The 103,654-nt window shown below is 39.6% G+C and overlaps 1 protein-coding gene and 1 pseudogene across 2 annotated transcripts; one reads left to right on the top strand and one right to left on the bottom strand.

The window, feature by feature from the left end:
- The first annotated feature begins 484 nt into the window (after positions 1–484).
- CENPF (centromere protein F) lies at positions 485–47,485 on the top strand. 2 transcript variants are annotated; one of them, XM_071805988.1, is made up of 20 exons: positions 485–655; positions 1,472–1,687; positions 3,137–3,333; positions 5,384–5,499; positions 7,494–7,585; positions 10,408–10,675; positions 12,212–12,414; positions 15,138–15,263; positions 17,667–17,795; positions 19,409–19,531; positions 23,238–23,373; positions 24,606–28,060; positions 29,590–31,884; positions 32,443–32,595; positions 33,686–33,862; positions 34,604–34,765; positions 36,366–36,552; positions 37,273–37,749; positions 39,719–39,912; positions 42,388–47,485. In XM_071805988.1, exons 2-20 carry the CDS (start codon positions 1,526–1,528, stop codon positions 42,595–42,597), a joined length of 8,862 nt encoding a protein of 2,953 aa, XP_071662089.1. In that variant the 5' UTR covers positions 485–655; positions 1,472–1,525; the 3' UTR covers positions 42,598–47,485. The 2 variants fall into 2 exon arrangements, with proteins under 2 accessions (XP_071662089.1, XP_065689692.1); XM_065833620.2 differs by having other exon boundaries at positions 1,483–1,687; positions 42,388–47,483.
- LOC136099332 (spermatogenesis-associated protein 7-like) lies at positions 47,182–97,254 on the bottom strand (annotated as a pseudogene).
- Positions 97,255–103,654: the final 6,400 nt, after the last annotated feature.

The following is a 103,654-nucleotide window of genomic DNA, read 5'->3' as shown; positions in this document are numbered from 1 at the left end:
GTTCCTGCTCCAGCAGGGGGATTGGACTGGATGATCTTTTGAAGTCCCTTCCAATCCCTAACATTCTGTGATTCTGTGAGCGGGAAAGTAATTTTGGACAAAAAGTCTGACGCTGCCGTTACACCCCGACACTTGCTGTCCTTGCGGCCGCACTTTCCTCACAGCCCTCTCCTCCCCGCCTCCCAGGCCACACCGAGGGGCTCCCCCGGTGCTTCGGCTCTGCAGGAAGACGCCGACCGCGCATCTTCGCCCCCCGCACCGGTGCCTGGGGCGGCGTTCCCAGCCCCCTCACGGCCGCTCGCCCCGCCCGGCAGTGGGCACCGGCCTGCGGGGCCAATCACGAGCCGCCTCCGCGCTGTCACCTCCAATGGAGTTTGAATGCTTCCGAACTAGCCAATCACGAGGGCCGGCGACTCGGCGCTGCGCCCTCATTGCTACCGAGACGAGGTCCGCGTGGCGAGCCGCGTCGCTGCCGGACCAATCAGCGCGCTCGGGGGAGCCAGTGCTTGGGCGTGTGGTAAACGGCCGCGGGGACAGCGGCAGCTTTGAGTAGCGGCGGGGAGCGCGTCCTGTCCCGTCGGCGGAGCTGAGCGACCCGGAGCCGGCGCTGAGGGTGTTTGAGTGCTTGCACCTGGACTCCGGTCGGCATTTGACAGTGAGTGGGCGAGCGGGGGCTCGGGGCTGCCCACTTCTGCGCGGCCGGGCGTGGTGCGGTGTCCCCCTGAGGGGACGCTGTGCTACCTGGTGAGGTTCGTGACAACCCGAGCCTCCCAGTCCCGGGTGGGCTCTGTTCGTCCGTCCTTGATACCTGATTTTAATTATTTTGAGGTAATTCTTCTCTCACAAATGATCTCTGAGCTGTGCTGGTGTTTCGAGAAAGCAAGCCAATGCCACATCTTCTGACGGTGAAGTAATTACAACAGTAAAAAATAAAATTGCATGAATTTATCAAACTTGTGTCTAAGGGCTAAGTGCCGTACAACTGTTTCTGCCAGTAAAGGACGTTCTCAGTGCCCCAAGCTCAGCACTGTTGGTTTGAAAATTTGCTGTAAAGAAAAGAGCAAAGCTCTTGCTTAAAACAAAGCCATGGGTTGTTGCAAGGCTTTCGGGTTAAACACCACAGAGGGACATACAATGCAGCCACAAGTGCTAATGACTTTCTGCAGTGTAAATTTCAAAATAAGATGTGGAGAGAAACTTTCTGAAATACAACAGTCAAATGTTATTATAAGAATACAAACCCTGTTATTGTTAGGAGATGGATCAACATTAAGATTTTTAAAATCTTAATTGAGCAAAAGTGTGTCAAAATAAGGCCTAATGTTAAAAGATGCTACTTGGTGTTCAGATCAGGAAACCTGCGTGGTTGTGAAATACTGTATTCTAACAACTGCTAAGCTTAGAAATGTAATTTATTTACAATTTTATTAAAATGGAGGCTTATTTAACCTCTTTCAAGGTCTAATTGTAGTTGTGTTTCAGGCATAGTACTATCCATTTTGTATTAAACAAGAATCCTGTCAATATGAGCTGGGCTGTGGAGGAATGGAAAGAAGGCCTCTCCCCAAGAGTCCTTCAGAAGATTCACGAGCTGGAAAGTCAAGTAGACAAGCTGAAAAAGGAGCGTCAGCAAAGACAATTCCAGTTAGAGTCTTTGGAGGCAGCTTTGCAAAAACAGAAGCAGAAGGTAATGCAGTTATTGCAGTCATTTCCCTAAAATGCCATTCTTCATGCCAAACACAATTATAAGAAATTATTATTTGTTTTTTTGTTAGGGAGTGCATTAGTGTTTTGTTTCTTCTCTATGTTTAGTTCTCATTGACTGCTAATAGAATTCTTGCTTCCTATACATGTTTGTTATGATTGTCTACCTCTAGGTGTTTATGTTTACTTCAAGGCTTTCCCACATCTCTTTATGATTGGGAGAAGAAATTACTTTATGACTGTTAAAAACATTAGTAATGACTGTGCCTGTGTTGTATAACAGAGCTGCACACTTGTCAGCCTTTTATTGTTTCACCTTTCCTGCAGATATCTATCATCTTTTACTTGATTTCTGCAGTTTGACAATTTTTCTTTGTAGAGACTTTGTTTTGGGATTTGGTTTTCTTTTTCTTTTCACCTTCCATGCTTCACAGCAGAAGTGACATGTTTGAGTGTATTTCTTTTTGTCATGTTTGAATACAGCTCAGAGGCAATTTACAAAGGTTGCCATTTATTCCCTTTAGGCTGCTACAACTTTCTAGCAAAACTTAAGCCTAGTAGTTTTCCTCGAGTTTCTTCCTGTGTGTTTCCAGGTACTTGTTTCAACCATCCAGAGGAACTGCTGTGCTCCCCAAATGAAAAGAAGGGGTGACTCGAATAGGTGTGCTTTGAAACTCTCGGAAGCAGCAGCTAATACTCACTACTTTTCAGTCGAAATAATAACATTGTGCAAAGATGTAGCCTGACCCTCAGAAGCTGGAGGGGAGGAGAAGGACATCCCTACTGCCAGGCTCCTTTTCCAATTTCAAAGCCATGACTCTTGATAATCATTGTGCATTTTCTGTTTAGTGAATCAAAGTATTCTGGTTGTTGAAGATGATAGACTCGAAAGCAAAGCGAGGTGATCAGTGAAGAATGCAGGCTACAGGGTGTTTCAAAAAATGGATCTAGTTTGAAATCACTATATCTTTGCAATCATGGACTACTCATGAATCAAACTCTTACCACTTGAAAGGGTGGGCCACAGAGTTTCAAATGATTACTGCTTGATAACTTATTAAACCATTTGTAAATCTTTGTGTAACTGTAAAGTGTTGCCATTGTGACATATGCTACTTTGAAATTGGGTCCGTCTTTTTGAAACATGCTATAGTGTGGGTTATGAATATTTAAGGTTTGAATTTTTTTTATGAGCTTGTATCTACTCAATAAATAGAAATTCTTAATGTCACCAAGTTGAATTTTAGGTAATGTGGTTTTGTTCACACCCAAGAATATTTAAACAATGCATATATCTGACTTCTAGTGCTGGCAGGATCTTGAAATGCTAGGAAGAAAATAACAGTATATAAACTTTGCTATTAAAATAATACTTGCACAGAAGCGTAGAGAGGACTTGAGACATTTTTGAAATGGTTTATATTCCAACTAGGTTGAAAATGAAAAAAATGAAGCTGCAACACTAAAAAGAGAGAACCAGAGCTTGATGGAATTGTGTGATAGTCTTGAGAAGGCAAAGCAGAAAATATCACATGATCTTCAAGTAAAAGAATCTCAAGTCAACATTCAGTCAGGGCAGCTGAATTCCAGCAAGAAAGACATCGAAAGGCTAGAACAAGAACTGAAAAGGTGAGGACTTGCTGTGTGTTTCTAACCTGTGTACAATGGTTATTTTCTCATGTTTTTGTTCATTTTGTGTCCTTCATGGCCTTGTAGTTTCTCTTCATCTCGTACTTCATTCAGATTTTGTGACCAAAATTTCAAAACATTGTCCTGTTTTTACATACGCATGTGTGTATATGGACTTCTACATAACTGCTTCAAGTGGCACACAGGTTTAGCCCCTATAGTTCCTGTTTAATTTGGGGTAATTTGGCAGTGTCATATGAAAAAGGAGCCATTCATTCTGTCAATAAAAAAAAAAAAAATAAAGTTATCTTAACTGAATCACTTGGTAAGAGCAATCTGCAAAGAGCTTGGAGCTACAACATCTTACAGACCAAACTGCCCATGTACTTTTGAAGTTTACCAATAAAATATGACCCCTAGAAGAAGGAGGCGTGAACATCTATTGCAATGGAAGAGGAAGCTGCCAAAAACAATGGTGTCATGTCTGAATCATTGAATCCAGTTGCTGTGGTAAAGAAGTGCCTAATTCATGATGCCTCAGCTTGGAAATTGCTCTCATACTAGAGTACCCCCCTATCCTTGAATAAAAGTGTTTCAGAAACTGTGTGTGTCAATAAGGCTGAGTACCCTACCTATGCAATAAACTGTTGAGCTAATGCTAGCAATGCAGAACTATTGTCACAGAGAGGGGTGAGTCTGTGATACTAGGTTTCTTAGAGATTTTTTTTTTTTTTTAATGGCCCAAATTATGTCTATTTCCTTTAACTTTTGGATGGTATGCCTCATACATGTCCTAATAGATGCCAATCAAGAAGAAGCTGTGTTGGTCTTTCTGATTTTTTTCCCCCTTCTCCTCCACCCCTCTGGGAAAACTGAAGATAGTTGAAGTATTTCATGTAAGAAGATTTGAAGTTCCAACAACACAATTTATGGCATGTAGAAACACCAGCTTACCACTCCTTACACAGGAGTTGCTGAGATCTGTTCAGGAATTTCGTGAGATTCAACAGGGCTGATCGAACCACACTCATGTTTTCTGTATCTACTGTCAAATGTTATGCCAGAGAGGCTGTGGGCTAATGATATTCTATGATCTATTACCAAAATTAAATTCAATTTACTGAATTCTCTCCTTCCCATTGTGTTACTTTACATAGCTGTTCACTACAAAGGCTGGGTTGGTTACTACACGTAGCTTGATCTTGACAATCAGTTTTGTGTTTTTATTTTGTTCTGTTTGGGTTTATGCTGATAACTGATCATTTAGCACCTAACAGCAACTGACAAGCCACTAGAAGAGAAGATATTGCTGTTGTATAGTAAAAGGGAGGGGAAATGTAAACACAAAGTTGTGTGGTCACTAATGTGATGGGCTGCAGCCTGAAACCATTGTCTTACCAACTTATATTTGCTGGGCAGAATGAAAGCTGCTGTATAACCTCCAAACCAGTTATCTGGTTTCAATGAATGAGCTCGTAACTCTTCAGGCTTACAAAAATCACTGGAATGGGTAGTCTGCTGTGGTGTTTTGGGTAGCCATATATATGGTACATGTGAAAAATAAACTGTTGGGTGGAAGGTATTTCCTTCCATTTTCATGAGGTATGTGTAGCTTTCTCACAGTGCACAGTATCAGAACATAGAATAAAAATAGTGTATTTCATACCATAAAGATGTTTACTGAAGAGTAAGAGCCTTATGTTACTAGTGTTTACAGTGATTTGAGTGTGTTTAGCTGGACTATGGCTACATACAGAGAGACCTTAAGCAGTTCTGATTTTCATCTACTTTGGGTTGGTTGGTTTGTTTGTTTTTTAGCTTTGGCTGCTGTGTAATTGATGAAATATGCTGAAACTGCAAATAAAATATACTCTTCATATTTCTGTGTTATAGTACCTAAAAATATTCAGGGTATGTATCCTGACTTGATCTTTAAACTAAGTTCTTAGAATCATGTAACTTATTTGTGTATTTCAGTCTCTTAAAAATAGATAATAACCTTTTAGTTTCTATTATTAATTTCTACTACTGCTTCTTTTTTCCTAAACAGATACAAATGTGAGCTTGAGAGAAGTCAACAAGCATCAATGGTAGGAGACTTATCATTCAGTGGCACCCCACAGAAAAGTTTTACTGGGCCGTTAACACCAGTTCAAAGTCATAATGGTAAATGAACATGACATTTGTACTGATTTACCTAGTCCCTATTATATAGCTTATTATAAGACTGTCATTCACAGCACCATAGGTTCCAGGTTTAAAAAATTTTAGTGCAGGTTGAACACTGATTGTAAATATCTTCAGCACTATGTTGATAGACAGGAATAGTAAGAATATCCATCAATGGACTGCAGCAATTTTTTTGAATGCCTGTTGTTAGTGTCAGCTCTTCCCTTCATGTAGTGAAGAGCAAATTTATTTCTTCATGTACCATAGGTACTTTAACTAAAATTCAGTCAACAGTCGTGTTATTTCTTTAGAAAATTATTTTTTATTTAGAGTATTATTTTGCATGATAATCTGCACAATTTATGCACTGTTTCCACTTCAAAACATCACTTTTATCTTCAAATTAGTGACATCAAATAGATTTAAACTATTTGAATTAACTGAGAAACCAAAAGGAAGTTTCCTTAACTGGAGAACTGCTCTACAGCTAGATGCCCTTATGCTGTCTATGCTGAAAAACTTTGAGTTCAATATTACGCATGCTCTTTACCACTTTATTTGCTGTGAAGAAATGTTCTATGAGTTTAGTGTCTCAGTCTTACTCTGATGAGAAATCTGAGATATGTTCTTGCACTCTTATTCCTTTTAATATCTTTACATATATCTGAAAAAGGGTACACTAGTGGCAATGTCAAACATTCCACTCAGAATTGCACTCCTGAAATGGGGATTAGATGGAAGTAATTTAAATAACTGTACTTAAAATGGTATACTGAGGAGTTTTTTCATTTGAAAGCTGGAGTCTTAAATTCTTTAAGATTGTATAAACATGGAATATCTCAAGTTGGAAGGGACCCATAAGGGTCATTGAGTCCAACTCCCTGCTCCTTGCAGGACTACCTAAAAACTTAATCATATGACTAAAAGCTTTGTCCAGATGCTCCTTGAACTCTGTCAGGCTTGATGCCATGACCAGTTCCCTGGAGATGCTGTTGCTGTGTCTGACCACGCTCCCAGTGATGAACCTTTTCCTAATGTCCAACCTGAACTTCCAATGATGCAGCTTCATTCCATTTTTTTTGTGTCCTGTTGCTGGTAACCAGAGAGAGGAGACCAGCACTTCCTTCTCCTCTCTGCCTCTTGAGAAAGCTGTAGACAGCCATGAGATCACTCCGTAGCCCTCTCTTTTCCTAGCTGAACAAGCCAAGTGATCTCAGCCACTCCTCATAAGTCTTGCCCTTTCACCATCTTGGTCGCCCTTCTCTGGACACACTCTAATACTGTGGTGTCCTTTTTGTGCTGAGGCACCCAAAACTGCACACAGTACTAGAGGTCTGGCTGTACCAGTGCAGTGTGGAATGAGACTATTGCCTCCCTCAATTGCTCCTTGGAATGTTACAAAGCAGTCTAGTTCTAGTGTTTTCTTGTGAGAGATGTAGAATCCCATACAAATTCAAGAAAAGTGAAGCAGGACTTTTGTTTTGGATTAATATGCTCCTCAGCAGAAGAATCCTGAATAAATTATTTGTCCAATTCCTATTGCATTTGGAAGGAACTTGAGGAAAAGATCCAACCTTATTTCTTTTGTCATTTTGTAGTAATATTAATGCTATTGGGTTGCTGGTAGGAAAACTTTTTTTTTTTAAGTGTATAATCTATGTGTATATACAATGCAACACGTCTATGTTATCTATATTTATTTTTTTAAATGTGTATATATTTATTTTATATACACATATTTTTCAGAGAGAGAGACTAAAAAAATAAGATTCTGTTGTGATTTCATTTTAATGTCAAGTTCCAGATATCCCACCAGTGTACTTTTGAGGTTCTAAATTACTGAACATATTGTCTATACAGTTATTTCTTCCTCATGATCTAACACTTCTTATAGCTGTTCATTTTTATCATTCCCATGATAGGAATAGGCTAGAAAAGATTACATGAGTACTAAGGTGAATTATGAAGAATTATTGATCATGTCTTTGTAGATGCTAAGTTTGAAGAATTAGAAGAAAAATACAAGAAAGAAGTACAAGAAAGAAAAAAGCTAGAATTAGAACTGAGAACCATACAGGTTAAGGTAAGTATCTCTTGAGAATTTTAGATGTGATATCAAAGAAAGTAACTGCTGAGGGAGTTTGGAAAATAGAGTGGAAAACTAGTGAAATATATTCTGCCTCCCTTAAAAGTATAATTTGAAATAAAAAAATAAGAAATAAATAAGATAATTAATCCCTGTGTACTACTATTCAGAAGTAATCTTGGCAAATCCAGAAAAGACAGCATAATTGAATAGCAAAGGAAAGAAGGACATAAAAATTGAGAACGCATCCTTCAAAAACTGGAAGCCTCATACAAGCAAGGACAAGAAAAAAAGTGTGACTTTTGCAAAGTTAAATATGGTAGAATAATAAAATAGCCTTGAAAAGATTATGAGAAATAGCCTGCCTAGCAAATAAAAACGAGTAAATTTTTCAAACACAAAAGCAGCAGGAACTGTATTAGGGAATTTCCAAGACTAATAGATCACCAAGATGTGAAAGCCCTCAAGGAAAAAGGGGCCATTGCAGAAAAGCTGAAATAATTTTTTATTTAGTATTTACTATCTAAAAGCTTAAAAAGTTTTCTATATCAGAGCTTTTCTTTATTGGGGTTGAATCTGTGGCACAACCTCAAAAGTCAGAGGTAGTCTTAAAATAGATTGATTAAACGAATAGTAATAAAAAAATTCACCAGATACAGATAACATTTATCCCTGAACTGATACGGCTCTGCAGTGTGGGACTGCTGAATCCCTGTGATGTGCAACTGATTTGATTCTTCTCTTGATACTGGAAGGTGACAAGGATGATGCCATTTTTTTAAAAAAAGCTTACAGTGCAGATTCCTAGACATGTAGTTTAGTTGGGCCAACTTTTTGTCCTGGGCAAATTGTTAGAAGGTTAAAGCAATATGCTTATTGATGCATACGTAAGTATGGTGTATGGAAAAAGATCAAGTGTTTATGTGTAAAGGGAAATTGTGCCTCACATACTTTCAGAGTCTTTATTTTTTTAAGAATAAGTCAGAGAATATGGGAGTTAAGTGTGACTCAGTATGATATCGGATATCCACAAAACTGAAAAAAATGAAACAATTTTGATAAAGAGGAGTTCTTGTGAGTGTGAAGGTAAAGACTGAGGGCTAGGAATAAATGGTCAGTTTTTACAGCTGAGGAATGATAACAGTGGTGCCTGAAAAGGATTGGTAGAGAGGACTGTGCTATTCAGTGTATTCATTAGTGATCTGAAAATGAGTTAAATAATATGGTTGGAGACCACACAGTATTTTGTAATACTAAATAATTGCAATAATTAAGATAGTTAATTTCACTGTAAAAAAAAAAAAGTGAAGTAATGCATCTGGAAAACATATGCATACCTAGTACATTCAGGCTCCAAATTTAATGAAATTATTCCAGGAAGAGATTCAGCAATTGTGGCTAGTTCTCAGAAAACTTCAGTATTGTGTTCAGCAATGATGAAAAATATTTTTTTAGGAAAAGAATTAAGAACTAATGAGAAAATATTCTTTGCCTGTATGTAACCAAATGGCGCTCACATCTTAAACTTTCACTGCAAATTCTGTTTTTCTCATCTCCAAACTGTTATGGTACAAGTGGATGGTACAAAGATGAGTGAGGATCAAGAGAGGAAACAGGGAATGGTCATTTCCCTATTTTTCCCTATTGTTCATTACAATAGCAGCTCTGCAGGCTCAGAACAAAAAGTATTTTAGTACACTGTACTGTGATAAATGGCAGAATTCTTTTTCACGGAGTATTGTAAAAAAAACAAAACACAAAGAGATCCAAAAGAGAAAGTATTTCAGCAAAAATTATTATTAATTTCTTTTAATTTCCTGGATTCAACTTTTGACTCAAAACTCTGTAAACTTAAATGGCATGTAAGGGGAATAATTAATAAGTGCATGGTTAAGTTTTTGTATTCTTTATCTATAAACAAGTTACTTTATAGGATTGGTGACAATATTCTCAACTATATAGGTTTCCAGTCTTAGCACAGCTACTCCTATGTAACAACATACTTTCTGGTTGGACTGTGAAGTCAGACTGGGTATTACCTGGTTTAGGCCTTTAGTTTAAAAAAAAATGAGAGGTATTTGAAAATCCAGTTAAAAAATACAACAGGGGCTTTAGTGTTTGATGTGGGGTTTTTTTGTTTTGTTTGTGTGGTTTTTTTTGTTGTTGTTGTTTTTATTGTTTTGTTTGGTTTGGTTTGGTTTGGTTTGGTTTTTGTTTTTTTTCATTTAAGGAGAAAAAACCTCCACATACTCTTTTGGCTCTGTTTAATTTTTCCGCAGGAAGAGACTGAAAGCTGATACCTGGCATATTTTATTACTGCAATTTTGGGGTATTCTGTGTGAATAAGTTTAAATAAATAACTCTGTTCTGAATTTACCTGTGTTTGTCCAAAAGAACTAAAAAGGGGTCAGGTATGTTAATCTAGACTTGTATATTTCTTGCAGCTTACTTGTGTCAGCACTTGCCTGTGACAATACAGACTTTCATTTTGAGAAATGTAGGAGGTAAATGATGGGAATTCTCTTGAAAAGGACAAAAATCTGAGTATGTTACTTATACACGAATCAAACTACATTTTTGAAGATCCTGGTTTATGTTTGTAAATATCAGCTGTTCTTGGATACTGGGTTAAAATTTTTTAATTTACGTAGTATAAGAAAATATTTATATGAATCAGTAGTTTGCACTGGTGGATGATGTGGTATATAAAAACAGGAAGTGACCACAACCCATTATCTACATATTAACAAATTAAGTATTTTGTTTTATGTTGGGTATGGAGCTGTGTAAAGGTAGACTCTTTTTTTTCTTGGGCACAGAAAATAAATCAGCCTCAACTTCAAAGCTCGTTGAGTCACAGGGAGATTGCTCGGCATCAGGCTTCCTCATCTGTGTTTTCATGGCAACAAGAAAAGACACCATCTAGAAATCAAGAAACACCTGCAAGAGGAAGTTCTACAACGTCCTTTTTTCCATGGGAAAAAGAAACAAATTCTAGCATACTATCAGAGAAGAACGAGCTCAACAACAGCTTTGCTGAGAATTGTAATTCTTCACTCCTGGTCCAGCTAAGAGCACAGAACCAAGGTATCAGCTATATTTCTTTTAAACCCAGAGGCAGTCTCCTATATGGTTTCATGAAAGCTGGTGTGTAGATAGAATAGAGGTATTAAAATTAGTGCTTTAGCAAGGAAAAGAGAAAAATACCTGTTGCTGCCTTTGGCAGCAAGCCCAGCTGGCTGCTGGTGTGTGTATTTCCTGTGATCAGCCAGTACATGGAGATTATGCACAACCTGTGATATCTTTTACATAGGGAGCATGAGAGTTAGAAGGGAGGAGTTTGTATTTTTTCGGGTGGGTAGGGGACATCATATGGAATTGGCCTTCTCCAAAAATTCCATTGCTCATAGAACAATTCTCTTAAAACAGAGTTAAAAAACTCTTCAGGATTTATTACATCTCACTGTTAAATTCAATTATATTGCTTCCTTAATTTTGTATGACTCTTGAGATTTATGACCAAGCAATACCCGTGTTAGAAATTCATTGATTGAACATGCTTAATACATAACTGAGTTAGCCCATACTGGATGTTACTGGAAGCACAGAATGAAGTGTGATGCCAAAAGTACAATGAAAAAGCAAAGTACGGTCTTGTATTGTGCATATTGATGTGAAGAAATAATAATTTGTGATACCTGATATTCAGAAGAGAGCAAATGGTTTGTTGTGGTTTTGGTGAATGTTTACTTAAGCCTACTGTTTGGACGAGCTTTTCCACAAACTGTTTCTTTTAGGACTCTTTTACAAGTTCCTGTACTCTCCAAGCTGTTTATTCAAACTCTTCCATCTAAGCAACATTTTCAACTTGGAAGCCATATAAATTCAGCATCAAGAAAACTTTTTTTTTTAAAAATAAAAATAATTACCAGATAATAGTAGTTCTGACTAACACTTCCTGTAGCTTATCAGTGTTTTCTACTGTTGTGATTTTGGATGGTAAACTCTTAATGGTATGTATTGTGACCAGATCACTTGGTTTCACTTTATAGGTATGCTGCTGTGGGACAGGAAAAAGATTAAAATATGAAATACTCTTTTTACAGATACCCAATAGCTGAAAAGCCTCTTTGAAGCAGAGGCTCACAGCTGCCCCAAACAAATGTTTGTAGTGGTTATGTTTCCTTTTAAAAATAATAAAAAATAGATATGTCATGTGAAATCTTTCTCTGTGTTTAAAAACAAGAACAAACCCAAGCAAATAAAAAACCCGAAACAGCAGAGGAACAAATTCTCTTTGCCTTTGCAGCATTTGTGCCTGACCTCGCACTTTGCTGTGTTCTCATATATTATGAATTGGAAAGAGTCAACTATCTTTTGATCTTGATAGTTTTGATAGTTTTTGATAGTTTTGTTTATTGATGTAGTAGTATAAGAGAGGCGAAAGTTTTGGTTTTAGCTTGCTGAACATTCTACGGGCTGTTTGCCTGTGTCAGGAACTGGGGTTTTTATCAAACATGCTAAATATTTTAGAATATGTAGACACTTGGAAATTTGAGTACCTGTAAGATGCACCTTTCCAAGCCGAAAGTATCCTTAACCTATACTGTTTTTAAAATTCAGAGTTAAATTCCATTGTGAAAGACCTAGAAGAGCAATTAGAAGCTCAAGAAAAAGTGACAAAATCCCATATGAATAAACATCAAGAGACTGAAGTGCAGCTGGACAGAATGAAGTTGGAATTAACAGAGAAGGATAAAGTTCTGAACAAAACCAGAGATAAACTGACTCAAATGAGAACACAACTTGATCAAGCTACCACACAGGTAAAATGTTGCATCACACATCTTCTGGCGGTCCTTTACAATTCATTCCCAGTATTAATGTGTGTCAGTTTTCAGTCATTTTAGTAAGAAACAAGATTCTCAGGTAAGTTTCTTGAGCGTTTGCTGAGGATCAAGTTTTGAGAAGTAGATTTTATTTTGATACATATTACCTGTAAAAATGAAAATACTCATGAGCAGTCACCCTTTTCTGGAAAGTTCTCCTACCACCTGAAGAAATCTTTTTCATGGGCAGGCAAGATTGACAGGAATTCTGAAAAACAGTTTCTGATCATGTTGCATAGAGCAACAATGACATCTGGTGGCAAGTTCTGACCTTAAGTGGGCTCTGTCATGCAGCTTCAGCAGAAAATCAGTATCTGTTGCTTATACGACAGGATATTGTGCATGCATAGGCTTTGGATTGTAAATTACTTCAGTAAAATAAAATCTAGGTAAAAATGCCATGCAAGACTGAGAATGTATCTATGTAGTTTCTAAATGGGATTTCACAACCTAATCCTAAGGATTTTGGATTCATAACAAAAAAACCCCAGTTTGCTTAGTCAAGAATTTACAGAGTGTATTTAAATACATACACATAAAAATGTGAAATGGTTCAGATTTTTTCTCACAATCACACAAAGAAGAGAATGCCAGTGTTTAAAATAATTTAATTCAAGCTGCAAAAGATAACAATTAAGAACAGTTGTCTCTTTTTCTTGGTTAATGAAGTCACGTTACCTTCCTAAAGTCCTTTTTCACAGCATTTGACAAATTTGAAAGTAGTGTACAGATGTCATAATTCCTTGAATCTTCATATTTCCATCTGTCTTTTTTACTTTTTTTTTTCTACTACTTCGACTCATCTACAAGATAGGAAAAAAGACATTTTTTGTATATCTCTTCAGGATGTAATAATTATCTGTCTTTGTCAGCAAGTTTCCACATGCTGCCTAAGTATATTGGAAAACTGCTGTTTCCCACAACTCCTGTATCTGTCCTTTAAAAATAAACCTTTGCATGTTGAGGATCAATCAGTCTGCCTTTTGAGAGAGTTATTGCTTTATTGCTAGCTCTGAGGAACAGGCTTAGGGGAAGTCTTGGCTGGGAGTGAGGTAAAATCATATGCTTGACACAGTCCGTTGACTGCCTGAAGGCACTGTCATTACAGTGAGTCTGTGGGAAGACAGCTGACCCAACCTAACACCTCAGTTCCTCTGAAAAAGTCTTTCTCTTAATTTATTGGATTCCCCAAATGCCCTGATTCAACTTCCTAGATGACTGAGATGTCACATGTTTCATTTTGCCCTGTTAACTTTCTACAAGTTTAAGAGAGCTGAATTGTTTTACGGAGGAATCAAAGGGGCATTAAATCCAGTGCAAGGGAGGAGTGAAGGTTATATAGCCAGGAGCGTGCCTGGGGAAGGACAAGGAGTGGTAGAACCGAGTGTCCCCATTTGAACCGAGGTGCAGCCCATCCTTAATGTGTAGCACAGCATCTTGTCCAAGAAGGTTCCTTTGGTCCTGCCAACTGAAGGTTGCTCCTTTCTGTTCTGTTTCTTCTTTCTCACACGGAAATTTGACCTTTGCCTGTCTCTGCCCCAGGCTCTGAACGTGGAACTGCACTGAGATTCTGGAATTTAGTTTCCTGCCTCATAGACTCAATTTAATTTTGTTGCATCCCTTGTACACTTTGACACTGGTACTATTCACAGACCTGGACCACAGCACCTCCTCTGTGTTGTCAAGTATTTTAACATTTTTTGAGATCTCCAGCCCTTCTGCAGGCAGGTTTCTGGGTACAGGAGCTCACGATCCCTGTAGTTTGCGGCTAATAACTGGACATTCCAATACTACTACCTGCCTCTTATTTTCTTATGACATAAATCAACTATTGTTTCACTAACTTATTAAACAGCCCTTGTTGCTGGAAAACAGTCCTGTTCATCCTTTGCCATTTTTCTTATCCCTTGGAAAAAAAAAAAAAAAAAGTACATATTTTGTGTTACCAGATTGTTTTGGGAATAAAAATGTGGTTTTCTGTTCAGGGACATTGCTTCATTCTCTGAGGTAAAATAGTATTAACCTGACAAACTGAATTAGATAAAAAGGTAACATACTCTTAATGTGGAGGTTAACCTAGAACATGATCTACTGATCTTTTTTAATTAAAGTTTAAAATGTGAAAGCCACTCTTCTGTTCTTGCTGAAGTAGACTAAGGTAATTACCTTTTTTTTTTCCTACACAAATCAATGTGCTGAATCACTCTGAAATTCAGTGGAATATCCACGTATTTTCATCCTAAATATGTAGTTCTTTAGCAGTTAGTTCATAGGGACCTGAGATACTGAAAATTTATGTTTTTTGTGTCAACTACAGTACATTTCTGTAAATTGTCAAAGATACTGATTTTCTGAAGATTTTTTAATTTTCTATGTGTATACACCAGTACATATATACACCACACACTTAACTATATGTATAAAAGTATATATATTCTCTTTATATATACACGTATTATCACTAATGTAAGCAAGTATGAGTTTAGAACTTTGGGTAGCTAAGAATTTATATGGTACCAGCTAAAGTTACGCTGTAGCTTATGTGAATGCTAGAATGATTGTAGTAGGTGAAATCGTTCTTTTCATATGAATGCATATAAATGTCAATAAAAGGTTACTTGCATTTTTAACACTTGTGGTTGATAACTGAATTATGTTAGGTCCAAATGATGGAGCAAAAGGTGAAAAGATTGTCAGAAGAACTGAATTGCCAAAGACAAAATGCTGAGAGTGCTCGTCAGTCTTTAGAACAGAAAATAAAGGCGAAGGAAAGGGAGTACCAACAGGTAAGGCAAGAACTTTGTAATTTTGACTTCCTGAGGAAATGAAATCACATGGCTTATTTTGTGCGTCTGCTTTTCAGTTAATTGCGATCACATCTGATAGAGAGGTAAAAGTTGCAAAGATAATTGAAAAACTGAAAACAATCATGCCAATAGAGGGAAGAGGCTGTTGGAGACACATGGAATTATGTTAGTATTTACTTCATGACAGAGAATATGTGTGAAAGACCCAGCTGAGATACAAATCCATGAGAAAGTAGGCTTCATTGTTCACAGAATTAGGTGTATGTGAGTTCAAACTTAATAACTGACTCCCTTGTTTCTATGTAATCTGAACTATTTTTTCATGTATTTTCTTGTACACAAGAAAATAATTTCTCTATTATTCTAATTTTGGTTTATGCTTCATTTTTAGCTTAGAAATAGGTAACTACTTTATTGACATCTAAAACTAGAAAAATCCTAGAATGATAGAATGGTTTGGGTTGGAGAGGACCTTAAAGATCATTTAGTTCCAACCCCCCTGCCATGGGCAGGGACACCTTCCATCAGACCAAGTTGCTCAAAGCCCCGTCTGGCCTGGCCTTGAACACTTCCAGGGATTGGGCATCCACAGCTTCTCCAGGCAGCATGTTCCAGTGCCTCACCACCCTCAGGGTGAAGAATTTCTTCCTTCTATCTAATCTAAATTTACCCTGTTTCACTTGATTTGTTTTGGGCATTTACTTAAACAAAGAAAGGTTTGCTTTGGTTTCTCTCATGCTATAACACATAGGGCTTAAAAAGCAGAGTCTTTTCAGTCCATCAGCTTCAGAAATAACGAAATTCTTTGGAACTTAAAGGCATTGAATTTATTATTAAATTAATAAGGGGTGCACTTGTTTCCAAAGGACCTCCTTGCATGAGCTCAGGAAACGCTTCTGACCAGAGGTTTGCAGAAGGGCTCTTTGGAGCTAATGTGTACTTTACTCAGCATTAGTTACTGGTGTCAGCTACTGTGACACCCAGCTGGTGTCACATCTTCCCCTTTGCAATTGTATAGTGCTTCTGACACCTTCTGGTGTGGGAATGCAGTTGCAGACTTAGCTATATTAGGTTCTATGTAAAAAAATGCTAAATTATACATATACACACATATATAGAACAATGATCTTTCAGGATTTTCTGTTTATGACAGTTCTACACTTATCTATACTTTTCCTGTTAAAAAAGAGCTGTTTGTTTACTGGATGCCTCACTGGTATAGGAAGTGTTTTGGCCTCTTGTGCTTTTTTTGCTCTCCAGCAGAATGTGATGGGTGCTGGCATCATTCCACATACACGACTGATGAAAATACACTGACTTGTGTGCAGGGGGTTCATGCACCTGGGAGCCACAGCCACATTGCAGAAAATGTTAGCTCTAGTTCCTTCATTCTGAACCTTTCCTTTGGTGTTATTAAGTAATTTATTTTAATTATTATTATTATTTTCTTTCTTTTTTTTTTTTAATTGTTTGTTTTGTTTGACTGGTGACAGTATGTTACTGTGTCTTTTAGTGAAGCATTTTGCCTGTGTGAAGTAACTATACCTCTACTCTAATAAGAGAAGCACAAGAGCTTTGCTGCCTTTTCCCCATCAGAAGGATCTTAGAATATGTTAGTAGAGCATAATGCAACTCTGGTGTAGCGCTTATTGCTGATAAATATCCCATTTTTTCCTTCATTGCTTATTATTGCCCTCATGTCTCTTGTTGTTTTGCATCCTAATGAGCCTCTGAAACCTGCAGAATCACAACTGTAAGGTCCAAAGGCAGAGGAACAGGCCTCATGAGAAATGACAAGTACAGCTGTTTATCCTAATGGATGCCTACTTGGCATGTTGTAAGATCCACAAGAACTATATTGTCCCTCTACAGACTTCAGGAAGTCTGCTTTGGGAACACTATGTTTTGTGCAATTCTCATGATTGCCCTTCTAAGATTATCTTGTTGCTCAGTCCCATGCTAGGTATTCTTTTAAGATTATTTTTAAATTTTTCTAGGAAAAAAATCAGGTCTATAGTATGGTGAGTAAATAATAGCAGAGAATAATTTGTCCACTTATACGAAAAATCTTCAAGATGAAGAATTTTAACACCATTACTTTCACTAATTTTTGATTTTTTTATTCCCTTTCTGTGATAGGAATGTTGCTGTAATGGAGTTTTTAAGCAGATGACATGAGTCAGGTTAGGGCCCTTCTTGCCCATGTGATGTTTGCAGCATGCATCAAGGTTGTTGTTAAACTGTTATTCACCATGTAAGACAACTGTCTCTGAGCAGGCAGTATCTGCTAATGAAAGTCATTCATTATCACTTTAGTAACCCAAATAGAGACTTGTTGCAGTTCTGTGTTTATTTAATTGCTGCTGTACTACTGTTTTCTAGGAACTCTCTTGTCAGCAACGTGCCTTGCAAACACTGGATCAGCAGTGCAACCAGATGAGAAACAAACTGAATCAGGAGCTACAGCAAGCCAAAAATGACTTCAATGCTCTACAGGCAGAATTTGACAAAGTAAGCTTTTTTATTTAATATATTCTACTAGAACTGGTATTTAGTTGTTTCAGCAGTACTGCCTTAATTTAGTTATACACAAAGAAAAAAAAAAAAGAAAAAAAAAAGATGTGGGGACTTGTATTAATGTTTTGTACAGTTTGTATTAGCTGTTTCGCAGTTACCATTTCTCACTGAGATACTGTGTATTTAAATGTGAATGAAAGGATTGTTAAAGTTTGGGGCTAGTCCACCTCCCACAGGGAAGGAGATGTGAATGCAGAACAGTGCAGCTAAAATAAATCTATTTGAGAGAGAAGCAACTAAGGCTAATCACAGGAGACATCACAGATAGAAAACATGCTGAGGTGTAGTTTGATGATAGAGCTAAACTAATCAACAGGTAGTTGACCTTTCGAACAGCAGCTCCATTTCATATACCCTGGCCTTGTACTCCTGGTGCTTCTTTTTTAGCAGTGCTACCCCTCATTTGACCTTACAGAGAGCTGAAACAGGAGCTAAAAGAGCAAATAAAAAATTATATATAAACTGGCCTATGTGTACAACGGCACAACAACACAGGCACAAGTGTTTGCTATCAGTTTAACACCCTGAACTGGTTCTCCACAAAATCAGATGAGCGTCAAGCCTTGTGTAAAGAGGAACATCAGTAGGAGGGTCTTCCACAGCTTTGGTAGCAACTAACTATTTGATCTTACTAGTAGTCACAAAATCACAATTTTAAGGAATTTAGAAAGCAGCACCAGCCTGAAGAGAGGGTGACCAGGAAAGAGGAATGTTTAAAATGTCAGAAAACTTGATAGCAGACATAAAGCAGCTGAGCTAACTGAATTTCTAAAAAGAGACACATGTTCTTGAAAGTTAGATTGAAAAGCTCCATTAGCAGCCCGGCTGAACTGGAACAGCATTCCTAAAACTGACAACCGCTTTCTCGCAGGCTTGCTTTGTTTTAGAAATATAGCTATGGGAATGCATTCAGTCAAATGTTCTCATTGAAGGTTTCTTTATATGCACACTCTTTTGTATATGCTCACTGAAGAAACCGATTTCATTGAGAGAAAATGAGGTGCTTTTTAGTTCTTATTCCAGTAAAGCTAATTTGTTACCTAATGACCTCAGAATATACTTTTTTTTTTTTTTTTTGACTTGATAATGGCGTTTTTTGATCTGGAGCATTATAAGACTGTTTTGAAAGAGTTAAGACCTGTTTAGTTTTTATGAAATCTGTGTAAATGAAGCAATAAGTGCAGTTATGATCCTAGCTTTCTGATTCTCATAGCTTTAGCAAAAAGGGTGTTACATTCCCAGTCTCATTTGTACCCTACAGATATCATTGTGGTGATGTAGCTGTAAGTTGGATGTATTAATCTAATTTCAGACAGTCTAGAAATATATGTATTTTAGAGACATACAATCTTTCTGGTCAGAGGCAAAGAAGTGGAAAGGCAATAAGCAGCTGTTTTCTAAACCATGGTAAAACAACCTTAGGTTTATGATGGTATAAAAGAATGTAGTTTTATTTTGTAATAGAATGTTAGAGTTCAAGAACTGGAGTTTAAAAAGAAAATTATATAAGCCTATGAATATAGTGTCAATTTTCAATGTTCTTGCAGGTAATGGCAGTGAAACAACGCTTGGAACATGACACCAGTAATCTCACCCAGCAGCTGTGCAGGGCAGAGCAGGCTTTATCAGCAGCACGGGCTAAGGAAGCTGATTTGACAAGAAGCTTTGAGGTAATTAATGCAGAAGAGTAGCTGGTAGAATTAATAGCATGAATTAGTAATCTGTAAACACCAGTACTGTTGAGCATTTACTCACATAGCCTATTTTCCTATAACCAGTCTTTAAACACTTTTGTGGATTGTCTTAATAAAGTATCTTAGTTGTAGCACAAAAGAAGGTCTTCACTAACGTCATGTAGATTAATGCATTTTGTGGAACTGGCTGTGTGGTTGGGGTTCATTGCTGTAATGTTGTTCATATGATTCTAGTTCATATTGGACTTACCTTTTATCAAAAATAGGTTTTTGTTTCAAGAGATTCTTGCTTTTGGTTCTGAAATAAAAATATTTCAATGCTTGACTGATTTTAAAAGTAAATTCTAGAATCATTGACTCTGCCAAACTCAGAGGTTGTATGCAAAGACTTCCTATATCCTCTTTTTTTTTTTTTTGAAAAAAAAAGGCATTTTTCCTAGGAAAATCACAGTCCAGCATATATACACTGCTGTAAAAACTTGCCCCAAAATGAAGATAAATTCAGAGAAGACTTTTGATGCTGCCGTGCTACCTCATATTCACACATGCAGAAATCTTTCACTTCAATGTCTTCTTCTTTGTCTTCCCAATCATATCATTTTGCTTTGGTGGCAGTTAGAGCAGCTACACTAGAAATTATTACAGTTGTGCCACTAGAGACCTCTCCATGCAATTTTTATCCTCTGGAGAATCAGGAGTAGAAAAAAAAAGAGAGCTCAATACCTATGTAATCCCTGTCTGTTTGTTTTATTTAAACATTATTATTTTGCTTGTTGCTTGTCATCATGAGCAGATACAAAATAATCTGGGATAATTTCTGCCAGAAATTTACCTGTCAAAACCCTATGAGCAAATGTAAAGTAAAATAGTTGGTTTTGTTCAGATCAGCACAAACGTTGGTACAGTTTTAGTATATTGTGAAACTTCAGGTACATCCATCCTGGTAGATTCAGCTGTCTGGGAACATTCCCAGGCATTGGGATGTGACTATTTATGCAGTTAATTGTTAGAACAGCACTTTGCATGACCTTGGCCCAGCTGACTAGCACTTTTTCATGCAATTCCCAGGCCTAGTTTGGGAGTTCACATGAGCCTGGGCCCATGCCTAGTCAAGCGATTTGATTAGAGCCACCTGTTTTAGAAGACAGACCTTTTGTGGTACAGATACGTGCTGTTCCCTGCCACTTGGCCTCAATCCTAGAGAGTAGCCCTTGAAACCTATTTAGTAAATAAACATAACCAATGCCTTCCAGTGGTAAGGCTAATCAAGATAATTTTTGTTCTTCCAATCAATGTATGCCAGCAGAGGAAAGCCTCCATCAAACTTCTGCACATTCTTAATCTAATCTTCCATATTTTTATTAAAAAAAAAAAAAAGAAAAAGAATGTTTATATCAGATATTGTGGGCCTGTGTACTTTCTGGCTTCAAAATTGTAGAGTGAGGTTAGATTTGATGCAGTTTTTTGAGATCCCGTTGTAAGAAAGCATCTAACTTGTGGAAATACCTTTTTGATGCAAATTCTTGGGAATGCTTCATTAGGCTGTAATTCGAGTCAGGTTTTTTGTCTTTGTATTTGTTTGTCTTGGTCAGACAAGTGAACACCTGGTGACAGTGATATTGTATTGGAACACAACCAAAAAATTTATAAGGAAGCTTAATCTGGGGGAGATTTTAATAGTTGAAGAGATCAGTAACATTACAGTTCTCTCTAGCTTAACACTCACACATGAGAAAGCACAGTATATGTCACCAGAACTTAGGAAACGGCTTGTCTTCCTCACTCTCATAAATAAGTATAATGCAAAAAATTACATGGGATTGTTTCAAAGTCCTAGATTCTTTGTTGATGGTAGATTTTGTTTATAGCAAAAGAAAACAAGACTAAGATTGGCTTTTCCTTTATCAAAGAGAGGTTTTTTTCAGTCTTATGCTAATGGTGTAACTACGGAGCGGAGAATACAGTTGTTTTCAGTTGGTTAATCCACTGCTGGTTTTAACCCTCACAGTGTAATAAGACTGGTATTCTAAAGAAGTCGCAAAACAGTTACACTTGTGAGACATGCTGGTTATGCTTACTATAAGGACAACTAAGCTTTGCAATGGTGATATCTCAATAGGTGAGCAGTTGTGGCATCTTAGCATATGGTTTACTTTTTGATGGCACAAGTAAAGCCCATAACTATTCTTGGAAAAACTGGTCAGTCTGTCCCTAAATTGCTTGTAAACCTGCTCCGTCAAAAGTTTCTCCAGGATAACAGTGCTGCCTGTATCTAAGTTCTGGAGTTTGCTTTGGTTTGGTTTTTGATTTTTAAAGGGACAGATGCAGAATGGCCTACTTGAGTAAAACAATATCCAAGTAGACTTGATAACTGGATTGAAACCAAACTGATTATTTTGCTTCTAACTATGGTAAGTGTAAATGGCTAGTTACTATCAGATACTTATGCCATTAAATTATGGGATCATGGTTTTGCTGAGAACTGATTATTGTGAATGTTTGCACCAAATCAAAATAATTGGACCTTTCACTCATTTAAATTCCTTATACTTCTTTGTTTTTCTTTCTTTAGATCTATCTAGATTTTCTAATGAACAGGTTTGTTTGGTTTGTGTACTTGTATTGCATCTGCATATGGTGCTTTGAATGCAAGAAGTTTGGACACTTGTACTTATTCAAAAAATTATTAAGATTACTAGAAAACTTTCTTCCTTAAAATTTATGGGACTGGATTTTTTTTTAATTGTGTGTAGGGAAGGCTATGAGTAGAAGGGAAGGTAACTGCTAGCGACAGTGACAATTTTAATCATGTTCTGGGGTGATTTATTTATGCTGTTGCAAAAACAAGCCTGCTGTGCCAGCAAGCTTCTAGTTTTTTCATCCAGACCTTTCTTTTTCTTGAGCTTGGCTTTTGTGAATTGCTGCCCATCTGCTAGTAGTAAATGGATGAATAATTGACGGCCTGTTTCCAATTGGGCCGTGCCAGTGCCATGCCATCTGTTGTCCAGCAGCACAAGAGTTTGGAGAAAAAGAATTCATTTCCTTAAAAGAACTTTTTTTTGGCTTCCTAGATCAAATGTATTTACATAGTTTTGTTTGTGTGTGATGTGGGGTTTGCTTGTTTGTTTGCTTGTTTTTTTAAAACTTAATTAATTTGGACCAAAATACTCTTAATGGCAAAACAACACTCTGAAAGAGTAAGCACTTCTAAATAAAATTTGACCAGTGTTGCCATGATGATGATGTTCAGTGGAAACAGAACTTGTCTCTATATGAGATGACAGGTGAAATCTGATCTATACATTACTTGTTAATCTTGATGCATTTGCAGGGATTGGTTTCCTTTGTTGCTTTGGAAAAGTAGCCGAACTTCATCAGCTCAGATTTTGTAGGACATGTCCTGTCCCATCTCAGTCTGTTTGGGCACGTCATGTGGAAGTGTTTGCTCTGTGCAAACAAGGGACACGCTAAACTACATCAACTGGCAGCATCTCTCGGATGCTGTGAAGAAGTTAAAAATATTTGAGCTTATGTTCCCAAGCAGTGCTTAGGAACCCAGACATGGCTGCCCAAAGACTTAATAGGACCTAATGGAATATCTTGCTTTTGATTTAAATGAACCGAATTCTTTGAGCCGCTTGGCAATTCACATGAAATATGTCCTTATTTGGTTTTGTTTTAGGAAGCGAAGCAGCAGAAAAACCTTCTTGACTGTCAATTGGAGAAAAAATTGCAAGAGATTCACCAACTTGAAGAAGAACTAAGTACGATCAAGCAGTCTCTAAAGCAGAGCCAGGATTTTGCAGCAGAGATGAAAAGTGAGTTATGTATTTAAATTTGCACAAGTCCTGTTGCATGTTTAATGGTGCATGTTTTCCTGCAGTCCTGGAAGTTTCATAATGAATTAGGTAAAAAGTTTCCACTATGGGATATGATTAGTGTTTTTAACCAGTATTGAGTTTGTCCTAAATGGAAATGCGTTTTTGTCTATGAACATATATAGTTCCTGAAGATACACAATTTTGAAATTAATCAAAGTGTACTGAAGTTTTCAGCAAGCTGAATTTAATACTATCTGTTCAAACCAGAAAACTCCTCTTTTGTAATTGTTTTATATGTATCACAGAATTATTGAAAAAAAAAAAAAAAAAAATAGGAAAATGTTGCATAACCACTGATAGTTGAGACTTGCTTGCAGTGTTTGTTTCTAGTTGAGAACACATTATTTCAGGAATTCAGTTAAAATATACTTTCTAGTTCTGCTGGATCTGACTGAAAAAAAGGGATAGCTTCCTGTTCATTTTTGTGCCTCAATCAATCTTCATGTAAGATTTCAAAATGAAGCTTTGGGTTGGAAAAGACCTCAGACATCATCAAGTCCAATCCTTGGTCCAACTCCAGTCCGTTTACTAGATCATGGCACTAAGTGCCATGTCCAATCTCAGTTTAAAAACCTCCAGGGATGGTGAGTCCACCACCTCCCTGGGCAGGCCATTCCAATGCCTGACCACTCTCTCTGTAAAGAATTTCTTTCTAATAGCCAGCCTAAATTTCCCCTGGCAGAGTTTAAGCCCATGCCCCCTTGTCCTATTGCTAACTGCCTGCGAGAAGAGACCAATCCCCACCTGACTATAACTTCCCTTCAGGTACTTATAGAGAGTGATGAGGTCTGTTCTTAAAATTAATGACCAAACTTTTCATTTTCTTTCAACTGATGATTTGTTTTCCATTGTATAGAAAATTTGCAACCTTCACTGTCTAGTTAGTGGGCCGTAATGCTTTTCCCCTCCCCATTCTTATTCTTGGGAGTTCTTAGTCTGTTCCTATGGAGGCAGGGAAGAAATTATGACAATTTGGAAAATGACTGTGTAAGTCAGACATTCTTTGGCAGAAACAGAGTGTAAGACTGACCCATGAGAAGGTCGCATACTGTAATGGACCTATCCTGTTTGAAAAATAAAAAAAAATAAATAAAACACCAGCGGTGCTATTTCATATAACAATTTGGTGAAAATGACTGGCAGAGATTTGATGGTGTTTTCTTTTACAGATATGAATGCATTTCAAGAAGCAGAGCTGAAGTTACTGGAAGAGAAATTTAAGAAGCAAGAGAGCTCCAGTTTGCTGGAAAATCTGAAAAGAGCTTTAGCTGACATGGAAAAGCAGCAAGATTCTACCCAAGACCTGCTGAAGGAAAAAGAAAATCAGATTAAAGAACAAAACTGTAAAATAAATAAAATGGAGGAAGAATCAGAAGCTTTGCAGATACTCCTTGGATTCAAGCAAAGAGAATGTGAAGAATTGCAAAAAGAGGCTACTGCTTTTTCTCAATGGAAAAATGAAAATGATCATCTTATAAATGAACTTAAGTCTGAAAAGGAAGGTATGCTGACTCATATTAATGACTTGGAGAGTTCCCTTCAAAGTCAGGAAATCAAAAATCATGAGTGTAGTGAGAAACTCAGAATAATGGAAACTGAAAGTGACAGGAAAAGCACAGAGATTAGAGAACTTAAAGACATGCTGGAATGTAAAAGTACAGAATTAGAAGAACAGAAGAAAGCTTCTGATGAACTTCAGCGTAAAGCAGAATTTTCTGATAAGAAGTACTGTAAAGAGACAGAAAATATGTCCTGTAAAATATTGCAGCTTACAAACCAAGTTAGTGAACTAGAAGAAAAGTTAGAATTATCGGTGAGTGAAGGACTGCAAAGGGAGCAATGTTATCATGACCTGCTTGGTGAATATGAAAAGATCTGTTGTCTTGTAAAAGCAAAAGATACTTCAGAAATGACGGAAGATGGAGAAGTTAATTTACAAAGTGATCAAGAGAAGACTGTTTTAGATAATGCACAACTTCCAGCAAATAACTCCATTGCTGAGGATCAGGCGTGTGCTAGAGCTCTTCTAGAAGTAGGAAAACCTAAGGATCTGGCCATTTTACGAGATCAGATCTCTTCTCTTGAGTTCTCCTTAGTGGCTCAAAAGCAGCTGAATACAAATCAGCAGCAGCAGTATGAAGACTTACTGCAAATCAAGGGTGAAACAGAAGAAAGATTATTTCATGTAGAACAGATGCATGAAACCTTCGTGACAGAAACTAAACAGCACATCAGTGACCTGCAAGCAGATATTTCAGCACGTCAGAAACTAGTTGAAAAAACTTTAGCTATTCTTGAGGAAAAGGACATGCAACTGCAAACTCTGAATGAAAGATTAGAAAACCAACAAGCTGAGCTTGAGGATTGGAAGATTAATAATAAATTGCTTGAGGATTCATTAAGACAGCTGAAGCTCATGTCTGGAACTTGGGATTCAGAGAAAAAGGACATGTCTTCAATTATTTGCTCATATAGCAAAAAAATTGAGGACCTTACTGCAGAAAATGCAACCCTTAGGGATTTAAGCAGAGCTTTAGAGCAAGAACAAATAACTTTACTGGAAGCTAATAAAAATATTTCTGATAGTTTAAAGGAAAAAGGAGAAATCATTTCTGAAATGTCTGGAAAACACAAGGAGGAAAGACATCGTATTGAATCAAGAACTGAAGAAATAAAAGCAGAGCTTAAAGTTTTGCAAGAAAAGTATAAATCAGTGGAAGAAGAAAATGCAAATTTGATGAGCATTCTGAGAGAGCAGGCAATTGAATCTGAGGAAAAGAACGCAAAATTAGAACGAGAGAAACTGGTGTTTAGTGAGAATAAAGATATCTTATGTAAACTAATAGCCTCAGAAGAAATAAAAAAGGATTTGATTCAAGAACTTCAGCAGCTGCACTCAGAATTTTCCAGTGTCCAACATGTACCTACTATGGAACTTCACTGTTCAAGACAGGAAATGTTAAATGTCAGGGCAACACAAAATACAATGCAAGAGAAATGTGATATTGTGTTTGAAGACAAGGAGCAATTGGGAAAGGGAGTAGAAACAAAAAGTGAACCACTAACATGTGATGTTTATTGTCAACAGAGACTCCATTCAGAACAGCTGAGAAAGTCCATGGAAGAAAAGGAAGCTGAGCTGAATAAATACCAAGTTAAACTTCAGCTTCTCCAAATGGATTTTGAGGACAGAGAACTCTCCCTGGAGAACTGCAAGTTAGAAGTGATGCAACTGGAGACTGCTTTAAAAGGCATGCAAGCAGAGCTTGAGAAAAGCGTGAGAGAGAAAGAGAAATTGCAGCAAGAACTACTGTCTGTTAAAGAATTGAAAACTTCAGATTCTTCACTTACAGGACTAGATGAAGATGGCCACTCATTGCAGTATAATTATGATAGTGATTCCCAAAATCGTGGCAAAAGAGGAATGGATGAAAGTTATTCATCTGTCTTGCTGGCATCCTCTTTGCAGGTAGCAATAAACCATCTGAGCGAGCTGGAGAAAATGTGTGAGAGGTTGCAGAGTGAGAACATTGTACTAGCCACTGGATTTAAAGGCTCAAAAACCAATGACATCACAAGTATTAATGAAGTGGCAGAGGAGGAAGAGAACAAAATGAACGCAGATAAAAAACTAAAAGTGGAGAAAGCTATTTTTCCTGATGAACTTATGGATCAAAGTGATAACAGCAATGTAAGAATGCATTTTGATAATAAGGAAATGTCCTTCAAACTTAAAGAATGCAGTACTGGACACAGTCCTGACTATGAAGACTTAAAATTGTCCAGCAAAGAAGTTACAACACACTTTGCTGAAATAAGAGAGAAGCTTTTGTCTTTCCAGAATGAACGTATGAAATTATATGAACAACATTGCAGTATGAGCTCAAAGATATCGGAGCTACAGTCTTGTATTGAAATATTGAAGGCAGAAAATTCTGCATTGTCAACAAGTCTGAGCAATGTTCATATAGCTTCCCTGAGAGTGCCACTGTCTTTTAGCCAAAATGATACCTTCTCTAAATTAGATGAAACCAAGTCCACAGTTTCTTCCTCAAATAATTTTGAAAGTCCCGGTTTTATGCAAGTAAGTGAGGTGGTTGATTCCTGTAACAGTGGTATGTACAAATGGGCAGAGGAAATGAATCAGCCAGACAGTTCTGCAGAAATAATTCCAGGAGGTGCAACAGAAGTTTTGGTTGAGAATTGTCACAATGGTTGCAAATTGGACTCTGATAGAGAGCCCGGCAGTATTACTCCTAGAAAATCTAGCCCTGAGAGTAGAATTGAAGAACTGCAGATGCTGTGTCAGATATATGAGAAAGCCATCAAAGTGCTCCAAGACCGATTTCACGTTCAGGAGAATATGAACAATGAGGAAATACAAGAGCTGAAAAAAGTTATACTCTCCGAAAGAGAAGAAATAGATCATCTCAGAAAGCAACATCTATCTGACAAGGAAGAATGGCAGCAGAAACTGAATAAAGTGACTATGGAGATGGAGTGCAAACTGGCAGCAGAAAGAAAACAAACTGAGAATCTGTCTTTGGAACTGGAAGCGGCAAGACTCCAACTACAAGTCCTTGATTTAAGTTCTCATTCATTGCTGTGCACAGATATTGAAAACGTGAGTAATTACTGTCCTGCAGATCAGTTTTATGTGAATCCTTTGATATATGGGAAGCCAAATTTAAATTCTGAAGTTGAATTTGTTTAAAATTGTGTCCCACAGAGGCAGTACTGTTCTTTAGAGAAAGCAGAAAAATAATCTGTACCTTGAATTCTGGTTTATGCATCACAGGGATCATGAAAAGTAGCAAACAATTAGTCTGTCAGAATTGTGTAATACTTTGCGCTACTTATTTTATCTTCAGGTCTGTGTCAGTGTGGATCCTGCCGTGTTAGTGGATGTGGACCCACGATGTGTGTCTGTACAGTCCTTACAAGCTTAGATCTCTGATTTAACACAGTCTGTTAAAGATACACACACTTCCCATGCCCCTTCACTGGACAACCTAGGACTTCTTCCACACCTCTTATTCCTTTCAGTACTGTCAACAACAGAACGAGCTGGTAACAGAATAGTTAATTTTCATTTTAACCTGAATTCCTTCAAAATACCAAAGGAAACAAGAAATGTGGCAGTTGGCTGTGTCTCTTTCAGCACTGTAGATGGCATGTAACCAGTGTACTAGAATTTGCTGCTCCTTGTAAGGAGTGGCAAACTCAAAACTTCACTCAGAATTGAGGAAAACCAGTTTAATACTTGCACATAGTGTATTAGACTAATTCTCCATAAAAAGAAATCTAACGAGTGCTTCTGAGCATTCCAGTTTCGACCATTAAGTCCTGTGTGCGTGGCCTCCAGTGCCCAGTCAACACAGACCCAGAAATTAGAGTTTAACACTGCTCTCACAGTCAGAGACATCTTGAAAGCTCCACATTTTGGCCAACTGTGCAACACTGAGCAACTCTTCCTTGCAGAGGAGAAAATCTTCCACATGCGTCTGTTACTTGTGGTTCACATAGAGCATCCACACTGATACACAGACACTTGTAGAAAAAAATACTGTTCCTTACTGTACATAGCTAGAGCTTTTTTAAGATGAAGTGCTCAATACAGATCATTCAGGTGCTGCCTTCAGGCCCAGTTCTCTTTTGAAGTCCTCAGGTTTTGAAATTACTCAGTTTTATTGTTTCAAATGAGACCATCGGGTGCCCCAAATGTAAGTCCAGTTCTGACAGATAGTGGTAATTTGGAAAAGGGAAAGTTTGAGGATGTGGGCCTGTGTCCCTTGAATATTCTCTGGTGTCTAATAGAAGGTGAGCAGTAAACCTTTCTCCCGTTAGTGGTGCTATTTATTTTTCACTGTTTTCCCAAAACACAGAGGCATATGATAACTTTGCACTTAGTCTTCCACTAAATTGGGCTGAAATTTCTCCGTAAGTATCTCCAAAACCTTTTGGCCAAAGATGCATGTGTGTGTAAATAAGTGTAAATCCTTTCTGTAAGCATGCAGATTCTGAAGTACAGAAGGATGCTATCAATTTATTTTGCATAAGAGGAAAAGCGGCTTTGCTAGTTTAAGGAAACTTTTATAATGTGCTTTTTTTTTTCCTTTTTTTTTTTAATGGATTGATTCTTAACCCTTGCAGAACACTGAACAAGAAAGCAATAGTCCCTATAAATTGAGAGTGCCTATTGCAAACTCAGCGCAGAAAAGCAACAATCCTAAACTGATCCCCATTGAGAAAATGGCTGTAGGGGACACCTCTGTGTGTGAAAATGTAACTGAGACCTCTGAAGCAAGATTAATGGAAGATGATACCAGGAAGATTTCTGGAGAACACGAGTGTAGAAATACGTCAGGAGAAATAACCAGCCCTTCAGACCCTGCCAGTGCATTGTCATTTTCCAATAGTGATGTAATTTTGAGTGCAGGGGACTTCTTTGGAAATCAAGTAACCCCTGAAACACTTCAGGAGGAGGCAAAACAACAAACTACTGAGAATGTGAAGTTGATCTATGAGACAGAAGAAAGCCATAAATACGTTGACTTACCAATGAAAGTTGAGCAATTAAACTCAGAGCTGAACTTTCAGAATGCACAATTCACTCCAAAGAGCTCAGCTTCTGCAGAACCGGAGCAAACTACTGTAGCCGTTAAGGAAGAAAACTATGACATAAAGGAAAAAACACAATCAGTCTCTGTCAATAAGCAGCAATTATCTCTCGGAGTAGTGTCATGGGAAAAAGAACCTGAGAAAGCAAAGTCTGAGCTGGAGATACATAAAGTAAGATTGTCTAATGCAGCAGACACATTGGATGAGGTAGAAATGATGAACAGAGATTGCCATGAACAATTTCTTGCAGCTGAAAATGAACATATTAGGCCAAAATCTGAGCCAGTTGTTATGGAGAACTGTGCCTCGTCCACAGAGAATTATATTGAAATGCTTCAGGCAAAATATCAGCAATTGGAAAGGGAGAGGGAAGTCAACCTGAAAACTATTGCTGGCTTACAGGAGCACCTTGTTTCAGTCACAGCTGAGAGAAACCATATTGGCCAAGAACTGAGTGTTTTGTCTGAAAATAAAAAAGAACTGGATCGGAAGTATCAGAAGCTCCAAGAGAAATTAAAAGAACTGGAGTCAACTAATGTGGGTTCTACTGAATTCATTAGAAGGTTAGAGAGTGAGGTAAGGACACAAATGAATCTGTTTGAGTCTGCAAAATCTGATGTAAATCAGTTATCAAATGAAAAAGATCAACTTCTGCAGAACTTGCAAAGTTTGGAGCAGGACGCTATGTCTTTTGCCTTAGAAAAACTCCAAAACAAAGCCACAGATTTGAATGAGGAGAAAGAGCTGCTTGTAAGAGAGTTAGAAATGATGCAGAGTAAATTAAGATCATCAGAAATGGAAAATTCAAAGCTTTCTAGATCTTTGGAAGGCTTGCTAATGGAAAAAGGTGAACTTGCTGCTAGACTTAGCTCAGCACAGAAAGAAGTAGACCAAATGCGGTACGGAATTGAGAAGCTGAAAGTAAAAATTGAATCCGATGAGAAGAAAAAATGCCATGTTGCTGAAAAACTGAAAGAGAGCGAACGGAAAGCTGACTCTCTTCTGGATAAAATAGAGAGACTTGAAAGAGAATTGGAGATGTCAGAGAAAAACCTAGAAGATGCGATTGTTCAGTCAGAGATTGCTAAAGCAGAGGCAGAAACAGTAACAATGGAGAAGGAAGAGATGGCTGAAAAACTGAAATGTTTCAACTTACAAATTGATGTCCTCACCTCACAAAAAGAGAGTTTGGATAAAGATTTAAAAGAAAAGCAAGAAAGAGTCCGTGAGCTAGAGTCCTCAAATTTGACTACAGCAAAACTGTTAGAAGAAAAGGAGGAAGAAAATATGCAGATCAGGGATGAGTTTGAAAATACTGTGGTACTGCTGAACTCTGAGCTCAAAGATGTACGCAAGAAATTTGAGTTTTCTTGCAAGGAGGAGTCAGATGCGAGAGCGAAAGAGCAGGTCTTCATTAATCAGGTGGCTTGTCTTGAGCAAGATAAAACAATACTATTACAGGAGTGTCAGGAAATAAAAAATGAAAATAAAAAGTTGGATCAAATGAAGGCAGTACTCGTTCAAGAATTAATGGATTGTAAACAAAAACTTGATGAAAAAGTGCAAGAGAATGGTGCACTTCAAAAGCAGGTGAAAGAAGCAGAGGAGCTGTCCTCAGAGATGACACACATGCAACAGGAGCATGAGTGCTGGCACCAGGAAAAGAAAAGCCTACAGAATTTGATTAGTGAGTTGAAGCTGAAGGAACAACATTTTTCTGATAATGAAACCTTTCAGGATATCCTGAATGTTCTAAAAGTGTCTTATAAAGGCCTTGAGAAGGAACTGGAATCTGCACTTTGTGAAAAGAGCACTTTATGTGAAAAGGTAATGCCATTTCCGTTAGGGCAGAGTTCCCCTTTTAGGAGCAAGGATAAAGTGTTCTCTGGGCTTACCACTTCCTTAATAAATTATATCCTAAAATAACTTTAACTTCAGACTTTCACAGGAAACATCCTATTTTAAAAATTATGTTTCCAATGCAATAATGAGTTTGCATTGAAGTTACAGAGCTGGAAAGCATGGTGTTGTTTTGTGTAGGATGAATGAGAAGGTTGCTTGAAAGTGGGCATAGAAGTTTAAGTAACTGAATAATGCAGAATAGTTTACTCTTTCCTGTAGACGAAAAAGAGGAAAGACAAATTAATGTTGGGTGGGTGACCTTTTATATCAAGAATAAGTACTTGGGGAGCTCAAAAGCAAGTGAAACAAGAATTGGACACTTGCTGTGTGAAAACAGCATTAACTTCTTGTGACCCTTGCTTGGAGTTGGGCCATCTATGAGAAGAAAAGAACCTATCTTAAAAACTGCTTGTTGCATATAAGGAAATTCCTTGGAAGTCATGACACATGTATTCAAAATAATTATGGAAAATTTGATTTCAGGTAAATGAACTGACTGAAAGTTGCATTGAGCTGCAAGTCAAGCTAAGTGATGCTGAACAGAGGATTTCCAAATTACAGGAAGAATCTACCAGAGAAAGGAACCAGCTTGCAGAAGAAATACAACTTCTTCAAGAACATTCAGAAAAGAGCAAAGTTAGTTACTCCATGTGTAGTATTTCTGTGTTCAAGTCCAGGTGCTCAAGTACAGTAAATGTGTGGAGGTTGGTCAAGGGAGCTGTGCTGATGTACAGTATCAGAGGTTTTTGCTTCCAAACTTCCAAAAATGTAATGTTCTGGTCTGGGATAGTATGATGATTAGTTAGTAGTTTTCCCCTCTTACTTCTATTGAAACTATGTTTTCTTGGCGTAAAGGCCACAGGTGGATATCCACAAATCTTTCAGTGCCTAGAAATTCTTCTACAGGCATTCAACCATTAGATGGAGCAAGTTAGATAAAAAATATAACATTTCTCAAGTTTGTTTTAAAACTAAGCTACTTTCAGTATTTCAGTAGCGTTAGACTACTTTAAGGACAAAGTCAAAGAATTAACAGTTTTAGAGTGTTTATTTTTCATTTGTTCATATTTATTTCTCAGAGGTTATTTTCCCATCTAGATAACTGTATGTCTTATTTGTGAACAATAGTGTGTGTTTAAGCCAGCTGAAGTTGTCTTCTGACCTACTAAGGTTATTTACAAAATTGTATAACCAGGGGCATGTTTCTGTTGTGCTGTTGAAGATTTTGAGAGGGGGAAAAAGAAAGGAAATTTCTGCAACATTCAGAAATCCTGTATGGAAATACAGGCCAGCTGTCCAAAAAATACAGTTATAAAAATGAATCAAAATGAAAATGCTTACAAAGTTTTGTCATCTTAGAGAGTGCGAGGGAAGTGACTCTTAATCTCTCAAGTCACTCTCAGAGGAATGATGTTTGGAAAGGTTAAGCCTTGATTTTGAAAGTACTGCTTGGTTTAACAGTGTTGGTAAACTTGCACTCAGTACATCCCTCAGATCATAATGTTTCTTTTTAGAAGACACTCCTTTGCCTCCTATCCTGCCTTTTGTGTTCACATGTTCCATTCTTTGATTAGTGTATTTAGCCGCTGTTATATATTTTTTCTTATTAAGTTGTTTTTGGAAAATGCAAACACATTTGAGGTGTAAAGTCAGGTGGTTTAATTGATAACTGTTTCTCCATTGAGAAAACTCTAAGTACCAAAGAATGTGCTATTACTGTTTACAGAATCAGCTGCATCTAACTATGTCAGAAAAAAATGAACTGACTAAGAATTTGGAGATGCTCCAGAAAGATCTACAGGAAAAAGAAAGTGAAATGAAAAGAGAAATATCAGTATACAAGGACAAACTGCTTCAAGCAGAGAAAGAGCATCAGGATACCCTGACAGAAGCAAACCGAAAGGTAAATCAGAAAATGGGAAGGATTTTGTGAGTTTTTAATTAAATTCTATGTATTCTACAAAATGTTGCTGATCCTATTGCAAAAGAAATAGTTTTTGCTAACAATATTTCCAAACTCTATATATACTCGCCTTGGAACTAGGTAAAAGTGTTAACTTTTTTCCATATAGCAAGCAGTGAAAGGTGAATATATCTCAGAACTCAGTAGGTGTTCAGGTATGTATAATTTATCTTAGACTATACATTTGAAAAAGGGAAACCAACAGTATGTTTCATTCCAAAAAGTGGTTCTTTTGGTATGAATGGGGAAGAAAGATTAACCACTTTAGTGTAGAAGGGCAAGTTTGTTGGAAATGCATTTGTCAGCCGTGCTGTATACAAGAAGTCATGATCTTTTCTGCAGAAATATGTCTGTGAATATGTACCTGAGGCCAGTAGGGCACAGGCAAAAAAATTATTGTAATTCTTAGCAATTTTCATTCTTGTAAATAAAAAGTAAATTAAAGAGCGAGTTATAGTAAAATGTAAGGGCTTTGTAATGGCAGAGTTCTTAGAGGCAAGATTCTGGTATTCAAAATGTATACTTGAGACAAATTGCTCTTTCAGTTTTAAACTCAAGAGATACCAAGCAAATTTGCTGTGGAATTCCTGTGGCCTGTGATTTGCTTTTAAGTACATCTTTAAAATACAACTCTATGTCCTTCTTAGTATCATAGTAATTAGGCACATTTTCTTTCTCTAGAATGAAGTAGAAATTGAGGCCTGTCAAGATAAGCTGAATTCACTGGAGCACTTCATCAGCTCACAAAAATTGGAAATTGAGCATTTGAAGTCAAATAAAGAAGAACTAAATAATTCCCTTAAAGAAGCTAATCAAACCTTAGAAGAACTCCTAAAAACTAAGGTAAGAAAAAAATATGCAAGCAATGCCAATTACATGAGACCTAAGGCACCAGGTAGTCAAATAAAGGGAGGACTAGGAGCCAGTGCTCCAGAACTTTGGCTTGACTTAGTTTTGCTAATGAGACGATAGAGCACAGAGGAAACATTGTTACTATTGATCTACATTAGAAAAATTCTGTAACATGTACCATGACTGAGATAACTTATAATTGGTTTATGTGATGCCAAACACAGCAATCTGTTGTCTATGCTAAACGTTGCAGCTGGGTTCTAACGTGGTTAGAATACACTCAAAGACACTTTGCAGTGCCTCTCTTTTCTGTCTGTGAATTACTTCGATGATAAAAGATATCATATTCTGCCTTAAGCATTAGTCTTGATACATTGCTTTTGATTCTTGAGAGTTTATCAGTTTCATTTTATATGGAGGTCTCATTACAGTTATTAACTAGTGTAATTCTCTAAATGACAGAGCTGTGATGATAGAATATGAACTCCACATACTGTGAACAACTGATAGCTGGGAACCATTCTAGATGAGCTTGAATTCCTTTCTAGTAGCACAGGTGAAGTTCAGCTGTTTGTATAACTTAATTTCCATATTATTTTCTCCTGCATTTTTCTCATCTACCTTATTTTTATTGTTCTGCTTCTGTGTGTGATTGATTGCTGGCTCCAACTCCGTACTTCCACTTCAGGAATGAGTATCTCTAAATGTACTCTTGAGGAAACACAGTCAATTCAGTTTACTTGCAAGTAACCACTGAATTGCAATACATTTATCTCGCTCAACATTCCTCTGTTCCATAGGGCCCTCCCCTGTGGTGTTAATTTGTTTAATGTCAGCAGTCCAATGATATATTACTATAGGATATGTGCCAGTTACAGAAAACAGTAACCATGGTAGTGTAAATGTAACATCCAAGGCTTCCAGCTGTGCTCCCTCGTGTGGTATTTGCACACTGGTTGATACCAGACCAGATGAGCAGGGAGCAGCCCCGAAGAGTGGAATTATCTGCTGCTGCTCAGAATAGTATTTTTAAGCTGGAATTTTGAGTACCAAGCAAGCCTGGGTTATCTTGCCTTTGTGGTAATATGGTGCATTGGGGACAAAAAGAATTAAGGAGATTCAGAGTAGGAGAGCGCACTTCAAAATTTAGAGTATTGATTTGAAAACCGTTACCTGGAAAGCAGCACTTTCTTATGCCACATCAATGAAGTGATAACAGGTGGAAAAAGGACTACTGCCTCAGAGTTTATACAGCTTTCTTATAGGTAGGATGCTAGTCTTGACATTGCTAATCTTAACCCTCATAATTTGTTGGTATTTCTGAAGAGAGTAAGTCTCCTGTATTGGTATTTAAATTCTTGTTTTTTCCACTGAGTTACCTGTACATACCCATCTAGTAAGAGGACCTTCATGTTTCCCACAGTAAAGGAACTGCTATAATGAGGTTGTACAGAAAGAGTCAAAGAAGTGTAACATTATAAAAATGCTCTATAGCTAATATTGCGTAACAGTTGAGATTCCATTTGACGCTGTAATGTGTAAATGGCAGAATTACGTTTCTGGTTTAATAACTACATTTCTTATTTTGTAGGCTGATAATATCAACATTATAGTTCAACTGAAGAAGGAAAATGAATTTGCCCACAGTAAAGTGAAACTGTGGATGAAAACCTGTAAGCAGATGGAACAGGAAAAGGAAACGTTGCAGAAACAACTGGTTGAATGTGATGAACTGTTGAAGAAGAAAAATCTAACTATGTCAAAGTGTGAGAAAGAAGGTAATGGAAGTTAGATTCAATCCTAATGCTTCCTTAGCTGTGCATTAGTTTGTAAAACTTCCTTTTTGCCCTAAAATGTCCATTTACATATACAGCTCTAATACACAGCATGATTATTAAGTACTATAAAAAAGTGTAACCGCAAATGTGTTACCCATTTTCAAAATCTAGTTCATCTTCTTTCTCTTAAAGTATCAGAGGCAACTCTGGATTATGAATAAATGTTTTAAATATTACACTTTCGTGGTTAAAAGTGACTTGAAGAGGAAGGCGAGTGTTTTTCTTAATAACAAAATTTTTCGTACAAGTTCTTTTATTGCTTTCCAGCAAACTTTCCTGTCTGATTCTTGGGCTTTACTGTTTATATTTCGACTCATCTCATGAGAGATTAGTAGATTCTGTTATTGTAAATGTTACTTAAAGAAAGTTAGGGCTACAAACTTGAGTGTTCAGAAGTTACAAAATGTCAGGGAAAATGTCTGCCCATGCACTGGTCAAGGATTCTTTTCAAATTTTGAATGTTTGTTCTCTATTTAGCAAATACATTATTGTGTCTAACATATTACTGATTTTGTTAGACATTGTCATTTATTTTTTTTACAGTTGCACAGTTATGAACATGGATAATTAATTAAAAGATGTGTGACCATTGCATTATAAATTCTTATATATGCTTTTTTTTAGATCAGTTATATGAATAATGATATTTTACTTTGAAAGGTGCTGATGAGAATGCCATTACAGAAGAAATTAAATTAAAACTGGAAGAATTACAGGAATCTACAGAAGTGAAAACCAGAGAAGCAAACGAGAACTTGGAGAAATATTGCTCTCTAATTGTTAAATATTATAAACTAGAGGAAGAAAATGAGATGCTAAAAACCCAAGTCAGTTTGTTGAGTGCTCAGCTGAAACAGCCCACGAGTGAGGCTGTCAGCACTCCTCTGCTGAATTCGGAGAACTCCTTAACAGTGAGCAATCAGTCTGTCAAACAGATGAGGGCAGATGGAGATACTACTAAGCTTTCAAGTAAAAGACAGAGATACGAAGACAACAGGAATGATAATGAAGAACCAAGATCTCCTGTTCCAGAGACTTTATCCAAAAAAAAAAGGAAAGATGATATCTGCCAACATTTGCTGGGTCAGGAGAACACAGACTATGAGCCAGATGGGCTTCCCGAAGTAGTGAAAAAAGGTATTTACAGCATTTTATAAAGGCAAATGTTCTCTTGACCATAGCAGGTGGGTTTTTTCTCTCTTGTTTTGCTGAATTAGTTTTACTCTGGTGAGTAGGTGACTATGCGAATATTTTTGGTGATGGTGATAGGTGAAAGTAGTCCACAGGAGATGTGCCAGTTAGTGCCAAGTTAGTGTTTGTGGAGCTGGGGTGTTAGACCAGCACGATACATTTATGTTGGTTTAATAAATACCGTTTCGCTAAGAGTGAAATGGTGCTGGAGTCGCAACTTTGTAGTTCCTTGTGGTGTGTATATTAAAGGCTAAGCATATGATCTGTAACAGGAACAAAGTTTTGCTGACAGAAGACTTGCTCTCATCATTTAAAAGCATTATTTGAACCATTTACTGTAGCGCATGGGAGAATAGATGTGGAGTGAATCTACTTTTGAAGGCAAATCTACTCTCAAAGATTGGAGTGTTAGAGCACCGTGCTGTGATGGAGTCACATTTGCTTCCTCCACAGCCCCACAGGTCCTTCAGCATCACTCCTGACAAGGTTGAAGAGGCTGTTAGTAGCTGTGGGTCTGACTGACAGGTGACTGGTGGTGAGGGCTGCAGGGGACACTGAGGAAGGAGGTCAGGGCTGCCCCATGCCAAACATGGTCGGGTTCAACTGGCTTCGAAGGACAAAAAACCGTGTGCCGAAACAGAACCAGTCAGAGGTGTTTTTTGTATCTCTGTGAAAACGTAGGAAAGGACAGTAAATGCCGAGATGAAGGAAAACCAGTGCTGGGGCTAGAGTGACAGGAGTGATGCTGAAGCAAAGTTTCACACTGAGCAGGGCACGGGGCTGAGGGTGGTGGTGGTGGCCTTGAGCAGGGCTGCGAGGAGACTGAGGAAGGTGGTGCGGGCCCAGAGGGATGACTGACAGTGGGTTCTTCCATGTCTTGAATTAAAAACGAGGAGCAGGATCTGACCCCCATCTCCTGCCGTCCCATCACCTGACGTCCCATCACCTCACTGAAGGTGTAGCATGTGGCAAGGCAATTGAAGACCAGAAACTGGGGAGGAGAGGTGTTTTCCCCAAGTGTGTGATTATTTGTGTGTTTTTGTTTCTTTCAATACCAGAATCGGTAATTAAAAGTGTGTTAATTGGCAATACATTAAGTCGGTTAAAATTCCCCAAGTCAAAACTGTCTTGACCACAGCAGTAGTATGTTAACATCTTCATGACAGTTCAGGTTCATTCTGTTTTGAATACAATGAAATTATAAGGGTTTGCTGTAACAGAAAGTAACACGAATCAGCGCTTGAAAAATATATTGTACATTCAGCTACCTCTTAAGTGCGCCTTTATAAAAATGCAATTGCAATCATTAAAGGACAAGCTATAGAGTTGCTGAATTACATCAACTTCAGAGATCACTCCCAGAAGTCAGAATTTTTAAGTCTACACGTTATTTACATTCCATTTTCTTCGCAGCGTTATTACCTTCTGGAAATACACCTGTCCTGAGGACATATGTGCCAGTTAATGTTTGACTTCTAGGCTAAATAGAGAGATAATAGATAATCCATAACACTATATGCAGAGAAAATTATGAAAAATCAAGAATATCTTGTCACAGTATTGTGTTCTGATTGAATTTTAGTAAAACCAGTACATGTTGTCAGACTGAAATTATTCTTGATGTAATATTGTACCTGTAAAGAAAAAGACCAAACACTTGTTTTAAAAACTTTGCTATAGAATTACTATTGTACTTTATCTACAGTTTACAGGGCTTGCATATGAATTTTGGAATACATGAGATCTGTTCAGCAATCTTTTTGTTCCATTTTCTTCAACAGAAAAAAACTATTTATTTTAATCACTTACTTTTATCTCCATTGTAAAAAAAAAAAAAAATTTAAAAAAATAGAAGATCTGTTCAAGAAAGTGTAACTTATATAGCTGTTTTTAACAGAAACTGTTTATTTTTCAGGGTTTGCTGATATCCCCACTGGAAAGGTCAGCCCTTACATTTTACGCAGAACAACCCTAAATCTAAGAACCAGTCCCCATCTGGCTTCCCCAAGTGAGAAATTGCCTTTGGCTGCACAAGATGTACAAAAATGCAGACCAGATAATCTTGGTGAGCACTCCCGTTCGACACCTGGTGGCAGCAAACCACAAAAGGTAAATTTAAAAAAATGTATCTGGGTATGAAAGTCATGGAGATAACTAATACATCCACTAAATGGGATCATCTTGCCAAGTAAGTTTGAGGACATATCATTCTTTACATTTCTCAACACTACAGTGAAGATAAGACCATAAATACTGTATCGCTAAAACATGACAGAGCTCTTGACCCTGCCAGCAACTTGCAAAATGTTCCTGTGATATAATTTGTGACTTCTTAGGGAAACCCATTGAGAAATGTAAACTAAATAGAGATATATTTTCAGTTTCTTATAATGAATGTTAAAGAGCACATATTCCTTATACTGTGGTTTCTCAGGTTTCAGAAAAAGTAAACAGCAAAAAACCTCTGGGAGTCTGAGTTGAGGCTTAAAGTTTTCTCCTAACAACTCTTCTTGGAATTCCAGATTTGAGATCCCGTGAAATAACTACAGTTGAGAGGCTTTTAAGCTATCAATGGAGAGCAATTAGATGGTAAAGAAACTACACTTCAATGTGTTTACCAGACTTTAAAGTTATGAAAACAAATCAATACTAGAGAGTTAGGTCTTGAAAGCCGATTTTTATTAAAAATAGTTTAGTAACTGAAGTTTACATTAACTTTGCAAGTGTTCTTAGTAATATGGCACACTGCTAAATGTTTCACAGTAAGATGTTCTTTTTAAGTTGTGCCAGTGCTTTGCAGATTATAGAAAAATGTTCAAGCTCCAGGACAGAAATAAACCTTTCATTATCCTAAATCTCCTCCGAAGGTTTTTAACCGTGCTATCTCAAGCTGAGCAATAAGACTATACTTATTATACATTGACGCTTCTTTAGATGAGAGCTACATAGAAATATGCCAGTAGGTAGAAACTCTTCCCGTTTGCCAGGTTACACAAAAGCATTCTCTTGGCAGTCAGTGGAGGCTGCCACACAGCCAAAAGCGAAGCCATAAAGCCAAGAATGCAACTTTCGTTGTTTTGGTTTTAATGCAGCTATTTTGTGTTAGCACATAAATTCTGTTGGCAAAATTGCAAACGTAAGTAAAGGCAAGAGCCACATACTTCAGCAGATGGATAGGTTGTGAGGCCAGAAAGCACCATTGGGATGACGAGCCAGATCAGAGACATGATTTTTTTTGAGCTATAGCAATAGGAAATCCGCATTTTGATAGTGAGAGTGAATTCACTGTCTATGGTTTCAAGGGTTAATTACCCTATTTACCAAAGTTAGTTGCTTCTTACAAAGTTACCTGGAGGTCTGTGGTTTATTACTGTTTCATTAAGTGATGCCAATAGATTTTATTTACGCTCATTTATGTATGTTTTCCCGTAACTTTAGAAACACATGGAGGGTCTTGCTTTTAAAGAAAATGAGTAGTGCGAAAAAGAAAGGAAGCCTTGGCAGCAGAAAGTTGTGTTGTAATCACCTGCCAGCGTGGTGTAAGATTGTTGGAGGCTCTTGCTGGCCATAGTCAAGGTTACACCAAATAACAAGTAATCAGTAATGAATTGTTTTTATCTTAATGGGGGAAGGGTTTCCCAAACAGTCCTCCTCTTTGCCTAAGCTTGCGTTGTCTAGGTCTAAGGACAGGCTACTCCTTACCTTCAACTATATAGGAGAAATAAAGATGTCAGAGTTGTTTTTTCCCCAAAGTGTAAATACGCAGTTCCAGGAATTTGTGCCCTTCTATCCTCTGCATTGCTGGATGTTATGTGTTTGTTTTATTTCAAGATGACGTACATCTGGGAATTTCTGGAGAAATTGTTCATAATATCATTTTATCATTTTCTGAAATCATCAAAACATGTTGTTTCATGCTTTATATGAATACAGTAAATGGTGTGTCTTATTTTAAAAGTAAAATAAGCCTTGTTTCCTTCTCTTTGACAAGTATTTAGATGTACGTCATTTCAGACATCCGTTTTCAAACTGTTGCAAATTTCTAAAGGTCTTTAAAATGTGCCCTGTCATATCCACATGCAAATTAATTCACTTTCCTATGTGAATTTGATGTAGAATTTAAATGGAGTACTTTGACTGTACATCAGTTAAAATGTGAAAGCAGTGGTTTTTGTCCAGAAGTCAGCAAAAAAAGTGACAACTATGTTTTGTGTCTGCAGGCTATGTACAGGAAAAATAAAATATAGATCTCAGTATACAATATCTGGTACCTCCACAAGCAGAGTAAGAATACTGTCTGTTCCTGGTTTAGCTTTTTCTCTTGCTCCTAGCAAATAGCTTTCCAGCTGTGTAGCGGATATTCCGTCTAACACCACACCAAAATGACTGATATCAAGTATCACTGTATTCTATATTCAAAGTGATAAATGTCTTCAAAATATATTTTGCCATATTCAATATTTGCGTATGTTTTTTTCAAAATCCCAATGTTTAGTCTTTTGCAGTGAGTCTTTTGACCTACTGCAGAAAGCTAATATGGTTTTCCATTACCAGTAAAACAGGAAATTTTTGTTTGTGTTACAGGTAAATGATGAACAGCAGTCCCCAGCAGTAACAGCTCTGCCACCGCTGAAATCTACTTCAAGGTCACCACTTTGCCTGTATAAACAATCCACAAAAACTGTCTCTGACAATACTAGGGAGAGTCGTATGATGCACAAAGCCAAAAATTCTGCAAACGAACAAGGACTATTCGAGCAAGATGAGCAAAAAGAAAATTGTAAGGTGCAGTAAAATTTTGTGGGCTTAATCGCAGCTCAGACTAACGGACAATCAAAACCCAGTTTGCGAAATAAATATCAGAACTGTACAGAGGGCACCATTTTCTCTTCACAGAATATTAGGGATTGGAAGGGACCTCAAAAGATCATCTAGTCCAATCCCCCTGCCGGAGCAGGAACACCCAGATGAGGTTACACAGGAATGTGTCCAGGCAGGTTTTGAATGTCTCCAGAGTAGGAGACTCGACAACCTTCCTGAGCAGCCTGTTCCAGTGTTCTGTTACCCTCACTGAGAAGAAGTTTCTTCTCATATTTAAGTGGAAACTCTTGTGTTCCAGTTTGAACCCGTTACCCCTTGTCTTACCATTGTCACTGAGAAGAGCCTGGCTCCATCCTCGTGACACTCACTCTTTGCATATTTATAAACATTAATAAGATCACCGCTTAGTCTCCTCTTCTCCAAACTAAAGAGACGCAGCTCCCTCAGCCTTTCCTCATAAAGGAGATGCTCCACTCCATCATCTTTGTTGCCCTGCACTGGACTCTCTCCAGCAATTCCCTGTCCTGGAACTGAGGGGCCCAGAACTGTACACAATATTCCAGGTGTGGTCTCACCAGGACAGAGTAGAGAGGAAAGAAAACCTCTCTGGATCTACTAACCACCCCCCTTCTAATACACCCCAGGATGCCATTGGCCTTCTTGGCCACAAGGGCACAGTGCTGGCTCATGGTCATCCTGCTGTCCACCAGGACCCCCAGGTCCCTTTCCCCTATACTGCTCTCTAACAGGTCATTCCCCAATTTATACTGGAACCTGGGGTTGTTCCTGCCCAGATGCAAGACTCTACACTTGCCCTTGTTATATTTTATGAAATTTTTCCCTGCCCAACTCTCCAGCCTGTCCAGATCTCTGGATGGCAGCACAGCCTTCTGGCGTGTCAGCCACTCCTCCCAGCTCGGTGTCATCAGCAAACTTGCTGACAGTGCACTCTGTTCCCTAGTCCAAGTCATTGATGAATACATTGAATAATAGTGGTCCCAGTACTGACCCTTGAGACACTCCACTAGATACAGGCCTTCAACTAGACTCTGGCCCATTAGCCATAACTCTCTGGCTTCTTCAGCCAGTTCACAGTCCACCTCACTGCCCGATTGTCCAGAGCACACTTCCTCAGTTTAGCTGTGAGGATGGTGTGGGAGACTGTCAAATGCTTTACTGAAATCCAGATAGACCACATCCACTGTTTTGCCATCATCTATCCACCTGGTTATGTCCTCATAAAAGGCTATGAGGCTGGTCAAGTATGACTTCCCCTTGGTGAAGCCATGTTAACTGTTCCTAATGACCCTCTTATCCTTGATGTGTCAAGGATGGCACCAAGGTTAAGTTGTTCCATCACTTTCCCAGGGATGCCCTTTCTTGCCCTTTCTTGCCCTTTTCTCTTATCCAATGATGAACAATATATGAGTTCTGCAGAGCTTATTCTTGAATATTTACTAATATCAACAATCACTCAAACATATGGAATAATAATGAAGGAACAGATATAATTAATCTTCTGTAGAATTTTCTGTAAATAATTCTTCATAAATCTTTTTTAAAAAAATTAAACCATGAAAAAAGTGGATTACATGTTGCCATTTAGTTCATTGTTGCTATTTTTACTCTGTACCAATGGTTGATTTAGAAATGGAAACTAAACTCACTTATCTCTAAAAATATTAGGTTCTGTGAAAAATGTGGCAAAAACACTATTGGATGATTCAAAATGAAGTAGTGGCTTCATTTGTAGGTGCCAGACCAAATATAAAACCAGATATAAGCTGCATTCAGTGCACCGGTCCAGTGCACTGCATCTTGGCATCCCTTCTTCCAGATGGAATAACATTGTGCAAGGGGGGATGAGATCTGATCTGAGCAAACCCAGCGAGGTCTGCCTGTTTTCCCTGAAGCTGAGCATCCACCAGTCCATCTCTTTGTACTTCCCAGTATGCCCTGGCTTTGACCATAGCCAAAGGTCTTAACGACATCAGTCTTCACCTTTGCAAAATGGCCCTTGGCCAGCCATTAATCCTCAGCAAGTTGGCCAGAAGGACACGACAACAACAAACTGTACTTGCTCTACGAATAACATCTGTCTGCTGATTCTCTGGGTCACCCTTCACCCTGACAAGTGCTTGGCCTCAAACGTGTCACTTTATGTGAAAATCATTGCAGGCTTGTACCTGATGTAATGAGAATGGATGTGTTGTAGAAATGGTCAGGTGTCAAGAAGTATCTACATAGAATGCCCTGAGTTAGCCTCTTTTCATTCAAGAAAAATCCTATTTGAGATCCTAAAAGAAGGTAATTCACCTGGAAGTAGCGCTTAAGATTCTGGTGTCATCAACAGAGGAAAATAACTCATCTAGTTCATGATAGTGCACTTGAATTTGGGATGATTCATTACAAAGAAGCTCACCACAACAAGCTTGTACTTGTGGATTTCAAACGTCTAATTGAGCTCGCTCGGTAGCGCAGAGCAATTCTGTGCAAGAGGAAAGGGTGACGTCAACTAAATCAGTCATTATCCAACTGAACAGAAATTACTCTCAAATAATTCATAATGCTTATGCTTGCCTACCCAGGCCAGGTGATAGGGAAATCAAGCTCCTCTACAGGAGCGGTAGTGCCCTAAGACTCCAAGTTGCACAGCAGAAGCATTTTCACGTTATTCTTCTATGAGAAAGATGTGCCTCCTTTCAACAAAAGTGGGTAAAAATGTGTACTAATCCTTGAAAAAGTTTCTTTATCTTAATATAAAAGACATTACTTTTGTTTCAAGTTGAACTTTCAAAGCATAACAAGTGCTTCTCTAATGAGACAAAGGTGAGATTCTACTTGAAGTTGAGTTAGTTTTGCACTCAGAGTGTTTTTCTGTATTTACATATACATGCACACCATTATTCTGCCTTGCTTACAGGATTGTCCATTAGAACACAGTTTATGAGATCAAATAATTACTCATCAGTCTAAATTGAAAGACCTTTAAAGAAATTTAGCATTTGTCTCAAATAAGACTAACAGAGTAACACAAACCAAAATATTCCATATAGTTCAAACTTAACAAAAACTTTATATACAAGCTATCCTTGGTAACTAGATATACAGAATCACAGAATGCTATGGATTGGAAGGGACCTTGAAAGATCATCTGGTCCAATCCCCCTGCCGGAGCAGGAACACCCAGATGAGGTTACACAGGAAGGCACCCAGGTGGGTTTTGAATGTCTCCAGAGAAGGAGATTCCACTACCTCCCTGGGCAGCCTGTTCCAGTGCTCTGTTACCCTCACTGAGAAGAAGTTTCTTCTCATATTTAAGTGGAACCTTTTGTGTTCCAGTTTGTACCCGATCAGTACAGCTTGTGGCATTTTCTTAAACATCTCTAGTTGTTTGTTAACTCAAGTATTAGGTAATTAAACAATCCTTGTGGCACTATGCCTGGAGGTATCATCCAGGGAGACTGAAAGAGGCCCGTCTTAAAGGGTGCATTTTGATAACAGCAAAGCTGCTTGTAAAAGTTATTTCAGATAAGGTTTGGTATCTTCAGATTATTTAGGGATCATGTGGGGAATTGTAGAAACTAAAAAAAAAAATATTAACTCTCTTGATGTAGAAGCATGGATGTGAAATAGACAATAGGGTGAAAAAAAACCCACAGCACCACTAAACGAAAAAAGCTGTTGTGTTTTATTTATCCCAATCATTGTTTTTCTATTTTAATCTGGTGCCTTGAAAAGTGTTCCACTTGGAGAAGAGTGTGGAATAAAAACATCTATCTTTAGCTGTCTAATCTTAAACAGACAAATCTGAACTACTATGTTATAATAAAATAAGTAAATATCATGGCTAAAAGAAAGGATTGAGGCTTTAGTAATTACATACTTTCCAACTTGTCCATGTTTGTATTTTATAAGCCTTTAGATTTCGGTAAGTATGAAATCTTTGCATTTTGAAAGATTACAATGCCTGTTATTTTTCAGTAACTAGTATGTATTCTAGTAGCTTTTTGGTATATGAGCTAATATGGGTTAAGATTTTCAAGAGATCTTAAGTTACTTAGACTAACACCTAAACCACTTAAAAATGGGACTTAATATTCTATGTCTTATTGCAAACCGATGAGACTTCAGGTCACAATTCATGTAATATTTTGAAATCTGTTTTGAAAACTTCATTTTCAACCTATCTGTAAATAAAGTGTGTGGTAGGAAAAAATCAAAATGCCTCATCAGAATTCCTAGGAAGAGCATTGCATAGGATGCGTTTTGTCAGTGTCAGCTACCCATAACGAATGAAAGGACACGTGTATCTGGCTTTCTATTCTGATTGTGAAGGTCCCTGTAGAAATGCAGTCTTCAGTGCTCTTGTATTGTTTTTAACATGCTAACCTGCTTGTTGCCATAGTGATATTCTGTTACATCACAGGAAGATGCATTACCTGGATCTCTGCTTCATTTTCCTGTTTGCCCAAGGTTTACGTTGTAATTGGTGTAAAATCTAGTTTGCTGTCCTAGCTAATTTTGAATGCTCTCTGAAATGCCCAGATTTGGAGGTTAACAGCATGTTGCAGGAATGCTGGCGTCCTTTTGCCGAGTGCAGTCACAGCTGATGGAAGGGTCTGGTTGGTCTGTGATGTTCAACTCTTTCTTCAGTCTTTGAACTATTCTCCTCCTTTTTACCTAGTAATGAAAGGAAAACATAAAAGGAGATTTGTTTGGCTTCTGCTCTTCCAGGATTATTATTCAGGGTCAATGTTTGAACTCATCTCTCATACGTCAGAATTGAAATTGCTCCCAGGTCAGATCCTGCTCTGACTTTGGGAGCCCACTCAGCTGGTCAGGAGCTCCCCAAGCCTTGAGCACAGGAGCAGCCCAGCAGTGGTGGCCTCATTCAGCCCTGTGCTTCACATGGCGTAGCCAAGATCTAACCAATGACCACTTTGGTAGAACTTGTTCAAATTTTTAAAAAATTGATAGAATCATAGAATGTCCTGAGTTGGAAGGGACCCACAAGGATCATCGACTCCAACTCCTGTCCCTGCATGTGACAACCCCACAGTTCACACCATGTGTCTGAGGGTGCTGTCCAGTCCCTTCTTGAACACTGTCAGGCTTGGGACCGTGACACCTCCCTGGGGAGCCTGTTCCAGTGTCCACCACCCTCTGGGGGAAGAACCTTTTCCTAATGTCCAGCCTAAACCTCCCCTGGCACATCTTCTGCCATTGCCTTGGGTTCTGTCACTGGTCACCAGAGAGGAGATCAGCACCTGCCCCTTCTCCTCCCCTTGAGAGGAAGCTGCAACCACAATGAGATCTCCTGTCAGTCTCCTCTTCTTCAGGCTGAACAAACCAAGTGACTTTAGCCACTCCTCATACGGCTTCCCCTCCAAAACCTTCACCAACTTTGTAGCCCTCTTCTGGACACTCTTCAGTAGCTTTATATCCTTTTTATCCTGTGACGCCCAGAACTGCACATGGTGCTCCAGGTGAGGCAGTTAACTCCTAGTAGGACAAACTACATGTATTGAACATGAGCCTGTGCTGCTTTCTCAAGCAGCAGCATCCCGAGGCCACTCTGTGTTGTGATTACGCTGGTGGGTTCAGCCCTGTGTTGCTGATGCCCATTGACTCCCAGCAGGGTCCCTCAGAAGGACTTGCCAGTTCAGTAATGACTGGTGAGAGGGAAGGATGGAGCTGAAAGAAGAAACATTCTCTTGCTCTCCAGCTTACTAATGTTATTGATGTGCTCTACAAATTAATATACTTTAAATAGAGGAAGAAAAATACCAGCTGGAACTGCGGTCAATCCAAATCTGTCTAATCTCAGGCTTGTGTAGTGGAAAATAATCTCATAGTGCCCTAAAAACTTAAAGGTGATGACAGAGAAAAGTGCAATACATGTTGAATGGGGATTTTCTTTATACTATACATTGCAATTAAGTTTCTTTTAGGTGTAGCTGAATAACATAAACACTCAGTAAAGTAGGGAAAGTAATTTCACTCCATGGCCCAGGTGCCACCTCCGTGGTGAGAACATACTGAATTTGTCCCAGAAATGGTTTCAGCTGCCTGATCCTTGCTCCTGCTGTTTGATATTTCAGCTGTCTAAGCCTTTAAATTACTCCATCTCCCTCTGCTTTTGCCATCTTATCCTAAATAGCCACAAATTGCAATAAGGCCACCAGTAATCTTCTGCAGAAAAGAGCTATTTGAACTTTTTAAAGATGCTGACAACTGAATAAATGGTGGACTACTGTGAAAGCAGATTGCAACTGCACTATTCAAAAAAATGTGGATGTGACAGGAGATAGGCAAATCTCCTGTTATCTCTATGTGTGTGTATTCCCTGAGATACTCAGAGACACAACCAAGCACCTACTTGGAACTTAGAAAACCAGGATGTAGTAAAAATAGCTAAATTTACTTAGCTTTTTGCGTTGTTTTGTTTGTCTTCCTGGAATCTTTTTTAGCAGTGGAGAAATCATGATCTCTATTCACAATTCAGCTGTTGCAACACTTACGTGAATGCACTGATGATTGATAGGCACACAGAAAGATCAGCAGCTTTCCGTATTTTGCTTTTCTGCTACTGTGCTTCATAAATTAAACAGACGAAAGCCTTAGTGAGAATCTGCTCTCACTACTGGATGGTGTTTCAGGGTTCCTCTATTTAGAAGGCCTGCTAAGTAACACATGAAATACAGTGTGAGTGCATCTGATATTGTGAAGCCTTTTTAGCGAAATCTGTGTATCCACGTCAGATTACTGATTTTTTTGTTTGTTTGTTTGTTTTCTGGGGGCAAACAGGGGAGTGGGGAATGATTAATTGTGGTTGGGGACTGCTTTGACTTTTCCACCATAGAGAAAGGGAAATGTTCTGTATTCTTTTGACCCCATGCTGAAAAAATAACCTGTTTTCAGGACTATTGTTGAGATTTGTTGATATATGTATGGCTTTAGTCATTGTCTGACACTGATTGAAGATTTTAGTTCTCCTGAGTAGTATAGTTTGTATCCTTTTGAATTAACTTAGTTTCAGACCACAGAGGCTAGAAGTAGGAATGGGGGTTACTGATACTTCAGAATTTGGATTTTTTTTCTTGTTCATTCCTTGTGAGCAATTACAGAGGGAAAGAACCTGTTTTGTGATTTCCAGATCTACTTGCTTAGCTGCTTGCTTAACTTGGTTAGCTGCTCTTTCATGACTCTTTTTATTTAAATGTTTGCTGTCTGGCTCCTGTTACTATCTTCAGATCAACAAATCTTCTGCTGAGACAGGCTGTCAAATATGGAAATATTGGCTTGAATAAAAGAATCTAAATAACAATCTCCCATTAACTATACATTGCCTTACATAGTGTTTTTAGGATGAATGGGAAGGGAACCAAATGATTGGTTTGCTCAGGTGTTTCGATCCCCATTGCTGGCTTCTTTGACACAGCAACATGCTGCCTGTGTTGTAAACATCCTTTTAATGTGCTAAAATGATGTTAAAAAAATGAAAGGTTAGTGAATCAACTAGAGGAAAGAGAATATAGCCTCGAAAGTTCTGCCAGAGCTTCCAAAATACAGATATGTTGCATTGGCAGAGTTCACACTCTGTTTGGTTACAGCTTAGAACTAATAGATGGGAAAACTAAAGTTTTGTCTTTGCTCTAAAGCTGCTGCTTTGCAAAAACACATATTCAACCTAACCCGTTGTAGGACTGGTGCGGAATAGCCATATTCCACACCCTGGGAACAGGTAAAGGGCTGTTCCGTGCTCTGATGGATGAGATCTGACAAAGGAGAATGAACATCAATGAAGATTTCTTCCCTACTTGTTCTTAACCCATATCTCTTCACCAGCAGAGGAAAATGTGGGATTACAGTCATTTTAGAGGCAAGTTTCCCGGTTTCAGCCACCACAGTTGCTATTTCTGCATTGCTGCCTCGGGTACATTGTAAAAATGTTGATGGGTACGTAAGCAATTGCTGGCTTGCTGTAGCAGGCAGGAGGATTCCACAAATTCGCATTGTCCCTGTGGTACACTGGAGATACGTCTATAAATTCAGTAATGCAGCTATGATTATTCTCCTCGTCTCTCAATTAACCGGTACTGCACATATTGTTCCCTGTCAAATGTCTTATTTTGTCAGATGCCAGAGAGCAGTGTTGTTCTCTTTTCAAATTGCTGGTTTGATTTCTGGCAGTACTTTATTGCTTTAAAATGTGCTTTCTACATCCATTTTCCTCAATTCTTAATTAACTGGAGAAAAAGACTGAAATGAGGTTTCAGTTAAGTAGGTGTTTCACTTTTGTCCCCACTACCTCATTCATTTATTTCCTGTAGCTCACTCAAGTCATCTCAGAGATTTTCTCTTTTGTTCGCAAGAAATTTTGCAGTCCAGATTATCTCCCTCACAGCTAAATCCCCCTGGAGAATGCATCCTGTGCTGGGAAGAAGGACTGAGGCAAAACTGCAGAAGAGGTGATGAAAAGCAATCCAATATCAGACCAAACCTGCCATGAATGTCAGTAAAGCAAATAAGAGCTGGTCATTGCAGATGACTGTTCAACCGACCATGGCAAAAAGCCACGTAACTGCAACAGCCGCCGCAGTGACAGCACGAGAGTTGAGTTCCTCAGGATGCACAACTCATTACAGGAAGATTTTTGTAACTTTAAAGTGAAGAGTTCAGTTTTAACATTGCGAATGCAGTTTCCATCTATGCTAAATACTACACAAAGTTAGAAGAAAGCGCTGCTTGACAAGATTGCAGCTATTACAGCACTCGCGATATTCAAGCAGCTTCTGAGGTACTTCTGTGCCTCTACAGGAACATCTTTAGGCACCTATAGTGCACGTAACAAAGCACTTGGCTCTCACCTTGGTGCCTCTTCCTTTGGTATGACCTATCATAAGTGCCCGTGGGAAGATAAGAGCCTGCTTGCAGTAAGCTGTCATGGAGCAAGAGCTGCACAAAACATGTTGATTAAGGTAGCAGCAAATTTAACTTTTCTTTGTGATAATAATGTGGAACACTGCTACTAAATCATAGCCCAGTTCTCCATATAATCCATGTGCACAGGTTCCTCAAAGGTAAGACACTGGCTTCAAGTTCCAGAACTCAGTGGAACAAAATGATTTTGTTGGTTGGTTGCTTGGGTTTTTGTTTGCTTGTTTGTTTTCTATTTTGGGGGGGTTTTGTTTCTCTGATATTTTTTTGCATTTTTTCCCGTGACCCATGTGTTCATCTGTTTCAGCCTCACAAAGAGCCAAGACTAACTGAGCTAAATACATCAGTGCTCCAGTGTAATCATAGCGGGCGAAAGGAAAACAGTGATGAAGTATGCAGTCTGCAGTTCAAATTCCAGCCAGTTAGGTGAACTTTTGGGTTGTTTGCTATCTGGAAAAATACAAGAGTAGATTCTGAATGGCAGATGATTCCTGAGAACCCTGGGAGCGCCTGACTGGATCAAGACTGAGGGAATTACTAATACTACAGTAAGAATGAATCAAGTGGAGAATGAATTGTGGGTTAATCAATTAGAATTGCTACAGCATCCCCATGGAATTTTGCTTTATTAAGAGATGTTCATCATGATGGCCTCTTCCTGTTCTGTGGAAGATGACCTATGGGTTATTCATGACACAAAATGGAGTCTAGAAGCTGTCATGCAGAGAGGGAAAAAATGTGTGGAGTTAGAAGCTGTTCTGCAGTTTCTGAGGATCTTACTGGGAAAATCTTAAGACTTGAGTTTGATTTGAAGGTCATTATGATGGGCATTCGATCTTAAGCATTTTAACGGTAAATTAGTCGTTCTTGTTGAAACGTATTAAGGATAATGGATAATCCACTTTCCATGAGCTAGAAACATATAATGTTCAATGCTTTAAAACAAATCACTTTTCTAGCTCAGCATACTGATGTTCAGAAAAAATCCAAACTCCTTGTGACAGCAATCCAATGGATTTCTCTGTGCATGTGCTTAGTTAACCTCACAGATAGACTTGCAGGCTTCAATGTCAAGTGATTTCTTAGTCTTTTGAGAAGTTTATGGCCTTAATAGACATTAAGAAATGACCAAGAACAGTGAAAAGAGCAACTTGAAAACCTCTTCCGTGGCTCTGAGGTGATTCTTACGATAATTTCTGAACTAATCTAAAAGTTATTAAAGCCTATCCACAGAACAGCTCTTTGTAAATATTATAAGATAATTTCATATGTTTTGTGTTCTGTTTGGCTGAGTTGACTGCTAAAGTGAACCTTCAACCAAAAGGAAAAATCCAGTGGAAGGCTGAGGACTGGGAGAGCTTGTGCCCAGCCCTGCACGGTGCTGAGCCAGCAGATTTCATCCTGTGTTTTAACAACATGAGTGTCCCCTTTTCCTCTCTTTTTCCCTCTAGATCTTCCTGGACTATAACTAGAGTATGGTCTGGGCTAAGCTTGGTTTCAGTGGCTAAAGTAAGGAAAGCTGACAGCAACTTGTGTGTGAAGATTCTGTTGTGTGCATGTCCTGTGGCTGTGAGATGGACCATGTTCAGTGATACTCATCTGTTTATATTTTCCAATTGTCTCTGTGTACGGAGATGCTGGTTTACAGACACAGATACCCATGTACTTGAAGAAAATGTTGTTTACCACTGCACACACACAGTTGAGAGTGCATATGGAATGGGAAGAACTGAAGTGACATTTCAGAATACTCAGCTATTCAGTATATGCTACCAGAGCAGTCAGTGAAATGAGTATATCCAGTCGAAACTTCAAAAGAAATGTAAAAAATTGAAATCAAGCTATTCATGCCGGAATTTCTATAAATGTTAGCCCTGCTATTTAGCCAAAAGACAAGATTCCTACTTTAGGTTCCATGCAGAAGAGAACTTGTTCTACAGAACATTTCCCCTTCTGTTTGCAATGGGGCCACCGGGTCAATACTGGTTTGAAAGAAAGTTTCCACATGGCAGATCACTGACGTTTTCTGTCGTGAGAAGAATAAACTTGGGTCCTCTGCTCAACTCAGGGCAGTCATTTTCATTTTTACTGGTTTACTTTTAAAACTTTCCCATACGCAGTATCTAATTATGGTACATTACAAAAAAAATCTGTATTTAAATGGTAACAGTGTGCAGTGCTGGAAGGGACTGTTGGTAAATTGCTTATTCACTTTGATGATTAAGCCAGTAATTATTGCATTAGCATCCTAAACCACACTCATCTGCTCATCTATCTCCTCCTAAGGCGATCCCATGAGACATGATGGGCTAAGTAGAAAGGGTACGGCACTTGAAGAAGGGAAGGGCAGAGAACATGTAGGAGATAGTGCCAGGGATTACGCGCAGGTTGCTTTCTCCGGTGTCTACTTCATTGTGACTCAGGATAGTGCTGGAGTGTGGTACAGAAAAAAAGATGTGTTGGTTTGTTTTTTTTTTTTGCATTAGAAATGTAAAAGTAGATCTTTCCACTACTGGCTATGAAAGACCCTAAGACACTTCTTGCTGGGTCTTACCACTGAGGCTATACTCGCGCAGTAATCAAAGCAAATAATTTTATTTGGTTGAGTAAAATGGCCTTTCAGCTTCCACACCACTGGGGCATTCAGCTGCCTGTGCTGTTCTGCGTTCCTGTCCCGGAATGTTCGGGAACCCTGCTGGATGCCATTTACCAGCTGTCTTCCACCTCCCCTTCACCTCAGCTAAATCATTTGGTGGCTTTACAGTGCAGTTTTTCAGAACAAACACTTTATGATCCTCCTAAAAGCAAAGGCATAAAACAAGTGTAAGATATGACTTTGGCTTTAAATGATGAAATTCCAGGAAATAAGTTACTTGGAATAGTTTGCTCACCGGGAGACAGATGGGCACCGGATCCCCCACCCCCTGCAGGTGGTGTGTTGGTTTCCCATGAAATTTCCTGAAATGATGCGGTCACAGACCCATTCCAGTGGCTATTTCAAGCTCAGGAGTGACATTTTTTCCACTTTACTGGATTGTAAGACCTATTATTTTACCCCTACCTCTTAGCAAGAATGAGCATTTTATTTCTTTTTAAGGAAACATTTTTCATGGAACTGATGGCTTCTTGAATTGTATCTGAGTATGGATCAAGTTTTGAGGCCACTTATTCGGCAGCTGAAATATCATCCTTGCACTTCTGATGTTGGTTTTGAAGAAGTGGCTAGATAAAAAAAAGACTTTTACAAGCTTTCCTGAGTGGAGATCATTTCATTACTACAGAAAATGAGAGAACCTGCATGGTGTGGTGCATGCCTGCTCCTGGGCATGTTATTTGCAATTGCATGTTCTAAAGCAAAGAAAACTGCTCCCCGGGTGCACCCTGATGAACCAGTTTAAAAATTGCCTTGGACTGGATTCCAGTGAAAGAACTTCCCTCTGTGCCCCCACTTTACATCAATAACTCTGCCATGTAGGTTTATAGAGAATAACACCAAGGGGGAAGGTGCTGGTCATTTTAAAAGGATCTTGTCTTTGTTCCTCTGTTCTCCATGTATGTTTTTCCTATAGTCTTTCTTCATTCTCTCCCTCCCTGCTACGCAGTTACCATCTTTTTTTTTTTTTTCTAACTGAATGAAGCAATTAATTGCTTTCTTCTCCTCCTCAGTCCCCATGTAACACCCCACTGAGTGCGCATCCTTTTCCCTGGAAGAGTGGTGCTGCTACTGTCTTTTTCAGAGCTTCAGAAGAGGCTACAGGTGCTTCAGCTGCAGGTGTAAGTGCTGGGGATTGCTCGGCTGCTTCATGGCCATACGTGGGCTGTGGGTCAGGTGATGTGGTTGGATGGGTTTAAGCATCCTCACAAAGCATGAACTGGCAGCAGACCTGTTGTTTTAGGGCACAGATCTCACACACCATGCTGGAGTCAGTGCCAGCAGGAATCTGGAGAAGGGCGTTGGTTTTGTACAGCAAGTACACAGAAGAGCGGAGCCCAGGGAAGCGAGTACCCAAATAACAAGCTGGCAGCTATCCAGCATGGGTAAAAAAACCACTGCAAAGACCTTGACAAATGTTTCCATCTTTTTATTTTGTCTGTCTCATCCAGAAAACAGTGATAGTGAATAAAAATAGTTTGGTTTGAAGACAAGAAACTAAAAGATAAAAATATATTTTTGTAGGACAAAAACTATAATCACTATGGAATTCCTTTCCATCTGCTGGCCAATTCATTTTTAAAAGTCTCAAAGCGATTCAGCTTCCATTAATTCTCTTGTGGGAACTGTGCCTGTTCTAATAAATGTCATTGCCCACAAGCTTCTCCTGGTGTAGACTATGCTTACATGTCTCACTTGATCTTTGAAAACAACGGTTATTCCTCCTGCACATGTTATATCCCTCTAATATATAGAGGCAGTTTGGTCTTTTTCTTTTCATCATTGCATGACTAAATATGCAAATATATGTTTTAAAAAATCCTTTAAATCTGTTCTCCGCCAGTTAATTTTATTTGTCTAAGTTTCTTCAGAGTCTTCAGTCAGTGTTTTTTTAGAGGAAAATACCAGGCTTAAGTTCTACTCAGGTGCAGAACAACACATTGCTAGACATCAAACATATCACAACAGGATATAGTAAAAATCCACTACTGTTTACAATTTCAATTTTCTGGAAGCTCTGAGAGCCTTCTAGAAGAAGGAATTAAGTTCCTTCAGTCTCCTTCTAAAGGATTCTCAGCTCTATCTCTAAGGCACTCAGAGCCTTGCAGGAGCTCATCTTAGAAATATGTTTGGCATCCTCTAGTCAGATGTGAATGAATGACATACCTTCTCAAACTGAGGTTCTGTTGCTGATTTTTTTCCCGAAAAAACTGACTTAAAATTCACTAATTTCAGCTTGGATCATTCCTCAAACATTCTTGCTACAAACTGACTGTCACAGCACCTAAACAAATATCAAACTAGCGTCTCCTAATTGTGACACTTTGAAAGACAAAATATCCTTCTGTGTTCTAATTATTTTATAATTCCTTTGATTATTGTTTATTCATTGTGCAAAGCATATGCGTAACTCCCACATGCCTAGTGTTAAAGAAAATACAAATTTGTAGAAACAAATCAGCAAAGGTAGCCCATTTAAAAGCCACACTCTGCCAGTTCCTCAGAAATGCTCCCACCTGAATCTGCTGCAGCACCGTGAGCTTTAAAATGAAAAGTCCAAACCTCTGACCATGAATCCTCAGGATCATCAGACCAAACAAAATGCCTTCTTGAATAGGCGCCCTTAAAATCAGATCTGTGGGAGGACTCGAGCATCAAATCTGTCTCAAGGCCAGAATTAGCAGATTCGCTTCCTACAGGACTTGGAAGAAGTGTGAGACAAAAGAGCCCCCAGACTCAAGCCCTGTGCTTGGGCTGGGACCCTCTGACAAGCAGCTGGTTGGCAGAGCAAGTGGAAGGCTGGGACTAAACTCTTACACCCTCTGTGGAGCTCAGACTTCTGTTCCAGACCTTTAGGAATGCCTTTTTTGTCTTTAATATAGGAACCGTAAAGAAGAAAGAGTCTATATTTTGCAGTTATTGGGAAGCAGGAAAACTCAGTGCTTTTTAAGTGAGTGCTGCAACCTTGGCTTATAGTGCAAGTGTCTCCCATTTTTTGCTCCTGTCGTCTAACCTAGAGGAGCTGCTTCAAAAGTCCAGTCGAGTCATCTGCTCACGAGGTGTGGTGTTGGATTTGGGTGTCCCCAGTTTGATTAAGGCCTTGGAGTCTGCCTCCCCCATTTCATGGGCAAATGTTTCAACTCGTCTTGGATAACAGCAAAGATAATGACGCCGCTAATACCGTGTTCTCTGTGAGTGACTTCAAAAAGTGAAACAGTGTGTTCTTCCAGATTTTTCAAACAGCAGTTACAAGCCCTGCTCTCAGGAGAGGGCTCTGAGATCTGGATTAACACAGGGAGAGGTGCTTTCACTCATCCCAGATCAGATGCCAGACTAACAGAGGAGAGAGGTACAACTGTGGCTGCGTGTTTGTGTCTGGCATTTTCTATTGTCTCTCCATAGGTGGTTTTCCTCTCAGCATGTGAGATTTTCAGATAAGCATTTTGAGATGTATAATTCTCAGCAGGCACCACATGGGGAACCTTAATGTTCAACGTTTAGAGTTTTATATTCTACTCTGGTGACAAAATACCTAAAAGCAAGCTGTTAAAAAACAGGGTCTTCTTACTGAATATAGTCGCAGCTTACAAGCCTCTCTTGCTATTCTACTCCAGAAAATAGCAGTCACAGCAAAAAAGTGCAACAACAAATGTTCTTTGTAAACAGGTTTTATGTAATTAAAGCCATTCTGCATTCTAAGTACATTATCTGTCTTATAGAAACCTTATTAGGGTAATACACAAAAACTTATAGGAAAAATCTCTCTTTAGCAGCCCTCAATGGAAAGCACCCTTCCTGCTGCTTTTGCAGAAGTAGTTTCTCCTCACCTGGTATTTAAATTGCATAGCAGTTGATCTGCCATAAATTGTTGCTCAGCATTGATATACACGTCCTAGTTTTATTAAAAATAAGTTTCTCTTTTAGTGAATTTGCATGTCAGCTAAAGCCTTCATGTTAGCTGCATTTTCCTGGAGAACCCAACACATGTATATACATGGTGTATAACATTCCATTCACGTGAATACTTCATATAAAAGTGGGAGATCACAAGGATCTCGTCCCTTTTTTCCTTCCCTTTTTTCCTCATGGCTGACATTAGGAGAGGACCTTGCTGGTCGTCCCTGTGAACGGAGGCCTAGTGAGAGACTGAATCCAGCTCCGGTTGGCTACAGAGTCTAATCCAGGACTTTGGGTCCTGGCTCTGCAGTTGCTGAGACTTACAAGATTGGTTTTGTATATTTTGTATTATTTTCTCTTTTCTTATTAGTAGCATTAGTAAAACATCTTTAACTTTTCCAGCTCTCTTCTCTCTGTCCTTCTTTCCCTCCCGATCGCCTGTCCTGAGTGGGAAGGGGGGAGAGGGAGGGGCAAAAGGGGGAAGTGGGGGGAGAGGAGGTTAACAATACATCTGCCAGGGTTTGATTGTCACCCCGCAATCTTAACCCTCGACAGATAATTGGCGCCCGAACAGGGACAAGAGAAAGGGGTAAATTTGGAGATTTTTGGCTTTTCTACTGCTCTGATGTACCTTTCCATTTTCTTGGCATGGTGCCAACTCATAGAGTTGTGATAGTCACGCGTCTGTTTGCTTCGGATATTATTTAGTGGTATTAAGGCAAAGTGAATTACATTGACTTAAAGATGTTGTGGCATAAGTTGTATCAGTTATTTTCTATATCGTGCTCGCTGATCCCATATCTGTGTTGGTGTTTCTTTCTGAATCGAAGTATTCATTATATAACAACAAGAAACTGGACAGCGGTCATGATGATACTGTGTGGTATGGCACTGGTTTATTTCATTATACTGCAGCCGTTAATGAATTTCTACTCGCTTCTGCTTTACCTTGAAAAACCTCCAGGAGAGATTAAAGAGCAGAATGGCTCTATATTTGCTAATTCGTCAAGCGAATCTTTAGAAAGGCTGACTAACAATACTTTTGTGTTTTCGCTAGGACAGTTTGCAAATGTTTTAGAGAACTTTGAATATCCTTGGAGCTTTGATAGAACTGTGATGGTGTTATCTCGTTTGCTGAATGTGTGTCAGTTTGTGTTACTGTTAAGAGAAATGAGGTTCAATAGGAGGTTTGCGTCTCTTTTTAGTCCTGAGATTTGCAGTGTGTTTTCGGAAGCTTTAGCAAAAAGCACTCCTAGCCGCTCGAGAAAAGGCAAAACAGCCAAAGCTGCTGCTGCAGCCACTGCCCCCCCAACCGCGGCTTCACAAGCTGAAGCTACAGCTCCTCCGCAGAGCTCCTCTGCCAAGGTCGCTGCAGATAACGTTACTTCTCCAGCCTCAAAGGCTAACAAGGCAGCCCCCCCGTCTTCACACACTGGGCACTGTTGCTGCTGTAACCACAGCAATCACTGTGACAGTCATTCAGACTCTGAAAATAAATCAGATGATGGTGAACCCGTATCAGCATCAGTTGCTGGTTGTAAGAAAGTCACTAGAAAGACTACCCGTGCAGCAGGTGATGGCACAGGGCCAACATCAACCCAAGGGGCATCATCAGGACAGGGTGGAGATGAAGTGACCACCACTCGGTCCTTTTCTCCAGGTGAGCTGAGAGATCTGCGAAAAGACTTTAGTCGTTGTGAAAGCGAGAATATTTTAACCTGGCTGCTGCGATGCTGGGACAATGGGGCAGAAACAATTGAATTAGAAGGTGGTGAAGCCAGGCAGCTGGGATCTCTGTCAAAAGATTCCACCATTGATAGGGCAATTTCAAGAGAATCTAATGCCGCTACTCTCTGGACCCGACTCCTGGCAGCTATGAAAGTCAGATTTCCCTACAAGGAAGATTGTATATCCAAGTTAGGGAAATGGAATACTATGGAGAGAGGTATCCAGTTCCTGAGAGAATTAGCTGTGCGAGAGATCATCTATCTAGGACCAAACAGCCAAGAGGGGACAGACCCAGATAGAATCAATTGTACAAAATCTATGTGGCGCAGATTTGTACAAAGTGCACCACCTGCATATGCTAAGTCATTGGCAGGAATGGTCTGGTCAGCTAGAGGTGCACAAGAAATTAATGAAGTGATTGAGCAGCTCCAGTACTTTGAGGACAGCCTTACTGGTTCTCTACGGGCTTGTGTCTCCGCTGTGGAGAAACTGTGTGAAAAATCTGATGATCGGTTTGAAAAGCTGTTGCAAGAAATCAAAGAGCTCAGAGAAGACTCGTACCGTTCACGACCTGCACAAACCTATGTTTCGGCTGTTAGGAGAAGGCGTTTCCAATCTCGAGAGAGAGGGCAGAGACAGCCCACAAAAAGAGGTTCACTGTGGTTCTTCCTACATGAGCAGGGAGAAAACATGAATAAGTGGCATGGAAGGCCTACCTCAGAACTTCAAGAACGAGTACGTGAGACAAAAGGAAAAACTCCTAGGAAGGTGGCTGCTCCAGTTTACAAAAGGAGCAGAAGAGATTCTGATGCTCTTGAAGGAACCTCTAATTCACACCCAGAGACTGCGCAAAACAGGAATTAGAGGTGCCCTGCCTCCAGCCAGGTGGAGGAAAGGGATAACAGAGTTTATTGGACTGTACAAATACTATGGCCTGGTACAACACACCCCCAGGAGTACAAAGCTTTAGTGGACACTGGTGCTCAGTGCACAGTAATTCCTTCTAATTATAAAGGAACGCAATCCATCAATATTGTTGGAGTGACTGGGGGATCCCAGGAGCTGACTGTTGTAGAGGCTGAAATGAGCCTAACTGGAAAAAACTGGCAAAAACATCCCATTGTGACTGGTCCAGATGCTCCATGCATCCTTGGTATAGACTACCTCAGGAGAGGGTATTTTAAGGACCCAAAAGGGTATAGGTGGGCATTTGGTATAGCAACTGTGGACACTGAGAAAATTGAACAGCTGTCTGATTTGCCTGGTCTTTCAGATGACCCTTCTGTTGTAGGACTGCTGATGGTTGACGATCAGCAGGTGCCAATTGCTACCACGACGGTGCATCGCCAGCAATATAGCACCAATCGAGACTCTTTGATTCCTATCCAGAAGCTGATCCGTCAATTGGAAAGCCAGGGTGTGATCAGTAAGACTCGCTCACCTTTTAACAGCCCAATCTGGCCAGTGCGTAAGTCTAGTGACGAGTGGAGACTAACTGTAGACTATCGTGGCCTGAATGAAGTTACACCACCACTGAGTGCTGCTGTGCCTGACATGCTAGAACTGCAATTTGAACTGGAGTCAAAGGCAGCCAAGTGGTATGCTACAATCGACATTGCTAATGCATTTTTCTCTATTCCCGTAGCAGCAGAGTGCAGGCCACAGTTTGCTTTCACCTGGAGGGGCATCCAGTACACATGGAATCGCTTGCCCCAGGGGTGGAAACACAGCCCTACCATCTGCCATGGACTGATCCAGACCACGCTGGAGCAAGGTGAAGCTCCAGAACACTTGCAGTATATTGATGACATCATCGTATGGGGCAACACAGCGAAAGAAGTCTTCGAGAAAGGTGAGAGAGTAATTCATATTCTTTTGGATGCTGGTTTTGCCATAAAACGAAGCAAGGTCAAGGGACCTGCACGAGAGATCCAGTTTTTAGGAATAAAATGGCAAGATGGCCATCGTCAGATCCCAATGGATGTGATCAACAAAGTTGCAGCAATGTCTCCACCTACTAATAAAAAGGAGACACAGACTTTCTTGGGCGTTGTAGGTTTTTGGAGAATGCATATTCCTGACTACAGCCACATTGTGAGCCCTCTCTATCGAGTGACTCGTAAAAAGAACCAATTTGAGTGGGGCCCTGAACAACGACAAGCCTTTGAACAAATTAAGCGTGAGATAACTCATGCGGTGGCCCTTGGACCAGTCCGAACTGGACTAGATGTTAAAAATGTGCTCTACACCGCAGCCGGAGATAATGGACTTACCTGGAGCCTCTGGCAGAAAGCACCAGGAGAAACCCGAGGTCGACCCTTAGGTTTTTGGAGTCGAGGATACAAAGGATCTGAGGCCAACTATACTCCAACTGAAAAGGAGATACTAGCAGCATATGAAGGAGTTCGAGCTGCTTCAGAAGTGATCGGCACTGAAGCACAGCTCCTCCTGGCACCTCGACTGCCGGTGCTGAGCTGGATGTTCAAAGGGACGGTTCCCTCTCCACATCATGCAACCGAAGTTACATGGATTGCACTGATCACACAACGAGCTCGAATTGGAAGTCCCAACCGTCCAGGGATATTAGAAGTTATTACAGACTGGCCAGAAAGCAAAGACTTTGGGATGTCTCCAGATGAGGAGGAAGTAAAACGTGCTGAAGAAGCACCACCATATAATACGCTTTCAGAGACTGATAAGCGGTATGCACTGTTCACAGATGGATCCTGTCGTCTTGTAGGAAAACATCGAAGGTGGAAAGCTGCTGTGTGGAGTCCCACACGACATGTTACAGAAGCCACTGAAGGACAAGGTGAATCCAGTCAGTTTCCAGAAGTGAAAGCCATCCAGCTGGCTTTGGACATTGCTGAGCAAGAGAAGTGGCCAATACTTTATCTCTATACTGACTCATGGATGGTAGCAAATGCCTTGTGGGGGTGGCTACAGCAATGGAAGAAAAGCAACTGGCAGCGCAGAGGTAAACCCATTTGGGCTGCCACACTGTGGCAAGACATTGCTGCTCGGCTAGAGAGCCTGCCTGTGAAAGTTCGTCATGTAGATGCTCATGTGCCTAAAAGTCAAGCCACCGAGGAACAGCTAAACAACCAACAAGCAGATCAAGCTGCTAAGATTAAAGTAGCTGAGGTGGACTTGGACTGGCAACATAAAGGTGAACTTTTCCTAGCTCGGTGGGCCCATGATGCTTCAGGGCATCAAGGTAGAGATGCAACATACAAATGGGCTCGTGATCGAGGGGTGGATTTAACTATGGACACTATTTCACAGGTTATTCATGAATGTGAAACTTGCGCCGAAATCAAACAAGCAAAACGGTTAAAACCTGTATGGTATGGGGGGCGATGGTTAAAGTATAAGTATGGAGAAGCTCGGCAGATTGATTATATTACACTTCCACAAACACGTCAAGGTAAGCGTTATGTACTTACAATGGTGGAAGCAACCACTGGATGGTTGGAAACATATGCCGTACCTCATGCTACAGCCCGAAATACTATCTTGGGCCTTGAGAAGCAAGTCCTTTGGTGGCACGGTACGCCAGAAAGAATTGAATCAGACAGTGGTACTCATTTCAAAAACAGTATTATAGACAATTGGGCCAAAGAACATGGTATTGAGTGGGTATATCGTGTTCCATATCATGCACCAGCCTCTGGGAAAATTGAAAGGTACAATGGTTTGTTAAAAACTGCACTAAAGGCACTTGGTGGTGGAACCTTTAAAAACTGGGATTCACATTTAGCAAAAGCCACTTGGTTGGTCAACACTAGGGGATCAACCAATTGAGCCGGGCCTGCCCAATCAGAAATTCTACGGACTGTAGAAGGAGATAAAGTCCCTGTAGTACACATGAAAAATATGTTAGGAAAGGCAGTCTGAGTTACTCCTGCCTCAGGCAAAGGCAAACCTATTCGTGGGATTGTTTTTGCCCAGGGACCTGGCAGCACCTGGTGGGTGATGCTTAAGGATGGAGAAGTTCGGTGTGTACCTCAAGGGGATTTGATTTTAGGTGAAAATATGCAATGCTGAACTGTATGATGTGAATTGCCGCACTAACAATGTTTAATAAGTGTCTTTCAGATCAAGACAATGGTGATGAAACTAGAGCTAGCTTCTTCGAGTGGCGCCCGACACCTTCTTCGAAGTTGGTGTCCTTAACCCACAAACAGTGGTCATGAGATGCACTTGTACCATTTTTCCTGCCCTGGGAGACTGTTGTGACAAAATGAACTTAATGAACTTTTCAAAGGATGGTCCACTGATTAATTACTCCTGTGTATATATGTACATATGTATATATATATATATAGTAGTAGTGATTAATTAGATTGTATTGCTAAGGTTAAAGTATTCAGTGAATGTCATATTATAAGGGGTGGAATGTCCTGGTTTTGTTAAAAACAAGTTTCTCTTTTAGTGAATTTGCCTGTCAGCTAAAGCCTTCATGTTAGCTGCATTTTCGTGGAGAACCCAACACATGTTTTGGTTAAACCTAGCAATGGAATGCAAACTTATTGATAAGCACGGATGGACATCTCGCGAGAGGGGCAACGAGAAACTGATGACCGAGAGACTGACCAATGGTGTATAACATTCCATTCACATGAATACTTCATATAAAAGTGGGAGATCACGAGGATCTCGGCCCTCTTTTTTCCCTTTTTCCCTCATGGCTGACATTAGGAGAGGACCTTGCTGGTCGTCCCTGTGAACGGAGGCCTAGTGAGAGACTGAATCCAGCTCCGGTTGGCTACAGAGTCTAATCCAGGACTTTGGGTGCTGGCTCTGCAGTTGCTGAGACTTACAAGATTGGTTTTGTATATTTTGTATTATTTTCTCTTTTCTTATTAGTAGCATTAGTAAAACATCTTTAACTTTTCCAACTCTCTTCTCTCTGTCCTTCTTTCCCTCCCGATCACCTCTCCTGAGTGGGAAGGGGGGAGAGGGAGGGGAAAAAGGGGGAAGTGGGGGGGAGAGGTTAACAATACATCTGCCAGGGTTTGATTGTCACCCCGCAATCTTAACCCTCGACAATTTCACAGGCTGGTAATTTGGGCCCAGACTTTGGAAACAGATCCATATATAACAGAATTAAAATAATTATAGTGCTCATGGCCACTCACATGATGTCATTTTTCAAGACCTTCGTAGAACCTCTTAAAATGAAGATATGCCATATGTGGCTCCTTGTGATAGATACGTCGACAGTTTCGCATATCTATTTTTCACAACTTTCCACCAAAAGCTCTAAAAAAGTTAACATTTCATCTAAAGGCATGACATCTGAAGCCAGGTAAATATTTTAAAACACCACATTTTTTAATTAGATTTCTTGGTTTTTGTTTGCAGTGACAAGCTGGAAATATGAGTTGTAGTTGACAAAGACCAAATAAAATTATATCATAGTAGTCATTTTAATTAACTTTAAAACTTAATACTTATCAAGAGCTTGACAGCTATGATGAAGATGTAGATACAAATTAAAGCAAAATCTGCCTTGCAGCAAGATTTAGTTATGTGTTATTTCTTAATAAGTCACTAGTGCAATGAATTCTTTAAACTAGAGAATGTTTTCTGGCTTTGTGCATTTTAAGTACAGGATCCTACCCACTCTGTAAGCAACTGCGTACACGAACAGTTCTGATAGAAAATGCTCCTCTAATCCCATTTAATTTAAAGTAATACAGATCTTTTGATCCAGCTTTCTGTCTCTCTTTGAAAACAAACATGTCAGTGCTGCCACCTAAGAATCAACAAAAATCAATCCCAAAGAAAACCAAGTCTCAAGAATTTTAGGTCAAAAATAAGTAGGAAGTTCTTGGAACTAAAAGAAGCATCAAAGATGGTCAAAGTGAGCCCAGCACTGAGCTGAAAGCATAAATTGTCTAGAAAGACTTTCCACATAGCATGCTTTTCTGCTCAAATTCTGTTTTGATTGCTTGGCTTTTTTCTGCAGACAAAAACATTCTCCTGGTGTGCATGTCTACAAAAATGCTTTCAGATGATCATTCTCTTTACTTAAACCATTTTTGATCATTTGGATATTACACAAGCAAGCAAATTGCCTGTTCTCATTTCCCATTTCTGTAAGTTGTGTAACTCGTTTCTGTGAGCAATTGCTACAACCCTCTGTAAATCTAGTGTGCATGCTCTTGTGTACTGACAATAATTAGGAATGTATGAAATGAATTCATTTAATATGAGTCAGTTGATGAAGATCTTTGAATGCAAAACCAGAGTGGGGGAAGAATCAGAGTCTCTGAATCAGAGATTAATTAACAGGTTTTCTTGGAATTCCTAGAGGAATGGGAACTCTGCTGGATTGTCCCCTGAGAAATAGGCGACAGATCAACACTCAGTAAGTCCGCAAGTCCTTCAGTTTAAAGCCCACCTCACCAAGTTGGCCAGCCTGCTGCCAAATATTCTCTTGCTTCTTCCAGACAGGTGGATCACATCCCTCCCTGACAAGTAATAGTCCTCAAAGAATGTCGCATTGTCATAAAAGCCAAAACCTTCAGGATGTCACCAGCCACAAAGCCATGAGTTAATGTGCATTATACATCTATTTCTGGCTGCCCCCTTTCCTCCCACTGGTAGAAGGAAGGGAAAGATCACTTGGGCACCAGTGATATTCACTTGCGGCCCCAGGGCTTGATATCTTCCTTGATTCTACCCAGGTTCCACTTGCAGTGTCATTCATGCCTACACGGAAGAGTAACCGTGCTCTACAGATGCAGAGTGAGATCAGAGACTGGAAAGGGATGACCATTAACTGTGAGGGAAACCTCAGCTACTGCCTGAACCAGCTGGAGAAAAACCTTTCTGAGGGGTGAGGATGGCTGCCAGGCATGCCGGGATGGTTGGGAAGAACCTCTTAAGGCAACATGGGAGTATAATTGGTTGAGATTAGGAATTTGGTGGAGGGGGCAGATTAGTACACCCATAACCACCATCAAGGGGTTTCGTCCCCATCCCCTGCTGCCCAGCCTGCACTGGAGTGCCCGTGTCACAGAGGTGTGATGTCAGCACCCGTGTTCCACCTGCAACGCTGGTCCCTGGCAACGAGCACAACACAGCCCCTTCATCCCCCCGCTGCAGCTCACCCCATCCTGTCTTGTCTTCTTACCTTCTGCTTTGCCCTACCACCACTCCACCCATTCTCTCCTGCTCCCGCTTACCTTTGCCATTCAACCTAACCCTTTTCACCAGTTCCCACCACCTCCACCCCATCTTGCCACTGCTGTCGCAATTGTAAATCACAAAGGTTCGGAGGAAGAGAACACTTCTACTGTTGGAGGTAAAGCCCCGCTCCATGGTGGTGGGCGGGCGCATTGCCCAGGCAGGATGGAGCAGGCATCGCGGGGATGGCATGGGGTGGGGACCCTGCTCTAGGGCTCTCAGGGGGCTGAGAGCTTGGCTCACCCTCTCCACCCAGCCCTGCAAGGCCAAGGGCTGGAAGAAGCCCTGCTGGGCTGCTGGTCCCCTGCTGAAATCAAGCATTCCTGCCTGGGTGGACACATGCCCAGCAGAGCCTGTGGTGCCCTGGGCTCGTGCTGGAGGGATGCTCGCCGGGAACACCTGGTGCCACCTGAGCTGGTACCTCCTCTGCCCCTTTCCAGGCTGGAGCCTGGGCAGCCCAGCCCTGCCTGCAGAGCAGCACGTAGCCAAAAGCCACCTGTGTAGGGTCAGGGGATTCTAGGCACTGAGTCAGGTTGGGGGCTGGCGTTTGTGCCAGGGACCCCCCATCGGGCAGAGACATGGCTGCCTACCCCTGCCCTCTCTGCTCCAGGAGGTCCGCAAGAATGCTCCACTCCCGATGTTGCTGAGGCACATGGGAGCGCAGGATCTTTTATCTGCAGGCGCTGTCCTGCGGGTGCTGGTGGCCCAGGAGCTGCCAAGCCTCCAGGCCACTCCTGCTGGGGGACATGCCCAGGGGCCCATTCACCCCACGGCTCTTCCCGGGCGGCAAGAGGGGGCAGGGGTGCCGAGAACCCCATCCCACGGGTCTGCTGGGCTGGCCAGGGCAGGACCAATGCACTTTTCTGCTTGGCTTTTCCCTTACGATACACCACCTTGTGTCGCGGGCTGCAGTGCTGGCTGTTTGAAGAGGAAGAGAGGAGGTTGGAGAGGATGTTTGAGAGGAAGAAGAGGAGGGTGGAGATGATGACGGAAGAAGCCATGGAGATCGATGCGGTGGTGGAAGTAGAGGAGATGGACGTTGATACACAGACAGATGAAGAGATGGATGTTGATATACAGGGGGACGAAGAGATGGACGTTGATGTACAGGGGGATGAAGAGATGGATGTTGATGTACAGGGGGATGAAGAGATGGACATTGATGTACAGGGGGAGGAAGAGATGGAAGTTGATGGCTAGCTACACTGCTGTGGATGTTGGGTGGGGTGGGGTGGGTGGGGTGGAGTGGGATGGGATGGGGTGGGAGGTGGGATGGGGTGGGGTGGGATGGGGTGGGAGGTGGGGTGAGGTGGGATGGGGTGGGGTGGGATGGGATGGGGTGGGATGGGATGGGATGGGGTGGGAGGTGGGATGGGGTGGGACGGGGGGATGGGGTGGGATGATGGGGGCCATACTGGGGGGAGAGTTTTGGTTTGTTATATTTAGTTGGGTGTTTTTCTGTAAATATATATATTTATGTTTTCTCAGACATGAGCTCTCTGTCTTTTTCTTGTGTTTGCTGGATTGTGATTGCCGCTTGCTCTGGGTTCCTGGGACTGGAGGCAGCTGGGGGTGCTGGCACGGCCACCTGGGGGTCAGGGGTTCCCTGTGCACAGAAGGGGTCCCACTTGCAGAGGTCAGGGCACTGGGCACCAGTGAGGCTCATGGGCTGCTGGGGAGTCATGTCCCCAACAGCAAAGCTGCCACCAGCAACAACTGAGCTCTGATGTGATCAAGTTCTGCATTGATGCTATCAAAGCAAATAGCGAAGGACCCATGGGCAACGGGTCTGTTGGGTGTTGCACAGTGGTCATGAAATTATTGAGTTTTCTATTCTTGGAGAAGCTAAAAGAGTGGTCAGCAGAACTGCTACTTTGGACTTCTGAAGGGCAGACTTTGACCTGTTCAGAAGCCTGGTTGGCAGAGTCCCTTGAGAAGCAGACCCGAAGGACAAAGGATTCCAGGAAGGATGGTCTCTTTTCCAGAACGTCATCTTTGAGGCGCAGGAGAACTCTCTTCTCTCTGTCCTTCTTTCCCTCCCGATCGCCTGTCCTGAGTGGGAAGTGGGGAGAGGGAGGGGAAAAAGGAGGAAGTGGGGGGAGAGGAGGTTAACAATACATCTGCCAGGGTTTGATTGTCAGCCCGCAATCTTAACCCTCGACAATACAACCTTTCTACTGGAGGTGACAGAGTATTTAATAATAGATGTTTTTTTTCTCACCTCATCAAGGTTATGTCTCTTACTTTTGATGTGCATTTGAAACACATCTTCTAATGCCCTTAAAAAAAGAATAAAAAGGAACATCAGTGTAAAAAAAAAAAAAAAAAGACTGCTCAAAGGCCACATACTTCCAAATGAAAAATACCACTCAGCATGTCTTTCAGATCACTTAAAATACATGTTATCACTTTTGCTCCATTCCCTCCCTGTCCCTACCGTACTCAAAAATGGATTTAAAAAAGAAATTTTTAAACTTTTTAAGGTTGTTGAATATTATCATTCCAAGCGGATGCGGTTTGGCAGGACCTGCACCAGGGACAGTCTTTTATGTGTATAATTCCAATTTCTTCTTCCACATTTAACACAAGTGTATTGGTGCTTTCTATTGCAGTGCAATGTACTTTGACGGGGCCCGAGTCTCCCTGTTGCTGCTGTGAAGCATTGTCCCACCACTTTTCAGTAACCCTTAAGGGAAACATTGAAGGTTGAGGTTTTGTTAACTGGGGGTGCTAGGGAAAGAGAGATGCCTTCAGAAAGTGCTCTTGGTATTTTTTTGGATAGCTATCACAAGCAAAAGATCTGCTCATGGTGATGAGCATCAGTAAAAACTAAGACCTAACTGCCTGGGGAAATTAGGTGTCCAGGTTACACAGTCATAACTCATTTAAATCTAACCTGACGGTTGCATTTTCAATCACAAAAGTGAAAATATCTGCAATGATCTGGAGGGCCCAGTGGCACTGTTTTGGTTGTATTCCGTATATTTAAATTGGGAAGGAATTTACAATTTTATCTGCAGAGAAACTGGTCTAAATAAACTGTAATCCTGAAGCAGGTTAGCTAAGACCATTAGTTGTGTCTTTTCTAGTCTGTCACAAAATCTATTTAGAAATTCAACTTTTGATTTAAAATAAAAGGACGCTATTGATTATTCACTTTTATTCTGCAGAGAAATTAAGTTCTGTCATTAGAGGCTATCCAAGAAAACAATGGATGACTTTTCATGTTTTCTTAGTAACTTTTCTTTCTGAGGGAAGAGTGCACAGCATCTGAACAACCTCCATCTAAAGCCAACAGAGAGAACCCTTATTTTCTGAAGGATAGTAATCCTCCTGTTAATATAGTGGCTGACACACAGCAGCTTTTTGAGGGTCTATATTATTTTGATGTTATCTTCTTTTTAACTATACGTATGGCAGGCATGATACTTGGCAACCTTTTGAACGTGTGGTGAGTCAGTGGTTTTTAGATCTACTACTGTTTCTCCCAGTGTAACCAGAAAATTCACTTTCAACTTGGGCCTTGAAGTTTGTCTGAAAATGGCTATGCCTAGAAAGAAGGAGGAGAACTCTTACCTTTAACTGATTGCTCAGAAAACAAACTAACCAACCACCTGTGTTGTTGCTTAAAAAATACAGGGTGTTTCAAAAATATGGACCCAATTTGAAATCACTATAGCTTTGAAATTGGGTCCATCTTTTTGAAACACCCTGTATATTTAAAAGAGACTTAGAGATTTTAACTGAAATCCTCTAGATTGACAGGGAAGCATCCTGGTTTGGTGTCAGACTGAGTTTGTCTGATTCCAGGGGGTTAGCACCTCTCCAGCATCAAAGCACCGCATTTGACAAAGACTGAAATCTTAAACATTTGGGTTATATCCTCTATTGAAGGAAGAGTTTCTCCCATTTAAGATGCTGGCCAGGAAATGGTATAAAAAAGAAGCACACAACATTGTCACTTTTAGCAGGCCTACAAACAGACCAATGGTTTACCACATTTCTCTAAATATTAGAAATGTGACAGGTTTCTATTAGAAATGGGAGTGCGAGGTGGTGCGTGTGTGTGACAGGACGTCACGTACGGAACATGAAACCAGCAGAGGATGCTGCAGTTAGACACCAGCAGCACCAGCTGCATTTGGCTCTCGTCTTTGCCTGTGGATCATTAATGTGATAGCACATACATCCTCAAGAAAGCAATTATTTATTTTGCTCTCATAGGAGGGAGGAAGAACTCTAAATACAAAATCTTGCTGTGATGCACTCTGCTAGGGAAGACTCATTGTAGTTCCTTGGCTTGCTAGCTCAGGATTGATGGGGAACTGGAATGAGACTTGTATTATGTCAATAATGTCTCTCACCCCACTACATTGCATAATGGAACGAGCTTGAGAACAGGGTCAGAAAATATGATGTTTCCATGTTTCTACTAGGAGTCTGTGGGAAATACGAGTCTGTCTGAAAATATTTTCTGTTTAAATCACGACTCCTATAAGGTGCAGTCACAAAAATATTCATCAAATTAAACTTAAAATTTCAAGTTTCACTTTAATCTCATGAAAGCCACCAATTATTTACACTGATTGAATAATTGGTCAAAATTTTGCTACTTAAAGGAATAAATAAGAAATGCAAAGCACTTACTCTTTGTGATAACAATTTCTAATCAAGATATCATTTGTAAGATCTTGAAGAAAACGAAGATACTCTTCTTCTCTATACAAATACACAAGCTGTCAGCATCTTTCTTTAACATACACTGAATACAAATAAGGTTTACAAATACCATGCAAAGAGGTAGTAGTTTGAGAGTAATCAAGTAACCCAAAGAATTTTGCCAACGTATTCAAAAGTGATGAACCTGTTTACTAGTCTGCATTTTGTTTTACTATCCAGGTTAATGCTTTTTCAAATGACTGATTTTCACAGCTCTGTTGGTCAACTATGTAATTATGTTGATCTATTAATTTAATGCATTAATTTAATTAATCAAGAATATCTATGCCTTTTGTGAATAATCAGTTAAAGAAAATAGTTCCAAAGAACAAATTTTTATTAACATTGTTTACTTATTCATTATTTACTTATTCTTAACGTATTTAGTTTGCCAACAGGAAGAGGGGATGGAACAACTTGGAAAATATTTTCCAACTTTCTAATCCCACACTTTCCAAGCAAGTAGCTGAATCCTGTATCCCTGTCAGAGTCCCTTCTCCTCACCGCACACATCTGCTGGTGATTGGCTCTTGTGCCATGTTTTCAACTTTTCACTAGATTCTTACTTGAATATTTTGATATAAACCTTAGAAATAGATAAAAGGGACAAACAAATATTTAACTTACTTTTCTTCAAGTTGTGATCCTGGAGAAAGTGACATTTCAGAACTGGAAATCCATAATTCATTGTTCTGCCACAAAAAAGTAAAGAGGAAGCGCAGATTTTAAAAATTATCTTCATATTAACATTTTATATTTCCATTCAGAGCATCAGGGAGAATGATCTGATGTCATAACATAAAAAATCACAACAACAACATCACACAACTGACAGGCCAGCTCCATGAAATAAGGGTCTTGAGTGTCAACCACTCATCTAAAAATATAACAAGTATTATTATTAAGTAGGTTTGTCTTAGCAGAGATGGAAACAAACAGGTATAACCTGAGAAAAAGGATGCAAATGCTATAAAGGAATGAAAATTTCTGACAAAATAGAAAGTATTAGCACATCTCATTCAAATAAGGTAAACTTTTTTTTTTTTTTAAGAGGACACGCAAAATACATTTGTAACTGTGAAAGAAGACTTAGAAAAGCAGATTGTTGTTGAAATTATCTTTTGCTGTGGGTTATCAAATGGGAAAAGGAGCTTCTGTTGATAACGTTGTAAAATGAAGGTTTCGGTGGCTGGAACAAGGGATGGAGTAGTTCCAGGTAGCACAAGGCTACCACAAATCACGGTTGTGGTGCCTTGCTTGGCTTTATAGAAATTCAACACTGAATCTGCAAAGGGGTGAGCAGGCCAAGGAATCACACAAAACCTCTCTATCATGCATGGCCTTGACTACTGTTAAACATCCCTGATTTTGAAGAGCACTAAAATTCACTACACTCATCCCCCATTCATCTTGAAAATCCAGGTGACTAATGGAGTGCGGCCCGCAGCCAAAGTCCTGTGCGGCACAGTGCAGTACCGCCTGTGGGCGGCATGATGGGCGCTTCACCTGGATGTGTCTGGGCTCCAAGTTATTATTTGAATGGAGCGAAAGGCTGTAAATCAACGAAAAGCTGGAATGACTGCTTGAAATTTTAGTGTGCAGCAAGATGCCAGTCAAGTAGGAAAAAGCTCTGGTTTCAGAAGAACACATTTGTGTTGGAATACACTCTTCTTCACATCGCATAACGCCTGATCTATGTTGCTTAGAGAGACCAGTTACTTTAGCTGTTCTTGTTTTATTCACAGAAGTCAGTTGACCTCATCTAGCCACACATGATATGGATCTCTCAGTTGCAATCTTAATGACGTTTCACAAGACAATTCAATTTTTTGGTTTTGCTCTTAATGTATCTTTCCCAAAGCCACTGATTCTGTTACCATCTCTTTTCCGCACAACCAGGACAACTTTTTTGTATGAACTGTGGGCTCCATTCCTTTCTTTTGGATCAAACTGGTTGCACCAACCTCAGCTGGCTGCAGAGAAAAAGGATCTGAATGTGGTCTCACTTGTGCATCTTCTAAAAATCTGAAAGATTGAAAGCACAGTGAAAATCAGTTATTCTTAAAATGATGTGTTTGAAAGTAAAATTACTTCACATTTAGCACCGATGTATAAACAGAGGAAGTACCTATGCAACTCTCTTTTCATCAGTGACATCTGCTGATCGAAGTGATGGTCTGCCAGGAGAGACCTTTTTTGGAGGAGGAGGATTATAGTACCTATATTTTACAAGAAAAGATTGGTGTGATGTCTTTAAGATTCGAGGGGTAAAATACTGCGCCTTTTCTGTGAAGTAAATCGAATGTTTATTAAGGAGGTCCCCAGAATATGTTTTATTGAAAGAGTTTGGAAATGTTTTCTTCATGTTACGACTGCTTAAATGCACGTGAGACCGCTGGAGTGGTGAAGCAGATGATCTGTCTGTACCAGAGCTGTGGACAGGAGTCTGAGACAAAGCATTCTGAGCACTGCTTTGGGTATTCTTTCTTGCAGTAGAACGTGGCAACAGAGTTCTTGAAATGATCTTCTGAGATGATACAGCAGGGGCCTGCTCTCTCTTTGTCTTGGAGCAGCTGTTCCGACCCGATGTCAAATACAGGTGACCATTTTCCAACAGTGACCACCCTGCCTATAAGTTAAAGAACAAAGTAACCAACAGAAAAATCATGAAAGAAATTCACTGAAATCAATGTCTCCTACAAATTGATTCACACAGGAGGAATTTTAAGAACCTGTCTTCAACTGTCTCAAGTGGACTGAATGACTTGCTGAGTTTCAGGAATGGCCATTAGGAGTAAAGCCACCCTGTCACTGCGACAGAGCTACTTAATTAGTCCCTTTTCTAGTTTCCTTTTCCATCTTGTTACAAGGTTGAGGTTGCTAATGACAACTAGCCTTGCGAAACTACACAGATTCCATCTTGCTTGCCAGGGCTCACAGAGGGAGAACAGGACATTTTTCCTGCCTTGGATATTGTGCATTCTCATCTATGAAACTCAGTGGCAACCTTACAGCCCTTCTTCGATGGTATCTTCTGTTATTTCTCCTTGTATGCCGATGCAGGTATGGGCATGACTCTGTCTCATGAGTTTGAATTCAAAGAGAACCACTATTATCCTCAGAAATACAAGAGGTGAAATTGTGGCCTAACATTTTGATGCTTCTCTCAGTGGGAGCAAGATTTTACAAATCAAAATAATACAGGTGTTTGAATTGGATCACATTCCTTATAAACAGCATTACTGGTAATCTAGTGGTAAACCCACCATAATTCTCAACAAATATAAATTTTTGCAATCTAAATATAGTCTGCTGAGGAATCTTTGTCCCAGAGGGACTCTGGACTACAGCAGAATGAAACGTTTTGCAAGTCTTTGTCTATTGAGGTGAGGCCCACTGGCAGAATTAGGTGACGAACAGTCTTGCTCACAGTAGCATGAGGTTGTACACTTTCTGGTATCTGGCAGAATACTGAGAATTAGGATTATTTACTTTAGGGTCTTACTTTTACCAGTAAACACCATCCTGAAATTCAGAGGATACTGTAAAACAATGTGAAGTTATTGCATTGCATTCAGTGGGAATAGTAAGAAAATCATTGGGATTTAGTTCTATTGAAGATGTTGTGTACGGAAATCATCCTAATAAGAATGTTGCCACACACATCAAAAAAATATTTCAATAAATAAGCTCAATTTTTTTTTTTTTGCCGGGCACTCAGGAATTGCTTTGTTAAAAATTCTGACTCCATTTGCCAAAGGAGCAAAGATGTGTGGGTTTGTGACTAGCATGTTGTCAGTGCAGGGACACATTTTAGTCATGTACATGTTGTCATGACATGAGTACCTGTGATTTCAGGTCATGTGGGGATAGCAATAATCAGAGGAGAGGACAGCTGCCAAATCGCAAAACTAAGAGTCAAATATTATCTGTGTTTGACTCGACTATGAAGAGCTACACTGAATAAACCTGCACTTAGTAAGTGATACAGGCACTTTCCAGCTCTTCAGATTACAGCCAACTAAGGGGAAACTGGGCTCTTACACGAGCCAGTACTACATGTGTGACAGATCTTGTGCTGTCAGAGTATCACATACCTTCTGCTGGCTTGGAGAAACACTTCTGGGGTTAGATGATGAGGCGGGCAGACCATACAGAGGATCCTTCTTATATTTCTCAAGGGCTTGAATTAGTCTGTCTCTTTTCTGCTGATCCTTGTCTGTACAAGTTAAATAAGCAAACACAACCTGTTCCAGTTTAATGAATGGTCAAGTCATAGAGTATTACTCTTCATTCTTTTTGCCTCTAAAGGCTCTTCTGTCTTCTTAACACTAAGTAGCAGACAAAGAAGACAATCTACTTTTTAGAGTTGGCACTTGATGCTTCCATGCTCAGCATACCTCTTAACTTGAAACAAATGCAACTCAGGCCTCCATTATGTCACTCACACAGTAATAAGCTACTAGAGGGATAAGAGAGTACGGCAACCTATCTCAATTGTTCCCACCTCATGCCCACTCTTTCCTCTACCCTAGGTAGGAGCTGAGGCAGGGCAAAACAGAAGAAAGGCTGAGGCAATCAAGTAATGATTCAAGTTCATGTACTAAGAGCTGGGTGACCCAAGTCAGGCTGTCACTGCGGTCTGTGCAGATCAAAAAGCCACATAAGTGCACTTGCAGTACCTGTCAAACTTGGGGTGAAAAGAGTAGGGTGACACTTCTGCTAGCACCCTGGACAAAAAAGAGAGAAACAAACCTACTCCTTTGGATCTTCCCATCTCACTGGCAATATGCAAGTGAGAGTAGCAATAACAATACTTATTCTCATAATAAGAATTAATATTATATATCATAGTATGTATTTATACATATAAAATACTGTTTTAAAAGAATAATAAGAATGCGTAGGAATAAGAAGGGCATATGGGTTGCCCAAGATCACAAAGCATTGTCACAACTTGCCATCTTTTGTCAGAACCTTACTTTTAGCAACGCGAACAAGAATGATATGTGACCAAAATTTTTAACTTTTTTCACCTGCTGTGTTCCTTCCCAGCATAGCTCAGAAAAAAGGGATGTAAACTGTAATGGGCAAAGAAACCCCTTTCTCTTTTTACATGGTGTTTAAAAAATAATAGCCCCAGCATCTCTAGCTGAAACTAACGTTTCACACACAAAATATTGGTAAAATTCAGTCCACTGAGGTCCCATGAGCTATGTATGGCTCTTTAGGGTTGAAAATGCGTCTGTCAGAATTTCCTTGCCTGTAGAGCTCTGGTACATGGTGGCACGTGTCAGTACTGCCAAACAGGCAGCAGAGATGTCCTCTGCTCCTTGCCCAGAGGTCCAGCTGCAGAGACCCCTCAAACAGGCAATTCTAGGGGGCTGGCAAGGCTTCAGGGAGCTGGCAAAATGGGACTTCTGCTGGGTGTTGTTACTGTGACTTGTTCCTGACAAAATGCGCAACTGGTTCTTGGTTAGCCTAAGGCCCCCTTACACTGCAATTGTGGTGATGTGCTAGAACATATACTCCCAAAATGCTGCAAATATTTTGCTGATAAGAAGCCACTCCTCCTGTGTAACCATGTACTTGCAGTGTATCCTACTAGTACCATGACAGAATAATGCTTGAAACCTGGCAAAGCAGCACTGATTGAAGGTTTTCTTTTGACGGGGAAATGCACGGACCTGAATTTATTATTGCGTATTTCTGAATTAGCAGAAGGATCACAGAGCTCTAATTAAAGTAAGATTCCTTTTGGAAAAGGAATAACTGAGACTTTTTTATTTTTAAACCCCACTTAGATTCTGCACTAAATGGTTGGCTCCTCTCAATTTTGCGATGGCTCTTGTATGGGGCACACCATCTCTTGTTGATTTCCCTGTAGGGTGGCCTCAAGGCTCTGACCTGATCATTGAAAAAACCAAATTTCACTAACAGCTAAAACCGACATATAGTCTCCTGAGGCATGTAATCTGGCTTTCCAGTCTTGCATGGACATGAGTTCATCGTATCATCCTATTAAGAAAAACATGTTGACAATGCTAAATCCTATTTGGATGACTGAGAAGCAGGATTATACAACTCACTGGAACAAATAACAAAATGTACTTGCTCAATCACATTCATGCAGAGATTAGTACCTTCCCCTTTTATCTAGGTTTTAGCAATGCCCAATCAAAGTACTCCCAATTCTGATTAAAGACTTTGCATTCTGCAATCACATGAAAAACAACAGATAAGGCAGCTTGCAACAGCACCGCCAGTCAGGATACCTGGCTTCTTTCATGGGGGTGCGAATGACTTGTGAGGCCTTGGGAAAAAGTGACATCTGTGCCTCTCCACATTTCATAGAATCATTTTGGTTGGAAAAGACCCTCAAGATCATCACGTCCAACTGTTAACCTAATACTGGCACTAAACCATGTCCCTAGAACCTCATCTATGTGTCTTTTAAACATGTCCAGGGATGGTGACTCAACCACTGCCATTGGGGAGCTTGTTCCGATGCCTGACAACCCTTTCGTTCTGCATGTGCCGTCTGTCCATGTGCAGGTGAGGTAGGACAATGACCGTCTACCCGAAGCATGGCTGAGCCTTCACCACGCGTTGCCAAGGACAAGAAAATAAAATGTTCCAGGTCAAAGAGCCACAGGTTTTAAACACACTTTGTCTAGTATTTCACTGATATTTTTAGTATAAATATGCCACATGGCATCGAGCCTGTTCAAACAAGTACTAATCCACTGCCTGACAATTTTATGTTTTGAGTAGTTAGCGAAAGCTCCTGGGCCAGAATGTCTCACAGCAACTCTCCTTCCCCTTCCCTGGCATCGCTGGGTTTCACTGCCTGGACTGTTGGATTTGTATGAGCCTCAGCCACGTGAGGCAGCCCCAGGGCTCCTGCAGCACACCCTGCTTTGCTGACATGTTGGCTAAGGGATTTGTATGTCTCACCCCCTTCTAGCACTGATCTCTGTGGTTTTCCTTTTTCTCACCACTATTTTTTCTCATTCACATTTTTCCCTGCACCCCTCCTCACGTTTCCAAGGCTGCAGAATCTTGCCTTCTCTCAGCATCTATCAGCTGCCAGCAATACCAGGTCACTCCCTTCCTAAGTCTCTCCCCTCCTACACTTCTCTTCCTGAAACAACCTCTCTCTGAGGTGACCTGGCATGCTCCCCAGACGCAGGAATGAAGGGGCTAAGAGCAGAAGTCATTCTTAGGTTTCCAGGTCACATTTTTGGCTTTCACATGTACTTTTTACAAGTCTGTTTGATAGTCAGTTGTGGACACGCCATGGAACAGCCTGGCCCAGCCACGTGGACCCGCTCATCAGCAAGAGACATACAGAGAAAAGGGTCACCTGCCCATTCTGTCTTTCTCCAAATACTTTTTGATAATAACCAGCAATGACCAAGAACAGCAAAGAAAATAACATGCAAAATTTTTATCAGAAATTATAGGTGTTTTTTCTTTTCCTTTTAGAAAAACAAAAATGAGACAGCCCTTACCATCTGATCTCACGTCCTAGCTGACAGATTTAAGAACTAGCTGTGGTTTATGGTTAAAACCAAAACTGGGGATAATTAACAGGGGGCAAAGGGGGCATGTCATGATTCAGCATTTCTCCTGAATCCCACAACAGCCAGTATCTCCTGATTACCACTTTGCTGCTTCCCAGGGAATAGAATCATGTGGCATGGCCAGTGCAACAGCTATTTAGGCAAATGTATTCAACAGCCTTCCTGTTAAGCTCATTTATTTGCTAATTTACCATCCTTCCTACTGTGGCAGGCATTGATTTATCAGTACTATTGTACAATTTCACTGGTACTTGTACTGATATCTTGTCCATGTGACAAAAGTACAGAAAGTAAAAGGGATTTAGCTGAAATCCGATCTTGAAAAACACAGGATGATTCAGATACTATAGCCTTCACTCTGTTGTCCTAGCAGTTCTTGTGGCCTGCCAGTTAATAAAACATCATGTCTCTCCTTTGCTGCTGTGTGAAAGGCCGGTGCACAAAAGGAGTGTAAACTTGACATAGTATAAATAGTTTAGAGAGTTTAGCTGATAATATTGCTCAATCAACGCAAAATGAACTAAACCATTAAAAAAAAAACCAAAAACTAGTGCCTTTCAGTTCTACTTATGTTTTTGTTTGCTTGTTTGTTTGTTTATTTTTTTAAATAGTGAGAAGGGCCAGCAAACACCTTAGACTGATTCCACAGCTGCATCCTTCTAAACCAGAAGGTTATTTTCAGGTCTAAGACAGAACATTATGGTCCAAGTATGAACATGGGATCCAAAGCCGGAACAGGTTTCCCCTAAGTTGTTTACCAGATGTTACAAAACTCAGTGATTAAAGCTAGAAATAGAATCCACACCTTGGCTCATGCCTTCATTTTTGGCTCACAGTGGGAGTTCTGGTTTAATTCCTACCAAGTGTTTTAAAAGAGTTGGCTGATGTTTAACTCCTGATGAGGTTTGAAACAACAAAGAGGTTTTAAAGGACTGTGGGTGAAAAAGAAGAGCAAAAGTGGTCAATGAACTCGAGGCTGATATCAGTCCTGAGCATAACAAATGAATGGCTGTTATGACTCAGTTAAAGTAAATAATATGAGCAATGCCAATCCAAAAAGTTTACAAAAAATCACCATCATCATGGTAACATGATAAGAAAGAAAAGAGAGATTCTGATTGTGGTTGAGTGAGATAAAGGTGTTGGTTTAAACAACTTCTGTAAGCTTTGTTCTGCATGACATTTTGACTAAGAAATTACAACACTACAAAATTACATGTGTTTACAAAATGTATAGCTGGCAGATCTGAAAGTGTAAGTAGAAGTGATGACTCTCTGGAAGGCAGGTGTTTCTAACCAAGGATAATTTTTTATATTATACTATTGTATTATTTATTTCATTTTTCTGAAAGAAGGCATGAAGTCATTCCTCATAAAGCTTGAGCAACTATGGTTGAGGAACTAATGAGTAGTAAATGAGTGTTTATTGTAACAAAGTGATCTGCCTCAATCTGTGATGTACTTGTAGGTAAGGAGCTTCCTTCTCAGTATGGATACCAGAATATCTCTGTTCAGAAAATGCAGGCTCTTAGAGAAGGTGAGTCTTGTTTGAGAATCAGTATCACTGAAAAACATTCGTACCTTCTCCTGGACAAACAGCTGCCTGTAAATTCCCACAGCAACAGTGTAGCCAAAACCAGCGTAATATCATCACCTATAAAGAGTGGAAATCTCAAGCATTAAGTACAGTGAGTCTTACTGCAATTGCCTTTGACAGGTGGATGGCTGCTGTTGGAATTATATATCCTGCTCTAAAAACTTTACTACTCAAGAAACATTCATAAATTCGGAAGGCTGCAGAGAAGATCCATAAGAATGATGAAATCTGGAAAACACTCTTTGGGGTGACAGATTTAAGGAGTTGACTGTATTTAGTTCCTCAAAAGGATGGCTAAGAAACAACTTTATTCCAGCTTATAAGCACCTATAGACAGAACAGAAATTAAACAATACAGTTCATCAAACAAAGATTTACCAAGTCTGGACAAATTAGTCCTAACAGTAAGTTGTATGTCCCTTATAGCAAGATAAGTTAGCCTTTGGATCAGTTTAATGAGAAGTGGTATGGAAATAAATACGGTTTTGATGTGCTTCTAAACCCTTCCCCCCAAATTCTGTAAAACAGCGTTGGAGGGAAGACTAAGAGGAAAACCAGCACAGATGATAACCACAACAGTTTATTCTCATTGTATCTCTGAAACTCTAAGATACATGTAATTTCTCATGGATCAGCTACCAACTTATCTGAAAGTTCATTTTTTCTCATTTTATGCTGCTATTGTTAAGTGATGTAGTCTCGGATTTTGAGATGGTGAAATACAAAGAGATACAAGGACAGTTACTCATGATGTTCACATTAATGGGCCAAATGCTGCAGTCTGCACTGCTAATAGTTTGTCTGGTGTGGGGACTGCTTATTTTGGCATTTCAAAGCAAACAAGACTATTCCTTTGCAGAAACCAGTGGCAAATCAGGCTCACATTCTCAGATTTTATTTCAGTTGCTCTTTTCCATGATAGCTACAGTTATGAAAAGCCTGTGCTGGGACACTGATCTACAGTGCATGGGTGTTTTTTAAGTGCCAAGCCCTGCTTCAGCTTTTGTCTTTTTGTCTTCATCAATATTTAAATTTGTCTTCATCAATATTTAAATGCTGCAATACTATCATAACAACGATTTTATAGGGGAAGAAAAGTCTCTGAAATGCCAGATATAATCAAGAAACAGTGCTAAGCAACACTGTTTGCCATATTGTTTTTTAATCCCGTGCCAAATTCTGCACGTTTTGCTCATGTGAGTGCTCACACTGCCATTAACAGGAATTTCCCCAGGAGGAAGGCAAGAAGGAACTGGCTCTCCATAGCAAATCACCCAATCCAGCAATTCTGAACGACTTGAAATCTTTATGTGTAACCCACCTCTGCTGTGCCTGGGTCTGCCATAAGAAGAAATTAACAGACATCAATGGAACTGACAGCATTTGACACAGTTCCTCCACGGACTGCGTCAGAATAAAGAAAGAACACACTCTCTTATTTGAGAGGAAAATTACAAAATTTGATATTTATTTTGCTTACACAGGGGAGATAGTCTGCTTTTCTCAATCTTTTAGCAAGTATAAGTAAGATCTATACACAAGGTAAAGCTTACAGCTCTGTAACTACCACTCGTTCTTAACCTCTAGGTTTTCACAGCTTTCCACATAGGCAAATAAGAACAAACTCTGACACTTAGACCATCTCCCATTCTTGCAGCCCGGTTCTCGTCTGAAGCATGTTCCGGCACAGTTCTGATACAAAAGGCCAGGTCTCCCTCCCTCATGTGTCAGTACAGATCCGTACTGGCAATTTACACCTGTGAAAGAAGGATGTGTCCAGCATCATTGCTCTTGGTTTTTTTTAAGATTCTGATCTCCTAGTTTACTAAAAATTGGTAAAGCCTCTTTAGCCAAGCTACAGATTTTCATTTCTCACCTGACACCAAAAGGCAACAGGTGGAGGGATGCTCAATTGTCAACTCTGCTTTATGCCGAGTGGTGATCAAGAACTTTTTCTAGAATTTCTATTACTTTGGGAGAGGAAATTTCCTACAGCTAAGCCACTCATTATTTGAACTGATTCTACATTTTGTGATGAAAAGACATTGCTAGTAAGGCCAGATGTAGCAGACTTACTTCTACCTGCAGATGACTGCCAGGAATGTAAAAGCCTTTAAAGGGAAAAAGGCACATTTTTATACTGATACTGTACAGAGGAATTCAAGGAGGAAAGGAATTCTAGAAGCTGGAGCACAAGAGAAATGCCAGGATGCTTCACCCCTGTTTAAAGTGCTGACTGATTGCTGATGTATGCTGCTTTCTCCTGTGTCAGCGGAGTAGGAATGCAAAGTTAGAATAATCAGTACACAATGGTTATGATAAGACTCCTGCTTGCTGCATCCTCCAGCACCTCCTGCCACCTTCTTCCTTCCCTCTTGCAAATGCTCCTTGCCACAGCACTGATTCTGAAAGGGATGGGAAGGATGGTTTTGTCATTACAGTTCTGCAGTAAGACTTAGAAAACTCTTGTTTAGTTCTCAGCTCTACAACGAGCTCCAGTGTGATCACAGGTTTGTTAATTAATCTCTGGTGTCATAATTTCCTCCCTGTACAAGAGGATGATTGTACACATTTACTCTGTTCTAGCTGGTGCCTCATTTTAGGCAGGTAGTCCCAGACAATGATCTTTACTCTGTGCAGTAGTCGCCACTAAGGAACTCAGATCACAAATGGAGCTGCCAGTGCAGCTGTCGTGGTTTAACCCGAGCTAGCAACACGAACCATGATAGCCACTCGCTCACCCCCTCCCAACAGGGGAGAGAATCAAAAGGGAAGGGAGGAAATTGGATTGAGATAAACACAGTTTATTAAAATAACAAAATACTAATACACTACTCGTAAATATATATAGATAAAATAGAAATAAAAGATACTCGAGGCAATTCCTCACAAACTCTGTCCACGACTGAGCAGCCAGTCCCAGCAAGCCACACCTGGTCCTAAAACCGATCCCAGAGAGAGAAAAGAGAGGGGGGGGGAAAAAAAAGGCAGAAAAGCCCAGAGGCCTCTGCAAAATGGCAAAAGGCTGGGGTAAAAGTCCTGACCAAACCCCCCCAGCTCAATAGCAAGAGAAGGCAAGAGAAAGCCATCCCAACTCTCCTTAGATAATTAGCATGACACTAATGGGATGGAATACTCTTATTGATCAGTCTGTATGTCAGTCAAGCTCCGCCCCATCCATACCCCCCTTCCTCAGCGCCTCACACCTGTATCCTTGTTTCTCAGACCAGAGCAATTAAAAACATTAACTCTGGGCTGGGGTGCTATCTGCTTGTTCTCAAACTAAGTCCAAATAATAAGCATGCTAGATATGAAAAAGAAAGGTTTCTAACTGCACGAAGAAAATTAACCCATTTTCAGTCAAACCAGCATAGGATTCCAAGTGTGAGAAGAAGAATTCATGAACTAGACTAGTTGTTTAATCATTGATAGCTGAATGACGCAGTGTAGTCATACATTTGATATTCCCTTCATTGCAGTTCCTTTGCAGCAGCGATGCACACATTTCTTTTCTACAGACCGTAAAATTTTTTATTAGAAACCATCTCACTAGTGCTCCATAAAATTAAAATGATAGAAAATTGATGTTTGCTTATATAAACACATTAATTTCCACTGGTTTCTAAATGATCCATTCAATTGACCAAGATTAGTGACAACTAAGATTTCTACATCTGTAAGGATAAAATTACATTTATATAGATTATTCACACAAACTAGATAAAACACTGCAGTTTTGTGTCTTTGAACTGTCTGTTGAAACAACTTGTTCTTTTCCACAGGTGTTATGGTCTTGAAAATCACAAAGAAACTTCATTTTAAACTGGTTAAGGACTCAAATGGAAATTATTATTTTGGCTAATGTTTTTCTCATGCAGAGAATTCGAAAGGGAAAAACACAGGTTATAAAAAGACGACTGTGTGCCATATCTAAGCAGTTAAGCGTACTGCTGCTACACAGAAAACTAAAATTCTTCTTAAAGAAAGCTACTGTTTCTTTTGCAATTACTAAAGCATGTGTTTCTGCACGCACTTGTATGTACATTTGGACTTCATATTTATAAAAATGAGTCACAGCATGTGGAGCAATTATGTGATCAACACTCCCTAAAAGGTGAATAAGAAACAGTCACATGGAGTCACGTATTTACATATAATATGCAATTCCTTTTGGACGAATGTATACACTGTGCTCATAAATAGGCAAGGGAATTGTGCAGAACATACAATGGTCTGAATAAGCTCATCTTGCCATTGTGAGTAGTTGACTTCGGCATGGCAATCAAATTCTAGATCAGTAGAGAGGTGAAGGAATGACTTTGCCCTAAGACCAAGATCATGGAGACCTAAAGGTGTGCCCTGAGAGCCAGATTTACTTTAGGTCTTCCTTCAGGAGATTCTTGAACTTGGGTAGAGTGAGCTTGAAGCACTTGACTGCTTCCTACCGCAGCTTCACAGTGCCAGTGTGCTTATTTTGCCAGACTGCTACCCAGTGATCTGCTAATGGAAGCAGAGCAGACACTGCAAAACTAGAAGAGAAAACAAAATGCACCAGAGCAGGCTTGGTGGAGTCACTCTCATTCCTGGAATGAGAAAGTAACAAGAGAATTAGGGCAGGGTGTCCTGGACTACTGCGCTTTCCCAGAGTAGTGGGCTGAGTCTGTGATGGAGCCAAAGAGCTGACCTTCAGTAAAGGATTTTGAGGACTGCAGGACTAACTAATGATTTGGGTGGCTCATTTTCCTGTATGAAGCATTGTTTACCTTTATGAATTCTCCTATTTAGGGCTGGGTTGGATTAATCTTTCATAAGTGTTGTTTTTCCTAGTTTTCTGCCAGTTCATCTGGGACAGCTTCATATGTACATCAGCCAAGGTTTCCTTCTGCTCCTCTTACTGAGCTGATCAGCCTCAGGAGACCTGACTCAAGCTTGGCCTCTGTGAATCTGGAGCAGAGCATCACAGTTTCATGGAAATACTGGTTGGAAGAGACTACTAGAGCTGGCGTGGGAACACTGTCTCATGCTTCCAAAGTCCAAGAATATAATTCAGCTGCTTGTTATTAATTAATTGTTAATTACTAATCCCTAATGACTGAGAAATTTGGAGGACTTCCTGAATGTCATAGGTAAATTTAAGTCTCCAGCTCAATGCTGTAAAAATGAATAAGGTATCTGATTTCAAACAAAATTACTTTAAATTTTCTCCTTTGTTGTAATATAAACAATGCCTCATAATTTTTTAAATTTTATTTATTTTTTTATTTCCAAAACTTTCAAATTTCCATTGAAGATAAATTCTTATTTTTGATCACTGACACACTCTTCTGAAACCTGGTCACTGGCGTATTCAGCAGCTCACATTATGCTCTTTTTAAACACACTAGATGCTCTTTCTAGCAAACATGGCTTCTGCTGAGGGCAAGAAATATAAACATTTTCATAGTCAGATATTTTCCATGCTGGGATGACCAAGGAACCACTGTTTTCACCGTAGTTTCATAAGTCATGCTGCTCTCATGACTCTTAAAACACTTCTGCTTAATTTTGTCTCCGTGAGAACACTTATGATGATGAACAGCATCTCCCATATTCCTGATCTCTGATGCACCTCCAGATAATATGTCAAGTCTCAAGGCAGGGAGCAGATACAAGTTTCCATCCCTTGATGAAAGCTGGAAAATGGACCACAGTTTTTAGGAGAATACCAGAGATGCAGTTTTACTGCTATAACAAAGCCAGCTCCATGTTGGAGAGAAAGGGTTGCTCAGGATGCCTTGTGTTAGCTGTTTCTCCTGAACTTTTGGCATCAGTTTGTGCAATTTCAACAGCATTTTGAATGTTACTCTGACAGTAAAGAGACACAACTATAATTTCACCCTGGTGTCCAGTGGTAGGATGCATGGGAATGTTTCAAAGCTGTGACAAGAGAGGTTTAGACAGGACATTAGGAAGCATTTCTTTATTGAGAGGGCGATCAAACACTGGAACACGGTTCCTAGAGAGGTGGCTGATGCACCAAGCCTGTCAATGTTTAAGGCATTTGGACAATGTCCTTAACAACCCTGGAACTGAAAATAAAACACACACCTGAAGACAACCAAGAGAAAGTCTTATATATCATGTCTCCCACTTTGCCAATACAGTTCTTAATCTGAATTGCAACAGTATAGGCAGTTGTGAAATGGTGCATTTTCTGATTGCCAAAAAAGCTAATTATTTATAGTGTTTTATCTGCAGTGCATTTATTTTCAAAATGAACAAAGCATACTGTATTTTCTTCTGTCTTTTCAGAACTGATCTTTGTAGCTGTTTGAGTTTTTCTCTTTATTTTAATAGCTTTGCATATGTCTACATCACCATCAAGTAACCCAAATTTTCTTCTTGAAGCCTGCCATTGAAACACATGGTATCCAACACAGATCACACACTTGGAAAGCACGGTTATACCTGAGTTTATCGATTGATGACAGATAAGAAATTATACTGCATCAGAATACGTATCTGTCAAAGTCCTGATAAATTTCAAGGTTTTAAAGGGACACCACACTTAGTAATAGCAAGAGTGGGTCAATGTTGTGGGAGAAGATTGTACATGAAAAGAAGAAAATGCTGTAATCTTGTTCTAAGCAGAAAATTAGTTTTGTTCTCTTGTTATTCTGGTACGCTGGCACAACAGCCTTCATTTATTTTGTGTCTTTGAATATGCAGATGATAAACAGAAGCCTGGTTTTGTAGGCATAAAGTAATTTCATCCTGCTCAAATGATTTGCACATCAACTCCATTAACAGCAGCTGTACCTCCATTGTGCTACTGCCTTAACACTTCCGAAGATATAAGTTCTGATGCACCTTTTCATTGTGACTTCCAAATTTTGAGCTTTATCCTTCAAGGGACAAAATTTCTTTTGCCAAGACAGATATTTCTGGAGCTAACCTGTCAGAAAAAGGACTTAGCTGATACATAGTATCTTTCAGTGAAGATAAATACTAAATGCAAAAGTGATTTGCATTTCCCCAGCAGATTATTGACAAAAATGACATCGTGTCCTCACTTGATGTGACTGAGAATCTCATGTTATGGCTTCTTTGAGCACCAGGAGCCTTGTACTCAAAGTGGGCTTCTAAATCAACAGAAACTCCATACAGCAGTACAATTCTGCTTAGCTGTTGAAGAGGAAAACCTTCTTAAGAAAGAATTATAAGAAACATAGATGTTTCCCTCTGATACATCATCTAGGAAAACTTGTAGCTAATGCAGGGAGCTGGACAAATTCTATATCCTCTTGTTCTTCTCAAGTAGGTGAGAGTCCACTCACGCACTTCTGTGTTAGGATCATCTCCGTCAAACTAGCATTCTCAGAAACCTTCCTGTGGCATTTCTTTGTGTTACTACAGCACTGTTTTAATAAAGTGATTAATTGAAAATACAAATTAAAAAGTTATTATATAAAAGACAGCACTGAAAAAACCAAAAACCCTACTGTTGAGTATGAGGAGTTAAAAAACAAAGAGAAGGGAGTTTTGATTATGATGTGTTATGATCCTAAACTTGTTCTCTTTCTCTTCTGTTCTGAAGATCTCATATGATACATTTTTTTCTGAGTCTTTATGGGTAAGATTTATGTTTACCTTCTTGGCTTGTGTGTATCTTGCTCGAACAACTGCATCCCACTGTTGCTTTTGAGCTACCTTTGCTCAGAGCAACCACTGATTACATGTCTCTGATACATGGTTCCCACTATGCATGCACTGTGGAAACATAGAAGCTTTCATTTCTCCAGCTTTTCAAACTTCATTTTAAAATGGGTGGCTTCTGTGTAGAAGGGGTGTGTGCTCCCATGTTTGTAACTATCAAACACAGAAGTAGCATGTGCTTCACAACCTGGTGAATGAAGGAGACGAAATACATTGCAAAGTGAATGCTCTGTTTCCAGGCAAAGGGATGGATATATTGCTTTTCATCAGTCTGTCTTCCTTTTTCAAAAGGAAGGGCAGGAGAGGCTCTGCCTGCCCTTTGGGTACTGCAGGCTTCCGCCAAGAGGTGGCGATAAGGTGCAGTGGAAGGTTTGACCAAAACCCCACTCATTCCTCAAAACCTGTCCCAACTGTCCTGTGTCCGATGCCCAGAGGTACATGAGCAGTCAGGGAAATGAAAAATAGGGTGTGGATTAGCAAGGAATTTAAAGGGTCTAATCTGACTTTAGGCTGGAAAACTAAAGCAATTTATGCCTCCAACCACCATGTTGCTTGAAGTATGTATACCAGAGTCCCATGGTCAGCAAGTTAGCATGTATCTGTGCAAACATGAACCAAGTAGCTATTAAGTTAGACACTAGATGAGGTATTTGATACCAGATTAGATATTGAATAATAGACACTATTATCTTAACCAGAATGATACATATTTTCAGCACATATATGCCTCTTCAGAACAGCTTCATCATAAAAGAAGACAAGTATTTCCAAACCAAACAAATGGAGCCAGACCTATTTTGAAAACAAACAAAACAAAACTACTCACATTTAACACTGGTATGCAAACTCTTTGGTGCAGATGAATCAACAACAGCTGTATTAACAAAAAGAAAGTTCAGTCCAATGGAACACCAGCGTTAGAAATATTAACACTGAAATGAAGGAAAATGATCCTCCTAAGGCGCTGAATTCCCTATGGGAATGTGGTACCAGTCTGCATAATATTAGCATTATTAATAATGCAGCTCTTGTTTCCCTAGTGATGTATACTATTTTTTTTCCCATTTCCTGCTATTGTTTTTGCCAACGGTGAGGTTTCAGAAGATAGCATAACTTAAATGCAATGAAGCTAGTTGAGCTACACCAGCTACAGTTACACCAACTGCAATTATGCCAACTGGGGATTTGACTCCCTGTCTTTATCTAGGTGAAAGTACAAGTGACTCAGCCGTGCTGCTGTTCATCTGGTATCAAACTTGGGCCTGATTTTTGTGGCTTTCACCCATATTTACTTAGGTATAGAAACAGAGCCAGTAGAGCTAAAATTATTAACCTTCATTTTAGATTACAATTTAAGAAAAGATGTATTAATGATGTATTGGCATTTGCTGCTACCCTGAAAGTTTATATGTCAGGGATGAGTAGCACATCTACTATCAGCCAGAGGAAACTGCCAAATGATGCTCTAAGAGTGAGATTCAAGTTGTCCCTAGGCTCAAGGTCATCAGCTCTTCATCATCTTTCTAGCAGCAGGAGTTATTTGATTATACAATTACATAGGAAGTTTCGTACATGGCATTTGCTGTTATTCAGTCATTTGGTTTTCATTGTAAAAGATTAAATCAAGTGAGCTTCAAGGAACCAGGCTCATCGCTCTTCTGCACACTCGTCACTGCTGCACAGTCTTCGTTAAGTCATGTATTCGTACAGGAGATGGTATGGATGTTAATGGAGCTGTTATGTCTGATTGCATATTCCTGGATATAATTGAGGTATAGCAGGAAATACTATTTTTGACTATGGAGGGAAAAGCAATCACCTAGGAGAAGTTCAGTATTCCAGTTTCAATTGAAGGACACTGACTCCATTTCCATCCAAGACACTTCTGTCATTACTGCCAAATGTCACAACAAATTGGAGTTTATACAAGTGCTCCAAATGAAATTTCAAATATGCAGGGCTAGCTGCTGTCTGGAGTGAGGCCAAATAGGTTGTATTTGAAAAAGAAGTTGTATTTAAAAAAGAAGCTGTATTTCAGAAAGATTGGAGAATATTTAGAAAGATACCAGAAAAGGCCTTTAGGCAACCCTGACTAGATTTTTCAGAGGCACAAAATCCTATTATCTCCTCTAAGGATGTACAGAACATGTGGCAAGTCAGCACTTCAGAGCATCAAGGTACGTACAGAAAAGAACCTTGATATCCTTGCAATATTGTAGTTTTTAATATGTATGCAAAAGTGTAGCTCTACAAGGAAAACCTCTGGTAATGAAAAAGCACTATAATAAGTAAAATAAGTGTTTTAATATTAAAAGTTCCTGCTCTAGTATGCTCCAAATCTGACTTTTTAGAATTATAACTTCAGATGGTGAAACACCTAAGAATTAGAAATCTTAGCCACTAGAAATTTTGATTAGCACCTACTGTGAGAAGCTCTTTCCAGCTTGACTGAATTCTGCTACAGACAAGCAGGACTGACATTTGAAAAAGAGAAAATTGAAACCTGCTTGGAAACAAAGCACTTGGCTCCTTTTATGCCAAGAATACATTCTGTGTATTTTCTTCTGAGTTTTAAGAATGTAATACAAAAAAAGACTGTAAAATATCTTTGTTTTGTCCCTTTGTTTTTTGATCTTCACTCCCTCATTTAGGTTTCACCAGTTGAGAATAAAATACATCTTAATGATATACAGCAGTCTTTGCTGCTCTTAATTAATCCTGCTGTTTCTGTATATTTATGAGCAATGTACTAGGATATGAATTATACAGTCCTTAGAGTTCACTGTTCCTGTGATATTAGCCATGTAAAAGCAGAAGTCACTTAAATATGAAAGCATACAGCAGCAATCCAGCCTCCAGCTCCCAAAATGAGTGGGATGGTCATGAACCGTAGCATGGTGGAGGTCATGAAACATTTAGATAGTGTTTCTGATACCATAATATAAAGATGCACTGGGTTTAAGCTAGGTAGCGTAAGATAAAGCACTTGGCACTAAAAACTGGTGAAAGGATTTTCCTTCTGGCAAAAAATGCAGCAGTAATCTCATGTGCTGTTCAACAGCCATGCGTTATTATAGTGCTCACTGCATGTTATCAGTGAGTTGTTTGCTTAGAAAGCCTTGGGAGCCCAAGGACTGAGAGTGTTGCAGTAACCAAACTGCAGCTATGACCATTCAACTCCAGTTGTTTTCTGGTGCACTTGAGGCACCAGAAAGTTTACACAGCTCCAGACAACCGATGGAAGATATTTTTTAATTCCAAATTCTCTTTCTAGCAATTTGCAGCTATTTACAGGAGGGAGAGTGTTTGAAGACCCCTCTCAAACATGACTGCATGATAATGGAACTTCCCTCTACGTTATTTAGGACCAATACTGTAATATTAGAAACATCAAAATCTGTAACCTTCACTGTTACTCTTCAGTGATTTCTCCCAATTAAATAAATGCCTGCCCTAGTTGTCATTTTATCTTCCTTTTTAGTTAACTACCATATACCTCTAAACAGAAACCACTATTAAAACAACACAGTGGAATTAAATAATATTTCTGTTCGTAACACGAACTTGCTGCTTGGTTGAACAGTTTGATCCTGTAGACTTTAACCCTCTCAACAGTTAGGATTGCTTCTCCCCAGGCAAGGTTACAGTTCCAATCAAGTGCTCTACATATCTCTCCTTGTAGACCACACCAGGTTATGCCTTGCTTTTAAATTCTCCTACACCTGCTGAGTTAGTGACAGGAAGAAGGTGAGAAAGGGGAAGAAATCCAGCAGCCAGCCGAAACTAAGGGCAACCAACATTTCCTTGACTGTGATTTCATCATAGATATTGTCATCATTAAAGTCTATACATACCTTTGGCAGACATCAGGTTCTTGTAATGAGCAGCCATGTGATCTTGAATGAGATACTGGTTAGAGAGCTTGCAGGATGGTCCAGGAGAAAAAGCTGCAACAAGGAAAAATCTTAGTTTATTCAACAAGGCAAGCAATGTCTCAGGCAATAATGGCTCTGAAAACTTTTAAATATTTACCCTCTCATTCATGTAGTGAAATCAAATAAATATTAATTAATTTCAAAAAGTAAAGGTAACACAAAATGCAACATGAAAAAGTGGTAAATGATTCTAATTTTGCATGTTTTTGAATACCTGAGAATTACAGCTTGCAATAAGTAATGTGTGAGCCTTGGATATTATACACAGAACTCCAGAGAACAGTAGAGGATTTCATTGTTTAATATCTGATATAATAAAAGGCATTTACATTTTGAAAGATTTAATACTAGCGAGTAAGACAATGTACTGCAAAAGACTGGATGTGAGTACCTTGCCTCTTGGTGATACCAGGCCTAACTCTAGCACTCTGTAGTGAGGAAAATGGGCTGGGTACACACAAAGACACAAGCAGGGTCAGAAAAGGAGCCAAAACATGAAACAAAAATGTATTACACACAGACTGACCATGACACATCTCTGAATCTCTAACCCACAAGACTTCTCAGATTAGGAAGAATGTCTCTGTATCTGACAAGTTCATTAGCCCAGGAAAAAAAGTCAAGAAGCAGATAAACATTTAATTGTTTTAAATTTTAATGTGGTAGTGCAGTTGAGAAAGATCATTATCTTTTAACCTGTTTCCAAACAAAAATATTATTTCTGGATTCCTTCTCAAATAATCAGACAGTATTTGTAGATGGTAAGTTGCTAGCAAATAATATTAAAAAATACACAGAATGCTGGAGATCAGAAATCTAACATGCCTTTGGCCTCCCATCCACAGACACAGAATAACGCTTACACTGAGATAATCAACCCATCCAACCTATTCAGATTTGGCTTTCTGACACAATGAAGTAATTGATTGTTTCACTGTCCACGTCCCCAATGTACAATTTCAGCTATTGATTTAGTTTCAAAGTTTTATTGTATTTTGAAAGAATAGGAGATATTGGGTTGAGAACCTGGGAATCAGTCCTTCTAACTGCAGTCTGGCTGTTTTCTTGCTGTGTTGCTTTTTTTTGGTCTAAATTTCTTTCCTATCATGTGGGACAGTGCTACAAACTGTTTTTCACTGCCGAGGAGTTTTACCACGTTGAGTTTATTGTGCCATCTTTTCAACAAGCACTGAAAGAAAGAGTAGGACAGAACACCTAATGCCATATTTGTTGCTTCATTTAGTATTATTTACTAATGTGCTCCCACAGGTGATTAAAAGCCTGCCAGAAATGCACTGGCATGAAGACCTGCAGCATCACATCCCAACATGACCAGCTGCAGAATGTGGTGTTACTTCAGCTCCAGAACCATCCGGTCTGATGGTTCACCAAACACGTAGGCACAGCCAGAGTGCTTACACCATGGCGCAAACAGATGCAGAGACTTCAACAGAAATAATGAAGAAATGGAGAACGTGGTGCAAAATTATGACCAAACTGCATTTATCTCATCTCAATGAAATTTAGCATGAGTAGCAGAGATAACACAATGGAATCCAATACTTGAAGCAGACAAATATCAAGCTCACATCATTTCTGATTGTCCAATTACCACATCCAATTTCAATCAGAGAAACCACCCCATGGGTGTCAGTGCTGTACTAAAGAAATCAAATAGTTAAAATCAGTACTATTCTGTTTCAAAACTTTTATGTGCTTGAGACCAATAGTTATTAACTTTTTTTTTTCCATGAATTTTTTCCAATTGTGCTGTAACCTCCCGCTGGCAAAAGCAACTGAACAAGATCTTCAGTAATATCCAGCACCATCCTTAGCTGCTGAAAAGTGAGGCAGCTCTGCTGAGTTCAGGGAATGGCAATACCCGAAATCACAGCAGCTAGAGGCTCTTGTCACTAAGAAAAAGAAAATAGTATTTCAGGAAGTGCCCCAAACCTTTCCCTGATTGGCAGTGACAGTGTGATTTCAATATATGCAGTGAAAAAGACAGCATGACAGAAGAACAATGTGATAATCCAAACAATATCTGAGGATTAAAAAGGGATGGAAAATCCGTTTATAAAAAGAACATTCTTCTCAAAATGAATTACCGCTCCAAATTTGAAATGGTGAAGACATGCAAGGCACTAGTAGTTTAATCTAATTTTCTGTCTTTCATAAAATACAACTCTATCCTGTGTCCAGAAAATTACTAATATTTTGCAATAAGTAGCATTGTGGTTGTTCCCATGTAAGGGGAAAAAAAGCAAATCTGTTTCTTTGCCAGAGACTTTCTGTTGAACTTTGGCAAGTCATTTTGTCTTTATGTGTCTCAATCTCTCTGAAAAGAGGACATGAAAAACACAGCAGTTTCTCAAATAAGATGTTTTAAAGATAAAAACAATAAAACTGGGAGATTTAGTGGGTGCCCATTAAGTATTTCCCACCTCTAGAGAGAATGATCTTATTTGAGCTCACTGGAAAGTTCACACTTTTTAACGAATTTTTCTTTTGTCTTCTCTTACATTTTTCAGTAACTTCAAATGGAGGGAAATGTTAAAGAGAAATCTTACAGGAATTTTAAGCAGTCCTGTTACAATGCTCTGTTGATGGGGCAAACACATGTCAAGTCAAATTGAAACAGCCCTTTCGTGTGCTGTAAGGACTGGCAGAGTTCTCAAGCCCATGTTTGAACAGAATCAAACTTCTGTATTTTCTGCTGTCTTACACAGACCTCATTCACCTGCAATATTTAGCAAATTGCTTTATGCAAATTTTCAATATTTCAGAATTTCAACACTTCCTATATATGAGCACAAGTTTACCTACAGAAAATTGCCGCTCTTGAAAATCTTTCTAAATTCTGAGTACTATTGTATTTTCAAGACATTTATGTCTTGCTTCTATATGTGAGGAAAGATCTCCAGGAAGCATGGATCCAAGAACGAGCAATAAAGAATGGTAACAACTCTCACAACACTGACTCTTTTTATTTCCTATTCTGTAATGACTTTCCTAGTAATTTATTATACTCCTGAACGTGTAGTTGTACCATGACTAATTTACCTAGTTTCCACTGATTGAATTGCAAGAGATTACTTCTGCAAATCATGTCTGGAGAATACATCATGTCCAGAGCTATAATGTCATATCGTAAATCTAGTCATAGCAGTATTAAAGTTTGACTGATACACAATGACAGTGATAAAACATGTCTTTTGCATGTAGCTGAAAAACAAAAATATGTTTTTGAAAAACACAAGAGAGTACTTTTTCTCCCCACCGGGTTACCAATTCAAAGCCACTACTTTCTGCCTCTTGTGGGAGCAAAAATACATGTTCTCAAGAACATGTCAACTATTTTAATCTTTGAAAGACTATTATCACTGCAATGTTGCTATACTGCAAATAGTCTGTGCCATTGTCGTCTGCTAATTCCTACAAGTGGAAATTTCACAACGTGCGGACAGAGCTACATGTACTTATAATCAACAAATAAAGACTCTTCAGTGATACTTAAGCCTCAAAAACTTGGAAATATTGAATTCCTATCTACCTTTCACATTACTGGCAAGCAGGAACCATCTCTGCAGCATCCTTGGTTTTGCCTTTTGTGAACTGATAGAAGTATCTATCTAGCATTGCAAGGAAAGAGCTATCTCATACCGTAAACACTAGTTCACAGTTACGGTCCTGGAGCTGTCTGTACCTGTCTACTGCCTCATCTTGTATTTAGAGTCTAAATTTGGGGGGAAAAGGGACCACCTCTTCCTGTTGTGTTTGCCCCATGCTTAACAAGGCAGAACATCGGCCCATGGCTATGGCCAAGGTGCTTGTTTCAGTGCAGACAATATAGTAACAAATGAGACAATCTCTCAGCAGAGTGGCCCAGTCAATGGCTGACAAACGTTTTTCAGGTCTTCTCACTTTGGTTCAGCTGCACAGTTAAGTCAAGCTGCTCCCCTTCTGGGTAAGTGTTTCCACCTACTTTCAGCTATAGGAAGCACTGGCAGGTATTCAGCTTGGGCTTCTGATTTGAGGGTCTAGCAGAGGTGTTTCTGTTCCTGTTTCCTTCAGAAAATAGGTATATATCACCTTATACAGGAAACCTGTATGACAGGCTGCTGAGGTGGGGACACAACAGGTGTCCTCCTGACATTCCTTTGGGGTTCCTTGGAGAAGGTGGGAAGAGGAGGATGGTGGGATAACACCCTGTGGGGCCTGAAATGCATCTGACTGCAGCTGGGCTTCATCAAGGGAGGGTCACAGGACAAAAAGCACAAAAAGGGGGGGTGGTGATGTGTTTGCCAGCATCTAATTAAGGACCGAACTAGATGGCTATGGAGAAGGTACAGTGGAACAGCATTTCTGAGATGGGAAGCTGCAGGCAGAACAGCTTGCTTGCAATTCTTCTACAGGTGGCTGGCAAAGATCCTGACCAGGAAAGCTTCTTGTCTGAATTAAGGAGGTAAGATTTTTGTAATAGAAATACTCGAAGCATTTATCTACTTTCTTTTGTTCCAGTAATAAAATTAGTACTTCCAATAATGTCATAATACTCAAGCCATTTTTCCAAAGTTGGAGCACATAGGCACATATCAAGTAATAAATTGAATACTTACGGCTACTTTTGAAACTCATGTGACCTCTGAAAGGTCCCTTCATAGAGTACGTAGGCACCATGGCTATCTGGAACCCTTGGTAGGGAAGGACAATGTATTGGTTACATATTATGAAAGTATTGAAAATACGATCAATTTCTGCAGGTCCTGTGGGGATTACAGAAGAGTCATCTCTTGGTCAGAATGCTGTGCTACAACTGATACAGGTGTGAAAAGGCTGGTACTTTCAAGGTCACTTTACTCGCCAGATTACTTCTGTTTGTTTTAATCCCTGCCAATTAATAGGACCCTTTTGACCTTTCTCTGAGAGAAAATTCCCTGTTACAACAGCATCTACAGGGCAATTTTCTACAGGCCACAAATATGAGCCATGGCATTGCGTAAGTGTCACATATTTTGCAATCTGAAAGATCTTCTCTGCTAAACATAAATCTTGGAGGCAAAAGAAGGAGCAGCTCAGTATGCTACTGTACCACTTGTGCCCAAGGGAAGCAGTGGGGAAAAAAACCCACAATGTTGATGATTTTCTAAAGATACTCTATGAAATAGTATAAGCTCACACCACAGAAGCCAACAAAGTAAGCAAATAAGCACCCTCTCATTTCAAATTAAGGACAAGCTGCATGAACACAAATTCCAAATACATGGAATTCCACCCATTTTACGAAGATATGTCCCACTGCTGACAGCTGAATTCATCTCACATGAGCTACAGGGTAAATTCACTGTGTGCCTTAACAGCTGAAGGGGCCAATTCTCCATTTCAAAAGCCTCTTAGGTTCACAGGAGTCAGACAGACACAGATTCATAGGAAATCCAGAAGATGTCAGCCCCTACCTGTACAGTGATATGGTTTTCAACACAATCATGTTCCTAACTCCCATTAAAATAAAGGAAAAGCTGATGCCTTGATTTGTAAGTCTGATCATGGAAATTAAGCTTCTATCCTCATTTTTAACTTAGTTTTAACTTAGTGCAATGATTTGTCTGTATGCAAAAGTTCCGGCAATAATTTGAACTATAACTTAAATAGACTTTCTCCGGCTTAAAAACTTTTTTTGGTTCATCTTAAACCTATTCTTATTAATGTGAAGCAAGCCAGTCACCAATACAATATGCATACCTAATATTCACCACCAGATAAATCTTGTCACCCACACCTTCTTAAGCAGATAAGCAAACTGGCATACAGGAGCCAAAAGCTCAGTAGTTTTATACTTCAAAGGGTTGTTTACCAGCAGAAGTTGCTTAATTGTGAACTTATATTTGCCTGATTAGATTTGTGAGTTTCAAAGGAAACATCTCCTTAGAGATGATCCTGAATGTCAAAGGACAAGTCAAGTTCCATCAGATCTAGAAAAATCAATGCAATTTTTTTTTTATTTATTTTTATTTATTTATTTTTTTTTTAATTTTTTTTGGTTTCAAGGCAACATCATAATTTGTGGACGGAACCAGGAGTGTCGGACTCTTAAAAAATGAAACCTTTACTTCAGTTCTCATACACACTTTTCAGGATGATTTTTGGCTTCAAAGGATTGCTGCAACTTCTCAAACCTTGTATTTATGCAGCTATAAATAAAACCTAAGGGCAGAGACTTTAGAAAGTGATTACAGGTTTTGGATCTTGATTTGGTGACACCTGACAAAGGGGGGCAGTTTTCAGAGAATGCATTCTTACCTGGTTCTGAAATTCAGGCCTCACCACTGCCAGCTTAGTTTTTGGCAAAATCACCTGTCTAGGACAGCCACCTTAAAGATAAAAGGATGCAGGTAACAGAGAGTATTATAACAGTGTTCTGAGAAAACAAATGCTGGAAAGATTATGAGCAGTGCTTTTTAGGGTCAAATTCTGCCACCTTAGAGAAAAAGCTTAAAATAAAACCACTATGAAATAAATTGGAGCTGAGTAGTCGTCATTGCTTTCCTTCTGTGCTCATATTTCTAATTGTCATGGGTCCCTAAGTTAATAAAACCATCAAAAGGTCAGTTGTTGTTTTTTTTTTTTTGTCTTTGAAAAAAAACGTTCTACAGTCACAACAGTATATGGGCAAAGGAAGTTATCGCTCTCAAATCGAAGGTAACAGATAAAAACACTTGATTAAGAAAAAATTATTTGGATATATTCCTTAAGCATTTTTATTCATGCTCTGAAAATGAGCGGAACTTAATTATATATATAATATATACTGGCCAAAGACTTAAAAGCAAATTTGTTCATCTACATTTCACTGTATAATACTAATAATAATTTTGATTATTTAATTTCTTTTGAAATATAAATTATCTCTGGCTAAATCCTTGCCTCTTTTGGCTTTATTTTATGTCAATCATACATGAAAGGCATGAAAGATAGAAGGATACTACACTGAAAAGAGCTCTTAATCATGTGCAACTTAAGAACAGAAAATAATTCTTTATCTTCTTCTGTCCAGTCCCACAACTTTAGCTCAACAATTACTCCACTATGATTTGAAGTGGAAAAACATCAGTGGGAAACTGCTTGGAGCGAGGACAGATTAAAATGGAACAAGAACGTATCAAAAATGGCAATTGTTTGACCCAAACACATTTAATTTAATATGTGCACACTATGTGTAACATGTGACACAGGCACTAAACATTTGTTATAATTGAACATAGTCACAATAATGGCAGATCTCTATAAGTAACTAGTCTTTTACATGTGCACTTACAGCAGGTAGCTCATGCAGTAATGCTGCTGTTGTGTCAACTCTGGTGACTTATTGACATCTCAATCAGATCACTGTTCCAGGCTCTGTACAAATAGCCAGTCACTCATTAATGTACCCGAAGAGTTTACAACTGAAGTTTGCAAACCAGATAAATAGCAGGTGGGAGAAACAAACAAACACTGTCTTTATTTCGGAGACTGAAAAAGATTAAGGGATTTGTTCATTGTAACAAGATCGAGAGAGTGAAATGAAATTTGATTTCCTGAGTAGCAGACCAGTGCCTAAACCCCAGGCATCTATTTTCATCTTTATCTAAATATCTAATATGTGGAATTTTCTTTCTCGTGAGAAGAAACATGGGCTAGTTTCTGTAGCTGCAACCATTTTTGACTTGTGGAACCCTTTAAGCTTCTAGGAACAGAGTGTTTCCCCAGACAAAGCCACACAAAAAGGAAATTATTTTGGCAAGGGGTATTTGGAAAACCAATGAGATGACAGTATAAAACCTATTGTGTTCAAGTTATGATGATTCATTGTGGTGGTCCAATATCACACACGGAGCCAGAGCATATCCAAGGTGAAAGTCACTAACAATATACTCCAGTTGACTTCCAGATCTGGCGTTGAGTGATGAACACTCTTTTCCAAAGTGTCTGATAGTGAAACAAGGGAACGGTCTGACGGAGTTTCTGAATACAGAGAGTTCAGTCTCTTAAAAGCAGCAATTTGGCAATGCTCCTTATCACAAGCTTAAGTCCTGTTGGCTTTACACACAGATACGTAAAACCATAACTTAGTACTATGGCTAACATAATGCAGCAGTTATGCAGATGCTATTATTTTTACTTTTTGTAAGAATGAAAACAAGTAGTACATAGCCTTTGAAGGAATGGTGTTGGTTGTGAAGCTTTTCATTGGAGCCATAGCAAACTGAGAGAGAGCAGAGCTTCTGCTTCATCTCTGCTTAAACTCATCTATAGTAACCAGAGGACTTTTCTAAATCTGTCATAATTTATGACCACCTCTTTTAAACCTGTATAAGACACAGCAGGGAATCTATAATGCCTATTCAATAGTTACCTATCCAACTATAAATTAGGCCCTGATCTTTGCAGTCATTAGGCAAGGGAACAAGTCCCAGATCTAGCAGAGGCTCATTTCTATCTAATGATGTGTTTTGTTGTCAACACCGTCTCTGCAGTTTCTTTGTATTTTTTGTACTTCCATAATACCCGAAGCTGTCTCCCTACACAAAAGCTGTAGCAGTTACTTTCATTTGTGCCAAACTGCTTTAATTTCACCAGAGTATAATAAAACAATTCAATCAGAAAGTGTTACGCTTTGCTATTTTACATCAATGCACAGTTCTTTTAACAGGAGACCCAGGCTGTAAATTATGTGGAAGAAAAATCAGATATTTCGTATAGCAGATGGATACTAAAATGCTTCACAGGGAATGGTTTGTATTGAATATAAAACACAGCACACCTATGAAGGTGACAGTAAAAATGCTGAATGGAAGTTGGAGAAAAGAGGATTTTTTTTTCACATTTTAGCTAATAATAATGCATAGATGCAATATGACATTGCTAATGGCATTCACAGAAGATATAAGACAGACTCTTTCTGAATATTTTGAATGATGTACAATGAAATAGATTAAAGCATACAGCTAAGCAGTTGCTGCTGTGAGAAGATCATTCTCCAAAAACAAGGGCTTTGATTCTGTCCCTTTGCAACTTGTCTCCAGTAAGATGCTGAGCAGCATCAGCTCCCAGATTTACAGAGCTTTGTGCGTTGTAAGATTTGGCTCTCAGTACAAAAGTTAGTGGCAAGCGCAACTTTTAAGAAGGTTTCAACATCGGTCTAGTCTCTTGTACTATTGTAGACTAGTGATAGAATATCCTGTTTCACACACTTGTACTTAACGATTTATCACTGCATTCTATGGTGGATTAAAAATTAGCCACATATTATGCTGATTGATGGGAATGTGGAAGGTTTAGCATAGTTCTGAAGCAGAAACAGATCTGATCATACACATTAAGCCATGGAATTTATGCTTGAAAATGTTCTCAGGTGTTTTCTATTGATAGAGTAAGTTTGGGTAAAAAGGAGTGGACCTTCATCCACAGAAATACCAAACTACAGTATCTGAGATATGTGTATGGCATTTAGCATTCAGAACAGATTATTAGATATGCATGACGTGTTAGCACCCCAAAATCCACATTAACTTCCTACTGGACTGGGATCACTCTGGGTCCATATTTGAATACCTGCAGAAGCCTGTGTCCCTCGACAGGCATAAGATATGGAAACTGCATTCACAGACTTAGTCCAGAATGTTAAAAAAAGCTCGAAACGACTATTCCTTGTGCAGCATTTTAAATCTGGTCAAAAAATTTCCAGAAAAACAGGACTTCTGCGGGCACTTTTTGTCAGTTTGTCAAAATAGAAATATTTCATATACAAAAACCAGTGTTTCACTGAGCTTCAGAAAAAAGACCAGCAAGGACCTCTGCTGGCTCACCAGGTGGGCTGTGGGGGAATGCCAGCTACCAGGGCCCATGGCCAAAATGCAGTCCCCACCGCATGGCCTCTGCTCTGCCAGGGACTGTGGCTGCTCCAACACCCACCATCTCCAGGCCCGCTGGCTCTGTGGAAGTAGCAGGTCCATCCTCTCCCTCCTGTGAACCCAAAAGCCATCATACGTGTCACATTTGGCCTTCCAGTTGGGCCAGGAAACCTCAGGCCTTTGAGAACTCAGCTTATCCTCAAGTTCTGAGTCTTGAAGCCCCAGGAGACCCTTCTCTGGGGTTCTCGGGACTCGCTCTGGTGTGAATAGCTAAGAATGTGAAAACCCTGGGATTTGGGAACCTATGAGACAGAGCCTCCAGGTTCAATGAATTTACAAAAAGGCATGAGCAGAGGGGTTCTAATATGCATTCTAAGAAAGCATAATTAATTTTCCTTAATTTTGGACCTTCCTGTGGAAGAAGAGTTCTGCCACTTGACTGCCTCATCTAAGGCCTACCACGCTTGCATCGGACGAACACTGCTATTCATACTTTGCGGGATGTAATTACCTTATATCTTAAACCGCATGGTTAACTGTTAAGAGCTGGAGGCAAATTAAGCAAGTGTTACAGTTACATAAGCGACACCCCAGAGAGCCCCTCTGAAGAGATGTATGATCCCAGACCAGGCTGTCCTCCCACAGAGCAGCAGGATCCAATTTTAGCAGCGTGCTTGTCGGGCTGCAAGGCCCCTCAAGGGAGCAAAGACGCTTCTTTTCAAATGCCTTTGCTGTCACTGGGTGGTATCCAGCGGTAGCTACAGAGAAAACACGGAGAAGCAAGGAGAGACAGATGAAAGGAAGAAAGATCAGGGCAGTCCTTCATCAAATCCCTTTGATGTGAAGGGGAGATGTTACAGTTTGGGTATCTGTACAGGCAGAAAAATAAGAACAGAAGACAATACAAAACCCATGAAAGCAGGTGGAAAAATTATGACTCTGCTCTTTATTCTCTTTCTCTTTCCATTAACAGAACACAAGATGGTTTAACTAGCAATATATATTAGGACGTTGTCTTTTTATCAGAGCTCAGACGTTTTCACTCACTTCTGTATGTTATTCCTAGGTAGCTGCATACAGATCAATTATCACTTCTCATCCAGGACAAATTCATAATTTCCCAGTAACACTTAAAGATTCTTAAATAAATAGAAAAAGCACCATAATCGTATCTGCCCTTTTATCCA

Source organism: Patagioenas fasciata, chromosome 3 (genome assembly GCF_037038585.1).
Source record: "Patagioenas fasciata isolate bPatFas1 chromosome 3, bPatFas1.hap1, whole genome shotgun sequence".
NCBI lineage: Eukaryota > Metazoa > Chordata > Aves > Columbiformes > Columbidae > Patagioenas > Patagioenas fasciata.
The sequence above is the reverse complement of the archived record's forward strand: the minus strand, read 5'-3'. Positions and strand labels throughout refer to the sequence as shown.

Bases quoted from the DNA above. Each gene is read 5' to 3' on its own strand.
- CENPF (XM_071805988.1), top strand. From the start codon at position 1,526: ATGAGCTGGGCTGTGGAGGAATGGAAAGAAGGCCTCTCCCCAAGAGTC. The intron at 3,334-5,383 runs GTGAGGACTTGC...TTTCCTAAACAG, and splicing joins CTAGAACAAGAACTGAAAAG to ATACAAATGTGAGCTTGAGA. The intron at 5,500-7,493 runs GTAAATGAACAT...ATGTCTTTGTAG, and splicing joins ACCAGTTCAAAGTCATAATG to ATGCTAAGTTTGAAGAATTA.